General features: G+C 40.4%; 3 protein-coding genes across 3 annotated transcripts in view; 2 read left to right on the top strand and 1 right to left on the bottom strand.

Annotated features, from left to right (window-relative positions):
- LOC307120827 (CD48 antigen-like) overlaps window positions 1-13,111 on the top strand; it is a gene marked incomplete at both ends in the record, with an annotated part of 15,599 nt that extends 2,488 nt beyond the window's left edge. The window contains 4 exons of the mRNA XM_079808002.1: window positions 4,339-4,343; window positions 12,148-12,486; window positions 12,598-12,867; window positions 12,960-13,111. Of these exons, the coding sequence (XP_079664128.1) occupies window positions 4,339-4,343; window positions 12,148-12,486; window positions 12,598-12,867; window positions 12,960-13,111 (766 nt within the window). The remainder of the gene's footprint in view (window positions 1-4,338; window positions 4,344-12,147; window positions 12,487-12,597; window positions 12,868-12,959) is intronic.
- Window positions 13,112-68,743: 55,632 nt separating this feature from the next.
- On the top strand, window positions 68,744-102,293 carry LOC307120954 (protein sidekick homolog). The gene is made up of 6 exons (XM_079808256.1): window positions 68,744-68,952; window positions 82,449-82,769; window positions 96,491-96,811; window positions 97,590-97,928; window positions 98,425-98,538; window positions 101,337-102,293. The coding sequence occupies exons 1-5, from the start codon at window positions 68,889-68,891 to the stop codon at window positions 98,517-98,519; spliced, it is 1,140 nt and encodes a 379-aa protein (XP_079664382.1). The 5' UTR covers window positions 68,744-68,888; the 3' UTR covers window positions 98,520-98,538; window positions 101,337-102,293.
- A 5,174-nt stretch (window positions 102,294-107,467) lies between these two features.
- Window positions 107,468-125,020, bottom strand: LOC307120953 (uncharacterized protein). Its single transcript, XM_079808255.1, has 5 exons — window positions 125,006-125,020; window positions 118,595-118,915; window positions 118,314-118,442; window positions 111,652-111,719; window positions 107,468-109,456 (listed from the first exon to the last, which is right to left on the bottom strand). Exons 2-5 carry the CDS (start codon window positions 118,887-118,889, stop codon window positions 109,406-109,408), a joined length of 543 nt encoding a protein of 180 aa, XP_079664381.1. The 5' UTR covers window positions 118,890-118,915; window positions 125,006-125,020; the 3' UTR covers window positions 107,468-109,405.
- Window positions 125,021-144,179: the final 19,159 nt, after the last annotated feature.

Below are 144,179 nucleotides of genomic sequence, written 5' to 3'. Positions count from 1 at the left end.
AACTAAACAGAAGCTCCATTCTTCCTCTTCATCTTATTCGTCTTATTCCTCGTCTTATTCTTCTCCCTCGTCTTTTTCTTTAGGGGTTAACGGCATCCGTTAATGTTGCACTAACAACATCTTCCGGGTTCACTCTCCTGTAATGTCCAATACGTCATAGTCTTGTCATCAGTCCTGTTTTTGTTTAAAACATTTTTTTTAAACTTCCTCTAGCCCCACTTTCCAGTATTTCCTTCATTCCTGTCCCTGTTATTCCAGTTTTTCCTAATTCTTCCATCATTTATTTCCTCTGTTCTTCATAGTGTCTGCAACTCATCAGCAAATGCTCTATAGTTTCTGCAACATGACAATATCCACACAAAAACAGTTGGGTGCTTCCTCATAATGTGTAGTGTGCCATTCAAATTACTGTGACCGATCCTAAACTATTTCTTCTTTTCTATTCCCTCCCCTATTCTTCACAGCCCCAACTTTATTTTGAATAGCATACAAATGTCTCCCTTTAGTTTCCCTGTCCCACTGATGTTGCCATTCTCAAATGGCTTCTATACTCTTTCCTTCAGATTTTTGACAACTTCCTATTTTATTCAATGTTTAACAGCGTGTTTGGTGAATGTGTCCACTCTCTCATTATCCACAATGCCGATATGAGCAGGAATCCCAATCAGCTGAATCTCATAGCATTTTTTCCTTATTCTTGTGAATATTATCAATATTGTAATTCCTGATGACTATTAGACATACCTGTAATGCCATACAATATAGAGCTGACACTGAATCACTTCCAATTAAACTAGAGCTGCCGCTAATGACTATTTTTATATTGATTAATCTAATGACACATTTTTCGATTAATCTATCGACTAATTTATCACAATAATTTTCAACAATTTTACTTAAAAACATTTAATTGAACTTGCAACATTGGCCTTCAGTAGTGTAGCCTACTATAAAAAAGTATAAATTTAAACAAGCCCTTGACAAAATATAAAACTAAATGAGCAAAAATGTAAAAAGGTACAAATTTGTAAACCAACATAACAAAAAAAAAGAGAATATCAGCAAATACTTTTTATATAGAATAGTGTTGTCACGATCAGTGTTGGGGAATGTTACTTTGAAAAATAATGCATTACAATATTGCGTTACTCCCTTAAAAAGTAACTAATTGAGTTACTTAGTTACTTTTTTAAAAAAGTAATGCGTTACGTTACTTCTAGTAATTTTCATCATCAAAGGTCAGCAGCAAGACATTGGTAAATTAAATATAAAGGTAGATTATGCATAAAAATAGTTGTTTTATTTAACATTTAATTATTGGAGGTTTGCATAGTACTCTGATTTTGCATTTGACTGATTTTATTCATTTTGAGGAGTACAGAATCTTTATTGTGCAAGTGAGATAAATAAATGCTCACATTTAGTCTAGAACTGCAATAACCATCATGTTTACACACAACGCCTCTGCACTTATTTTTCTCAACATGGGGGCCGTAGAGCTGTCAGTCAAATTAATGTGAAAAAGGAATGCATTTCTGTCGAATGTAAAGCGATTAGATAAGAGAGACAATAACATAAGCCTAAATGTCTTACCATGATTGACTGACAGCAACAGCAACAATGGCAAACTGAACAGAAGCTTAATTTCCCCAACTTTTCCTTAAAAAAATCATTGCAGCCAATAGCGCGGTGGTCCTCCTCTGCATCTGACGTCCAAAGCGAAAGTAAAAACCATAACAATATAAGTCCATCAAAAACACACTTCACTCCATTTATCAGCAATAGTAAGCAATTATTAATGAATTCGTTGATCGAAAGAGAGATAAAAAAATGTCTGTGAGGTCATGTAAACATAAGATCACTGCGAGTGAATTAAAGAGAACAACACGTTTATGAATTTTCTACTTCACTGGAGATGCAGTTCTTTCACCAAAGTCAAAGTAAACTACAACCCCAAATCAGAAAAAGTTGGGACAGTATGGAAAACGCAAATAAATAAAAAAAAGAAGTGATTTCTAAATTTACTTTGACTTGTATTTCATTGCAGACAATATGAACACAAAATATTTCATGTTTTGTCTGGTCAACTTCATGTCATTTGTAAATATGCATCCTTTCCTGTCATTCAGACCTGCAACACATTTCAAAAAAAGTTGGGACAGGAGCAATTTAGGGCTAGTAATGAGGTAAAATGGTTAAATAATGATGTGATTTGAAACAGGTGATGTCAACAGGTGATTGTAATTATGATTTGGTACAAAAGCAGCATCCAAGAAAGGTCTAATCCTTTAGGAGCAAAGATGGGCCGAGGATCGCCAGTTTGCCAACAAATACGTGAGAAAATTATTGAAATGTTTAAAAACAATGTTCCTCAAGGAAAGATAGGAAGAGATTTGGATATTTCACATTCAACAGTGCATAACATAATTAAAAGATTCAAGGAATCTGGAGGAATTTCAGTGCGTAAAGGACAAGGGCGCAAGCCTAAGCTGAACAACCGTGATCTCCGATCCCTCAGGTGGCACTGCATCAAGAATCGTCATTCATCTATAAGCGATATCACCACATGGGCTCAGGACTACTTTGGCAAACCTTTGTCAAGTACCACAATATGTAGTTACATCCACAAATGCCAGTTAAAACTGTGCTGTGCCAAAAGGAAGCCCTATGTTAACAGTGTCCAGAAGCGCCGTCGACTTCTCTGGGCTCGGAGGCATCTGGGATGGACCATCACACAGTGGAAACGTGTACTGTGGTCAGATGAATCAGTATTTCAGGTATTTTTTGGGAGGAATGGACGTCGTGTGCTCCGGACCAAAGAAGAAAAGGATCATCCAGACTGTTACCAGCAACAAGTCCAAAAGCCAGGGTCTGTCATGGTATGGGGTTGTGTTAGTGCCCTTGGCAAAGGTAACTTGCACTTCTGTGAAGGCACCATTAATGCTGAAAAGTACATAGATATTTTGGAGAATAATATGCTGCCTTCAAGAAGACATCTTTTCCAGGGACGTCCATGCATATTTCAACAAGACAATGCAAAACCACATTCTGCACACATTATAAAGTCCTGGCTGCGGAGGAAGAGGGTACGGGTACTTGACTGGCCTGTCTACAGTCCCGACTTGTCTCCAATAGAGAATGTGTGACGACAACGAAGACCTCGTACTGTTGCCCACCTTAAGACTTGTTTGCAGGAAAAATGGGACAAAATTACACCTGAAACACTTCATCACTTGGTGTCTTCAGTCCCTAAACGTCCTTTAAGTGTTGTGAAAAGGAATGGCAACATCAAGTGGTAAATGCTTTACTGTCCCAACTTTTTTTTAAATGTTAAATGTTTAAATGTTGCAGGTCTGAATGACAGGAAAGGATGCATATTTACAAATGACATGAAGTTGACCAGACAAAACATGAAATAAGTTTTGTTCATATTGTCTGCAATGTAATACAAGTCAAAGTAAATTTAGAAATCACTTCTTTTTTTTTTATTTGCGTTTTCCATACTGTCCCAACTTTTTCTGATTTGGGGTTGTAGTAATCTCCCCAGGAATACTGCATGCAGCCTGGCCATAGGGAGCCTCGGGACTTGACAGGATGGCAGGTGTCCCGACATTTGATCCTACCCGTCAAGATTCTCCTACCTAGGCTTACACGTGACATGGGTGTTTAGAATCACAGTTCGGAGCAGTGTTTCGAAACATCTGCGCTTCGGGATCTCGGCAAAGCGCCGAAACGTCATTTTCCCGTCAGCCATCCCTAATTGCTGCTTGGCTTCCTGCTTGCCTTTGTAAACCTTGTTCATCTCTTGCTGCTGGACGAATGGCGTTATCTCAACATGTTTGGTGAATTAAGTTGCCGGTATAAGAGCACTTGAAGACTGCTGCTCAGATTTGGACGTTCATTGCTGCTGTTTTGTTCCTGATATTCTAACCCTTTTGTTTTGTTTTATTAACCTGTTTGAGTGCGCTTACTTCCATGTGAGCAACTGCAGCTTTGTTGATGTTTGTTTTACTCGCTTATTTTAGTTATTTTCCTTCATTATTGTGTGATTATTCAGTTTATCTTTCTTTATTACGGTGTGATTATTGAATCTATCATTTTCCTGTATTTTGCTTGTTTTTTTTGGTGCTGCCTTTTTTTGTGTGTTGTGAATAATATTTTCTTTTTATTAACCATTGAGCAGCTATGAGTGATAACTGGCCTGCGAAGCTGGGACAGGTTGGTGACCGTGGTCAATTTCTGTAACTGAGTGCAGGTTTGAGTAGATCATCTTCTCTTTTTGTTATTTTTGTTTGTTGATGGTGTCTTTTTTTTGTAATTTGTTTTCTTGTGTTTCAGGCACTGTGAGTCCGGAGCAGGAAGGCTAGTTGCTCTATTTGGTGGTGGGTCCTGATGCACAGTGTGGATATGGAAATTAATAAAGCCTCACATCACATTAATATGATGCTGGCAGCACAATCTGATAGGTATTTTATATCAATATGTAATTATTTTTAAATATTTACATAATTTTAAGGGTAGGTTTAGGGTAAGGGTAGGTATGGATATTAATAAAGCCTCAAATCACATTATTATAATACTGGTAGCACACTGTAAAAAAAAAAAAAAAATCAGGTCTCCAATTGAACATTTTCTAGTGACTGATCACATCTAAAATTTTCAGTAGGCCAAATTGAATTTCTTGAATTTTAATTGATTTAAATTGCATCAATTCACAGAAATTCAATTTGGCCAACTGAAAAACTTAGATGTGATCGGTCACTAGAAAATGTTCAATTGGAGACCTGAATTTTTTTTACAGTGCACAATCTGATAGGTAGCATTTTTGCTGTCGAATTGTGCTATACCTGTTTTAAAGGCAGCAAAATTGGCTAGGTAGGACAAATCGACAGAACACTGGTCGTAGTGGGCCGATCGGTGAAGTGATGGAGATCCCCCTCCACTCCTTGCTGTTATTACATATAGGCCTATATTAAATATTGGGGAAGATAAATCTCTTTCATAGAGGTTGTTTTCGTAGTTTCTACATGTTTTCACTTATTACAAATTCTATAGTTTATTCTATAGGCTTTTTTTTTTATTATTTTTTAGAAACCATAACGAGGAGCATAGTTTTATCTGTGACTACCATCTTACTAATAGTTGAACTTTTTATAATTCATTTTAATTAAATAAAATGTTAATTAAATTAGAGCTTGATGAAATATAAATATCACTGTCTTACATTGGAGTTAACTTAACTCTTTACTAATGTAACTGTTGTTAAAGTGATCGATCACCCCAAAATGTCATAATTTAGTCTCCATTTACTTCCCAAACCATTTTGATTACTTTGACTTCCATAAAAAAAATAAAAAAAATGAAATAGACATTTATCAATATATCTCTGTTTACGTTCTACAGGTTTGGAATGAGCAGTACATTTACGGCATATACACACATAGCTCAATGCCTTATACTGTCAAGTGCATTTCTATGTGACAAAAATTAAATATTACTGCAGTAAATTCAATAATAAGTACCATTATATGTTTTTGTCCTATTTTATCTAGCATTTACTCCAATTTAAAGCCCTAACCCCAGCAAAACATTCACGCGTGAACTCGTGGGCTGGATTTGTCCAGGGCCAAATATTATCCCCACTCCAGCCCTGAATCTCCCTATATGGACTGTAGCGTGTTGTAGACAACCGGGATCTGTTTGTAAAATATAGTATGCAAATAGACCTGTTTCAATAACCATGCCCTTCTACTTTAACCACTGACGGAAATGAGCGCAGTTAAGATCACAAAATATAGTATGCTATGAGGGAGCATTACTATGAGGTACCTTCAATAGGTAGTAATTAAAAGTCAACATTAAATCAAAATCAGTTTGCATGAATGGGTTTAATAGCAGTATTGGCTTGTTACTGGTGGATCTACAAACCATGTGCACTAAAAGTGTGTTCAAATTACCCTTTTCCCCATGTTTTTCAGCTAATAGTTTCTACTTTTCACTGAAATATTGTGAAAAATGTTTTTCTTTCTATCAGAAAGTTAAGGGGGAAGATAATGTGGAGTTTGGTTTCTTTCACTGAGGCGGGAACAACCTCAGAGTCTGACATATAGATAGAAGCATGATATGAACTTAATATGTTTAAATTTCAGGAGCATAAGTTTCAATGTTTCAAAAAATCCCAGTGGACATACAGCAGGGTCATTATGGGGACATTCAATTGTAATATCCAGAGATGTACACAGAAAATATGTGACTGTGAAACATCTAATATAATACTGTACACGAATGTTGTCAATATAGAAATAGACACTTTTTGCCCATGGATTTAATTACAAAATCTAACAGCAGGAGCTAATTGAACAACAACAACAACAACAACAACAACAACCTTTCATCCAAAATAAACACCACGAAATAAAAAGCTTTTTATGAAACGGATAGTTCCAGTCCTTGATTCTGATTGGTCAATAGCTGTGTTTTTTTGATGATAAATATACATACAAGAAGTAAAATGACCACAAGATGTTGTTAGTGTGCACAGTGTTGAAAAGCTTCGAGTAATGAGCCATTTTTTCGTTACAGTTGAGGGGAAACCCCTAGTGCTTTGCAACCCTGTTGAAAAAAAAAAACAGCTGGTTAGGTATGTTTTGAAGCATGGCAGCTGGTTTATGCTGGTCCTTAGCTGGTCATGAGCTGGTTTATTAGGACCAGCTCACGACCAGCTAAGGACAAGCATAAACCAGCTCAAATCAGCTGCCATGCTTCAAAACATACCTAACCAGCATATGCTGTTTTTTTTCAACAAGTAAAGCTTCATTTCACCACCATCACTGCTCTGTGGTATCACTGCACAACACCCTTAGCAACCACTTTTAGCAACGTAAACATGTTTGTTCTCATTGATATTTTTCATTGAAGCTTACTGTATTATTTAGTAGGTATTGTGAGAGAGAGCGAGATTGAGTGACTGAATGCATTACCTGCATTCAGATTTAGTATAACAGTTAATGGGTTTTCTGTGTCCTCGCACTGGCTGCATCCGAAGGCACCCTTGGAAACAGTTTCGGACAGCCTTCTGTGGTCACGTAACGTAATTACGTTGGTTATTAACTGCTCCATCTGGTGTCTTAAGTGCAGGATTTCAGAGTGCTATTAATGTAATAAAGATGGACAAAAGCCAGCTTATACAGTTATGTATTAGCACTGATGTACTAGCCCACCAAGGAGGCTGAGAATGGTACTACTTGAATAGAAGCACAGAGGTATGTCTTCATTGCAGGTCAGGTAATAATAGTAAAATATTAAAATAAAGTTATATTAAAAATAGCAGTGCTGTCCATTATGTTTTATTACCATATTACTGTTCATTGTTGTATGTTCATTTCAACGTCTTGGCAGCTATTATTTAAAAAAAAAAAAAATAACACAGTAACCAGTTTTTGATTTAATATTTTACTATACATAATATTGTTAGCAAATGAGGAGTTTTAATGAACACTTATTAACTGTTCAACACCCGAGCAACCACCCAGAATACCCTAGCAACCAGCCCGAGAACCCTAACAACCGCATAACATACATCCCAAGTACCTTTACAACCGCATAGCAACCACCCATAATACCATAGCAACCACATAGCAACAATCTAGCAACCACATCTATCTATCTATCTATCTATCTATCTATCTATCTATCTATCTATCTATCTATCTATCTATCTATCTATCTATCTATCTATCTATCTATCTATCTATCTATCTATCTATCTATCTATCTATCTCTAAGTACTTCTAACTGAAAACCTTCAAGCTTTAAACTTTTAAAACTTCTTAAATTGTTCTGGTCTGGCTTTCTCAAGCCAACTTAAAGGGATAGTTCACCCAAAAATAAAAATTAGCCCATGATTTACTCACCCTCAAGTCATCCTAGGTGTATATGACATTCATCTTTCAGACAAATACAATCTGAGTTATATTAAAGATGTCCAGGCTAATCCAAGCTTTATAATGGCAGTAATAGTTGCTCTGTTTTTGAAGTCCATAAAAAATGCATCTGTCCATCGAATAACGTGCTCCACGCAGCTCTGGGTTGTGTATATAAATAATAAAGGCCTTGTGAAGCGAATCGATCTGTTTGTGTAAGAAAAATATCCATATTTAAAACTTTATAAAGTAAAGTTCCAGGCGATCGCCTTCCGTGGAAAAGTGTTGAAAGTTCCTTCTTGCAATTCAAGATGCGTACGGGACGTCTGATGAGTGTACCTGGTCGCATTAGTCTTTTGATCGGCAGGGGAACTTTCAACACCTTTTCCATAAATTGAATACAGAAGGCGGTCGGCCGAAAGTTTACTTTATAAAGTTTAAAATATGGATATTTTTCTTACACAAACACATCGATTCGCTTCAGTAGGCCTTTATGAACACCCCAGAGCCATGTTGAGCAGTTATTTGACGGACAGATGCACTTTTTATGGACTTCAAAAACAGAGCAACTATTACTTCTATTATAAACTTTTAAAATATAACTCTTTTTAAAACTCTTAATTTTATTCGTCTGAAAGAAGAATGTCATATTAGTTAGTTTGTAGATGAAGGATGACTTCAGGGTGAATAAATCATGTGTCAACAAACTTATAGTTATATTGCTTTTCTGAGTTCTGAGTCCAAAGCAGTTCATATAAGCAGGACAGGAATACACTCTTCATCTACAAACTAACATAAACACACATTCACTGTATAGCCACTCTCACATGTAAGATGTCTGTCCCAAAAAAAAAAACCCAGCAGGTTTCAGTTTGCCTCAGAAGATGTACTTCTGTAAAACTAGTTCTGTGATATCAGACATGGTTTTAACCTTAACTTACTTCCCAACTTTAAATTTAATTTTTATGTTAACCATAACTTACTCCCATTCACTAATTGAGAGCTGAATAAATACACAAAACAATTACTAGAGTTTCTCTCTGTTTTACCATGAAATGAAGTTTTTATTTTACATGTGTATATATAACGTGTGTGTGTGTGTGTGTGTGTGTGTGTGTGTGTGTGTGTGTGTGTGTGTGTGTGTGTGTGTGTGCATGTGTGTGTGTGTGTGCATTAGGAGGGGTCAGCCTCTGTCGGGGGAGGATTCACATGCCACATTACCTCTGTTGCGTTTGTTTGGATCAGTTGTGCTTTCATTGATAGCCGTATTAGATCAGAAAATGTTTTGCGCGCTTATTTGGTTCTGTTTGTGCTGCTGGCATCTGATCGGTAAGTTATAAACATATTTTTGTCGATTAAATCCATCTTGTTGTTTTTGAAATCTTAATTACAAATGCATATTCTCCTTTGGCAAAATCATTTTTAATTCCTCTGCAGTAATCATAAACCTCTACAAACATAATGTGATATATCCATATAATTACCCCGTTTAATCCCAAATTTTTCCCAGACACAAAAATATCCAAATCATGTGTCATTAGTATCCCTTTGAAACAATCAATCATAATTTTTAGAAATTTTCATGGAAAAGTGTGTGAAAAAGTGTGTTTTATGATCGGTCACAATTGTGACCGGTGGGATACGGTGTTGTATCAACCATTGGACAGACTGAATATAGGTCTATTTGACCTGTGCAGTGTGTTTGTGAGTGTGTTTCTGTCTCTGTGTGTGTGTGTGTGTGTGTGTGTGTGTGTGTGTGTGTGTGTGTGTGTGTGTGCGCGCGCGTGCGAGTGTATAAAATCCTTACATAAAAGGCTAGTTATTATCACTTTTAAAAGTTCCCGCATTGCCTCTAAATGCTCTCTCATTGTAGCCTTATACTATCGGCTAGCAATATGAATACTGGGAGCAGCGTTACGAATATTGAGTTTAAGACAAAAAACAACAACAATCATCAATGTATTTCAACATTGTAACTTTACTGCAACTTACTTTAGTGCAACATTATATTTGAAAACGTAAATTTTTAGTGCAAAATTCATTTGAACAATTTTTCATGCAGTATGCATTGAACACACTGAACATGAAGGTAAACATTCAGGATTGAGGTAGCCGGCTGAACATGCTTTCAAGTATAGGCCAACACTGACTGACTGAACAACAAAATAAAATAGGTTGTAGATCAAAGAGCAAAGCAATGCCTTGAATGGTCGTTTTTTCCCCCAGCTTTTCTAGACTCCAAAGTACTGTTTGTTTGTAACTGTATGCAACCATGTGTGCGTGTGCGTGTACGTGTGTGTGTGTGTGTGTGTGTGTGTGTGTGTGCATGCTTGTGAACTCTATGTCCGACTGCATTCTCCTGTCTTTCTCTTTTCCTTTTCTACACTCTATGGTACAGCTTGAAGCACTCAATGTGCAGTGGTACTTTGCATTTCTCACATGCATAGGTAGTGCGTTTCTCACAATGGCGACATCTCTGGAACCGGTGCATCGTGTTAGCTAGCTAGTCTTCCTGGGGTCCGTGTGTGTGTGTGCATGTGTGTGTGTGTGTGTGTGTGGTGTGCCTACCTGTAATTGCGTGTGTGTGTGTGTGTGTGCGTGCGTGTGCGTGTGCGTGTGTAGAAAGTTAAGTAGAATTAGTTAGCTAGCTAGTCTTTGTGTGTGTGTGTATGTGCGTGTGCGTGTGTGGACAGTTGCAGTAGGTAGGAAGTTAGGTTGCAGCAGAATTAGCTAGCAGAATTAGCTAGCTAGCTAGTCTTCCTTGGGTCCGTGTGCGTGTGTGTGTGTGTGTGTTTCTGTGTGTGTGTCTGTGTAAAATTAGGTAGAAAGTTAGATAGCAGCAGAAAGTTAAGGTAGAACAGTTAGAACAGTTAATGTGTATTAGCATGTGGATACAATGGGTTATCCCACCGGTCACTATTGTTGCCGGTGACATGATTGTGAGCTCTATGACCACATTAAACAAAGTTGAGTAATTGCAAATGCATATATCAATACTAGACACCTTAAACATGATGTGTACCAAAAATCTATGTTCCATCCTTATGTTAACATACTTTACTAATCTTTTCTTTGGGAGATTTCTTGCTGCCATCCTCTTCTCTTGACGCAAACAGGAAGTAAACAGCTCTGGTCATGTGACAATTTACAGTAAACATGCAACACTGCACATATTTCATTGAGATCCTTTATTATTTCAATATCTGCTGGAAATGCATTGATAGATCATTCAGTAACATTTTTATAGCCTTAGAAATGAAAAAAAAATTTACGGTCACTATTGTGACCGGTGGGATTAAATGGGTTAACTTATTTTCATGCTGCACTTAAAGGGTTAGTTCGCCCAAAAATGAAAATTCTGTCATTAATTACTCACCCTCATGTCGTTCGACACACGTAAGACCTCCGTTCATCTTCGGAACACAAATTAAGATATTTTAGTTGACATCTGATGGCTAAGAAATGCACTGTACACTCTCAAGACCCATAAAAGGTACTAAAGACGTCGTTACAAAGTCCATCTCACTACAGTGGGTCTACAATAAGTATATGAAGCGACGAGAATAGTTTTTGTGCGCAAAAAAAAACGAAATAACGACATATAGTGATGACCGATTTCAAAACACTGCATCATGAAGCTTCAAAGCGTTATGAATCAGCGAGTCGAATCATGATTCGGATCGCGTGTCAAACCGCCAAACTGCTGAAATCATGTGACTTTGGTGATCCAAAACGCTGAATCGACTCACTGATTCATAAGGCTTCGAAGCTTCATGATGCGGTGTTTTGAAACCGGTCATTACTATATAAGTCATTATTTAGGGGTTTTTTTTGCTTACAAAAACTATTCTCGTCGCTTCATAAAGTTATTTTAGAACCACTGTAGTGAGATGGACTTTGTAACGACGTCTTTAGCACCTTTTATGGGTAAAAGTGCATTGTGCCAATGGAGGCCTTTCAGAGCCATCAGATTTCAACTAAAATATCTTCATTTGTGGTCTTACGGGTGTCGAACGACATGAGGGTAAGTAATTAATACCAAAATTTTCATTTTTGGGTGAACTAACCCTTTATATATATATATATATATATATATATATATATATATATATATATATATATATATATATATATAAGGGTTAGTTCACCCAAAAATGAAAATTTTGTCATATATATATAAAGAAACAGAAAAACTGTAATCTGAAAACCTCTTCATGTTCTCCAGGTGTGTTTGGTGTTGAAACAAATGAAATACAGTCAGTGCCAGTGTTGGAGGGAGATTCTGTAACTTTACACACTTATGTGACTATAATACATGAAGACGACGACATACTGTGGAAATTTGGAACTGAAAACTCCCTCATAGCTAAAATCAGCATTGAGAACCGAATCTTCTCCACATTTGATGATGTTCTTGATGGGAGATTCAGAGACAGACTGAAGCTGGACGATCAAACTGGATCTCTGACCATCACAAACACCACAACTGAACATGCTGGAGATTATCAACTAGAGTTAAATGGAGAGAAACTGACAACAAAAACATTCAGTGTTTCTGTCTATGGTGAGAAGAGATCTTTTGTCCTGTCCGTCATATATTCTTATTAAATTAACTTCTACAGTACCAAATGTTTAGACTTGTCCATATTTATCTTTGTTCTCTAATGTTTTCCAGCTCATCTGCCTGTTCCTGTCATCAGCAGTAACTCTTCAAACTGTTCGTCATCATGTTCACTGGTGTGTTCAGCGGTGAATGTGAGTCATGTGACTCTCTCCTGGTACAAAGGAAACAGTTTATTGTCCAGCATCAGTGTGTCTGATCTCAGCATCAGTCTCTCTCTACCTCTGGAGGTGGAATATCAGGATAAAAACACCTACAGCTGTGTGCTCAACAATCCCATCAGCCACCAGACTCAACATCTGGACGTCACTCAACTCTGTGCAGGTACGACAGCATGGCTGATATTAGTTGATGGCAGCGCTGATATTAGCGTTTATTGACTGAGCTGATCTCAGTTTGATGTTTTTATTCCTCAGACTCTGTCCACTGTTGTGGTTCAACTGAAGCTGTGTTCCGATTGGTCCTCTCTGCTCTGGTGGGCGTGGCTACTGTCTTTGTTCTGATTTATGACATCAGATCAAGAAGAGCTGAACAAGATCAAGCACATATTCACACATTGGGACAGTAAATGATGGTGTCATTTCTCATTCTCAACTATTTCAATCATTTATTAATCTTCATTTTTTTTAATGGCTTTATATATTAATCTGCTGGTATCAATGTTTATTTATTGGCATCTTTATCAATAAATTATTCCCTCTCAGAAGTTCAAGAGTCTCACCATCTTTTGTTATATTTCATAAGTTCACCTGCCCATCCAGTCTTGATTCATAGTGGTAAACATAAGCCCCGCTTCCACCAAAATCACCCAGAAAAATTTGTCCCAGGGACTTTTTCCCCCAGACCTGTTGCTGTCTGCTTTTCCATCGTGGTCTAAAGTACTGTGACGATTAGTCCGGTAATGCAGGAGTGCGCACGGCTTTGCAGTTCCCGCTGGATTTTGTCCTCCGCAAATAAGCTTAAAGGGATAGTTCACCCAAAAATGAAAATTCTGTCATCATTTACTCACCCTCAAGTTGTTCCAAACCTGTATGGGTTTCTTTGTTCTGTTGAACAAAAAAGAAGATATTTTGAAGAATGTTTTTAACCAAGCAGAAAAAGCAAACATTGACTACCATACACTGTCAAAACAAGAGTACAATATTGTACCTTTTAAGGTACAAGTGGCCGTCACTGGGGTGGTACCCTTAAGGGTACATTTTTGTACCTCTAAGTCAGGGGTAGGCAAGTTCGGTCCTATAGAGCTGATGTCCTGCAGAGTGTAGCTACTAAGCCACCACAGTATAAAACTCATGGCTGATCTGTGGCAAGAAAGTATTGTTGGTGAATATTATTTATTAACATTTTTAGTCAGCGATGAGTTTAGTCAAATGTTTTTCTCATGATCATTTTTGTTTATGGCTTCTTTTGATTTGAACAGATTACGTGTTTTGTTATCACTGTAACAAAAAAACAAATACACATACACATAAAAAGCCTAGAGTCACACTGCCCAACTAAAGGAAACACTGATCACCATAATGGTTTAAAATGTCTTTCAGGGTTGGAGCCAAACTCTGCAGAACAGTGACTCGCTAGGACCGAACTTGCCTAACCCTGCTCTAAGTAGAGGAAAACAATGGTAAAATTGTCCCCTAAGGACCAATTGTGTACCTTTAAAGGTACAGTTATATGTTTTGTTCCCCAAGGAACAAAATTGTTAGCCTGACAAGCCAGACCCACATCAAGATATTGGGTCTGGAAACTCACCATTGACAGGGCTCAATCCGAGGGGTGGGATAAACGGTTGTCTTTCAAATTCCCTCTGCACGCAATTGGATAGTGCCAAGACCGCCACAACCAACCAGAGCAAAGAAGAAGGTGAAGCCGAGCTAACGTTAGTTGATAGACTATCGCTGTATCCGGTCGGCAAAACGGCAAATCTTTTCTTAAGAATGACTTCAGTGCCGTTCTTTGTTCTTTTCTCAAATAAAAGCTTAACTCCAAGTCTTCCAGAGTCGTGGCCAAAGCCGATTCAAAAGGCCACTGTTCGCAAGCTTCTGTGTTTACAAGTAGCACGCAGAACCTCCGCAACTCTGCCGTGACGTGCCATCATAATATTAAGCCCGCCCACCGACTCTACACACGCTGTGATTGGCCTGACCAGAGTTTGGTTTTTCCAGCTCTCAGGTCTACCGAGAGTTGCTAGACTACACTCGCGGCAAAATACATTTTCTGCCGCTAGGGTGCGTCTAGATTTCTAGGCTACAAAATTGTACCTCCACTGTACCTTTTTTTCTGAGAGTGAAGTAGGGAAAAAAATTATATAGTCAATCTGCTTGGTTACAATCATTCTTCAAAATATCTTCCTTTGTGTTCAACAGAACAAAGAAACTCATACAAGTTTGAAACAACTTGAGGGTGAGTAAATTATGACAAAATTGTCATTTTTGGGTGAACTATCCCTTTAATAAAACCTGAATCTTGTCATCGGCCCATCGGCCATATTTTTTAAACGTCATTGTTGATTCAAATAGCAAACAACTCACTGCACTCACCGCAAAAAAATTTGTGTGGAGTTAACCATTCAAAATGCTGCGTGAACTCAACCAATCAGCATGCTCAGCACCCAAGTCCCACCCCCAAAAGTTCCTGAACTTTGAAAAAGTACTTCCTCACAAGCAGAGACTTTCTGTGCGGGAAATGTTTTGCTGGAACTTAATTTAGACTGGTTCCTGTGGTCCAATCACACAGAGTACCACCCCAAAATCCCTAGTTCCTTAGTTCCTGGGGAAAGTTTCTGCAGTGGAAACGCGGCTATATATGGACTGTCGGCCTTGAAGAAAGGGTTCAGTCCCGAGACTCGGTTAACAAGCTAAATCATTACTCAAAAGTAACGAGACTCAAAAGAAGATCTGCGAGAGGAAGTCACACTGCTGCGGCAGTGATGATGAGGAAGAAGAGAAGGAATAGATGAAATTAAAGATAGAAGAGATGGAAGAGAAAGTATGAAGGTGTCTTTGGAGCAAAACAACTGAGCAACAGCATTACAGCACTGTGTGGTAGAAATTCCCTTAAGCGCCCCTTATGAATACTATCACTTGGAAATAAGCTGACTAGTGCTCCACTGACCTGCTAACCAGACAGACTCCAGACAATGCCTTTGAATGTGCTTCAATCACGGCCGGAAGATTCTCAGACCACATATCAGAGGGAATCGACATAAAGAGTAGTGTTTATAGAATAGGAGCATGGCAAAGGTACCATGATTTATTACATAATTGTTCTCCAATATGATTGGTTCTTCACATGTATAATTCTCTGTTTGGTAAACTTCATACTTCATACTTCAGCTTGTTGTCGCATCATGAGGTTAGATATAACAAAACTAGACAGGTGTCTAGTTCTGTTTCCACTTCTCTTCGCTCATGGGGCACACTAACTTTGGCCCAAATGTTGAGGACTTAGTATTCAAAAGCATGTTAAGGTAACACTTTACAAAAACAGTACATGAATAATCATGTATTAATACATGAATTAATAGTTTATTAAACATGAACTCATGATTAGTGAAGATATGAACTAATCATGAACAAATGAGGAGCTTTCATGAACTAAGACAGGAGTCATAATGATTCATGCATGAATAACAGCAGCATTAATACATGTTAGTTAGGGTGACCACCCGTCCCGCTTTGCGTTGTACCGCACAGCATTTTCACCCCTTGTCCCGCATGTCGCATATTGAGAAAATGTCCCGCATTTTCACCAGTCTGTTGATTTTTAATGATCATATTGAGAAAACATGCATGCGTTCTTTTGCCTTTTTAAGAAAGCATTTTATTTATTATTTTTGCGGCATCGTTTCCCTTACGAGAGTACTCTCGTATTGCGTTTGCTAAACGCTTATGGGGGAATTCCTTTCCTCGAGATATTGAAGCAAATTTTTATCCAAAAAATACCTTTTACACGCAGTGCAGCTGCACAACTCTCAGCAGGAAGCTGCGTGCTGATAAGCTGTGCCGCTGCAACTGCAGCAACCTATAGCGAGACCGTGGGGCGGGACGGGTCCCTCAGGTCCTTCTAAACTCCCGCCACAAGGGGCAACAGAATTTGCATAGCCAAGGGTATATAAGACCCCGTCTCGCAAGGTTAGACAGATTAATTCTTCTTCAGCGACTGCTATCGCTGAGCTCTGGATCGAAGCCTGCCGTCGACACGCACCCAGCGGAACTCTGCAGCCTGAAAACGTCGGATTCTCCGCCTTCAGCCTGCCTTCCAGCTGCGCCATCCGGCACATATCCTTTTAATACCTTCTGACGTTGTTCCAAATGTCTCGTTCCTGCGCCTCGTGCAGAGGTTTTATCGCGGACGAGGATCGTCACATCATCTGCGTGTCATGTCTCGGACGAGACCACACGCAGGCTGCACTCAACCAGGGCGGCTGCCCGGAGTGCGACGAACTGACGCTGCAGACCCTTCGGGCTCGGCTCGCCAGTTTCGACCTGAATCCCGTCCCTTGCTCTCAGCCTCTCGAGCCACGGAAGAAGAAACGTCGCGACCAGAGGCCCCCGGAGCGCTCTGACGAGCACACGCCGGGCATGTCCCCGCGTGCCTCGCCATCACCCGTATTGTTCGTCGAGGAACAGCACAGCTCCCCTCGCATGTCGGCTGCTGCCGTTTCCTTCGGCGCACCAGAGGAGGAAGAGGATGACAGTCTTTCCCTTGCTGCATCCGAAAGCGGGTGGTCGGAAACCGCCTCGGAGCACGCCACTTCGACGCGAACGGTCAGCGGCGCCATAACCTCAGTCGACGCTGAGCTTATGTGTCTGCTCACAAAGGCCGTGGACGACCTCGGCATTGACTGGTCTCAACCCGAGGAGCCCACGAGAAGCCGACTGGATGAGTAGTTTTTCGAGAACCGCCGTCAACCGACCGCTCAAAGGCCCGCTCCCTTCTTCCACAAGGAACTAACAAAGTCGTGGAAGGCGCCATTTACTTCTCGCACCAAATCCTCTTTTTCTCCAGCGCTCTCGGTGGTCGATGGCGCTCAGAAAAAAGGATACCAAGCCCTTCCTCCCCTCGAGGAAGCCGTCGCTGCACACCTTTGCCCGCCCTCCGCCAGAGGATGGCAGTCAAAGGCTGTGCACCCTTCCAAGGCCTGCCGCACTACGTCCAGCCTCGCCGGTCGAGCATTCGCCTCCGCCGGCCAGGCGGCGTCAGTGCTACACTCGATGGCGGTGCTTCAGGTATTCCAGGCCAAACTCCTCCGTTCCCTGGATGAGTCTGTTCCTGACAACGAGGCTCTGAAGGATCTGCGCGGCGCCACTGACTTGGCCCTGCGCGCCACCAAGGCCAATGCTCAGGCGATTGGCAGATTTATGGCCTGCTTGACGGTGTTGGAGCGCCATTTGTGGCTCAACCTGACCAAAATGAAGGACGCGGACAAGACCGCTTTCCTGGACGTGCCCATGTCGCCTTCAGGATTATTTGGTCCCGCCGTGGTTGGGTTCACAGAGCGCTTCACTGAAGCACAGAAGGCTTTGCAGGCAATGCGACATTTCCTGCCTAAGCGTTCCAGCTCCAAGGCGCCACCATCAGCTCACCAGCCTCGCGCGGCTTCTAAGCCCGGTCAGCGTTCCCGCTCTACGAGCCGCAGCAGACCGCCGGAGCGTCGAGTTCCCCAACCCAGCAAGGTGTCGAAGCCTGAGCCTCCGAAGCCGTCCTAGCCAGAGGTATAAACAGAAGGTGGATGGTCGGTGTACCACCTCGCTCTCTTCTAAAATGTTCCCCAGCTCCCTTCAAGGTGGCTGGGAACACCACATTTACAGCCAACGAGCCCGCAAGCAAGCGCGCTCACCTGTGCACAAACGCCATTTTCACGGCGACCCATTTGAGTCTCAAAAAGAGCTTTTTCTCTGTAGGCAGTGTGCCAGCATTAAAGCATGTACCCCTACATTCAAGCACTCCCCCATGTGCCCCAGCCCCCTGCACTCAGGTGGCTGGAAACATTACTCTCACAGTCAACGAGCCCGTACTCAAGCGCGCTCGCCTGTACACAAGCACCAATATTCCATGCCCCCCGGCCCCCTGCACTCAGGCGGCAGGAAACATTTCCCTCATAAGCGCCAGCTTGGCGCAAAATTATCGGGCCACCGAGTCCCTGTTACTCAGCGACTTGAACATAATAGAACAAGTTTACTCGCTACAGTTTGCTCGCAGACCACCGCGCTTTCGCGCCGTGGAAGAGACAACGGTGAGAAGCGACACAAGTCACGTGCTTCGAACCGAGATATCAAAACTGTTAATAAAGGGAGCGGTGGAAGCTGTACACCCCTCACAGAGCGAGTCGGCTTTTACAGTCGTTACTTCCTTGTACCAAAAAAGGACGGTGGTCTCAGACCCATCCTAGATCTCAGACATCTGAACAAAGCCCTTATGAAGCGCCCCTTCAGAATGTTGAGAATGAAACAAATCTTCGCGCACATTCGCCCGGGAGGTTGGTTTTTCACTGTGGATCTAGAGGATGCCTATTTCCACATACAAATAGCCCTTCATCACAGGCCATTCTTGAGATTCGCCTTCGAGGGGAAAGTATACCAATACAAGGTACTACCTTTTGGTCTATCTCTGGCTCCCTGCACGTTTATGAAGTGCATGGAAGCGGCGCTAACCCCACTGAGGCTTCGGGGAATGAGAATTCTCAACTATCTCGACGACTGGCTCATAATAGCTCAGTCAGAGATACAGTTATTAAACCACAGATCTTGGCTTCTCAACCATTTACAATGCTTGGGACTCAGAATCAACGTGGCAAAGAGTTCATTGTCTCCCACACAGAAAGTTTCGTTTCTGGGAACAGTATTGGACTCACTGCAGATGAGCGCGCGGCTGACGTCACAGCGCGCGCTCTCTGTTCAGAACCGAGCGGTTTCCCTCAGGTCCGGTGCACGCATTCCTCTCAAACACTTTCAGAGGATGCTGGGTCTCATGGCCTCGACGGCGCCAGTTCTCAGACTAGGTCTGTTACACATGCGCCCCCTACAGCACTGGCTGAATGGCCGCGTTCCAGCTCACGCATGGCTCTCGAGCCGATTGCAATTCAAGGTAGACCACAGCTGTGTGTTGGCTTTGGCTCCTTGGAAAAATCCTGTCTGGTACAAGACGGGCGTGAGTTTGGGCACTGTTACGAAGTGGAAAGTTATCTCGACAGATGCATCCAACCTAGGTTGGGGAGCCCTTCACGAGGGCAGGCCAATCTCCGGTCTCTGGTCAGACTCGGAGAAGAGCCTTCACATAAACTGTCTAGAGATGAAAGCGGTCACGCTATCGCTAAGAGCTTTCCTTCCGTACATAAAGCACCACCATGTCCTGGTCCAAACGGACAGCAGGTCGGTGGTAGCCTATATAAATCGCCAAGGCGGTCTGAAATCTATCGATCTGCACTCAATGGCGGAAGAAGTCCTAATATGGGCAGAGCACAATCTGAGCTCGCTGAGAGCGACTAACGTGCCAGGCATTCTGAATTTGGGTCCGGACATGCTGTCCAGGGGCAAAGTGTCCCCTGCAGAGTGGTCTCTTCACCCACATATAATTCAGACAATTTGGGGCAGGTTTGGAGAGGCAAAAGTGGATCTTTTCGCCTCACAAGACAATGCTCAATGCCGAATATATTTCTCCAAGCACAAGGATGCGTTGGCCCACGAATGGCCCAACCTTCCTCTTTATGCTTTTCCCCCAATCTCAATGTTACCTCAGGTCATAGAGAGGATCAGGGAGAGCGAATGCGCTGTGCTTTTAATAGCCCCGCTTTGGAGAAATCAACCTTGGTTCTCACTACTGAGTCAGATGGCAGATGCAGCTCCGTGGCCGATCCCGCTGAGGAGAGACCTCCTCATGCAGGCGGAACGGCAGATCTGGCATCCCCGTCCCAATCTATGGGCGCTTCATGTCTGGCCCATCAACGGGTACATGAAAACCTCTCTGAAAATGTATTGAATACTATTACTGAAGCTAGAGCCCCCGCGACCAGGCGGCTCTATTCAGGCAAATGGTCAGTCTTTTCGGACTGGTGTAAAGCGCGAAGTCTGATCCCACATGATTGTGAAGTGTCAGAAGTGCTTACATTTTTACAAGAGCTTCTGGATGCAGGTCGTTCCCCCTCCACGCTCAAAGTTTATGTGGCTGCGATAGCAGCGTTTCACACTCAAGTGAACGGACTGTCACTGGGAAAGAACGATCTTATTGTTCGCTTCCTTAAAGGGGCTAGAAGGCTTCACTCACCTCGCCCCCCTTCAGTCCCTATATGGGACCTGTCCACGGTCCTGGATGCCATGAAGAGCTCTGCATTTGAGCCTTTGCATTCGGTGAGCTTAAAGCTCCTGTCACTAAAGACCGCTTTTCTGCTGGCGATCGCGTCAGTTAAGTGAGTGGGTGATCTGCACGCGCTCTCTGTGAGCGCCTCGTGTCTGGAATTTGGGCCAAACGACTCCAAAGTCGTCCTCAAACCAAGACATGGATATGTACCTAAAGTGCTTTCAACTCCGTTCAGAGCACAGGTCATTTCACTCTCAGCACTTTCATCCCCGTTAGATGAAGAAGATGCTAATTTGCTCTGTCCTGTCAGAGCGCTGAGAATATACATAAAGCGCTCCGCTGCTTACAGGCAAACTGAACAGCTCTTTGTATGCTTTGGCGGCCGTACCCGAGGGTGCGCGGTTACAAAGCAGACCTTGTCACGTTGGATAGTGGATGCTATCTCACTGGCCTATGAGTCTAAAGATCTCAGCTGCCCCTTAGGCATTACAGCCCATTCTACTAGAGGCATGGCCTCTTCGAGGGCTTGTTTTACTGGCATTTCTCTGAATGATATCTTTGCGGCGGCAGGCTGGGCCTCCCCGTCCACTTTTATCAGATTCTATAATTTAGATGTTCCGGCTTTACAAGCTGGACTTCTTGCTGTGTAAACAGATTTAACCCCTCCGGTCTGGGTTAAATATTGTATAAGTCATAAGCACATTCTGTCAAGTCCGGATTCGAACCCAGAGTGTGTTGCTGGAAAACCCAAGGTTCTAACCACTGTTCTATTGGGGCAGTGTGGACCCAATTGGCAGATAATCACAAGAGGCAGGTTTAGAAGGAAAACTCAAAGTCTTTACTTATTATTCTTGTAATTCTTGTAATCTTGAGCGAACACAAAAGATCTAGCATCAGAGCTTGGTAGGGCAAGATTCAAATCCACACTGGATGATGCAGGCAAAAGAGTCCAAAAACATAAAACAAAGATTACCAGAGAAGCTGGTCAAAAAGGTCTGAGCAAAAGTCTTTTAGGGTGGACCAAAAGGGTATACACAAAAACGTAGGCTAGGCAAGAAACTTCAAGACTGAGCAAAGGTACAAACAAATGCAAGTCTTTAAATATGCACCTGTTAACGCCCTAACAAGCTAGGTACAGGTGATATCATTGAACCAATAACGAGCAGTGAATTAGGAAGATCTCGTGCTCTTGGTTTCCCTCTGCTTGACAGACCGTGGTGTGACAGGGCCTCCCCCTTTACGGCCGACTCCCGATGGCCCAGGACGGTCAGGATGCAAGTGATGGAACGTCTTGATCAGGTCTGGGCCTAAGATGTGTCGTGCTGGCACCCAGGTACGTTCCTCAGGCCCATAACCCTGCCAGTCGACCAGGTAGTGAAAGCCACGGCCACGGCGTCTTGAATCAAGCAACCTTTTCACGGTGTACGTGGGACCACCGTCTATAATGCGAGGGGCAGGAGGGGTGGGGGCTGGGGGAGACAAAGGTGAGGTTAATACGGGTTTCAAATGGGACACATGAAAAGTAGGTCTTACTCTTAAAGATCTTGGTAGGGCAAGCTAGTATGTAACAGGGTTTATCCGTCTGGTGATTTTGAATGGGCCAACAAATCTTGGGACAAGTTTCTTGGATTCAACCTTTAACGGCAAGTCCTTTGCTGAGAGCCAGACTCTTTGTCCGATTCTGAAGTGTGGATTTGCCCTCCTTCTCTTGTCTGCATACCTCTTGTAGCGGGTGGAAGCGCTCTTCAAGGCTACATGAGCCCTTTTCCATGTCCTTCTGCAGCGCTCAACGAATCTCTCAGCATTAGGGACTCTAACCTCTATCTCTTGGCTGAAAAACAATGGTGGCTCGAATCCAAATTGACACTTAAATGGAGACAGACCTGTGGAGGAGCTTCGTAAGGTGTTGTGTGCCAGCTCTGCCCATAGTAAGAAACGACTCCAGGAGGATGGCTGATGAGATGTAATGCAGCGAAGGTATTTCTCCAACTCCTGATTTTTCTGTTCTGTTTGGCCGTTAGACTGAGGGTGGAAACCTGAGGAGAGACTGACAGAAGAGCCAAACAGGGACCAGAATGCTTTCCAGTAACGAGACATAAACTGGGGACCTCGATCAGAAACAATGTCTACTGGAATTCCATGGATTCTTACAACATTCTGAAGAATAAGATCAGCAGTTTCCTTGGCAGAAGGGAGTTTAGGTAATGGAATGAAGTGTGCAGACTTAGAGAAGCGGTCCACCACCACCAGTACAACAGTGTTACCTTCAGAAGTTGGTAAACCTGTGATAAAATCCATGGAGATGTGAGACCAGGGGCGTTGTGGGATAGGCAAGGGATGTAGAAGGCCGGCAGGGCGCTGATTGGATGATTTCTGTTGAGCGCAGACTGGGCAGGCTTATACAAAAGATCGGACTGCTCTTGTTATCTCTGGCCACCAGAAGCGTCTCTGAATAAAATCCAACGTCCTATCAGTTCCTGAATGTCCAGCAAGGGCAGAAGCATGCCCCCACTGGAGGACCTCGGATCTTGCTTCCTTGGGCACAAACAAGCATCACGCACTGTATCCTCAATGGACCGGCAAACCGGTGCAAGAATGCAGTCTCTGGGGATAATGAATTCTGGGGAACGGTCTTTCTGGGAACAATCATACTGGCGTGACAAGGCATCAGCCTTAAGATTTTTGGATCCAGGTCTGTAAGAGATCACAAAATTAAAACGGGTAAAAAAGAGAGCCCACCTGCCTGCCGGGGGTTAAGGCGCTTTGCCTGCTGTAGGTAGGCCTGTTTTTTGTGGTCTGTCCACACAATAAAAGGATGCTTAGCCCCCTCCAGCCAGTGGCGCCACTCCTCCAGTGCAAGTTTCACAGCAAGGAGCTCTCGGTTACCCACATCATAGTTTCTCTCTGCTAGCAACAGGCGTCTGGTGACAACCTTGTCATCTGTGATAGACCTTTGGGAGAGTACTGCTCCAACTCCCTCCTCTGATGCATCCACCTCCACGATAAATGGTAACTCAGGGTCTGGGTGTTCCAGGATAGGGGCAGACGAGAACAGTCCCTTTAACCTGTCGAACGCCTGCTGAGCCTCAGCAGTCCAGTGGATACGAGCAGGTGATCCTCTAGTACAGGGGTGCCCAAACTTTTTCCTATGAAGGGCCAAAAATCAAACTTGATTGAGAGCCGTGGGCCAAAAGTAAATTTTGCATCATAAATCAAACTGTATTACATTAAAGTTGCTATGGGTTATTTCATAATATTTAAAATAAATATAAAACAACTTTAATCTGATTAACTAATGCAGTTTTATTTGTAAAGTTTTGCATTTTAATGAACAATATGGGTAACAATCCCCAAGTTCAATGTACAATACAGTTCAATGCCAAATAGACAATCAATAATAAAACCATGTGGTTGCAATGTCAGTGACCTAATGAGAGATATGAAGCTGGTCCTTATTTTTCTGAAGTTTTTCAAGATTGGGCTGTAGCTGACTTACAGACAAAGACAAGATATTATGTAGGTGAGAGTCAGTTATTTGGCTTCTTAGTTTACTCTTGTTCAAGTTCATCAGACTGAAAGTCTGCTCGCAGAGGTAGGTACTGCCAAACAGAGACAGCATCACTTGTGTCTGCTTACACATCTTTGGGTACCTGTTTGCTGGGACACATTTGTAGAAGTCTGGCAAGGGAAGGGATGTGAACTTGTGTTTCAGTTCTGAATCACACTGAAGCTCAATGAGTTCCATCTGAAGATCATCTCTGACTGCATCCACACTGATGGTGAAGGGTTGAGCAAACAACTCAAAGTCAACAGTACTGTGTCTGAAGTCCTCAAAGCGGTTGTCAAACTCCTGGATAAGGTTGCTGAGAACAGCATCATACTCATGGACCTTCTCTTTCACCATGCCTACCTCTCCAAGACAGGGAAAATGAACTAGATTTCCTGCATGTGGGATGAGAAACAGAAAGAACAGTGTGAGACAAGGACAGGGATGTAAAACAGAGGGAGAAAAATAGAATAAATAACTGAAAAAAGAAGATCATTATTTCATGACAATTTAAGAAACTAGCTAATTTTAAGCACATTTTAGCAGCTTGATGTATAACAAAATTACAAATGCTGACATGACTGAATGTAAATGTAAACTCCACATATAATTCTGAATATAATTAATAATAATATAATTATAATTGCACAAAATATCCTGAATATTATAACTGTAAATGTTACTGTTACCTGCTGAGAGATGTCTTCTGAGCAGCAGTAGTTTTTGTTTGAAGGCTCTGATGTGATCAAAAAGCTGGGTGATAATCTGGTCCTTTCCCTGGAGCTGAACATTCAAAATATTGAGCATCTCTGTTACATCCACAAGGAAAGCCAGGTCAGAGAGCCATTTCTTATCAGTGGGCACTTGAATATTCCAATCCTTGCTTTCCTGAAAAACTCTGATCTCATCACGCAGATCAAAAAATCTTCTGAGAACTTTTCCACGGCTGAGCCATCTGACCTCCTGGTGGTACAACACATCACCATATTGCGCATCCATCTCATCCATCAGTGTCTTGAACTGTCGGTGAGAAAGCGCCTTGGAGCGTATATTGTTGACAATTTTGACGACGTCACGCATCACATCCACAAGCCCGACAGATTTAGCACATAGTTGTTCTTGATGTAAAATGCAGTGGTACTTAACAACTTTTCCTCCACATTCACTGACTTTCTGAGACACAAATGCAGCAAGGCCAGATTTCCTCCCTACCATTGCCGGCGCTCCGTCAGTTGTAATGCCGGCCATCTTCTCCCACTTTAATTCATTTTTTTCCAACACTCTCTCAACAGCAAAAAAGAGATCTTCTCCTTTAGTAGTACCAGAAAGGGTCTCAATGCCAGCCAGCTCTTGTGTCACATCAAAAGTTTCATTTACTCCACGCAAAATTACCAACAGCTGTGCGGAATCGGATATGTCGGTGCTCTCGTCACAGGCTATTGAATAGGCAGAGAACGCACTCGTCTTTGCCTTGATTTGCTCGCCGATGTCTTGAGCCATGTCCTCTATGCGTCGGGTAACAGTATTTCTTGACAGGCTAATTTGTGAGAACATTCGTACCTGAGAAGGACAAACTGCTTCTGCAGCCACTGCAAGACATGCCTTGACGAACTCTCCAGTAGCGAAGGCTCTTCCACTTTTAGCAATTAGAGCGGAAATCTGATAACTGGCCCGTGTGGCGCTTTCTTGTGCTGATGAAGGACGTAGTAACGCGCTCTGTTCAGATCGAAGTCCAGCAAGCAGCTCGTTAGTACTTTGAGAAAGCTGCAGAATGTTTTGTGTCATAATGACGACGGATATTGTACTCTTTTAAAACAGCAACCGACTGTTTGCAAACTAGACATACTGCCTTTGATTTGACTTCTGTGAATAAAAACTCATCTTGCCAAGCTTTTTTTAAATTTCTCTTGTCTGTGTGCCACTGCCTTGATTTCTCCATTATTGCGTTTAATTTGTTGACGTTTATTGACGTCGTGTCGCAAAGCACACAGTGCTGCACCTTGAATTGCGCATTTACTATATATTTTTTTTAAATTAATTTACATTTAATTTAAACATTTAATTTCAGTTTACTCTGTTGTAGTTCAACAATAAAACAAACAAAATCGTTATGTCAAATTAGAAATGACAATCTGTGTCGAATGTATCACCTCCCCTCTCTCTCTCTCCTCGGACGGTATGGTGGGCCAAATCAAAGGTTACCACGGGCCAACTTTGGCCCGCGGGCCCTAGTTTGGGCATCTCTGCTCTAGTAAGTGCGGAGATGGGTGCTGCAATAGTGCTGAAATTGCGAATAAACTTCCTGTAAAAGTTGGCAAACCCAAGAAATCTTTGTACCTGTTTTAATGATTTGGGCTGGGGCCAGTTGGTGATGGCAGATAAATTTGTTGGTTCCATCTGGATGCCTTCTTGTGAGACAACATAGCCTAAAGAATGAGACTTGGGGCACATGGAACTCACATTTTTCGAGCTTTACGAAAAGGTGATTGTCAAGGAGCCTCCTCAGGACCTGTTGGACATGGTGAATGTGTTCCTGTAGAGAGTCTGAGAAAATCAGTATATCATCTAAATAGACAAACACAAAGCGATTCAACATCTCCCTCAAGACATCATTGATGAAGGCCTGAAACACTGCTGGGGCATTAGCTAACCCAAAAGGCATGACTTGATATTCCCAGTGGCCAGTTGGGGTACTGAAGGCTGTTTTCCATTCGTCTCCCTCCTTTATTCGTACCAAGTTGTACGCACTTCGCAGATCTAACTTTGAAAAGATCTTAGCTTTCAGGAACAGTTCAAAGGCAGATGACATTAGCGGGAGAGGGTAACGATTCTTAACAGTCACTTTATTAAGCCCACGATAGTCTATACAGGGCCTAAGACTACCGTCCTTCTTAGGGACAAAAAAGAAACCAGCACTAGCTGGTGAAGATGATGGGCGAATAAAACCAGTACTCAAAGCATCCTTGAATTTATTTATTTAAATAGGGACAGTGCATATTAATGAACATCAGTACAAGTACACAATGTAAATATGTTAGAGTTAGCACCACAGCTAATTTTCATCTATTGTCCCTAGGCAGATAAAAAACAAAAACAAGGATAAACATGCATACACACCCTCAACAGTTTGAGGGACACAATACACATTAACAGAAATACACTGACAACAATAATAACAAAAGAATATACGAACAAGTAATTAAGTAATCGTCACACATAAGAAGTTCATGAGGCAGTTTAAAAATGCGTGCAACTTTGGTTTTCTAAAAGCCATATTTTTAAATGAGTTTTAAAAGTAGTGTATGAGGAACAATCCCTTATTGTATGGGGTAGGCTATTCCAATATTTACTTCCCTTTACTGACAAGACAGTTTGTCCAAATGTAGTGCGCCTAAAAGGTATTACACAGTCTCCTTTTTTAGAGGCCCTTGTTCTACCATCACTCTCAGTTCTCTTAAAAAAATCATTCAGTGAGGGAGGGGCAAGATGATGTATAGTCTTATAAACAAAGCAGGCGTACTTAAAATGTATAAAATTTTCAAAACTCAATAATTTATGTTTTTCCAGTATGGCACAGTGATGAACTGATTGCGGTTTTTTATCAAAAATTTTAATTGCTCTCTTGAAGAGTATTTCAATAGGCTTAAGTGTTGTTATATTAGTTAGTGACCAATTTGTAAAACAGTACTCAAAATGTGAGAATATCATTGTGTGTAAGTACATTCTGGCAGCACTTAAGTTGAGGAAGGGCCTTATTTGTTTGAAATTCTGTAAATTGAATTTAACTTTATTTGCCACCCTTTTTATGTGGCTTTTGAATGTTAAATTACTGTCCATTGTCACCCCCAAATATTTAAATTCCTTTACAATTTTTAACTCCTCTCCTCTAAGAAACACGTTAGACTGTATCACCTTTGTGTTTTGTTTTGAGAATACCATGCAAACGGTCTTGTTGGTGTTCAAATGAAGACAAGACCTAGTAAGCCAATCATCAATACGGAACATTGCAGATGTAAGAATAGATGAAACCTCCTGATAATTTTTGCCATACGTGTAAATTACAGCATCATCTGCATACATCTGGATGTTAACATTTTGACATACATCAGGCAAGTCATTAATATAGAGTGAGAATAAAATTGGACCAAGTATGGAGCCTTGAGGGACCCCTACCGGACAATCAAGAAGGGGGGATTTGGTGTTACTAACACAGACACACTGCTTTCTACTGGATAGGTATGATTTCATCCAGCAGAGAGCTTGCTCAGAAAAATTAAAATATGTTAATTTTGACAAAAGCACTTGATGGTTTACAGTGTCGAACGCCCTCTTTAGATCCAAAAACACAGCACCGACATAAGAGCTTTTATCCAAATAGCATTTGATTTTTTCTAAAAAAAGTCAGTTTGCCGTTTCTGTGGAATGTTGGGCTCGAAACCCAAATTGCATCGGGTGTAATGGATTACAGCCTGCGTTTAGATGTTCAATCATTAGCTTAGCAACCCATTTTTCAACTACCTTGGACACAACAGGTAGGAGGCTAATTGGCCGGTAGTTTGCCATTTCTGTTCTTTCTCCTGATTTAAAAATGGGACTGACCATGGCCACCTTCCAAGCTGATGGCATGATTGAATATCTAACGGACAGGTTAACCAAATGCGTGATCGGGTGTAAGAGAGAGTCCTTGTGCCTTTTTATGAAATTTGTGTCAAGGCCATAGAAGTCCTTAGCCTTGGAGTTTTTCAGAGTCCCTATGATATTTGCCACTTCTGTTTCTGTTATTTGGTCTATCATGAAACCCGGTTGTGTATGATTTACACTACAGGGGGGGTAATTAGGTTGTTTGTAAAGTTGGGTAATTTCATTGACCGAGTTTATAAAAAAGCTATTTAATTCTGTAGCTATAATGTTAGGGTCAGTTACCAGTTCAGTTTTAATTTTCAGTTCTAACTCTTTATTATTGTAATTCTGTTTTTTACCAATCAATTTATTTATGTTTTGCCAAATTTTTTTCCCATTCCCTTTGGCATCCTCGATAATTTTGATAAAAAAGTTAGCTTTAGCTTGCCTTATTGTCTTTATTACTTTGTTTCTCATTGAAGTAAATTTTTGTCTGTCTGTTGTGAGACCTGATTTTAAAGATCGTTTCAGTAGCTGATCTCTATCCTTCATGAGGTGTCTACATTCTTCATTTAACCAGGGCAAAGAGTCCTTCCTAAATTTAGGTTGGCTCCGCCTTTTAACAAAGGGTCTCATAGTTTCCTTGATTTTCGAAGTGAATTGGTTACTGTCACTCTCTATATCACCTGTAGAGAGGACTTTTTCCCAGTCCACCTCTCCTAAAGCTATACCAAGGTTCTGCTGTAGACCAGTTGGTACTGTTTCATAATTATAACTAGATTTTACTGAAGAATGAAAACGTTGTCTTGCTAATTTTCTGGAAAATAAGATTATGTTATGATCCGACAAGCCAGTCATAAGATTGAGCGTCTTTATGACTCTTTCAGGTCTGTTTGTAAACACTAAATCTATTTTGGTTTCTGATCGATGAGTTATTCTAGTAGGTTGTTCTATTAACTGTGTGAGATTATAATAATCTGTAATGTGCTTAAAGTTTCTTCTTCCACACTTATCATTCCAGTTGATGTTAAAATCACCCATCATGATAACCTCTTTGTTAAAGTTACAGTTTTTAAGAAGAGCTTTTAACTGATCATAGAAATCTAATTTTGCTGAAGGTTTTCTATACATACAAATCAGGGTAAATGACATTTCGACAGACAATGATATATTAACACCAACACATTCAATATCAATCCCCATAGGAAATTCGATTTGTTTACATTTAAGAGTGTTTTTCACATATAATAAAACTCCCCCTCCCCTCCCTTTGTCTCTGTCTTTCCTAAATATATCGTATCCAGGCATAATAGATAAAGCCTCAGGAGATGAACAAGTTAACCAAGTCTCAGTCAGACCAAGGAAATCAATATTAGAATTAACAAGTAAATGTTCCAATTGTTCGCGTTTGGATGCCATACTCCGGATGTTTAAATGACCGCCAAACAACCCTTTTAATTTGCATCCAGGATCCCATACAGTTTTAGCTTGGTTGAGCGTTTGAAATAATTTTGTAGCTCGATGTTTTCTCATTACGGGATTCCTTGATCTTGATATAGTATGTGCAGTGTGACAAACTGATGGAAATTTTGGAGACTCACCACCGCTGGGGATTTTGACCATATGCTGCTCCGTGTTAAACTGCTCTGCACTGTTGCTGGAGCTTATCAAGTCAGGACCAGTTCGTTGCTGCAAACCGGTTCTGTTACCAAAAGCCATCGGTCGAATGGCCTGCCCGAGCGGCCATGGCAGCACACGGGGTGAGTTAATCGTAGCAGTAGCCCATGCCAACGATTGAACAGCAGGCACAGACAGCGCCGGCAGCGCCAAAAGCGGGTGTAGTAGAAATCCAGCCATACCCTCGGTGGTGAGAAGGTTGTTATGGTGTGTTGCCGACTGCACAGCATGGAATGGCAATTCCACGATATCTGTTTGAGCGCTGGTAGCAGGCCGCGGTCCGGGATTGAGTTCCACATCGCCAGCGAGTAGCAACATAATGGTAAGTTGAGTGAGCCCACTACGCTGGTTAGATGGCCTTTCAGATGATCTGATGTGAGCCTTCGTATATCCATTGATAAGAAATTTGGAGTATAACAGATGTTGACTTCTCCGGACGGATTTGAGAACTATATATCCTTTGTGGAATCGATGTTGTACAGACAGCAGAAGCAAAGTCACAACATATAGTATTGTAAACCACTGATGCGATGTTAATTTAAACTTAGATGGTTTTGTTGGTTCAAACAAACAGCACAAACAACACGCAGAATCTGCCAGACTGCATGCGTGTGCGCTCGTCTCCGCCATCTCCGCCATCTGTACAGCCATGTACAGCCTTGATATATTCGTTCATGGCCTTAGTCTCTGGTGCAGAGAGGGAATATAGGTGACCTCTTGGAGGGAGTGCGCCAGGAAGAAGGTCAATAGCGCAATCGTATGGTCTATGAGGGGGTAGCTTAGTAGCACGTTGTTTGCTAAACACTTCTCGCAAGTCATAATATTCAGGGGGCATGAATGTAAGATCTTGTGGCTTATTCAAGGGACTGGCACTCACCTCTTCAACAGCTGCCAGAATTTCTTTACTCCCGACCACAGTGGAAGCAGGAGAGATACAGGAATCATCACACGCAGAGCCCCAATGAAGGAGAATTCCAGAGGTCCAGGAGAATTGAGGGTCGTGAAGCTGTCTCTCTCCTTTGGTGAAAGGCGGGCCCTACCCAGCTGCATAGGCTCTTCCTCTGTCTGTTGAGTTAAATGGGAAACTTCTGGGGCGTTAGGGGATGAAAACATGGACATGTCTTGGGTAGTGCAACGTTCTCTTCTTCTCTCACGAATACGGTTATCAATTCGGACAGCCAAAGTTATGAGTTCCTCTAAATCTTTACCCCAATCTCTACTGGCCAATTCATCCTTAACCCCCTCAGAAAGGCCACGATAGAAGGTTGAAATGAGCGCCTCTAAATCCCACTTACTCTCAGAAGCCAAAGTCCGGAACTCTATGGCGTAGTCGGCCACAGATTGATGCCCCTGATGTAGGTCTAATAGTCTCCTTGCTGCCTCACGGCCACTGACTGGATGGTCAAATACTTGTTGAATAGTCTCTGTGAACACTTTTAGATCAGAGCATATGGGGGACTGTTGTCTCCAGAGGGTTGAGGCCCGATCCAGTGCACGATCACACAACAAGGAGATAATGTATGCAATCTTAGCCTTCTCAGAAGTAAAGGTGGCTGGTTGGAGTTCGAAGATGAGTGACACTTGAGTAAGGAAGCCCTTGCAGGTAGCAGGCTTCCCACCGTAGCGCTGAGGGGGGGGAATCTTTGGTTCTTGGGGCATTGGTGCAGTTAATGGTGGGGTTTCTGGTGCTGGTAATACCACAGGTTCTCGAGGCAAGCGTACTTGTAGTTGTTGCAGCGACTCCCCAATCTGGTTCACAGCATCGGTCAATCTCTGGAGCTGTGTCTCATGTGATCCAAGCAAAACTCCCTGTTTGCTAATGGCTCCGTGAATCTGTTCAGTATCTGCCAGGTCCATATCTTGTTTGGCTCAGTCTTACTCAGGGTTTTTCCTACATTGAAATTTTTTTGGCGGTTGCCAAAACAAATTTTTGTCCCGCCAAAGCCTTATTTGATCAGTTATTGTGATTTATGAGTGATGTAGAACAGATGACTGCTGCACTTGAGTTAACTGAGTGACAGAGAGAACGACCAGTGAGCTCCTACCCCGCTCGCACGCTCTCTGTCTTCAAAATAAGCATTCTTAACTTTCTAATGTTTCACATATTACGTTAATCAAAATCAAAAGGTCGGAAGACCGAATCCATGTTGCATGTGGCGCTATCAGACGTCTTCCTTTAATTACCGCTGGGTGTGAAATGCGCTCAAAAAACATTGACTGATTCTCTGACCAGCTGACATAAAGCATACTTTAAATAAATAGGAAACAAATCCTATCCGGTTATGAAGTGTTTTCTGTGTGTTGACAAATCTTTTGCGATGTTCTAAAGACGGGATTAACACACAACGCGTCTGCTAATGTCCGATTCGCGACTAAATTGAACCGAATCACTTTAACGACTGGTTAGAACTGATCTGTCCAACACTGAACTCACGAATCAGTTTAATCATTTACTCAGAACAACACCTGAAATGAGAACACAAGTGTGCTTACCCAATTTAGCAAGAGTGGATAGTAAGAATTATTTTTAATTATCAACAGTCTTTCAGCTTATTTATGTGGACAATGTGTAGTAAAATAAATAGCCTAAAATCATTTAGTTTAGACTGGAGTGAGGTGAACCCAGAACAAATTTGTTGTTAGCTAGCTGATTGTATATGGCAGACAATTGTATATGGCAGAAAATTAGGCTATTTGTTCATTTTTTTTTAATACTATTTTTTAATATTGATATGATTACCAAAACAATTATCAGTAAATAGTGTAAAAATGAGGTACAAAAACAAACATCAAGGTATCAAAATAAGATGAGCAAAAATTACAAACTTTCTTTGAATTTATTTAAAATGTATTGTCAGTATTGCGCTTGCAGATCAAGTGGGTAGGGTATTTTTTTTTTTACCGTGCGTGTGTGTATGGATGACCATGTCTGTCAGCCACCACCGAAGACCATTTTTGACCCAGGAAAAACCCTGTTACTGTTAAGTCCGGATTCGAACCCATAGTGTGTTGCTGGAAAACCCATAGGTCTTAGGTATTCTCTGACAGTGCCCTGCTTAGCGGTCTTTACCATGACCGTACGAATTTTCCCGTCGGACGAGGCTACAGTCTTTGTTATGAGACCAATTGGCCACTCACTGCGCTTCACTTCCCCATCTTTCAACAGAACTACGTCCCCTTCCTGAACATTATCTCTCTCCTTTGTCCATTTCCTCCTGGGTTGCAAGGTAGACAAGTACTCCTGCTTCCATCGCTTCCAGAATGAATCTGCCAAACTCTGGACTTGACGCCATTGATTTTTGTGCAGGTGTCCTAACTCAAAGTTTCCTGGAGGAGCAGGAGCAACACTCGCCTTCTGAGTTAAGAGCATTGCTGGTGAGAGCACCTGGGGCAATGCCCGCATCTGTTGAAATTGGGGTTAAGGGTCGGGAATTCATAATGGCCATGACTTCCGCCATTAATGTCGTTAAGACCTCATGCGTGAGTCTTGTGGGAGTTTTCATCAAGAAAGCATCCAGAATACGTCTGGCTATCCCGATCATTCTTTCCCACACTCCCCCCATATGGGAGAAGTGCGGAGCATTAAATGTCCAAGTACAGCCTTGATTCTTTAAGAAACCTTTCAACTCGGTTGGGGATGAGTCGGTACTGTCAATTTGGAGTTCTTTAACTGCTAAAATTCGTCCCTCTGTCTGAACGAAATTGTTTCACGGGTCCTCTGACAGCCAAGAAGCGTCGCAAAGCACTAATAAAACTGGATGCTGATAGAGACTCCATGACCTCCATGTGAACTGCCCTGGTACTCAAGCAACTGAATATGACAGTCCATCGCTTGTTCTCAGTGCTGTTCCTTCTTGTCTTGCGTGTCACCACAGTGAATGGACCGAATACATCAAGACCTGTGTGTGTAAAAGGTGGATCCATAGAAACTCTGTCCAAGGGCAAAGCAGACATCTTTTGACTCTCCATTCTACCCCTAAGCTTCTTGCATAACACACATTTGTGGATAACATTTGAGATTAATCTTTTGCCATTGACGATCCACAAACCAGCACTGCGTATTGCACCCTCGGTAAAATGATGGCCTTGATGAGCCACTCGATCGTGGTAATACTGAATTAAGAGATCAACCACGTGATGGTTAGGTGGGATTATCAAGGGATGCTTTTCTGGTTCTGATACATCAGCACAGTGAATGCGACCCCCTTCTCTTAACAGCCCTATCTCGTCCACAAAAGGGTCAAGTCTCTGGAGTGTGCTACGCTGCGAGACTTTACCATGCTTGGTCAGACTCTCAAATTCCTCTCTGTACACTTCTCGCTGTACAGTTTTGATTATAGTTGACTTAGCTTGTGAAATCTCCACATCTGAGGTTTCAGTACATCGATGCCACTTTCTGCAAAGATTGTTAGATAGAGATTGCGAGAACGATTTTGCGATGTGAGTAAGGGTAGTGACAGCCCTCACTAAAGATCTCCAGCTTGAGAAACGTTCGAATCTGCTCGAGCCAAGTGACTGCTCTGTAATGTTAGTCATCAGTGTGTTCACCTGAGGGTGAATTTCAACATCCTCTTCTGCTTTGACAAGTCCATACGACGAATCTACACTACATGCTATAGGACCACTTTCCTTAAGGAACTCTGGACCTGAGAACCAGTTGGTAAGGGGTAAGTGGGCTGCTGCCACAAACCTGGTGGCATGATCTGCTGGGTTCTGTTCAGAACAGACGAAATGCCATTGGCTAGGTTCCGTGTTTTTTCTTATGCGGGCAAACCCTATTAGCCACATACATGTAGAATCTTCGGGTCACATTGTGAATGTAACCGAGCACTATACGACTGTCAGTGTAGAAATGGATGCTGTGAAGCTCTGTGTCAAGTTCTTCCTTTATGAGTTCCATCAACTCAACAGCAAGCACCGCTGCACATAACTCGAGGCGCGGAACAGTGTGAGCAGGAAAAGGGGCCAATTTGGATCTTCCCATTACAAACCCCACATGAGGCTGCCCATTTGAGTCTGTTACTCTTAAGTACGCTACTGCAGAAATAGCTAAAGTAGAAGCGTCTGAGAAAACGCACAGCTCTCTGTGCTGTGCTCCAAATACTGAGGTTGGAACATAAGCTCTGGGTATTTGCAGTTGATCAAGCTCGGCTTGAGATGAAGTCCATGCTTTCCATTGGTCTCCTTTTTCTAATGGAAGAATGGTGTCCCAATCCTGTTGCATAGTTGAAAGTTCTCTCACTAGAGCTTTGCCTTGCATAGTGATTGGGCAGACAAACCCGAGAGGATCATACAAACTATTGACAGTTGAAAGGATGCCTCTTCTAGTGAAAGGTTTGTGATCCTGAGAAGCTCTGAATGTAAAGCAGTCCGCTTTGAGGTTCCAACTTATGCAGAGGCTGCGTTGGAGGGGTATTGGATCTTTATCAAAATCTAAGTCTTTGAGATCTTTGGCTCTCTCACTAGATGGAAAAGCTTCCATAACTGAAGCACTGTTGGAGGCCACTTTATGCAGATTCAGACTTGACCTTGCCAACATTGTCTGTGTGCGCCTTAAGAGATCAACAGCTTCTCTTTCAGTAGGGACAGATGTGATGACATCATCAACATAGAAATTGCGGAGTACAAAATCCTTAGCGTCCGTTCCGCACTCCGATTCACCAAGCTCTGCCGCTTGTCTTAGAGCGTATATAGCGACTGCTGGCGAAGGACTGTTGCCAAAGACATGTACAGTCATTCTGTAATCAATGATTTCCTTTTCTGCACAGTTGTCTTTATGCCAAAGGAAACGAAGATAGTTGCGATGCTGCTCTTTTACTTTGAAACAATAGAACATTTGTTCTATGTCTGCCATCACCGCTATCTTCTCCCTACGGAAACGCAACAGCACTCCCAATAGAGTATTGTTGAGGTCAGGTCCGCTCAGTAAAACATAATTGAGTGAGATCCCTCCACACTGAGCACTCGAATCGAAGACCACCCGAATTTTGTCAGGTTTGTGGGGGTGGTAAACTCCAAAAATTGGTAAATACCAACATTCTTCTCTGGATTGCAAGGGTGGAGCAGGTTCTGCTTGTTTGTTTTTGTGGCGAGGGGGGCGTGGTTTAGCAAAGTCTGTGACGGGAGAGAGAGTCAGAGGACGAGCGGCACGTAAGTGGATCAAGCACAAATGATGAACACCTGTCTCTTGTTGCAGTAATTGGCGTGGAGAGAGTACATAGAGCAGGAGGAAACGAGAGAGAAGGAGAGAGAGCTGGAGACAGAGTGACACACTGGGACTCGGCTGGCCACAGAGCAGAGAGGAACTGCTGGAAAGAAAACCGACGATTGATACTGAGAATTTATGAGTGACTTTTGTTTGTGCGATGTGCACAGTGTTGTAACCTGAGCGAATTGAGTTATTAAAACCCAGTTACGAGTCCCAGTAAGCCGACCCCTTTGTCTTCTTCCTTACCATCCCACGAACATCACTAAATTTTTCAATCACTTTTTGCATGAAATCAAAGAAATGTGTTTTCATATTTGGTTTCTTTAAGAGAGTACGCTGTAATGAGCACAGCCTCTGCATAGCTTGCTCTCTGTTGTTTGGGAGTTGAATTCTTGGAAAGCGGAATGGAGCCACCCAGTGGTTATCCTCGTCGACATACACCTCTTTGTCCATTATTTCTAGGAAGACTTTATCCTCCACAGACAAAGCAACTTTATCATCCTCTGGAGATCTGAAGAACACATTCTCCTTCAAGCACTTTGTATAACTCTCACTAGATTTCGAACATTTGAGAGAACATGGTGGATCGGGTAAATATGACAAAAGAGCTGTCTCCCCCCGTTCTACAATGCTGATGCCTTTTGTGCATGGAGAGAAGAATGAAGTTCGCCCATTTGGAAGTATGTTGGTCTTGTAAACGTTCACACTAGACTGCCGATGAGTCCCATCAAGGCAAACTTCTCCCACTATTACCCAGCCTAATTCCAAGCGTTGTGCATAAGGTGTGTTTTGGGGTCCATTGTGCTGCTCACGCACTTTGTGTACACTAAGAATGTCTCGCCCCAAAAGAAGAAGCATGGGAGCGCTAGGATCTAAAGGTGGGATTTTATCTGACACTGCAGTGAGGTGAGGAAAATGCAAAGCTACCTCAGGCGTAGGAATCTCAGATCTATCATCCGGTAAGGTGTTGCACTCTAACAAGGGCGGAAGAGCAACTACGGTTTTCCCATCAAGCGACTCAATTGAAAATCCACTTACTTTCCTCCCCGCCGTGGACACAATGCCCGAACACGTCTTCAGTGTATAGGGGGAAGACCTGCTTACGATGTTGAACAGATCAAAGAACTGTGACTTTGCCAATGACCTATTACTCTGTTCGTCCAGTACAGCATAGATACGTTTGGCTTTTTCACGTTGATTAGAGGGATAAACCTTTACGAGACAAATCTTCGAACACGACTTGGGCTTATTAGCTTCTCCGCAAATCTCAGTGCACTTGTTGTTAACCTCGGCAGTGTCTTCATCTATTTTTTCCTTGATTTGATCTGCTGTTTATACAGATGCTTCAATAGACCACGGAGCAGGACCCGGATGCATGGCTGCAATGTGTCGGTCACTGTCACATTCTCTGCACTTAACAGATGCTCTGCAGTCTCTTGCAACATGCTTAGTGGAAGCACAACATCTAAAACAGATGGACTTTTCCTTCAGATAAGCTTTCCGTTCGTCTAGGTGTTTGCTTCTAAATGTGCAACACTTGTGAAGTGGATGAGGCTTATTGTGTAGGGTGCAAAACTTATCTGGATCTACATTCTCATTTGGGTTTCCATCTTTGTTTGGTCGTGCAGCCATTATTTCAGTCTTCTTGACGAAGACAGATGTTCTGTTATTTGACCTGACAGCTCCATCAAATTTTGAGTTCAAACGGCCAGTCGAAGCGAGTGCAAAACTAGGATCGTTTCTAGTTCTTGCTTGTCTACAAACAAATTCGACAAAGAAGCCGAATGGAGGAAAATACACATTATGGTCCTCCTTATACCTGGAACCTTGTGTAATCCATTTGTCTTGGAGACTGAATGGAAGCTTTTCTACGATGGGGTTAACTCCCCTCGCTGTATCGAGGTAAGCGAGTCCAGGTAAACGACCACTCTGCTTTGCAGACTGCAGTTCAAGCAACAAGTCCCCAAGATCTCTCAGACGATAGGTGTCCTTGTTTGTGATGTGAGGGAAAGCCTCAAGTCTCCTTAACATTGCCTGCTCAATGACCTCTGGACATCCATAACAGTCTTCAAGGCGACACCATATCATTTGCACTCCTATGTCAGGGTTATTGACATGAACGGATTTAATTTGTTTGGCATGTTTAGATGAATCAGGACCAAGCCATCTGACGAGAAGGTCAATCTCCTCTCTACTAGTTATACTGAGTTCACTGGTTACAGCTTGAAAAGATGTTTTCCACGCCCAGTAATTTTCCGGACAGTCATCAAATTGGAACAAGCCTGAACTCACCATTTCTTTTTTCAACAAATATGTAGTGAAGTCACTCACTTGTGGTGGTGCTGGAGTAGAGCACCCAGCCGGGACTTGAGAAGGTAGGCCTGATTCATGCTGCATTCGTACTGGATAGTTTTGATGCTGTACTTCATCAGCTCTATCAAATGGCTCCATTTTTACATTCAAAGGAAAACACTGGAAGTCGTGTTGAATTTTCTGTTCCTGCCTCATAGGAATTGTTTCAGCATTCGATTCCTCCTTTGCCATTGCACGAAGAGAACTAAGTGAGCCTGCACATGACTCCGCGTCACATAACTTGCATTCTCGCTTGCATGTTGTGAATTAGGAGCCAGATTAGGAGCATTTTGTAGCTGTGAGTATTTCTGCACATACTCTTTGGTGCGTTCAGCTCTGCTTGAGATGCACGATTCTTTTTCTAGGTTGACACTGGCTCCATCTTCTCCATAACCTGCAGCTTCATAAACCTCTGCCTCTGTAGATGCTGCTACAGCTTCTTTCTGCAGTTGAAACACATATAAATCAGCTTCAACCTCTGCTTTTCTGCGTGCTGCTTCCGCTAGTGTTTTCTGTTGATGCTCTTCAATTTCAGCATTCTTTCAGCTTCCTTCTCTGCATAAGAGGTTTTTACTTTGCATGATGCCACTTTAGCTCTAGCCGTGGTTGCCACTGCACTAGCTGAAGATCTACTTGAACGATGTGATCTGCTTGACCGTGATTTTGTTTCTAGATCTTGATCAGCTTCCTCTGCTTTCTTGAGAGGCTGTGACTCATCCATCTTGATATTATATTAACTGTAAGCTGGACGAAATCTTGTTTGTTTGTCCTCACCCGCCGTGCAGACGACCTTTTACTATTCTGTCCTGGCAATAGTGTTCTGAACCAAGCGCTGACAGATAGCTAACAGAAATAAAGCTCCATCACACGTTCTTCTTTTGTGCTTATGTGATGCACACTTTACTTTACTGTAAAACTGAAAGAAACACAAATATACAAATTACAAAATGGTTCACAAAATATAATGGATATTTTCCTCATTCACAAACATCCACTTACACATTTAAACAACAAAATAAACAACCGATATATTTATACCATAAAACACATGCTTGAAGAAAAAAGGATCGCACAGCTCCATTAGCATATTAGCCGTTAGAGCACGCTAGCTTTCAGCATTAAACATCGATCTCTAAGCCTCTCAATAACGACCAGCTTTAACTTAACTAACACAATAATACTACAGTTGTTTTTAATATGAAATTTATAACTTACGGTCGTATCTACTCCAAGGATTAGACAGCAAACAACGACGTGCTTCTAAACACAGGTCACCGAAAACGAGAGTCTTCTTCTACTGCTTTACAAGCTTCCTGTTGCGTTCTAAAGAGCAGTGTAATAACATTTTCCGCCACTAGGTGTCACACAAGGACTACTTAAAAAAATCTAAATACCGCTTACAAACAGAAACTAACACTGCACAGAACAAACATAAAAGTTATAATAGATAAATGATAAATGTTTTTTTTATTTTTTAACATGATTACCAATTATTTATATTCACGATTTTATACAGTATTTGTACACCCTTTAAATTTTTATTTCAATGTTGTAATTTAATTTTTAATTCAATTTGAAGCAGATTTGTAACGTGACAGTATTCAAGTTTCTTATGGGTCAAGATCAAATTAGCCTCTCTTGCGCTACATCAAGCCACTCCCATAATATCCGTGATCACTTAATGCACGGCTCAGATTAACTGTACAACATGTGATGTGTGTAAACCAATAAAAATAAAATTATATAAAGTAATTATTCCATCACAAATAAATCGCTCAATCAAGTGGCTGTCTGTAGTATTATACACAACATTATACATTCTCATATACATTTACAATATAACATTTTTATATTATTATTTTAAATGATTATTATTGCCCCTGGTTCAGTAATGCACTCTTGTAATAAAGTAGCAGTGGCTGGGACAGATTTTAAGTATCACCTCAAGATACAATCTAATCCTGTTTACATGAAATAAGCTGCTCCCGAGCAGGTTTAAGCTTACGGACCTGTTACTATGACAGCAAGTCCAGGATGAGCTTCGAAGAACCAAACAATCCGAGATCATGTCAAATCGTCAACAATCAAATCCAGCTAACTGAGTTAGCGACGTACGAAGAACGGGCCACAGGTCTCCAGCAACTGCAAAACATGACAGTAAATTAACCACTAAAACTCAGAGAGGAGTATAGTAACATTCTGGGGGGAAAACTGCTTAACCAGTTTCTTAACTTAACTGTCTCTTTCTCTGACGGTTCTGTGTGATGTTCTTCATAGTGTTTCTTTTCTGGGCCTTTTCTGACTGAGCCAAAGAATACTTCCTCAGCAAAGTCTCACAAAATAAAATACATCTTGCAACCTGCCAAATAAATCATGAATAATATATAGTTAATGCCAATAAAAGTAAGTAAAACAATTCAATTAAAATGTATTTGTATAGCGCTTTCACAATACATATTGTTTCAAAGCAACTTCACAGAAAATGCATGCGTCTACATTACAGAAAAAAAAACAGAGAACATTAAAATAATGACAACATTTTTAAGATTACCTTTTACACATTCAGGGTCAACATCTGTAAAAGTTCTTCAGGATCATGGATCCAAAACTTCTGGATCATGAGGGGGGAAGAAACATGCACACACACAAAAGAATATTAATTTGTTTGATAAAACATTAATATTAATTAAAGCTGCGAGCAGCGATGACGGGCCCAAGCCGGTGGCACCGCCACGCCGGTGGCATCAGTTTAACTGTGCACGGCAGGCAATAGGCATTTAAAATGGGAAAACATAAAAGGACTATGTCAAAGTCATCTGAATTCACCACATTAACTGCAGCAGTTGGTGCTGCTATGACCACAAACCACAACAGCCACATCTATGAGATCAATTAAATTTATATGAATTTCATGTCAGATTATGTCAAAGGTCAAATTGGAATGAGTTCAGAATACCATTCGAATGCTGATGTTGTTTTATTCTAACACTTCTCTTCATGTGTTTATAAATAAAAAGGGGGGGGGGGGGGGATCATTGTCACATGATCTTTCAGAAATCATTCTAATATGTTCATTTGATGCTAAAGAAACATTTATGATTATTATCAATGTTGAAAACAGTTGTGCTGCTTCATTTTTGTGGAAATCATGAAACTATTCAAACATTTGTGGTAAGATAAAAAAAGAGAAATTAATACTTTTATTTATCAAACATGCATTAAATTGATCAAGTGGCATTTATAATATAACAAAAGATTTATACATGCTTTATTCAATGCAAATAAATGCTGTTTATTTAACTTTCTATTCATTAAAAAATCCTGAAAAATAAAATACATCATGGTTTGCACAGCTGTTTTCAACAATGATTATAATCATAAATGTTTCCTTTTCATCAAATGATCATATTAGAATGATTTCAGAAGGATCATGTGATACTGAAGACTGGAGTAATGATGCTGAAAATTCAACTTTGATCACAGGAATAAATTACACTTTACTATATCATTACAAATTAAAACAACTGAATATATTATATATGTGAATATATTTCGCAATATTAATGTTTTAACTGTATTTTTTATTAAATAAATGCAGCCTTGGCAAGCAGAAGATAGTAAACATTTAAAAGGATGTCAGTTAACACTGCATCATTCATATTCTTTATTGTCAATAAATACCTTGAAATGGCTGGAAAAACACAAACCATATATTGTCGCAATCGTGTTTGTTGTGACGTTTCGTCAGTCATAGCGATTATTTTTATGCAGCTGCTGCTACAGCGCTGAATGCCTTTGGAACGTGACAGGGTTTTACTTCTACGAATCAGTTTTGGGTTTTCTTTGAGAGAGCGCCCTCCGGCTTCGAGTATGAATTGGAGTGTTGCACGAGAGTGTTGGCACTCCATTGTGTTCAGATCGCCTCATTTTTGGATACGAATAAAATGTCAGGTCATGTATAGATTATTTTGTGTCTTTGAATTTAAATCTACATTTATTTACGTTGTCTTCTACGTGAACGAACTTGCTTGTGTAACAGAAGTAGGCCAGTAAGAGCGGTGCGACTAGACGCCGGTTCGAATCCCGCCTGGAGCGGGTCGACTAGGACCGGTGCGACCCGTTAAAAGTGCGGGGGACGAATGTACTTTTTATTAAAAGTGCGGGGAACATATTCATGATGGCTTCACACCTATTTTCAAAATAACACGAGTAAATATCGCTTTTAAATTGTAACTTGAGACATTAGATTATATATTACTATAATTTACTTTTATACTTTCTGTGTATTTGTATGATCTAAAATGGTATTCGTAAATGTATTTTGTATGAATAATAAAGCAATTTTTACTGAATGTGATGTGTTTAATAAATTATTACCTATACAGACTTTATTTATTGTAATTAAGTACTATGAGATTTTTAAATCATCTAGTAGAAAATGTGTTTTTGTAATCTATTTATAACGTCATTTCAATGGTAGGTAGGCAAATCAATTATATAGATTTTATGTTGAATATGTGTTAATTCTATTACGTCGTTTCAACTAATGGAAATCAACATCGTTTCAACGTTAGGTAAGCAAACCAGTTGCATCGATTTCATGTTAGTTTTGAATGGCGTTTCTGACGTTGGTTCAACATTACTTCGATGAGCAAAACTATGCCGGATCGACGTCGGAGATCAACGTCGTTTCGATGTCACGAGAAACGTCGATTCTATGTTGATTCAATGCCAGTTTGCTATCTGGGTAGTCCTGTCTGAATAGTGATATGTCAGTGAGATCAGCTCGGGCGCGCACACCGTCTATGGGTGATGTCACGTATCTTGCGAAATGCGCGGTTAGGTGATGTGTCGCCCTCCACACGTTGCGAAACAGACTCCGAAATGGGGAAATGTATGGCAACAGTATTTGAAATTTCAGGAATCCATTTCATAAGTCTCTATCTGTCATGTTTTCACATTATACTGATGAAGTTTGAAATAAATCGTGTCAAAATAAAATGGTGATTCAAAGCATTTTTGAAAGAGACACACTTCCTGCTGCCAGTTGGTGGCGCTATAACTTTGACTCACAAAAGTCATATCCATGTGATCGGCCTCTTACAACGAACACACAGCTGAAGTTTCATCCAAATCAGTCCATGTTTGCAAAAGTTAAAATACACTTCCTGTTTCCCTTTTCTCGCCACAAATTCGTTGCTTCGCCACGGCCAAACCATTTGAGATATCAAAAATCCGCTCGCAATTTAGCATCCTGGATATGTTCACTTGATGCTGACCGAGTTTGGCAATGATCGAAACAATGGCCTCAGAGGAGTATATTAAATTCCAGAGCATGCGTTTTCCGAACAACCCATAATAGCTCACTTCCTGTAGGGCTGACGCATAACTTAGAGCACGAAAGTTGTTTGGCCCGATGAGGTCTATATGTGTACCGAGTTTCATACATGTACGTGCAAGTGTGTTTGATATATGGACCAAGTTTTCAGACCCCACTTTAGGGGGCGCTGTCGAGCCCCCCTGCCACGCCCGGGTACCAGCTTCAGCCCGGCTCTGATGGCCGCGCATTCCGACGCCTGTGCGAAGTTTCAAGAGTTTTCGAGCATGTTAAGTGCCCCAAAAGTACCCGAGAAGTCGAAAAATTTTTAAAAAAAAAAAACAAAGAATAATCCTTAGGGGAACAATAGGGCTCTGCGCCCTTTGGGCTTGGGCCCTAATTATCAACTTACAGACATGGACTTGCAAAACATACTCACCAGGCCCATACAAAAACTTCACAGTAGATCCAAAATCCTGGTTTGCCTATAATTCTTCAGAGTCCAAGGATGGTGGTTTCCTGTCCTCTCTGCAGAATGAGTGTACATGACAGTGTTCTCAGATTACTCATTCCAAAGCTCCATTTATGACAAGCTTGATCTTAAAACTAGCTGACAGTAGGGATGGGCATTATGACCATATAATTCTATATGCATGAGAAATTTTATTTTACAATAACGATATCACAATATATTTATTTTGATGGATATTTTATTAAAATGCTACAGAATAATACTGCTTTAAAAGTCTTCACTGTATGATATTCAATTCATAAATATCACTTGATTCTTAAAGAAGCAGAAGGTCTTCTCTATTCTTTTGTTTTATTAAAATTATGACAAAGCTGCAGCCCCTTTAAGAACGGATGCACAGAATGACACGCATCCGGGTTTCCCCACGTTAACTTGAACTGTTTGACCCTTAAAAGGTACTAAAGACGTCGTTACAAAGTCCATCTCACTACAGTGGTTCTAAAATAACTTTATGAATCGGCGATAATAGTTTTTGTGCGCAAAAAACCCTAAATAACGACTTACATAGTGATGACGATTTCAAAACAAGGCATCGTGAAGCTTCGAAGCGTTGTGAATCACTGAGCTGTTTCATGATTCGGATCGCGTGTCAAACCGCCAAACTGCTGAAATTTGGCAATTCAAACTGCTGAATCAACTCGCTGATTCAAAGCGCTTCGAAGCTTCATGAGGCCGTGTTTTGAAATCGTCATCACTATTTAAGTCGTTATTTAGGGGTTTTTGCGCACAAAAACTATTTTCGCTGATTCATAAAGTTATTTTAGAACCACTGTAGTGAGATGGACTTTGTAAGGACGTCTTTAGTACCTTTTAAGGGTCTTGAGAGTGTAAAGTGCCATTGTGCCAATGGAGGCCTTTCAGAGCCATCAGATTTCAACTAAAATATCTTCATTTCTGTTCCGAAGATGAACGGAGGTCTTACGGGTGTCGAACGACATGAGGGTAAGTAATTAATGACAGAATTTTCATTTTTGGGTGAACTAACCCTTTAACGTTTACTGCAAAATCGCTAACAATAGTCAATATCATCAGATCGTCATAACACCCAGCCCTATCTTAACAATATTACAACACAACAAAATACAGAAACAGAATATGTAAGTTAATCACGATTAGCATATGACTTTAATGCACTAACGTTATATCTTGATGAGCAGTAGAAACAATATAAAGGGATTTACGTTACCGTCTGCTGTCCGCCATTGGTAACTTGGTCTGTTCGTATTCATGTTTTTTCGTTCTCAGTCGACATCCCACAATCAAAATTCGTCCAAAATAAGATTTTAACAGATTTAAAATGATCCATGCAATGCCATTAATGGACCGACGAAGCAGTCCTGTTGCAGATTAGAAGCCGCGACCGCATCCCCGCGAGCCACTCCAATGAGTGTATAATTCAAACTGAAGGCGCGCACTGTCATTGGCCAGATTTCTGGATGACGTTCACATTGACCAATCACGCTCAAAAGAACACGGAAAGACAGCAAATAGCCTTGCAAATATGAAAAAAACTTGTTTTAAACAACAGTTAGAAAATGTGTATATTTATTTTTATTTGCTGTTATATTTAATTAATTGGTCAAATGGTGTTTTGTGGTGTGGGCAGAGGCCTGGAAGTTTCAACCTGGAGAGCAGTGCAGATTTGTACTCTTTAAAAACAATTATTGTTTGATATTTAGTTTGCTATATATTTTGTTATATTTGTATCCAGAATTGAATGTAAAACCAGTTTGAATGTAAAAATACACCTTCACTGTAAAACAGAAAATTAAAGTAAAATATCTTAATTTAAATAAGGAAAAATCTGTAAACTAATAGTGTTTTCTCTAAAACGTTTAATGTAAATTTCTGTGAAGTTTTTTTTACTTTATTTGACTTAAGATATTTGACTTTAATTTTACGGTTTTTGTTTTGCAGCTGTAGCTGCTCTTTTTTTTAGGTTTTTATTTTTACAGTGTAAATATAAAACTAATAAGATTTACTTTAAAATGACAAAGAATAATGTTAAATTGTTAGTATGGACATAAACCTAAACCTTTAATATAATGAGCTAAATATTGTATTACAGTTGTTAATTTACAGATATTGTTTGTAATTTTGCATGAATTTGTTATTTATGAAAACAGAAAAATAATACAGTGATGTTCCTGTATAAAAAAATGAGAATTACTGTAATTTGTCATTAATGATATAATCCTTAAAATAACAGTCAAGTTGTTTATTTAGATATTATTTGTAATTTTACATCGTTTTAAACATAATTCAAAATTACAAGAAAATGCTGTAAAAAACTGAAGTTTTTTCTGTAAAATTAGGATTATTTTTATTGGTTGCCTTATTTTTATTGGTTGCCTTATTTTTTTTGGTAACCTTGGTTGCACCTACATCTATTGTGAGTGGTGGATTTCAAACCTCAAAACGCCCCTCTTTTGCAGCGTGTTAAAGTTAAGAATCTTAGAGTGACACTTTTTGTGGACAGTTGCAGAGCTGAAAGATCTGCTTGTGTTTCTGTGTTTCTTGAGCAAGTGAATCCCTGCTGTTTTTTATTCCATATTTTTATTTTGAGCATATCAGTTTTTGGTGTTTTTAAAACAAACTTTTTTATTTTCCACATTTCATCTCCTTTTTATTTAATTCTATTATTGCCTACAATTTGTAAAACTTTGCAAAAATTGTTTGGGGATAGTCTAAAATGTTTGGTTAATTATCCTTTGTTAATTCCATTACATTTCTTTGTTTATTTCATTACATATTCAGATTTTTTTGTGAACGTATATGTTCAGACAGGGTTTTTATTTTGTACTGCTTTTATAAAAAATATTTGATTAAGAGACTCTTTTCATGCAGTGGTTTTAAGGCCCTGACACACCATTCTGATGGTTTGGCCCAGACCCAGGCAACGTGAATGAGTCAAAGGTACAAGTCACCACCGAACCATCCACTTCCTCTTCTAAACCTTCTGACCTGTTCCCTGAAAAAAACTGGAGACAGGGTCAGAAAGCCAGAAACTATCAGGAAAATGTTTTCTATCTAACAACCCACTATCTGATTGGTCTAGAGGTACTGCTTGTTGTGATCACTGCTTGAAAGTAACCTTTTATAGGATGGAAGGAGTCCTTGTTGGGCTTGTGCTAGTTTTAGCAACTGTCCCCAAGTGATAGCCATGGAGTTAGAGCAGGTTACCTTTCATTTATTTATTTTAAATGAGAGAATGAGCTGAACCACTTTTTCTTGTCAGGCTGGGTGAAGTATTGTCTATATTATGCAAACAGTAGGATAGGGCACCCTCTGTGGGTGGTTGCTATAATTAACATCAAGCTTGGTGAATGGGGTTGCATCGGGCAAATGCTTTTTTCCTACTGTCCCGTTTACCGCCCTTTCCAATTATTCAGATTGAAGGGTTAATACATTTATTTATAGTCAGAGATGGATTAGACTCAAACGTCATGCCCACAGACAGCTGGCTGAACTTCTGGGCCCGTATTTATCAAGCTTCTCAAGGTGCCATTTTTGTCTTAAGTGCTGAGAATTCATGAAATTTACTCCTACTTTCAAACTTAAGAATAAAAACAAGTTATCAAATTTCTTAAAGCTAAGAATTAGGGATGTCCCGATCCGATCATATGATCGGAAATTGGGCCCGATCACGTGGTTTGAGACTGGATCGGAATCAGACGTTACCTCCCGATCAGGACTCGGATGTATATATGTACAGGGCTGGATTAACATAAGGGCTAGCTGGGGCTGAATCCCCAGGGCCCGAGCACAGAGGGGGCCCGTGATTGGCCGAGGAAATGATTGACAGTCGATCGGGAGAACCTAAACTTTTCCTGGAGCGCTGCTCGCCAAACCCCATCACGCCCCCACATATTAAGTGCTGTTATTAACCAAGGGGGTAGCCCAGCCTCCGGAAAGCGTACCACCCATAGGCGCGGCCATTGCTAACCAAGCCATCACCTGTTGTTAGCATCCCATTGACTCCCATTCATTTTGGCCTCACTTTGACAGTGAATACCTTTACATCTAAGGCGTTTAACCCTCTGGAGTCTGAGCTCTTTGGGGGCCCTTTAGAAGTTTTGACATGCTCTGACATTTGTGTTTTTTTCAGTTGCTTATAAACAAATTAATGGCAAAAGTGTAATTACACTGTATTCAGCACAAACTGGGCTACCAGAATATGTGAGCAACATGTATGTACATGCTTGTATTTTTGAGAGAAAAATGTTTATGCACGGATTTTGAAAAATAAAAATAAAAATAAAATTAAGGCCTCAAAACACACAATAGATATGTGTTCACAATACTTTTGACTCCATCTTGTATTTCCATAGAGTTTTTTCTTTAAACTAATGTGAGATTCATTGAGCCCACTCATTCACATAAAACAATACACTGATTTGTAATGAACCCTGACTCATAATGAATGAGCTTCAGGTAGGCCTATGTGACAGAGAGCAACAGAGCAAAGGAAATATATATTTTTTGTAGTTTATTTTATTTGGAATGTAATCAACAAAGGCCTATTATATTTTAAATGATCAGAAGATTTGACTACACTGCAAAAAATGCTCTTCTTATTTGGTATTTTTTCTTGTTTCCAGTCTAAATATTTAAAATTCTTAAATCAAGATTCATTTACTAGATAAGTACAAATTTCTGGGGTGGGGAATTAAAATGAAGTGAGTTTTTGCTTAGTTAGTGAACTTTATTGTCCCCAAGGGGAAATTCTGCTTGGGCACAGTGCAGAGTTGCTTCATAAAGGTAGACCAGATAACTTAAAACAATCTATATTCTCTGCCACAAAAATTTATGATTTATTAAACTATAATTTATGATTTATAACACCAATTTATTAAAACACAACAATTAGCTAATGAGATTAAATATTAGCTAATGAGACCATGTTTTACTCCAAATTTACTTTATATCACAAGTCAAATGTTTTAAATAACCTTATGTGATCTAATTTGGCTTTGGATCAAAAAATCAGACAGAAAAAATATTTTACAACATTCTGCGTAATTATAAAAGCTTGAGTAGCATTTTATTATAAATATAATCTATTATGAAAACAACCAACATGGTATAAATAACACAGATAAGCCATATATTGTCGCGATTGTGTGTTTATTATCTTCAAACCTGTCTGCCTGCATGTTAGAGCGATTTCTGGAAGCTGTTTATGTCAATTTCATATGGTATCTTCTTCATGCGTGCTATATATGGACTACATGTGCGGCTGCCAGTATGAAGTATGAATAGTTTTTATGAATGAGAGCAGCTGACGCTCGTATTACAATCTTTAGAAGGTACCGAAGGTTATCATATTCGTAACTCCGGACACATATTAACAAATTACGGTCACTATATGTCTTTGAGAATAAAACAGAGGTCAAAAATGGAAGCTTGAGTCTTAGATCTTTTAAATTATGTATAGTTTGTTAAGGTAATTACTTACATCTTACAGTCATTTTGAGCTAATTTAAACAAAGAAAGCTTCAATGTGCCCTCGTGCACGATGTGTTTGTTTGAGTTGATGTGTGTGTGGGCGTCGCCCCAGTATTTTTAATATCAATAGAGCGCGCCATTTTGTAGGCGTGGTCGCATTAGTGTATAATGAGCCGCTCAGGAAAGACTAACATCCCTCTGCTTTCCAACGGATTACATAAACACAGAATATTTGTTTTTGATTTTGTTTACTGTGTTTAAAACCTGACATTTCAGCGTTTCTTTAGACACATGTCTCATGTTTGTAAGACAAGTATTCACTAAGCTAGAGGTCATTTTCTGAAGACTATCTGAATGAACGTCTTTGACAGAGAGGCTGCAGATCACGCATCATGTTCTCGATTTCTTTATTTTGCAAAAAGCACAACAATTTGTTTTAATTGTGACTGTACTAAAAAAAAAAAAGAAACTTATCAGATTATAATGATGTATAACACTTGCCTGAATGATAAAAAATGACAGAGTTATTTGAGTCTCTTTGGCACTGATTGGGCGGCAGTGGCTCAGTGGTTCATGTAGGTTGTCTACAAACCGGAAGGTTGGTGGTTCGATCCCCGGTTCCACCTGACCAAGTGTCGAGGTGTCCATGAGCAAGACACCTAACCCCAGCTGCTCCCGACGAGCTGGATGGCACCTTGCATGGCTGACACCGCCGTTGGTGTATGAATGAGTGTGTGAATGGGTGAACGTGAGGCAAAATGTAAAGCGCTTTGGATGGCCGTAGGTCTGTTAAAAGCGCTATATAAATGCAGTCCATTTACTGATAGGAAAAAAAGCAAGCCAATCACGCCCGCGTGACGGCCGACTCGAGAGGGTTAAGAGCCCACTCCACCAGGGGTGTAGCTTCTTCCTGGGCGTTGGCTTATGGCGCCTCGCTGACAGATATTTGTAGAGCCGCGGGCTGGGCGACACCTAACACGTTCACTAGGTTTTATAGCCTACGTGTAGAGCCGGTTTCTTCCTGTGTGCTCACTTCCCATAGTCAGTAACACCGAAGTGCCCGTTCTAAGTGTCGGCTTGCTGCGCCATTCCCTTCCTTATGGAACGGATACGTGCGCTTATATGCTCCAGTCGAGTTCCCCAGAAAACGCCGAACCCTGTTGAGTCCTCCACAACCCGTGGCAGTCAGATGTGGTGGAGCGTCCGACGCCAGGTCTAACACTCGTATGCATTGGAGGAACTTGTGTTAGCTGGGTTCCATATGTTGTGACCCCTACGGCGGTCCCATATGTGTATTCTTCTACGGTACAGCTCCCTACGGCAAGCTTGTGTCTTTCCCTCGGCAGAGCTCCCTCTGCCGTCTCAGTACGGTGTTGCACTACCCAAGGTCAGTCCATACATGTATTCTCCACATGGTAACTCCCTCCGGGCATGATGTGGCTTCCACAGCGTCCCTCTGGGGCACGCTTTCCCAGCGTTATCCAATAGTCTGCTGAGTGGGTCTTGCGGAACAGCAGTGTGACTCTACCTGCGTGAGTTTTCCCGCCCGGTTCAGACGAGGTCTGATGGGCTCTCGCTGGCCGCTGGAAGTGGTAGTAACTGTGGCGTTTTTGACGTACATCGAACGTTGTAGCGGATTTCGGATACACCACAGGATCAACCCCAAATGACGACAAACACCAGTAATGCCTTTTCTTGGATGTTTACTGCAAGCATGAAATGGGACAGAGTTACAACAATGATCTGTTCTGGTTTCACAATCTCTCTTCAGAATGTTTCACGCAGACTCTGTATTACAGATTGTTTTCTTTACAGTATCTTAAATTGTTCCATTCAATAAAATGCATTACACCAAAGGCACATTTTATATATAGAATTAATATGATTTATGAATACTGAAAATCAATAAAACAATAATAAAATGAACAATAACTCATACCTGCAAGCATGAAATGGGACAGTGTTACAACAATGATCTGTTCTGGTTTCACAATCTGCAAATGCATCATTTAGTTAGTACATTGTCCCATTTTCTAATATGCAGGCGACTTACAATACCAAAGTAACAATTCACAGTTTCAGTGCTTCTCCTTAACACATATAACATGCTTTGAGTTGTCCGTTAACAGAGACACATACCTCTCTTCAGAATGTTTCACGCAGACTGAAGAGTGCGGCACCAGGGGAATATACCATTGATCAAAGAGAGGGGTATACTACATCAGCAACACAATAGATAATAAAACATTCTTCTAAACAAACACATGCATTACAAGAAAGTAGTGTGATTATAATGTTTGATAAACCCCAATATTAAATGCTGTGTAAAAGAGACGCAATTTCCATTCTACATAAATGTGTTATATACTCCCAACCCCTCCCCCATAATGAAACAATGGATCATCCCTTACCCAGTCTTTCTGCACCTGTTTTTTCTTAACCAAAGTAACAAACAAAGTTTGATGAATTATTTTACACTATTACAACGTGACCAACTGAAAGGGAAAGTCTCGGTTATGTATGGTAACCCTCGTTCACTGAAGGAGGGAACGGAGATGTACGTCCCGTCGCCACAGTTGCTGTACCATCACTGCATGGCCGAGTCACTAGTTCGGCTCTTCAGTGAAAAACAATAGTGCGCTGCTCTCGCTTCCTGTTTATACCCACGGCGCGGGGCGGAGCGCGAGATGCAAATCTTGCACTCCAATGGCCCATTGGCCCATTCTCTATATCTCAAAGCTGATAGGGGCTCCCAGAAGTGATCCCAGAGACATACGTCTCTGTTCCCTCCTTCAGGGAACAAGGGTTAGCATACGTAACCGAGACGTTTTCTATGGCTCTGGTTCCACCAGAGAATGTCTAATATGGCGAGAAGTTTCACTCTCACTGAACTTCCGGCTTCTGAACTGGTTGCAGTTCCTCTCTGATTCCATATGAGGGCGCTCACAGGACGAGTGCAGAATGAATGGAGGTCTATGGCGCTATACCAATAAAAATCCACTTTTCTCAGGATATAATTTTTTATCTAGTAATTTGAATGTTGTATTCGAAAGGAAATGCAAATAAATTACACATTGCTGGGTGTTAGATTTTTTAGAGTCACTTATTTGCTTTAAAAAGTCTTTTAAAGTGTCAATGACGTCATACACATGTACGACCAGAGATACTGCTTAACGGCAATCTCGAGGCATCGACAACACAGCTGACACAGGTAAATACACGTGCTAGAAGAGTTATTTGCTGCGTCCCAATTCGCCTACTATCCGTACTAAATAGTATTCGAAAAAAGAATTAGTATGTCCCAAATCGTAGTATGTTGAAAAGAGTATTCCAAAGATTCCCGGATGGTTTACTATTTCCGGTCAGAATCCGAAGTGCAGATCGATGCGCACTCTAACGGCTGATATTGCCCACAACCCATTGCGAGATGGACGAGGATTCGATTAGAACTACAAACGCGGATAAAAAGTGTTAAAAAAAACTACAAACATGACGGTTACGCGAGTCTGACGGTTAAGTGGAGAGGATTAGATGAAGTGGTTTGAGTGAGCATTTATCAGTATTTAACCTGACGAAAAGATATTTATTCAATATTATCCACATTATATTTCACCTGCAGCAGCATTGAGAACTTTTGTAATGATACGTTTGGCCCTTAACTTTGCAAACACATGAGAGGAGTCTAAAGACCCACGAAAGGCAGATCAACGAGCGACTGTATTTCTCTCCGATACGGTAGGAAATTAAATTTAAAGTGGGGGATTTGAACTGACGATGATTGACAGTTTAAACGGTGACAGGACGCACGTAACAGAGTCCGTTAAAGATGACGAAGTAGTATGTCCCAAAGCTTGCATACTCTTCTGCTACACACTCAAAAGTATGTACTTTTTCTTCACAAAAAGAGTACATACTTTTAGGACGTAGTATAAGTAGGCGAATTGGGACGCAGCATTTGTTTTGTTTGTTTCTGGTCCCGCTTCAGATGACACGATGCCATCAAGCGGGATCTCTGGTCGTAATCAGTCCTTCACTGACCAATCAGCGTTCATTAGCAGAATGCTAGCGTGTTATGGACAACAACAACTCAACCTGTAAGAAATCAAAAGGACATAAGTACTCGTTCATTCAACTTTCGACCTAAAACCCATGTTGAACTTGCAAAATCTACAATCATTTCTGAGATTTCTCAACGGCAATCGGGTGAAAGAGACAAATTTAGCCGTCAAGCCCCATTGACTTCCATTCATTTTGCACTCATGGCGATCGCCCCCAGTGGAACTCTGGTGGTACTACAACCAAAATTCTGTACAACAGGGCTTAATAGGGAGTGGGCAGGCTCTCCGTAGACGGGCTCTGGTTCCACCTAGAGACAAATATGCCGTGATGTCAAACCCCCTCCATGGAAGAAGAATGTTGTTGTGTTTACAACTGTGATAATGAGGACTTTTTTTTAATGATTTTGTTTCTATATTTTTCATATATATTTATATATTAACATATTTTAATGACAGCATATTTACTGATCAAAAATTAATAATTGTATTCATCAAATCTTTTTGCCCCCTTGACACCCCATACATTTTAAAGATTTTTAAATAAAATAACCACATTTATTATTTATTTTCACACAAAATCTGCTGCTCCATAAATGTTCAATACAAACATATATTTTTGTATGTGTATCATACACTAAAGGAGTAGTGAAAAGCAAATTTTTCTTAAGATGTGCCTTTAGCCCCGTTGTACCCTATGTGATGTAAAGTTTGCAGCATAGACTCTTCACACTGGTCTGTTAGGGGACATCAAAGTTACTCTTTGACATACTTCAAGGCATGCCTGCTCGTCTCCTTTAGACAAAGGAGTTAATGACGTGTAACTTTGGCATGGATTGCAACCTGCCAATAGATTTTAATGTTTACACATGCTTAGGGTGTGGAGTCCTCTTTAAAAGAACCAAACTCAGACTGCTTTAAAGGGGGCTTCTTTTTTATACTGTTGTCTGAGGTAAACATATGATGTTCGCTTGGTTTTTACATTCATAAACATCATAATGAATAAGTAATAGGCTATTTTCTACCTGTTACGATATATGTGAGCCAATAGATGGCGCCATTGAGCTATCATGGGATGGGGGCTATACAACTGATATGAGTGCACAAAAGAGAGTGAGCTGCTTGAAGATAGCAATGTAAAGGAAGCTGAATAAAAAGCAAGTGTTTGAAACATCACAAGTCTCCTTTTGTACTGAACATGAAACACTACCCTGGTTTGACAACCTCTTACCCATGTGAGACTAATACTGGAATCCGAAGGAAGCTTTTGCAGCGACTGTGTTCTTACACAACCAGGCACTGCACAATATTTTGTAATTTTCAATGGCATGTTTATTGCTTGGTAGCTCCACGTAGGCCTATATTATTTATGCTACATGTCATGCATGAATCGGTGGGCAGGGCTACAGAATTAGGCGTTCGCAGATTCGCAGATCCCTCATTTGTTGAGCCAGCTGTCAATAAAAGCTTTTATTTGACTAATAGGGAAGTTTTCAGCTCTGAAACTTACAGGATATTCTCATATTACGATGATCTTATATATATATATATATATATATATATATATATATATATATATATATATATATATATATATATATATATATATATATATATATATATATATATATATATATATATATATATATATCTCAAAAGCTCAAGGAAAAGTTGATCTCTCATGACCCCTTTAAAGTCCTTATGAAATCAAAATCGATCTTATTTACTTTGTTAGCACACATTACTGGTTTTAGGGTGAACAATTAATCTGTGCAAGTTAATACACAGAAAACAATTGTTTGCTATGTTAATCTTTAATCAAAATCTGAAAAGTAACTTCCGATCTGGAATGGCGTTCCTTTACCGATGATGTCAGTTGGACGGCTTGGGTTTGAATATAACCACTCCCCTCCAACCATTAGTCTGCTATGAGCGAGAGATGGAGGGAGGAGCGCTGAAGTAAAACCCTGCCCTCTATTCAATATTCCATTTCACTTGGAAATACGTCACAGCACTGAAATAAAATCAGTTGCAACTTCCGGTTTACTGGGACTTTAAGTGGATCAAGAGGTCAACGAAGTGAAAAAGGGCCCGTTCACACTGTCCCAAAACACCAACACTTATGTGTGTGTTTGGGTATTGTGTGTATGAATGTATCCACACATGCACAGGTCCAAGGGCTCAATGTTTGGAAGCACACATGTACATATGTGAACATGATCAACATGTTTCTCTTATTTTCAGTCTCTCCCATTCACTTTCAATGGCCAGTCATTTTTGATTTATTTAATATTGTGAAGGAAAAAAAGATTCACTCAAAAAATGAAGTGCCTGCTCTCTTAGATAAACACTGCCGGCTACGTGTCGATTTTCATTTATAGGCTACTTCTGCGTCCTTATCCGCGTCTACGTGCAGTTACACATGCAGAGGGAGCCCCAGGGGTTCTGGCAGACCAATCACATTGCTTGCGGTCCACATAGAATTGACACGTTGTTACATTTTTGGAGAGGTGCACGTCAGGGTAGGCCTACGTCGTAGGCTATGTATGCTACACACAGCCTACGAAAGCTACGGCGTACACTCGACGCAGAAGTATAAATTGGGCATTTAACTGCTTCTGATGAACAGAATGAACATCATACCTGCATGCAAATCCTTATAGTTAACACATGTCGTAACATTTACGTGATTTATTGGTACTTTACTTGTATTTCATGACTTACTAATTGACAACGTAACGTTACATGCAGTTTCTCTAGCGCTTTATGAAGTGATTTCCATTGCGGGCACCCCCGCATTTGCGCGTGCAATTGAAGTGCGCCTACCATGGTTGCATGCAGTGGCACTGCGCAGTAAACAGATTAGGTACCAGAGTTTGCTTGGAACTGGACAGAGACCACCTCTTCAGCTTGGTCTCGGTATGGTTGTTTGGTCCGTACCCGAGTGCGATTGCTGTATTCACACCTGGCCAAAAGATCTGCACCAAGGGCAGAAACAAACTTTTTTCGAGTTTTCTGACCATCCTGGACTGAAGCACAGGCTCTACTCTTCAGCACAATAGTGACCCACAAAACCGTTTTAATCCCAACAGAACCTTAAACACTAACAGATCTCTCAAGATCTCAGCATCTTATTACAATCCAGACTTTATTTATTTCACTAAAGTTCTTATTGAGAATTAACATTGCATGAATTAACAATTCAAATAACAGCCTATTTATTAATTTACAGATACTCTTTGTAATTTTACAGTGTTTTCAGTACAAAAGTTTAAAAGAAAAGAAAACAACCATAAAATTATTTTCCATAAATTTTGGCTTTTTTGTAGTTTTGTCATTGTCACAATATCAGATTTAAGTAGTTGCTAAAAGAATGGATATAATAGATCTGACTGTGTTTACACAAATACCCTTCCAGTATGCAAGTGCTCTTCACAGAACATGTGCATAATATGTAAAAGTGCATTTGACAGCAGCTGTCAATCAAATAACATGCAGGCACTAAATCAAGTCTGCACTACTGAAACTGAAACTCTTTATTGGTATTGTTTCAGGAACAGACTGGAATTGTAATGTTGCTAATGTACTTTGCATGATGTTTTTTTACTACTTTACCATATATATATATATATACACACACACACACACACACACACACACACACACACACACACACACACACACACACACACACACACACACATACATATATATATATATATATATATATATATATATATATATATATATATATATATATATATATATATAAATTTCCCACATTTGTCCCTAAGAACCCTTGAGGGTTAAACTGTGAATTTAAGATACATTTAATAAGAAACTGTTTTAGCTTTTAACCTTTTTTCCCTCCTGCTTTGAAAGAAAATGATCTGTACAGATAATGTAATGATAATGATAATGTACTGTGTTTCTCGGCACTTATCAATGAATGCACACTACCGAATCATTTCAGTTTCAAAAATGTTCACTATAGATCATAACCCGAGATCAAACAGACACTGGTTCGTGGGTTAACTTTAAGATCAACACCCCCTAGTGGCGAAGCAGAATGACGTAACGAAAGCCTAGTTCTCTGAAATCACGTGACTTGGCTAGCTCTAAACTCGAAATCGAAACCAAAAATGTGTAAATATATCTTTAGTAGCAGTGTGACAGAAAAAAATTAAGTTATCCACATTTGATATGTATGATTTATCTTTGTTTAATTTTTACATAAAAAAGCTGTTTTAACAGAGATGTGTAGACTTCTACTTTATAGGTACACAGCAAATTCTGTTTTTTGGAATAAACTCCCTGTTAGTTAAAATCAACTCAATCTGAGTGTACATGCGTGACCATCAAATAAACTCCAGCGCAGAGTTAAAATAACTCTGCTCTTGGAGTTGAATTTTTAACACTTTTTCAGAGTTAAAATTTAACTCTTTCTAGAGTTAAAATACTAATCCTACGGAGAGTAACTGTAACTCTGAAATGTAGTTCATTATAATATAAACTCCTTACCAGTGTTAAAAATTAACACTTAAAACATATTTTATTTAACACTTCTTTGAGTTAACATTTATTTAACATGTTTTATGTGGAAATGACTACACTGAACACCATACTCTTGATTTACTGCCTTTATTTGAGCAAATTCATACATTTGGTTCAGAAATTCAATGCATGGACACACTTTGAAAACAATTGCTGTCATACTGTAAAATCTAACAGCAAAACATATAGGCAGCTAACAGTGAATTACGTTACTTGAGCTGAGTCGCCACTTCAATTTGACGGCAAAACACTCATTTTCAGAAACACGGTGAATGTGTAACAAGTACAATTCGGTACTGCTCCTTTAAGGGGGAAGGCACTTGTTTTACTCACTCGCTGAGTGGGCAATCCTTAGATGGAGCACGAGCTGTGAGCTGCATGTATGCGTTATATATTTCTGTTGCTCTTTATCGTTTACTTTTCCGTTCAGTAACGCTATTGTCAGTAAAGTGTTGCAGACTAACGTTACCCCATGTGTGCATGGGAATGGCGCTGATAATAAACCCCATGTGAAACGTCAGCCTGCCTACGTGAGTTTTGCTTGCACTTGGCTGAAGCCAATCGGTCCAGCTGTCCGGTCTCCCTGCAAAGCATTACAAATGGAAAGACGGTTAGCTCGTTTACATCGACAAAAAGCCCGCGCAAATAGCCATTTCAAATGTTGAAACAAGTTATAGGCTACGTTCGTTGCCATGTCGTTGACGTTACACAGTATATAACGTAACAGCTATGACAAAACTTGTTTGTCAGAAAATATAGAACATGTTGAAATAAGGTTTTTTTATATCCACTTTTACCTACCTCACGACGAAGCACATAAGTCCATTATTTGTGCTGCAGAACCAGGGTCGTGTCGTGACGCACTTCTCAAAATGTAACTCCAGATGTAGTGTTAAAACATGCTCCTGAACACCAATGAATGAACGCCAAAATACAACACAGCCAGGGAGTATCCAATAACACACATGGTAGTCAAAATGTAAAAAATAACTCAAAAAATTTAACTCATTCACACTTTTTTGTCTAACTCATGATTTTTCAACTCCTGAAATTTGCTGTGTATAGGTTTATATCTACACACCGTACATTGTTGTCTTTTTCTAACAACACATTCCAAGCTTGATTTGAAAGTAACAACTTAGTCTACATAATCACAAACGCAATAATATTATTTTTTATGTCATGCTGTATTTTTTATTTATGTTATTCTTGCTATCTTCATCATGTGCTTCCCTTGCTTCATGTGTTATGTTTTCATTAGATGTAGTTGTTTCAGGTGTGTCTTGTTTAGAATATAAAATTGGACAGTATGGATGAAAACAGTGAATGGACAGAGATAAAATGTCATTGGGCAGGAAAAAACAAAGGGAAACGGCAACTCAAGGAGTCAGGGCAGTGATTCTGATGGCAGAGAGAGAGAGAGAGAGAGAGAGAGAGAGAGAGAGAGAGAGAGAGAGAGAGAGAGAGAGAGAGAGAGAGAGAGAGAGAGAGAATAGTAAAATGCAGGAAACTGGATGAGGAAGGGTTTAAAGTATTGATAAGGTTCAAGGACATGACATAACAAAAGGACGTATTCACATTTTTTTTCTGTTACAAAGAGTGTTTCCCTTTGTTTTCTCTCTATTTATCTTTCTCTCTTCCTGTGTTTTCTTGCCTGATAAGTAAATGGCTACCACCTGTGTTCATTCACTGATCTGGGTGCGGTATACGTACTGATTGGTGCGTGTCTTGAGGAGTCCAATATAAAGCTGCAGAGAGAGCGCGGAGTGGGGAGAGACATGCTGCATTTGAGGCTGATCCGTTCTCCAAACCCAGACCAGTGAGCGCTCGTAGCACTCTTTGTTGTTTTGTTGAAATGGGTGTCATAGAGTGTTAACGAGTTGCTATCCATTATAATCAGTTAAGAGTTTATGGGTAATGTATGGTGGAGGATACCCATATCTTTTCTCCTGTTTAATGGTTAGTTAGGGAGTGAGGGAAGTTATCTGTTGTTTTGTTTGTTTTTCTTTAACGTAGGTCGTTCCCTATTTACCCCTAGACCAAGGGGAAGAAGTAACACCCCTAGAGGAGTAATTTATGGAATACCGGTGGAAGAGAACCTGCAAAAGATGAAATAGAGTATTAAAGGACGACAAGTAGTGAGCCTCAAGAGGTTCAAGACATGGAGGCAAGGAGAAAAAGTTGATAGCTTGTCAGTGATGGTTGAGTTTCAGGACGAATCCCTTCCTAGGGCCATATAAGTAGGGTACATGAATTATTGTGTGAGACCATATATTCATATATACATAGCAGCATACTGTAAGGGTAAGCAAGCATGTGGGAGGTGTGGGAATGAACATGACTATGGCACATGTGGTGCAGGAGTTGTGTGTCAGCTGTGGAGGAGCTCATAGTGTTGGACACAAAGAATGCGAAGTAAGGAAAAGAGCTATGGAAATACAGCAAATAAGGATTGAAGGGAAAATATATGCAGATGCAGCTAAAAGAGCTTAAGGAAGTCATTTGATAAATCAAGTGCAAAAAGTACAAAGATGTTGCAGAGTTGAGGACGACTCCCTCATTGTTAAAAGGGAAAACTTTATAGCATATTTTATAGCTGAAATGATTAATTGTACATTTCATATCTAATGGGCAAGAATTTAAGAGATTTATTTGTGAGCAAAATAAAAAAACAAAATGAAGTGTCATTTGAATTTTGTCATTAATGGGTACTTGTGAGAGAAATGACAGAGATAACAGCAGTGGGGGATATTAGCAACAAATTACAGGCCTATAGCATTAACCTCGCATCTAGGCAAGATCATGAAAAGAATGGAGTTGAAGAACCCAAGTGCAGTTTTAATAAATCCAAAATTAGCAAACAATGAACAGATACAAACAAAGACCTTGACTTGACAACAGACTTGACTTGAAGACAGACTTGACTACAAACACTCACCAACCGTGGTTACAGGGAACAATACTCGACAAGGACACATGGCAAACAATCAAGACAATGAACCAATGACTGAACTGAGATTACATGACTAAAGCAACCAATGAGAACATAAAACATGAGGACAAGGGAATCACATGACAATGATCCATAGGCCGTAAAAAAATATGGACGACGCAACTTCATTGGCTTCCGCTGACGAGAGTTGAAGCTTTCGGAGGCCCGCACACGGCGCTGACATCTTGCGCAGATTTGGGACAGAGTCTGCGCAGTAGTGATCTCGGGACTGGAATCTTTGTAGTAGAGAGCAGGAAGTAGAGGCGCGATATCAAAAGCCTTCCCACACTCTCACAGATGCAGAACAATTCATTATGTTGGTGTGAAATAAACAGTTATGGAAATGTAGAAATTAAAGCTAAAGCTCCAATCTCTTCCCAAAAATCCCGGAAAAAGCAATCTCAGCTGTCAATCATGGTGTCCCACCCCCCGTTTTTATAGCATCAAATAACTCACTAAAACTAAACTTATTTAAAAAAACAAACACTTGAAATGAAATCATTGTGATAAAAACTGCCAACAATGACAAAAACCCTCTTTAGGAAACAATTATTTGAAGTGTAATTTGATTGTTTAGTTTGTCTCACGTCCATTGTAATACATGGAGGGGTGGGGTTTAGGAGCTATACTGGGACCAGCCACCAGGGGGCGATTGAGGCGTGTAGGCTTCAGTTTCTGAGAGGAGTACTGCAGGCTTGCAATGATCACATGACAAACAGGAAGCATGAAGAAAACCCAGACACACCGTGACAGACCCCCCCACCCCCATGGGTGGCTCCCGATGCCCAACAAAACCAAAATATACGAAAATATATATAATATAGTTCAGGGGGCCATGGCAGTACAGACAGTTCAGGGGGCCATGGCGGTACACTGCCCTACAAAGGCAAAAGACCTTAAAGGGGCTATATGCGTTTTTTTTTTTATTTAAACTCGCGACTGACACCTGTGGCCAAAAAACAGAACTGCTCTTATTTTCTGCTCGCTCTCGCAGCGGTGGTGACGTCACATCCGCAGACAGCGCGGGAAAAAACGACCCGCCAGAAAATAGGAAAAATAGGATACAGGCTTATAGGTGCACCCACTGTGAGCGGACAAGGTGTCATTATGCTCATCAGGAGATGTTTGAGTCATAAATGGTAAAATAAAAAGGCTATTGTTACGTTTATTTTGGGGAAAAAGTTGCATATAGCCCCTTTAACTCACCAGAGTGTGAAACTGAGAAAAATGACTTTAATGTTTTTTTGTTGTCCAGCCAATTGTATGACAGGTAGGACACTGAAAATTTGCCAAGTAGTTGTCATAATTAATATATTTATCTACATAAAAAATTGAGCTCAAACTTGACCTTTGACCCTTATTCGGAAGTTACTGTATTCTGCCTTTGCATTATTTGCAAAACAATAATGGGTCATACAAAGGCAAAATACCTTAACTTCTAATGTATTGATCATTTTGACTTTATCACTATATACAAACATTTCTATGATAACAATGATAGCCTTAAAATAACATTTAGTGAGTTCTGTCTATTAAGGCTTAGTATTACATCAATAGAATATTACAAAATAAAAAATAATGAGAAGACTACAACTGTACTGGATCATTTTAAAACGTTATCATTGTAGTTAATTTAAGTAAAATAACACTTTAAGAGATTAATAAAGTAACCTTCCACAAAAATGTCTTACATTTGAAAGGTTTGATTTGGCTATGTCAGTAATATGCAGACGTCCTTTCTCAAATACCATTCACCCTTTTCTGACAAAACGTATAGGAATATGCTTATATCTGATGACATTGTGTGTATGTTTTCCAGAATTAATGAAAAAACTCTGTATTAATACATTTTCCTGGACAGAATGGAAAATGTATTTAGTACCACATGCATGTACAGACTACAGTTCCCGCTGTAAATGTATTAAATTAACAAGAAAATTAAACAAAATAATGTTAAGAGGTGAATAAAATGAAAAATGTTGATGTATTTTGGTTGTGTGTGTGTGTGTGTGTGTGTGTGTGTGTGTGTGTGTGCGTGCGTGCGTGCATGTGAGAGAGATAGAGAATCATCCGGAAATCAGTCCACGGAGGGGCTTAACGCTTGGCTCTGGACGTGGACAGGAGACGTCGTTTGGCTCTGGACGTGGACGGGGGACGTCGCTTGGCTCTGGACGTGGACAGGAGATGTTGCTCTGCTCTGGACGTGGACAGGAGACGTTGCCTGGCTCTGGACGTGGACAGGAGATGTTGCTTGGCTCTGGATGTGGACAGGAGACGTTGCCTAGCTCTGGACGTGGACAGGTGGCGTCGCTTGGCTCTGGACGTGGACAGGTGGCGTCATTTGGCTCTGGACGTGGACAAGTGGCGTCGTTTGGCTCTGGACATGGACGGGGACGTCGCTTGGCTCTGGACGAGGACAGGGGACGTCGTTGGGCTCTGGATGTGGACGTGGACAGGTGGCGTCGCTTGGCTCTGGACGTGGACAGGTGGCGTCATTTGGCTCTGGACGTGGACAAGTGGCGTCGTTTGGCTCTGGACATGGACGGGGACGTCGCTTGGCTCTGGATGAGGACAGGGGACGTCGTTGGGCTCTGGATGTGGACGTGGACAGGTGGTGTCGCTGGGCTCTGGACATGGACTGGGCAGGCATGACGTGAACGAAATTAGGCGTGGCAGACACGACGTGAACAAAATCAGGTGTGGCAGGAACTGAATGTTTGGGCTCCTCATCCACCATTCCCACAGTAAAGGAGGATCCACCCAATTGAAGAGCATATTCAATACATTTCTCCAGGGACCAATGGACTGAGACTATACTGAGAGCAATACGCAATAAATATCACGCAAGTGACCAGCTAGATTTACGATGAACAAAACATACCCGAGCGAACTCCGCCACAAACTCGCCACAGTGCAGACAGTGCAGCCACCAACACCGCTCTAAAGCATAAACAGCGCATATTATCACGTAGGCCAGCCTGAAGCAGTTCACATTACACCAGCAGCAGCCCAACATACCTGTATACAAATGGGGACGGGAAAAGGAAATGCCAGGGGGAGAGGGAACCCAGAAGCAGCAGGACTGTACAAACCCACCAAAATAAGGGTCCTTAAATATTACTGCCACCTGCACCTCATTGTCTTATTATCCAGACCCAGACAGGCCAATAAGATAAGGTCACTTATCCTGCCACAGTAGCATGAAACAAATCTGTTATTTAAATTGTGATTCGACTAGATTAGCGATCAAAGAACACTCTCTTTATTAATGTCCGGAGCTGTCAATCACACGTCGCTGTTATGCTGCACACCGAAGCTCTTACTGTATTCATATCGATGTCGTGTATGCAGTTCTTGCAGATCTCGCTAAACCACGCCCCCTCCGCCACATAATCTAATACTCATTTCAAATGCAAAGATGTCAGCCAATCACAACAGTGGGCGTTTTCACTGAAGTCTCACAGCAGACATGCCTCTTGAAACAGAGCATTCAAGCCAGAGGACAAACATCAGGATAGAAAAATTGCCTTTTATTTGTAAATTATGTCATTTTATGATGTACAAATCATACTAACAATATAAGTAAACCTCAGGTAACATTATAAAATAATTTTAAAAAATCCATGCCATGGGACCTTTAAGAATCTGTTTGGGGGCCACAAGAACCACTACAGTTTCTGCACTACAGGTTGAGGTGGGTGAAATGCCTCTTGAGTTAAGTTCAAATGATGGTATAATATTTTGTGCATATTCAGGGTCATAGAGATGATCACCCAGCAAAAACAGTCCTCATACCAACTTGGGAACCAGCAAAAAGTAAAAGAGATTGGCAAGAAAGAGCAGGGAAAATTGGTATAGCAAACATGGAAATTAGTCATTCAGTGGTCTATCCACCTCATCCTCCTTGGATGTTACCAGCCCCAGAGATAGATAACATTCTGTGAAATTTGTTTAAAGTAAGAAGGGTGATAGTGGTCAATTAGCTATGATGTATGTGATCTATTATGGATATATTCAAATTTTCACAGATGGGTCTAAGCAGCCAGATACAGGAAAAGTAGCCATAGCATTTGTAATACCATGAATTTTAGATAAAATATGCAGCAAGAGCATCAGATCATCTTTCAGTATTCTCAGCAGAACTTATAACAATTAAAATGGCACTACAGTGGGTTGAGCAAGCAAGCCATTGAGGGTGGTAATATGTACAGACTCGCTATATACATCGGGGTTGCTAGCTCTGCTAGTTATCACAGCTGCAGCTACAAACTTTTGGGATAAAAAAAAAACTTTACGAAACCTAAAAGCAGGGCTTAAAAATGGAAAAAAATATCAATCGGTTCACTCCGAGCAGAATCTATATTATAGCGTTTCCGTTTTTGCGTTCCTCAATAAACTTTACTGTTCCGAAAACGGTTTGATTTGAAAAAATACCGGTTAATAACGTTATTTTAATTTAGCCTATACTTAAACAAATATGTATAAATAGACTTATTTTTACTCAATAATAATATAACGCATGGTAATTAAACTTGAATATTTATTTCATAACATTTTAAAACCAGAAATACATGCATTAATTACAAAGCATAAACAGCGGACCTGTTTTAATGGAGCGTTAGACAATCGAAAGTGGCCTCTTATGCCTAATTCTTTTCAGAAGAGTGATAACATTCTTTGTACATAACTTCTTTTTCAACACGACTTGTTTTAAAAATTGCATGAATAAAGAATAAATAAACTGGATAACCATTGCTCTTTTAATGCACCGTCAACTGGTAATTTCAAAGCAAACACTGCGCAACACGTCCTTGCATCCCATAATCAAATTCAGTCAGCTAATAAAGCTTGATCATTTAATGCAATCTAACATACCATTTAATACGAAGCATCAACCGTCTATATAGAAAACATTGACCTGTCCTGTATTGGCAATCTGAAAGACTATAGGAAAAATGTTTGATAGATGCTAGAAGCCTACTTGGATAGGCTTAAACGGAATCCATAAACTAGCCTAAATCAGACTATTTGAGCTTAAAGTCCGTACTGCTTATTTAAACGTTCAAAAAGAATGTCCTCCAATACCTGCGCTTTCATTGTAGTTCTCAGCAGGGATAGAAATGTACTTGAGGCATGTAAATGCGCGCTCATACTGACTTGCGCGGTAGATTCATAGATGACATTTCACTCACGCTTGATCCGTCAACGTCACATGCTGAACTACTCTATTCATGATTGGTCACTGCCAAATTAAAATATTAAAGAGAACGATAAAATAACGTTATTAACCGGTTAATGGTCATTTCAAATTAACGTTTCTGTTCAGAACGATTCAAATTGATTTTTATTTTGTTTCCGTTTTTGTTCCTCTTAAAATTTCGTTTGTTTCCGGTTTTCGTTTTCGTTCCTTGAACCGGTTCAGAGCCCTGCCTAAAAGACCTCATTATGAATCAGAAAAACGTTGTGACAATGAAAAAAACAAAGAACTTGCTGTGTAGGACTCGTCACTTGCCATTGGAAGCTCCTTGTAGCAGCCTACGTTCCTGCTGGATCCTGCAGCCTATCTAGCAACCTCGAGTCAGGGGGAGGGGGAGAGGGGATTCACTGCTCTACAGTCATTTGAAAGTGATTGTAGTACCAGTTTTGGCCACAATCTTACATATATTTCCTTTAAGTAAGAGACATGACCTTACATGTGAAATAATGATAATGCTTTACAAAATTAATAATGTTGGAATATTAGATTTGTTTAGGTACCAGCTCATGTGGGAATGGTGGGGAATGAGCTGGCAAACATTTGCAAAACAGGCTCTTACAGCACAAAATATTTAAATATCAAAGTAGGAAAATCAGAAGCTAAATCGATAGTAAACAAAGGAAGTTATGAGAATGTGGCAGGAACAATGGAATAAAGGAAACAATGGAAGGGAACTATATTTTATAAAGCCTCAGGTTGTGGTAACATATGAAGGGTTAGATGCAGAAAGGAGAAAACCATCATTGCAAGCTTACGGTTAGGGCACATCGGACTAAACAAAACTCTGCATCTATAGGCAAGCATGATACTGGTTTATGTAATAATTGTAATGTACCTGAGTCAGCAGAGCATGTTGTTATGATGTGTAATAAATATGATAGAGAAAGGGCAGTAGTCAAGAGGAAAATTGCGGACATAGGAGAGACTTTAAGTCTAAAAGAAATATTAAATAAATCGTCAGGCCATAAAATAATTCAATATTTATTTGAGTTTCTGAGAGCTACCAAGCTGGATATATATATATATATATATATATATATATATATATATATATATATATATATATATATATATATATATATATATATATATATATATATATATAATTATTTTATTTTACATATAATGACATAACATGTAAGCCATTAGAGCTCATTCACAACCTGAGGGTTGCTGTGATGCACTAAAACAGTTTGCAACCGCCTTTAAAAAAAATCTAAGAAGAATATTGTTTTTGTCTAGCTTTGTGTAACCTATTGTTTGGCGATTGTATTCGGGTCTGTGAAAATGCTTTTGTTTACTGCATTAGGCCTATGGTATTTTTAATGGGCGTGTCCTTGAAAAACGAGTTTAGCCGCGCCAGGGTTTTCACCTGGACGTGTAGCCTCCAGACTCATTCGGCTCATACGGCTTCAGATTTGCATTTAAGGAAGAACACCGTTTTATGTGGACATTTTCAACGGTCAAATACTTATTTCTACAGAATCACTGATGAATCCATGGTTTAAAAAAATGAGGGTCATTTGTTTTCTCTCTTTGTGTGGATTTTTGGCTGGTAAGTGCACTTATTTGTTACAATGTCTCTTCTAGCAAACGATAATGAAACTGTGTAGTTAAGGTGACGCAGTTTGAATTTGTATCAGTTTGATCATCTTTTGCTATTTTTGTTTTAAGTAACTGAGGTTTTAGGCTATTGTTTTATAGGCTACATGTTTGCGAGGTGAATGTCTGTGACGCAGTGTGAAGTGAGTAGGCTAACGCATTTTCAATTGCATCGATCATTTATGAATCTCCATTAATGTTTAATAGGAAAAGTCGAAACAATTTAGCTGCGTTTTTGGTTTTGTTTTAAATGGTCGCTAAATATCATTTTTGAGTTGCAAGTTATCCTGTTTTAATTAATAGAAATATAGCGACGCACTTTTTGGGAGAGTGAAAGTAGATTGAACATTTGAACGAAAACGAAAGACAGAATGAGGTCTTAGGCAACATTAGATATTTGGCAGGGGGGAGTGGAGCACAACCTAACACTTTTTGACTTTCAGTTTGTGTAAATCCACTTGTGGTTCAGAGTATCTCCCCCCCCCCCCCCCCCCATATAGGCTATCAAGACAAAGTGAAATATTTTGTCAATAAAATACAATTATTAACTTTTTCATATAAAATAATGACATTTTTTAATTAATTAAAAATAAACAGATTTTTGTGTTTGACAACAAACACGCCGCAGAACACAGCTATACAGCAGAGTTAAAAACAATAATAACAATCATTTTTTAACATTAACTCTCAGTCATTATTCAACTTTTTCTCATGGTTTCTCAATAGAATTCTTAAAAGTATAGAAAATAATATCTAGTAGGGGCTCATTGTAACGCACTGTGACAACATGCCCCACCTGCTCAACCCGGCTCGTGTCTTCTGCTGTCAGCATTAAAGCATTAAATATCTCAACTTAATAACAGATATAAGATTACAATAATATCAGAGTTGTCTTGTTTTTTTAAAAAAAACAAATAAACAAAAAAACATGAAAAATATTTGAAAAAATGAAAACATTTACTTTTGCTATGGTTAAATAAATGTTCAGTAATATCTTCCAAATATTTTTTAAATTTTGGCGCAATTTTTTCTCTAAATAATGTTGATATGGCAACTAGTAAATACACTAAGTTTCATCATGCTGGCATGTATGTAAAGTTTTAAATGTGTGTTACAACTAACCCCGTTAGGTTGTGCCCCGTGCTCCCCTAGGGGGATAAGAAACCCCCCAGGGCATGAATGATCAATTTTAGACATCTAGGGCTAGGCTATAGTTTTGTTGAGTGAAATAATTTAATTTGCATTCACATTGTTTCTATTATGACATATTTTTGCTTAAAATATGGACAATTACATATTTAAATATTCTAGTGCTGTCAAAATTACCTCTTTAACGCACACGATTAATTTTTTCAGTTTAACATGTTAAAAATATATAGTGTATAGTGTTATAGCTATAGTGTTACATTATATGATCACACTCTTTATTTATGTAAATGCTTTAAAACCATTCCAGCGTGACAAGACAAAAGAGAACACACTGTCTGTGAATGTCCTGGGTGCATCTCAATCAGCTCCTAGTTTCCTAGGTTGTGAATCAGCATATTGTTATTATAATATTGTGGCTGACTCCCTGGTCAGTGCCCTGACTTTGCGCGTCAGATCTGCGTCATGTTCAGCAGCGGCAGATCTTAAAGGAACAGCAGCAACTAAAGCCCAATTTATACTTCTGCATAGAGTGTACGCCGTGGCTACGCCGTACCCTGATGTGCACCTCTCCAAAAAGGTAACAACACATCAATTCTATGTGGACCGCAATCGCTGTGATTGGTCTGCCAGGGGTACACATGCTCTCTCTGCATGTGTAACTGCATGTCGACATGGACAAGGACGCAGAAGTATACATGAAAATCAATGCATAGCCCATGGCGTAGAGGCTACGGCGCAGTTCCGACACATGAATATAAATCAGTCTTAATTCTGTTATAAATGTTGATCACAGAACAAAGGTAATCAAATTGTAGCTTTATTAAAGCGGTCATGAACTGTGTTTTTTATTGTTTTATGATGTTTCCTGGGGTGCACTTATAAAGCTAGAATGCTTTTTACATCAAAAATGGTCATAATTTATAAATAAAAAGCATTTTTCCTACCCTGATTTTAGCCCTCTGCTCTGAACCCTCTCTTTTAAGGGGCGTGTCCACTGGGAGACTTCAGTGTAAACACCCACTGCTGAGATTGGCTGCTGTGAGACTTCAGTGTAAACTCCCACTGCTGTGATTGGCTAACTAACGTCTTTGCATTTGAAATTGTATTACTCTCTCATTTAGCTCGTTTTTACTATTACAGCTCTCATGGTTAATCCATCATGAAAAGTGCTGCATGTGCATATATTTTTTTCTATGGCATTATATTCAGATCTATGGCATTATATTCAGATCTATGGCATTATATTTAGATCTATGGCATTATATTTAGATATATGGCATTATATTTAGATCTATGGCATGAAAGGTCGCAGGCAAATGATCATTGTAGCCGATCTTGATAGCACAACCTAACACTTTTTGACTTTCAGTTTGTGTAAATCCACTTGTGGTTCAGAGAAATCTATATTTTGATTCTATTATTTATGCAGTGCAGACAGTTTGATAACTTCAATTTTAATTTCAACTATACAATGTCTGACAGGTAGGAAGGCCAGAAGTAAATTACATTTATAATGGGTTTATGATGTGAAGATGTTTTAAGTTCAAAATTGATATAGCTTTTAATTTATACTGTAATGTTGAATGTCTTCAACGTATACAAAATTCAGAGACATCAGTAGCAGTTTTAGTATCAGTGATACTAGCCTCTATAAAAAGATACATTGCCATTGGATTTCAAATATACTGTCTTTAAGTTTAAGTTTCTACATTAATTTGGAGAGTAAAGGTCCTTTCACACTGGACGTGATTTTGACGCGCAAATTATAATAATTTATATATCGCCGCGAATATTTTGGAATGTTGGAGCTCTGAAACGTCACAGACGTCGCAAACTCGCGTCGCGGCTGATGTCAATGGTTTTGACGCGAACTATTCGCACGCAAAATATTAGTTTTTCCGCTTCGCTTTTTCGTTACGCGTCCGGTGTGAAAGGGCCTTAACTGTGAAATTATTACAATATAAAAACTATAAACGCAGATATTTGTTTCGCAATTAATTACAGAAAAATGTGCGATTTAATTGGGTCATTTTTTTAATCGATTGACAGCACTAAAATATTCATATGCCTCTATAGAATAATTTTACCTTTTTTACTGGAATTCTGCTTTGTCTAATCGGTTATTCGATTATTCAACTAAACTGTCAACTCAATTTTAAATATAATGGTTGATTTAGTATTTTACATTTAATGACATTTTAAGAATATATAAATATTAATAAGCATTATATCAAAAATAATTTTTATGTTCTATAAAAGTTTAGCCAGCAGGGGCTTCCTATCCCAGGTAGTGGGTCAACTTACCCCAGTAGTGGGGTAAGATGGCCTCTATTACCCCTTTTCCACCAGAATGAACCGGGTGCTAGTTCAGAGTTAGTGCTAGTGCCGGTTCTGAGTTGGTTCGACTGACGAGCCTTCTAAGAACCGGTTTGCCTTTCCACATGCTAGAGAGCCGCCACACCACTCATCTTTCTCAGCAACGCTAGCGAGGCAGCGGGAAACACAAACAGACCAGGCTTGTTCGAAATGCATCAGCGCTGCACAGATCAGCGCATGATATCAAAATACCGCATGAGCAATTCAAAACCATAAGGAGTCGCATGCTCTCGCTGTACTTTGATGTCATACGGCGATCGGTCTGCACAGCGCCAATGCACCTTGAACAACAATGGCAAACGTTGCGTTACTATTGATGCACATGGCTTTGCGATCCTATATCGGCATCAGAACACAGCGAATCCAACGCATTCATGCAGCTCGCTGTAATTTGTATAGAAAGAGATTACAATCAAGCAGCTATTAGCTCTATTAGCTGCTATTTCAAAAATTGCAGTCACAAGTTTGTGTTCGTCTTGTTGGTCACGGTAACCCCGCCCCCAGCCCCTGATGCAAGCGGTTCTTATTTCTAGACCTGCAATGTTTTGGTGCTACTTAAAGCTACACTGTGTAACCTTTTTAGTTTATTCTTAGCTAAAAACACTTAGTTCTTTCAAAAATATGTGCTCATTAATGTATATTTACTTCTTTCAAGTAATAAAGTATTCTCGTAAGTTTATAATATGCCATTGAAAATACATACGGGTGAGGGGTTCGAATGCGGGTCGCCATGTTGCCCCTCCATCTTGAAAGTACATTAGCCATTATTTAGGGACATACCCGTAAATTCAAGCTTCGCCTTTCCGTTTTAACACTCGATGGCACCGTGTCGAATGTGGACGAGGTCGAACTGGAAGCCATGTTAATCTTGGACTAAATCAGCCCCCGTAGGAGTTAAAACGAAATCGGAATTGAGAGGAACAGAAACTTATATTCACTGGATGGTCAAATACCTTTTCACCGCTAGATGGGGGAAAATATCACACAGTGTAGCTTTAAGAACCACTTTTCCTGGTTCAGAGCTGGTGCTTTTGGTGTCGAAAGACAAAGAACCGGTTAGGGTTAGGGTTAGGTTAGGCTAGGCTTAAACTAGGCTCTGGCTTCGAACCAGCACTCAAACTAATAATTTTAGTTCCAAAACTAAATTAGCAAATGTTTCATGTACTGTTCTCCTTGCATATACAGATGCAGTTTAACAGCCAGCCAAACTCCAGACTCCTTGTTAGCTTGAGAAAGTCAACATTCTGATCTACTACTTAAACATATTCTTCTTCTGAGACAAATGCATCTAAAATTTTCTGCATTTCTAAATGCATCTCCTAGAGCAGTGGTTCTCAAACCTGTCTGGGGACCCCTAACCACTGCACATTTTGCATCCTCCTTCACCTAACACACCTGATTCAACTTATCAGCTCATTAGTAGAGACTGCAAGACTTGAAATGCTGTGTCAGCCATGGGAGACATACAAAATGTGCAGGGCTGGTGGTACAGGACAGGTTTGCGAACCACTGCCTTAAGAGATTTTAAACTAAAACCAAACTCAGGTCATATCTTTAGACTGTTCTGAGTCTGGTTGCTAAAGCTTTTCTAACTGATATTCCTAAAAATGACAATCAAATCTCTGAAAAATCCCATAGACTTACATTATTTTTTATTTATTTTTATTTATTTATTTATTTTGGGCAAGTGAACATTTTAACAAAAAGAAACATAATTTACTTCTTTTTTTGACAGTTTGTGCGGTTAATCCACAAATAAAAAAACAAAAAACACAACAAAAAACCCCACAAAAGACTTATTTTTATAGTTATTTTCCCGTTTGCACAAAAATGAGTGGGAAGAATAAAACTTTTTTAATCCCACCCCCATTTCTCATAAATCATATAACATAACATAATAAGCTTCCTTTTTGTTTTCATTGGACCATTACTTCATATCATTACACTTGAGGACGAAAAGTAACTGTTTTATCTTTGCTAACTTAATAATTAGATTGCAATAATAACTATAAGATACCAACAATGGTAAGGAAATGTTACAGATACCAACACTGGTAATGGACAGCACATACCAACAATAGTAAAAAAAAAAAAAAAAAAAAAATGCAGAAATGACAAGCACAAACCAGCACTGCAGGATGGAATATTGAGATCATGTTAAGACAATCTCTCTATATATTGTGACCAGGCCTTGTGTTTGTATTGCATCTTGAATATATTGATATTTTGGCATTGTTTGCAGTGTATATCCAAACTGTTCCAAAGTTTCACACCACGTATAGACACACAAAAGCTTTTACGAGTGGTTCGGACATTAGGTAATTTAAAATCTCCATATCCTCTTAAATTATGAATTCTCTCTTTGATTGTAAACAAGCCTTGCAAATTACATGGTAATAAATTGTTGAATACTTTAAATAAAATTATTAGTGTGTAATATTTTACAAGGTCAAGAAATTTTAAGAGCTTGGAGTAAAGAAATAAATTATGAGTGTGTTCAAGAAAACCAACTTTATGGATGATTCTCATAGCACGTTTCTGTAAAATAACTATTGGATTAACTGTGGATTGGTAAGTATTTCCCCACACCTCAACACAATATGTGAGGTAAGGGAGTACCAAGGAACAGTATAATGTACGTAGTGAATTTTGATCAAGTTCATATTTTACTTTATTTATTGTTGAGAGGCATTTTGAAATTTTAGTTCCCTTACGAGAGTACTCTCGTATTGCGTTTTGCTAAAACGCTATGGGGAAATTCCTTTCCTCGAGATATTGAAGCAAATTTTTATCCAAAAATACCTTTTATACGCAGTGCAGCTGCACAACTCTCAGCAGGAAGCAGCTGCGTGCTGATTGGCTGTGCCGCTGCAACTGCAGCAACCTATAGCGAGACCGTGGGGCGGGACGGACCAATCAGGTCCTTCCAAACTCCCGCCACAAGGGGCAACATAATTTGCATAGCCTAGGGTATATAAGACCCACTCTCGCAAGGTTAGTCAGATTAATTCTTCTTCAGCGACTTGCAATCGTTGAGCTCCGGATCGAAGCCTGCCGTCGACACGCACCCAGCGGAACACGCAGCCTGAGGATGCGGATTCTCCGCCTTCAGCCTGCCTTCCAGCTGCGCCATCCGGCACCATATCCTTTATACCTTCTGTTTTTCAAAACATTCAAAAAGAGCCGAGACGTTGATGCAAATGTCTCGTTCCTGCGCCTCGTGCAGAGGTTTCATCGCAGACGAGGATCGGCACATCATCTGCGTGTCATGTCTCGGACGAGACCACACGCAGGCTGCACTCAACCAGGGCGGCTGCCCTGAGTGCGACGAGCTGGCGCTGCAGACCCTTCGGGCTCGGCTCGCCAGCTTCGACTCGGATCCCGTCCCGTGCTCCCAGCCTCTAGAGCCACGGAAGAAAAAACGTCGCGACCAGAGGCCACCGGAGCGCTCTGACGAGCACACGCCGGGCATGTCCCCGCGTGCCTCGCCATCGCCCGTGTTGTTCGTCGACGAGCAGCACAGCTCCCCTCGCATGGCGGCTGCTGCTGTTTCGTTCGGCGGACCGGAGGAGGAAGAGGATGACAGCCTTTCCCTTGCTGCATCCGGGAGCGGGTGGTCGGACGCCGCCTCGGAGCACGCCACTTCGACGCGGACGGCTAGCGGCGTCATAACCTCAGTCGACGCTGAGCTTATGCGCTTGCTCACCAAGGCCGTGGACGACCTCTGCATTGACTGGTCTCAGCCCGAGGAGCCCACGAGAAGCCGTCTGGATGAGTGGTATTTCGAGAACCGCCGTCAACCGACCGCTCAAAGACCCGCTCCCTTCTTTCCAGAAGTCCACGAGGAGCTAACAAAATCGTGGAAGGCGCCATTTTCATCTCGCGCCAGATCCTCTTTTTCTCCAGCGCTCTCGGTAGTCGATGGCGCTCAGAAAAAAGGATATCAAGCCCTTCCTCCCCTCGAGGAGGCTGTCGCTGCACACCTTTGCCCGCCCTCCGCCAGAGGATGGCAGTCAAAGACCGTGCACCCTTCCAAGGCCTGCCGCACTACGTCCAGCCTCGCCAGTCGAGCATTCGCCTCCGCCGGCCAGGCGGCGTCAGCGCTACACTCCATGGCGGTTCTTCAAGTCTTCCAGGCCAAACTCCTCCGTTCCCTGGACGAGTCTGTTCCTGATAACGAGGCTCTGAAGGATCTGCGCGGCGCCACTGACTTGGCCCTGCGCGCCACCAAGGCCAATGCTCAGGCGATCGGCAGATGCATGGCCAGCCTGACGGTGTTGGAGCGCCATTTATGGCTTAACTTAACGGAGATGAAGGACGCGGACAAGACCGCTTTCCTGGACGCGCCCATTTCGCCTTCAGGATTGTTTGGTTCCGCCGTGGTTGGGTTCACGGAGCGCTTCACTGAGGCACAGAAAGCTTCGCAGGCAATGCAACATTTTCTGCCCAAGCGTTCCAGCTCCTCCGCTAGCCGTCAAGCTAAGGCTGGACCAGCCCAGCCCGCCAAGGCGCCGCCTTCAGCTCGCCAGCCTCACGCGGCTTCCAAGCCCGGTCAGCGTTCCCGCTCTACGAGCCACAGCAGACCGCCGGAGCGTCGAGGTCCACGACCCAGCAATGTGTCGAAACCTGAGCCTCCGAAGCCGTCCTAGCCAGAGGTATGAAGAGAAGGCGGATAGTGCCCGCTTCGGCCGGTGCACCGCCTCGCTCTCTTCCAAAACGTTCCCCAGCTCCCTTCAAGGCGGCTGGGAACGCCACATTCACAGCCAACGAGCCCGCAAGCAAGCGCGCTCGCCTGTACACAAACACCGTTTTCACGGCGACCCATATGAGTCACATAAAGAGCTTTTGCTCTGTAGGCAGTGTGCCAGCATTAAAGCATGTACCCCTACACTCAAGCACTTCCCCATGTTCCCCAGCCCCCTGAACTCAGGTGGCTGGAAACATTATTCTCACAGTCAACGAGCCCGCACTCAAGCGCGCTCGCCTGTACACAAGCACCAATCCTCTATGTCCCCCAGCCCCCTGCACTCAGGCGGCGGGAAACAATTCCCTCATAAGCGCCAGCTTAGCGCAAGGTTATCGGGCCACCGAGTCCCTGTTACTCAGCGACTCGCCCCACAGATTAATTCAGCCCCTGGCTTCGAAGGCTGAGGCCTGGCGGGCCATTCCCGGCATTTCGAAATGGGTGTTGAACATAATAGAACGAGGTTACTCGCTACAGTTTGCTCGCAGACCACCGCGCTTTCGCGCCGTGGAAGAGACAACGGTGAGAAGCGACAAAAGTCACGTGCTTCGAACCGAGATATCAAAACTGTTAATAAAGGGAGCGGTAGAAGCCGTACACCCCTCACAGAGCGAGTCAGGCTTTTACAGCCGTTACTTCCTTGTACCAAAAAAGGACGGTGGTCTAAGACCCATCCTAGACCTCAGACATTTGAACAAGGCCCTTATGAAGCGCCCGTTCAGAATGTTGAGAATGAAACAAATCCTCGCGCACATTCGCCCGGGAGATTGGTTTTTCACTGTGGATCTAGAGGATGCCTATTTTCACATACAAATAGCCCCCCATCACAGGCCATTCTTGAGATTCGCCTTCGAGGGGAAAGCATACCAATACAAGGTGCTACCTTTTGGTCTATCTCTAGCCCCTCGCACGTTTACAAAGTGCATGGAAGCGGCGCTAACCCCGCTGAGGCTTCGGGGAATGAGAATTCTCAACTATCTCGACGACTGGCTCATAATAGCTCAGTCAGAGATACAGTTATTAAACCACAGATCTTGGCTTCTCAACCATTTACAATGCTTGGGACTCAGAATCAATGTGGCAAAGAGTTTATTGTCTCCCACACAGAAAGTTTCGTTTCTGGGAACAGTATTGGACTCAATGCAGATGAGCGCGCGGCTGACGTCACAGCGCGCGCTCTCTGTTCGGAACCGAGCGGTTTCCCTCAGGTCCGGCGCACACATTCCTCTCAAACACTTTCAGAGGATGTTGGGTTTCATGGCCTCGGCGGCGCCAGTTCTCAGACTGGGTCTGTTGCGCATGCGCCCCCTACAGCACTGGCTGAATCACCGCGTTCCAGCTCACGCATGGCTTTCGGGCCGATTGCAAATCAAGGTAGACCACAGCTGTGTGTTAGCTCTGGCTCCTTGGAAAAATCCCGTCTGGTACAAGACGGGCGTGAGTTTGGGCACTGTTACGAAGTGGAAAGTTATCTCGACAGATGCATCCAACCTAGGTTGGGGAGCCCTTCACGAGGGCAGGCCGATCTCCGGTCTCTAGTCAGACTCGGAGAAGAGCCTTCATATAAACTGTCTAGAGATGAAAGCGGTCACGATATCGCTAAGAGCTTTCCTTCCGTACATAAAATACCACCATGTCCTGATCCGAACGGACAGCAGGTCGGTGGTAGCCTATATAAATCGCCAAGGCGGTCTGAGATCTATCGATCTGCACTCAATGGCGGAAGAAGCCCTAATATGGGCAGAGCACAATCTGAGCTCGCTGAGAGCGACTCACGTGCCAGGCATTCTGAATTTGGGTCCGGACATGCTGTCCAGGGGCAAAGTGTCCCCGGCAGAGTGGTCTCTTCACCCAAATATAATTCAGATAATTTGGGGCAAGTTTGGAGAGGCAAAAGTGGATCTTTTCGCCTCACAAGACAATGCTCAATGCCGAATATATTTCTCCAAGCACGAGGATGCGTTGGCCCACGAATGGCCCAACCTTCCTCTTTATGCGTTTCCCCCAATCTCAATGTTACCTCAGGTCATAGAGAGGATCAGGGAGAGCAAATGCGCTGTGCTTTTAATAGCCCCGCTTTGGAGAAATCAACCTTGGTTCTCACTGCTGAGTCAGATGTCAGATGCAGCTCCGTGGCCGATCCCGCTGAGGAGAGATCTCCTCATGCAGGCGGAACGGCAGATCTGGCATCCCCGTCCCGATCTATGGGCGCTTCATGTTTGGCCCATCAACGGGTACATGAGAACCTTTCTGAAAGCATAATGAACACTATTACTGAAGCTAGAGCCCCCACAACTAGGCGGCTCTATTCAGGCAAATGGTCAGTCTTTTCAGACTGGTGTAAAGCGCGAAGTCTAACCCCACATGATTGTGCAGTGTCAGAGGTGCTTACATTTTTACAAGAGCTTCTGGACGCGGGTCGTTCCCCCTCCACGCTCAAAGTTTATGTGGCTGCTATAGCAGCGTATCACATTCAAGTGAACGGACTGTCACTAGGAAAGAGCGATCTCATTGTTCGCTTCCTTAAAGGGGCTAGAAGGCTTCACCCACCTCGCCCCCCTTCAGTCCCTATATGGGACCTGTCCACGGTCCTGGATGCCATGAAGAGCTCTGCATTTGAGCCTCTGCATTCTGTGAGCTTAAAGCTCCTGTCACTAAAGACCGCTTTTCTGCTAGCGATTGCATCAGTTAAGCGAGTGGGTGATCTGCACGCGCTCTCTGTGAGCGCCTCGTGTCTGGAATTTGGGCCAAACGACTCCAAAGTCGTCCTCAAACCAAGACATGGATATGTACCTAAAGTGCTTTCAACTCCGTTCAGAGCACAGGTTATTTCACTTTCGGCACTTTCATCACAGTCAGATGAAATAGATGCTAATTTGCTCTGTCCTGTCAGAGCGCTGAGAATATACATAGAGCGTTCCGCTGCTTACAGGCAAACTGAACAGCTCTTTGTATGCTTTGGCGGACGCACCCGAGGGTGCGCGGTTACAAAGCAGACCCTGTCACGGTGGATAGTGGATGCTATCTCACTGGCCTATGAGTCTAAAGATCTCGGCTGCCCTTTAGGCATTAAAGCCCATTCTACTAGAGGCATGGCCTCTTCGTGGGCTTGGTCTACTGGCATTTCTCTGAATGATATCTGTGCGGCGGCAGGCTGGGCCTCCCCGTCCACTTTTATCAGATTCTATAATTTAGATGTTCCGGCTTTACAAGCTGGGCTTCTTGCTGTATGAACAGATTTAACCCCTTAAGGCTCGATAAGTCCGGCCTGGGTTGAATATTGTATAAGTCATAAGCATATTCCTTATACGGCCCGAAGTGTCTGGCCACTCATTATTCCTGACCCGATTATGTCCGGTCTATACTTTTATTGCACGAATATCGTGTTCATTCTCATGAGGGCCCGACTCAGGTCTGGCCCATTCTGAATTATTGATATCATACTACGGGCCCACCTAGGTTGGCCTGGGTTTGGTGTCGTCGGCTTTAGAGCCGTTAAGCAAGCACGGCGTTTTGCATTGGTCCCCCATAGCGTTTTAGCAAAACGCAATACGAGAGTACTCTCGTAAGGGAACGTTTCGGTTACTAACGTAACCTCGGTTCCCTAAGATGAGGGAACGAGTATTGCGTTTTGCTTGCCGTGCTTGCTCATTTGCTCAGGAGTCGCTTCAGTCGATTAACCTGACTAACCTTGCGAGAGTGGGTCTTATATACCCTAGGCTATGCAAATGATGTTGCCCCTTGTGGCGGGAGTTTGGAAGGACCTGATTGGTCCGTCCCGCCCCACGGTCTCGCTATAGGTTGCTGCAGTTGCAGCGGCACAGCCAATCAGCACGCAGCTGCTTCCTGCTGAGAGTTGTGCAGCTGCACTGCGTATAAAAGGTATTTTTGGATAAAAATTTGCTTCAATATCTCGAGGAAAGGAATTTCCCCATAGCGTTTTAGCAAAACGCAATACTCGTTCCCTCATCTTAGGGAACCGAGGTTACGTTAGTAACCGAAACGTTTTTATGTGTCTTTCAAATTGCTTCCCATGATAATTTATTGTCCATTACAACTCCCAAGAATTTATACTCGTTTATTTTCTCGATTTGGACACTTTCAATCATAATTGGTAACTCTGAGTTAATTTTTAGGTTGCCAAACATCATTACTTTGGTCTTACTTAAATTACTTGACAGAATGTTCGAATGAGCCAAGACTGTTGAAACGTAAACATTTTCAAAATTAACAAATTATATTTGTCTGAAAAATACTAGCAATGTGATAATACTTAGTAACATCTTCACAACAACACCCTAGCAACCACCCAGAACACCCTTGCAACTGTATAGTCGGTCTGAGAGACAGCAGGGCCTTAACCTTATCTTAAAGCATTTCAAATTGCTTCAAGCTTTATATCAACTTTCTGGCTAGGCTTATAAATAAAGTTTGTTTTGTGCTTTTTAATTTTGCTGGGTTTCCACAAACTTTCCCCAGGAACAAGGGACTTTGAGGTTGTACTCGGTGTGTTTCAACCACAGGGAACAGGGTTTAAATGAAATTCTGGGTAAAAATCCCCCCTCAGAAAGTCCCTGCTAGCGAGGTATTACTTTTTTAAAGTTCAGGAACTTTCCGGGGTGGGACTTGGGCGCTGAACATGCTGATTGGTTGAGTTCACGCAGCATTTTATTTCAACCTAAAGTCTGTTGCGGTGCGTGCATTAAGAGTTGTTTGCTTTTCGAATCAACAATGGAGTTTATAAAATACGACCGATGGACCGACAACGAGGTTCAGACTTTATTAAGCTTATATGTGGAGGAGGAAATCCAGCGGGAACTGGAAACTCAGGTGCAGTCCTTCATCACCAGACTAATTTGCCTAATCTTCATGGTATTATAGACCGCAATGGAGACAGCAGACAGCAACTGGGGGGAAAAAGTTCCTGGGACAAATTGTTCTGGGTAATTTCAATGGAAATGCGGTTTATATAGCCTAAAATAACACTGTCTTATTGGGTGTTTACATATCTTTAAAATTGGCCATATTGAAAATATCAGTGCATGCAAAACCAAAGACATAGACATATTTAACATTATATTTTGACAGCCAAACTGTAAAATTAACTACACATTACTATTGCTTATTTTTGATCCACCTCTTCCCAGATGTGGCTGATGTACAGTTCTTTTCTTCTCTAGGTGTTCCAACCAATGATGTGAATGTGATTGAGGGAAATTCTCTCACTCTACAAACTGGTTTAAAAGCAAACATACAAAGCAGACTTCATAGAATAAAATGGTATTTTAAAGGCAACCGTATAGCCCAAACCATTGGATCTTTGAAGAAAATCTGTACAGATGATCATTGTGAAAAGAGGTTCAGAGACAGACTGAAGCTGGACAGTCACACAGGAGATCTCACCGTCACAAACACCAGAACCACAGACTCTGGACATTATAAACTACATATCTTCAACAGACGAAACAACTTTCAAAAGATCTTCAATGTTGCTGTTCATGGTGAGTTATTTAACTTTAAAAAACAGGTTATATATGTTTAAATAACTGTTTTTATTTTACAGCAAAATTCAGAGCTATTTATTTCCTTTATCTTTTTATCACACCCGGTGTATTGTCCTTTTAAAAATGTACATACTGTGAAACAGGCCCTGTCCACACAAAGCCAGAGCTTTCCCTATCCAATCTTTTTTTTTTTTTTCTCGTTTCAAGAAATATCAGCGTACACACAAAAGAAATGAAAACGACTCAAAACGATGTAGTATACATGCCAGACCAGTATGTGGTGCTGTAATTCTGCCACAGAAATACACCAAAAACAGAGAAGAGTTGTGGCCAGAATGGGTACAGCAATGGAAGGAAGGGAGGCAAAATCTCACAATAAAATAACAATAAATAAATGTGCTACTTACCAGATTGTGTTTTTATTAACGCCTAAACCTACCCTTACAATAATGCAAATACAGTAATTAAAAGACGCAATATTGATGCGCATGCCCAGTGGCCATAGCTGTATCCCTTCTAGTCTTTACCGTGTGGGACGTGGTGTGATGACATCACCGTTTGTCAAAGTATACGGATTGGCTGTACACACAAAAACGCAAGGGTGTCGTTTTCAGATTTATCCACTCTGGGACTCGGTTTCAAAAAATATCGGTTTCCCAAAACCTGGATCTGTGTGGATGAAACACTGATATGGTACAAAATTTTAACGTATAAAGCTAAACGCGTCTCCATGTGGACGGGGCCTGAAATTTGCAGAATTATCTGAAACTCCATATCTATATCATTAAACAGTTAATTATCTAAAGGAGTCATGACATGCCTTTTTAATTGTTTTTAATATTTTAATATGTGTATTTTAGAAAGCTACCCTACTGTCACAAAACCATGAACCCAATTATGAACACATTAACCCAAAACCTTTGTATTTGCAATTATCGGTTCCAAAAAATCTCAAGACAAAATCCAGAGCAATTCAGTCAACCCAGTTCACAGTGACCACATGAAAGCTGCGTCCCAATTCAGAGTCTACGTCCTTCAAAGTACTCGGACTTCCAAGGCTGCATCCTTCGAAGGCCGCCAAGGTTGGACTGAGAGTTGTTAAATGGTTGAAACCCAATACTTTACAATGCGTTTAAAAGTGTAATTTGGTAATTTCTCTCAAAAAATCCTGTAGTCTCTGGCGTGCAATGAATTCTGGTGTAGGCAAGGCTGCAAAGGATCCATCTGTTGTATCCTTCATTTCACAGGAAACAAAGGATGCATTTGGAAATTATACATTTGGAGCAGCCTTGAATTAGGATACAACCACACATTCTCAACTGAACCTTGAATACAGGAGTCACCATAAAAATGTATGCTAAGAAGCATTCCCTGAAATTATCTTAATATAGGGAGATAAGAGGGTCTGTATCTTTTACCATTGGAGAAAACGGCTAACTTGGATCATGTGCCTATTGTGTAATGGCAGTGAGTGGCCGCTGTTCAAAGTTTTATGACAGTCGGATACAGTTTACATTTATTCGTTTCTGGGGGATTAGTACGCTGGTTTTGTGAAATAAATGTTCTATATTTGGTTTTATATCGCTAGTAAATGTACAGTAGGACTGCATTGTTTGATTGTGCTTTACTGAGTGGACAAAAGAGCGTGAATGACTCTATTAGCTGCAAAGTTCACTGCAGGGCTCATTAAACCACATTTAAGAGGACACTAAAAACATAATTGTAATTTAATACATATGTAATTCATTAATTATACGTATTGTTTTACCTTCATTCATTAAATGTGTTTCAACATCATCATTAGGCACACAGCAGAGTCATAAATCATTACAGCACAAGACTAACCTGGCAGGATAGAAATATTACTTATTTTTTTATTTTCATTAAACATACAATATAACACAGTAATTAAATTATAAATTTTTTCTTTATTCATTAAAATGCTAAATAACATAGTCTTATCATAACTGGTAAAACCTGAAAGTCAAAGAAAAAAAAACATGAGTATTTCAACTTTCTTAGTTTAGGCAATATACAATATCGTTCAGAACAAACATATTGTCAACAAACATACAAGCAGGTGAATCATTAAATAAGCTGTTTCGTCACAAAAGCGGTCTATTCAGTGTAGTTAAAGGGTTAGTTCAACCAAAAATGAAAATTCTGTCATTAATTACTTAGCCTCATGTCGTTCGACACTCGTAAGACCTCCGTTCATCTTCGGAACACAAATGAAGATATTTTAGTTGAAATCCTAAATGGCTCAGAAAGGCCTCCATTGGCAGCAATCACATTTCCTCTCTTAAGCTACTCTCATAAAAGGTACTAAAGACGTCGTTACAAAGTCCATCTCACTACAGTGGTTCTACAATCATATTATGAAGGGACGAGAATAGTTTTTGTGCGCAAACAAAAAATCTAAATAACGACTTTATTCAACTTTATTCTGGGCCTTTGAAGTGAACTCACGAAGCACCATGACGCATGCGTGAGAATATGATGTCGAGCACGGTTTGGGCATCCATGAAATGCACACTTTAGCACCATTTTGAGCACTACGCCAAGGCCTAAAGCACGATCAATGTAGAATTCAACAGCTTAGATATGGCCTCCAGACGTCCTCTGCTTATAAACAAAGCTCCTCATGTGTCAGAACGCCGGCTCTATTCTCGCACATGCCTCGTGGTGCTTCGTGAGTTCACGTTAGAGGCCCAGAATAAAGTTGAATATAGTGGCAATTTTTTTTTTTGTGCATTAAAACTATTCTCGTCGCTTCATAATATGATTGTAGCACCACTGTAGTGAGATTGACTTTGTAACGATGTCTTTAGTACCTTTTATGGGTCTTGAGAGAGGAAATGTGATTGCTGCCAATGGAGGCCTTTCTGAGCCATCGGATATCAACTAAAATATCTTAATTTGTGTTCCGAAGATGAACGGTCTTACGGGTCTTAGGGGTGTCGAACGACATGAGAGTAAGTTATTAACGACAGAATTTTCATTTTTGGGTGAACTAACCCTTTAAAAAAAAACTGCCTCTGGTCTCTTTACCTGTGAACTGGCAGCCGCAGTGTTGGCATTAGCCGTTACACTTTTTTGGCTAATGATTGCTGGCTTTTCACCTAGTGGCTTTGGTGTACTGTCCTTCTTTATTTAATGGAGATTTACAGTACAGTGCGCAGTGTCATGAGCAATTGTAAAACAATTTTTCAAATCTCCATTTAGTTGAAAATAAACAATCCACTTGGTCTTAAAGGGCTAGTTCACCCAAAAATGAAAATTCTGTCATTAATTACTTACCCTCATGTCGTTCGACACCCGTAAGACCTCCGTTCATCTTCGGAACAGAAATGAAGATATTTTAGTTGAAATCTGATGGCTCTAAAAGGCCTCCATTGGCACAATGGCACTTTACACTCTCAAGACCCTTAAAAGGTACTAAAGACTTCGTTACAAAGTCCATCTCACTACAGTGGTTCTAAAATATCTTTATGAATCGGCGACAATAGTTTTTGTGCGCAAAAAAACCCTAAATAACAACTTGCATAGTGATGACGATTTCAAAACAGGGCATCATGAAGCTTCGAAGCGTTATAAATCAGTGAGCCTGTTTTGAGTTGTAGTTCAGAAATGGCGGTGGAGAAAAGATGCGAGCGAAGCCATTCATTCAGTTGTGGCACCGCTGCCGAATATCCAGAAGTTAAAGCCGGAGCAAGAACAATCTTTGCTGAGTTTTGTTCGTGGCCATGATGTTGTGTCCCGGGAAAAGTTTGATTTTCCAGCTCGCTCCGTTAGTGGTGAAGGAGTTGTCTGAAGCTCCGGTAATTGTGTCTCGTGCGGTTGGAAGGTATTCTCATCATTTACAGGGGCTGGTCAGTGATTTAATTGCCGTCCGTCTCCCACCACCTGCGTAAAAATCCCTGGTTGAATTACCTACTGTTTTAGACAAACACCAAGGTCGTGTGGTCATTTAATTGCTCTCCGAATCCACATCTCTGTGTTTTCAAGAATATATCACTTCAAATTTCACTGTTTATATCCTTTTTGACCACTGCAGAGCACCGTGCGGTTGCGCTTCGCTGTAATTTGGATGCATTTCTAGACTTGTATTTCTTTAAATGCTGGCAAGTATTTACAAGAGCAATATATTTCATCACTGCTCAAAAAATAAAAAGTAGAAAAGCACGTAAACATTTTGGGCCGTTATTTACGGCAGCATTTATTCTTATCATATCAAGCATATGACATTTTATTTACAGTATACAATCATGTTATGGACGTGATCAGCGTGTTCCCGATCACAAAACTCTCCCCTCCACCGTGAATAAATCACAATCCGAATGCACAAGGTTTTATTATCACTGAGGTGGCTGCACATTTATTTTTACGGACTTCCATGTGAGAAACAGAGGCAAACGGCACATGACAGACGTCACAACCAAACGTTAGCGATTGGTTATGGCAGATCCAGAGTGGCTCTTGGCAGAACTTCAACAGAGTTCCCGCCTTCAAGGAAGTAAACGCTTGTCAATGGAGAGTAGCCAGACTCTCTGTACAAATTAAATTAAATGTACAAGAGTCTGGTAGGACCAGGCTATCATGAACTGGCTTTTTAAATTTTGTTTATACTGTTGTCTGAGGTCAACTTATGACGTTTGCGTGGTTTTTACATTCAAAAACATCATAATGAATAAGTAATAGGCTATTTTCTGCCTTGGTTTTGAGGCTCTCTCCATACACGCTCCGTTTTGATGGGCGTGCTGCACTGAAGACTTGGAAGTAAATGCCCACGGCTAGGATTGGATAAGATTTGCATATTTAATGAGCTCCTGCTATCAGTGAAAGCTGTCAATAGCTATGTTTCCATCCAAAGTTGCGAATGTAATTTATGCGCAAAAAGGCAATATCGCATAAAACATTTGCGAATAAAGTACCGTTTCCATCCAGTGAGTCGAAGAGAACATAATCGACACTTCCTGAAAAACTACCGCTAAAAAATAACTAAGAAACATAGGAGAAGCCACCATATATAATAATTTTCGTATATAATAAATTATTTGCGTCTCAGAGAAACTCGATAATAATAATCGTGTCAATAAATTTGTTGTCATGCTTTTAGAGGCAGATGCTGCTGTTTGGGAACGCAGTCATGTAAGACAGGAGTGAAATATACCGAGCATCTTTGACAACAGACTTCTGAATGACCAAAACAGCATTTCAGATGTTTTGCAAACAAGAGTTTTCCACTGGTTACTACAATTATGCTGTTACATCGTGAAAGTCACATGTTATGTCTGAAGTGTTTGGATATAAAATACCTAAAACTTCTTTGTTTTTACTTATGGGAAATATTAAAGGCATAGTACCTAAAAGTGATCAATATTTATGTAAGATTCTTCTTGCGGCTTGCAAAAAGACTATAACTAGGAATTGGCTTAAAGATACTACTTTGAACTGTAAACAGTGGTTTGGAATTATTGAAGAAATCCAACTTACATATATTCTAAAGATGAAAAAAAGTACTTTCAAAAGGGACAAGTGGTTGATAAAGAACATAAAGATCTCCTCAGCTAAGTAAACCGTAATTGTTATAGAAATGATTAACCTCATGTGTTTGGCTGTGTTGTTCTGTTCTTGTTTATTTATTTTATTTTATTTATTTATTTTATTTTTCCTTTTTATTTGGGGGTCAGTACATGTATGCGTATGTATAAGTACATTGATGTTTAAGAACATATTCTAATACACATTTATAAGTAAACAGTTATGAACGCTGTATTGCATATTTGATTTGTATAATCTCTTTTCTCCCTTTCTGTTAATATATATATATAGGGATGCCACAATTCTCAATATAATATTGAACCGTTCGGTACGCATTTACGGTTCAATATTTTTTCGGTTTTGCATTTAAATAATTCTTTTTCTACAAATTCTATCATTTGCCTCCATCCCAATACTGAACAACGCAACATACATTCACATCACACGTTAGTGGTAGAGTTATACTCACGGAACACTATAGATATTCACAATCACGAAAGTTCATTATTTGCATGCGTTTTACAGCCTTGACGGGAAATTTTTTTTTTTTTTAAAAGGCCACAAAACGAGGTGTATGACATTAAATGGCTTTTTATTTATTTATTTTTTATTTAAATTTAACCATTTATTAAAAGTTTAACGTATACTTAAATGTATGAATATAAATAAATACAAAACACAATTTACTTATTTACTAATTATAATTGATTTATTTACAAATTCACAGTAAAACCTAACGCCCGTTTCACACATACTCCGTTTGCAGTGCGTATGCGGTGCGTATTTTTTTCCGTACCCATGTTAACGGATTACAGCTTTCACACTGCGCGCGGATGCTGTCCGTCAGTCCGTTCCAGGTGCGGTGCGTCTGCAGCAGTCCGGCGATCGTTTCCGTACCGAGTCTATTTTTTGCTGTGCTGCACTGCGGAATTAAAGTGACAGCACAATGTTCGCTTTAAAATAAACATGTACTGACACGAAAATCTAGTAATTTTACCACAGATGTATGTCATTTAAAATATACTCTGTTTCAAAGTCAACACATGGCTTTTTTTTCTCGGGTAAAGCAAGGAAACGACACCTTACCTGGCATTTAGGTTAAAAAAATTGAAATAATGAAGAGCACGTACGTTCCTGTAGGTGGAAAAACAAAAAGGTCTTTATGACCTGCTTTTAAAAGGGTTTAAAAACGAAAGAGAAGACGAGAGTCGGCTGTTTCTATTGTAAGTTTCTAATTTAAAATTTTTATAGGCTATAAGTTATATTTCAATGTTTTGCCACTTGTGTGAGCTAAAGTAGGCTATAGGCTATATAAAGTTATATAGGCTATATAAATATAAAGTAATGAATTGAATAAAACGTTGTTTAAATGTACTACGTTAAAACGTGACATCTATGAAAGTGTAAACAAAGAGAATTGCAATTCTGACAAGCCATGTTCAGTAACAACTTTTGGATTTGAAATGAAAATAATAATGAATAAATGCTGTGTTTGTGGTACAACCGCGGATCAGTTGCGCGCTGCAAACGCAGCATATATGAAAGCACAACAGCGCGTGCTGCTCCTGCACCGCATACGCAACGCAACACGCACCGCATACGCACTGCAGACGGAGTATGTGTGAAACGGGCGTAAGCCACCTAACCCAACTACAACAAGCCTAATATAACTCTAAATAACAGTTACAGTAATAACAGAAGTAGGCCTAGTCTGTATTCTTGGTATGCTACTAACCAGCTTCAAGCTTCAGCTTTATTTTGAAATATGATCATATTCTCTGACTAAATATTTTTGAACACATCGTCTTAATGTTTCCATGACGACGCGTCATGTTTCTCACATGACACACAGCAGCCGCAATAGCGCTGACAGCTCAGCTGTATCAGGTTTATTTCGTTTTTTCTTTTTATTCAAAATATTCACAAACTTCTTAACTGTGTCACGAACTATCTGATGTTCAAATGTGTGAGTGAATGTGTGTTAGTTGATCTATAAAGCGCAATGGGCGACGCCATGTTAGTTTGCGCCTCAGAATCGGAATTTACAACACTTGAGTGCATTCTCGTCTTACGAAATACATGAAAGTAAGTGACCAGTGAACTGGAAGAATAATAGAGTAAACGATATAGTTACTATATAATGTGCATGTATCTGATGTGAATAAAACATGTAACGTTTGTCAAATTATAACCGTCTGAAAGGATTGTCATTGCCGCTTCCATAGACATCAGTGTGTGTTTTTTTCTAGTAGCCTAGTATTGAGCATTTAAATGTCTGAAACCTGAAATAAACCTGATGTCGTTGAAAACACTGAATAGTTGTCATGAGTTGTGATTAGACCAGCGCTGAGCGTCTGTCTCGGTGCCAGCCAAAGTGCGAAAGCACGTTTGAATTTTGGCACCGAAATGAGGAACCGAAATCTGCGTTCTGATTCGGTCCGGTACATACCGGTTATATAAGTACCGGTGCCATATTGGAACCGGATTTCGGTACCCAACCCTAATGCCGATACCGATAGTTTGGAAAAAGCCTAATATCGGCCGATAATATCGGCCCGCCGATATATCGGTCGGGCTCTACATGGCACCCTTTGAAAATGTTCTCCATTTTGTTGCACCCCCTCGCTTACGTTACGCTTCAGTATTTGCTATGTTCAGGGAAAAAAGGACTAATGTCAAATAAAAGTAAAAGAACATAATAAGAACAAATAATTTAAATACAAGCAGCAGCACAAATAAATACTATTGAGCAAAGATACTAATTAGATAATCTATGCTTTTCAGGTTTTTCAGGTACGTCTAACATTCGTTTTCAGGTACAGAAAATGATCAAATGTAAAATAACACTGCATATTTGACTGTATAAATTAAAGATTAATCCTATTAAACTTACAAAAGCTATTCAATCAAGAGCAGTGAGTGATGTCCTTGTCTTTTGTTGTTTGACATTAAACAGACCGCAGTAAAGTCTACTGCCCCTTTAAGACCTAATGCTACTGCCCCTTTAAGACCTAATGCTCGGATATGCATCGTCTTTCTCGACTATTAAGTTTACTTAAGGCATATACAGACTATGTCTGCTAGAATACTCATCAAGATGGACATGTTGACATACTTTTGTGTGAGTTTGTCCGTTCAAGAGCAAGACTTGAAAGAGAACTCAATATTTGTGTGCGCGCTTTTGGATGAGTGCACAGAGACACTTTTTCTCACAGCGCGCGTGACTTCTCATTCGCGTCGTCTGGCACTTCTACACCCGGGTGATGACGGCGAAAACGACTGCTCTACTACATCAATCATTCATAAATCACAATAACTGATCAAATAAGGCTTTCAAAAAATGAAAAAATTTCAATGTAGGAAAAACCCTGATATATATATATCTATATATATATATAGATCACAACAGTAACTCAAGACTTCGCAATGGTTGTAATGTGAGTGGGGTTTTTATGAGGGTTGAGAATAAGGAGCAGGTGCGTGTGTGATTACTGATTACAGGTGAATGCGGAATCAGAGCAGGACTGTATCATGGGAATTGGAGTTCGTAAGGGAAAGTCAGTATTCGGGCGAGGGCGCCCTCTGGTGCCCACTTAGGGAGGTCATGGAGTCTGTGATCGTGACAGAGATCCGATAGGCACTCAATAGGCCTCCTCGCCTTCCACCAGGATGGGTAGGGGGCTCGGTTCCTGGGACCTCTCCTCCCTCAGTGGGAGCCACAGCCGGATTCAGTAGAGAAACATGGAAGGTAGGAGCAATGCGGAAATGGTTAGGCAGGGCAAGACGGTAAGATACTGGGGTAATTTGTCGGAGGATTTTGAATGGACCAACGTACCTGGGACTGAGCTTCTTGCAGGGGAGCTGAAGGCGGAGGTCTCGGGTGGACAACCACACCCATTGGCCGGGTTGATATCCTGGACCTGGTCGGCGGTGGCGGTCAGTCTGTTCTTTAAAGCGGCCGACGGCACGTTGGAGGTGTGTGTGTGACAGGTTCCACGTCTCCTCGCTGCGCCGCAGCCAGTCGTCCACGGCAGGAACATTTGTGGGTTCTCCGGACCATGGGAACAGGGGTGGTTGGAAGCCAAGGATACACTGGAAAGGAGTTAAGCCCGTGGAGTGTTTCCGAAGGGAGTTTTGGGCGTACTCAGCCCAGACCAAGTATCGACTCCAGTCCTCTTGGTGGTGTTGACAGTAGGACCGGAGGAACCTGATTATCTCCTGGTTTAGGCATTCGACTTGCCCGTTGGATTGAGGGTGATAGCCGGACGTGAGGCTTACGTTGACTTGAAGCATCTGGAAGAAGGCTGCCCAGACTCTGGAGGTGAATTGAGGTCCTCTATCAGAGACAAGGTTGCAGAGGTGCTCTGCTGTTTGTAGCGGGATGAGGCGACAGGCCTTGGAGAATCAGTCCACGACCGTGAGGATGGTGGTGTGGCCATCGGAGACGGGCAAGTCTCCAACAAAATCAATGGCAATGTGGGACCATGGACGTTGTGGTACAGGGAGTGGGTGGAGCAGACCAGAGGGTAATAGGCGGGATGACTTTTGGGCGTTGCAGACCTGGCACTGTTGGATGTATCTTGTAGTGTCCTGGGCCAAGGTTGGCCACCAGTAGCGGTTCTGGAGGAGTTGAATGGTGGCCGTGATTCCTGGATGCCCAGAACTGGGGAGAGCGTGAACATGTTCCAGGACCTGCTTGCGGAGCACTTCGGGGACGAAGACTCTGTGAGGCGGACATGCCGATGGGGTATCTTTTTGGGCATTGGCCTGTTCAAGCTCGGTTTCGATATCCCATTGGATTGGACAGATGATGAGGTCGGGCCCCAGGACAGTCTCTGGAGCATGGGTGGTGGGTTCAGGGTCGTGCTGCCGGGACAGGGCATCGGCTTTCGTGTTCTTGGATCTGGGACAATAGGTGACCGTGAACTGGAAGCGAGTAAAGAAGAGGGACCAGCGGGCTTGTCTGGGGTTCAACCTCTTGGCGGTGCGGAGGTACTCCAAGTTCTTATGATCGGTGAGTGCAGTAAAGGGGTGTGTGGCCCCCTCCAACCAGTGCCGCCATTCCTCGAAGGCGGCCTTCATAGCCAGAAGCTCACGATCTCCCACGTCATAGTTTCTTTCGGCGGCGTTGAGTTTCCTGGAGTAAAACGTGCAGGGGTATAGTTTGGGTGGAGACCCCTGCCGTTGGGACAAGATGGCACCAAGACCCGTGTTGGACGCGTCTACCTCCACTATGAAGGGTAACTCGGGATTGGGATGATGCAGGATGGGAGCTGAGGTGAACAGCTGCTTCAGCTGGTTAAAAGCGCGAGTGGCTGACTCATCCCAGGGGAGACGCGATGTGCTCTTCTTCACCAGTGACGTACGGGGACTCGCCACAGTACTGAAGTTCCGTATGAAGCGGCGGTAGAAGTTAGCAAACCCGAGGAAGCGCTGTAGCTCCTTCAGAGTAGTGGGTTGTGGCCACTCCAGAACCTTTCCCTCGTCCATGGCAACGCCTTCAGGGCTAATGACGTACCCCAAGAAGGAGGTGGAAGTCTGGTGGAAGTCACATTTCTCGATTGGCATACAACTGGTGTTGGATGAGTCTTTGCAGGACTGCTCGAACGTGCTGAACATGGTCACTCAGGATGTCAGAGTAAATCAGAATGTTGTCGATGTAGATTATAACTGTTCGGTGGAGCATGTCTCGGAACACATCATTTATGAATGACTGGAAGATGGCAGGACTGTTCGCCAGGCCGAACGGCATAACTAGGTACTCATAGTGCCCGGTGGTAGTGGAGAAGGCCGTTTTCCACTCTTCCCCCCAGCACAGCGCAAGTCAAGCTTGGTGTAAAACTTTGCTGTACGGAGTAATTCTAGGGCTGCGGGCACTAGGGGAAGCGGGTAGCGAAACTTGATGGTGCGGTCATTGAGGGCTCGATAATCAATACAGGGTCGAAAGACTGCCGTCCTTCTTCTGGACGAAGAAAAACCCAGCTGATGCCGGAGACGTTGAGGGTCGAATGAAGCCCTTCGCGAGTACCTCCTCAATGTACTTCGCCCTCTGTCTCTGGCTGGGAGAGAGGGAATATGCAGCCCTTGGGGGGCGTGGAGCCGGTCACCAGGTCAATGGCACAGTCGTGAACACGGTGAGGGGGAAGTTTGGAGGCTTTCACTTTACTGAAGGCTTCAGCCAGGTCTTGATATGCGGCGGGGAGACGATCTATCTCAGTTCCTCCCCCGGGAGTGGTGATTCTTCGGACTGGTAGTGGTTTGGCAGAGGCGAGACAGGCGGAATGACAGGATTTTCCCCAGCAGACAATCTGACTGGTCGCCCACCGAATGTGTAGATCATGTTTACGGAGCCAGGGCAGACCCAGGATGACCGGTGTGTGGGGAGCATGAAGAACATAAAATTGGATGGTTTCCAAATGGAGGGCTCCCGTCCACATGCTAATCTCTTGGGTGATGTGAGATATGTGGCCGGAGCCTAACGGCCGCCCATCGATGACTTCAACTGCAAGAGGAGAGAGGCAACGGATCAGAGCAATACTGTTCTGGAGAGCAAAATCTTGGGAAATAAAGTTTCCGGCGGCTCCAGAGTCGATCAGGGCATAAGTGGTGATTAAACGGCCATTAACAGTGAGTACGAGGGGCACAGATACACAAGAATTGGGATTAAGGGCATCAACAGGCAGACTCACCGGTTTCAATTTCCTAGGAGGAGGTCGAGAAGGACATGTGCTGAGGAAATGGTCAGCCCCGCCACAGTACAGGCACAGATTCAGAAACCTCCGTCTTTCTTTCTCCTCCCAGGTTAATTGAGAGGCATTTACTTGCATGGGCTCGGTCTCGTCAGCAGGCGCGGGGGTGGAGCCTCGGGAAACAGGAGGAAAGCGAGAGGTTGAGACAGGGCGATTGCTCGCACGACGAGATCGCATTAGATTGTCGATCTGGATGGCCAGGTGAATGAACTGATCTAACCCTCTCCCCTCATCACGACAGGCCAGCTCCGCTTGCAACTCGTGACTCAAACCTCTTCGAAAAATCACCTTCAATGTGTCCTGGGTCCAGTCCGTCTGTGCAGCCAGCGTTCGGAACGTGAGCGCATATTCGGCGGCGGTGAAACGGCCCTGAGTTAACTCGAGGAGTCGATTGCCAGCTCCCTTGCCCTCCTTAGAGTGTTCAAAGACCTGCCGAAACTGTTGGAGGAACTCCTCAAAAGTGGGGAAGGCAGTGCCGTCTGTTCGCCACACCGCCGTGATCCAGTCAAGTGCTCTCCTGGTGAGTAGAGAGCACACAAAGGCGATTTTCCCCGCCTCGGTGGAATAGAGCGCGGGTTGCTGATCAATGAAGAGTGAGCATTGTAAAATGAAGCCCTTGCATTTACCCGGATCTCCGTCGAACTTCTCCGGAAGCGAAAGACGGGCCAGAGGAGAACTGGCACCCCGACTGAGCCTGGTTTCTCCCAAGGTTTATTTTTCTCCATTTGGTCACCTAATGGGGTTTTGGTTTCCTTGCCACTGTTGCCTCTGGCTTGGCGTGCTCAGTTGGGGACACTAAATTTTTCAACTAAACATCGAAATAAATCTAATTAATAAACTAAATTAACCATGTAAACTAGATTACTGATCTAATTATTGATCTAAAGCCCACACTGTCACTGTATGATAATTGAAATGAACTGATGACATCAGCGACATCAGAGCAGGAATGTATCATGGGAATTGGAGTTCGTAAGGGAAAGTCAGTATTCGGGCGAGGGCGCCCTCTGGTGCCCACTGAGGGAGGTCATGGAGTCTGTGATCGTGACACTTTTAGTAAGGAGACCTCAGATATCTGAAACCAGAATGGAAAAAAAAAGTTTTTGCTCAAAATGGTGTTGTTTCCAAAAGGGAAAAAATAAACATATATCGGTATCGGTATCGATATCGGCATCTGCCAAAATGAGTTGAAAAATATCTGCATATCGATATCGGCAAAAATCCAATATCGTGCATTCCTAATTTCGATACTTACAATTTGTATGATCCGTTTAGTTCAATTTGTTTTTATGTAATTTCCTATTGCTATTTGACATAATACATAAAAAAAAATACAAAAAAACATGACAATGCATAAACCCTTACAGCACTTTCCTGTTGTGTGTTTTTGTTTGGCTCATAATTAACTGCTGATTTCTTCTTCAGATTTGTCTGGCGTTGAGACTGTGTCAGTGTCAGTGATGGAAGGAGATTCAGTCACTCTACACACTGGTGTTGAAACGAAGCACCAAGACAGAATTAGATGGTTTTATAATGACATTCACATTGCTCAAATCACTGGAGATCTCAGTAGAACTTGTACAGATGTTCAGTGTAATGAAGGTACTGAGAGATTCAGAGACAGACTGAAGCTGGATCATCAGACTGGATCTCTGACCATCACAAACACCAGAAACACAGACTCTGGAGATTATAATCTACAGATCAGAAGATTCAGAGATGTGAGCTTTAGCATTTTTGTCCATGGTAAGTCTGTGAAAAGCAGGTTATGGGCGGAGGGGGAGAGATGAGAGGGAAAATTATTTGCCATTCCATTTGCATAGCAAATGTTTTCCATTCCCCTGAGCAATTTTGCAAAGGTTTTTGGGAGAATGCAAAACTTTTGTGAGAATGCAAAATCATTGACATAATTTGTTAAATCAATAGGAAGGCAGTTCAGATCAGCCAGGCTGGTGTAGAAAAAAATAAGATGCAGAAAAGCGAGAGAATCCTGGGTAGGGTTGCATTAGCGACCAGCTGTTTGTAAGCTCTGTCTTAAATTGGAATGTAAAGTCCACTTTCACTAGTGGCTTAGTAACTACTAGCTAACTAACTAACTAACTGTGTACTTTATTCCGTAGCACAACATATGTTGTTATAACTTATTCATCATATCATTTTTATAGTGTAGGCTAAGTTGTAACTTACGCACAGCCGGTGTAACTGGTCCCTGAACTGAAAATAACTGGACCAGAGACCTCAAAATAAACACTAACTGGATGTTGTGAGCTTGAAGACAAACAATCTGGCTCAGAACAGCACACACAAAGGAAATACAGTAAATAGGGCAGCAAACTTAGAGGGTAATAAGAGACAAGTGAGGCAAAAAGACTAATGAAAAGGAAACAAGGGGGTGTGGCAAAGACATGACGAACAAAATGTGCCAGAGGCACATGGCAACACAAATAAAAATTTACAGTTTATGTCGTTTTGTGATTTTTTTCCCCAGTAAAATCCCCAAATCATCAGTTGGTTTGTGTTTCAGGTTTTTCTGCTGCTGAACGAGATGAAATAAAGAGAAAGTCCCTGAAGGAGGGAGAATCTGTCACTTTAGATCCTGGTGTAATAAAAACCCAAAGTGATGTGATGCTGTGGTATTTTAATGAAATTCTCATCACTGAAATCACTGGAGATCTCAGTTGTATCTGTACAGATGATCAATGTGAATATAATGATGAGAGATTCAGAGACCAACTGAAGCTGGATCATCAGACTGGATCTCTGACCATCACAAACACCACAACTGAACATACTGGAGATTATCATCTACAGATCATCAACAGCAGATTCAAGATCAGTAGGCGCTTCGCTGTTATTGTCACTGGTGAGTGTCATTTAATCATTTTTTGTACAGACTGTAGGTTATGTGAAGTTAATATCATCTTTATCACCTTCACATGCATGTCAATGTGACACAAATTTTTGGAGACATTTCAAAATGTCTCACTTTCAACATTTGATGTGTTATCTATATTCTATTGTGAATAAAATATAAGTTTATGAGATTTGTAAATTATTGCATACCTATTTTATTCACAATTTGTAGGGTGTCCCAACTTTTTTGAGATTGGGTTTGTACATTATGTCCTATTACAAAATTAATGTCATTTATATGAAAAATGCATGCATGTCAGTTTTTTCTGTGCTGATGTTTCCAAATGATTATACAATGCTGTGATGGTGTTTTAAGCACTATATATATATTTTTTTTAAATGTATCAGTTAAATCAATATCATGCAACTGATGACCAAAACAGTCAAATATAATAGTTAAATCAGCCGATCTCCAGTAATAATACTGTCTGTATTTATCATTATAGGCTCAGATTGGTCTTCAAGTTCTGTAACAGGAATACATTACCAGTATGTGTTGTTCGGCTGTACGTTGCTGCTGTTGTTGACTGATTTACTATAGCAATCCTCACACTAGTAACGTGAGTATTTTTTCTAAACTAACACTGAATCTGTCTCTGATCTATGAGATCTGTAAGTGTTATTTGGGTTTCCTGAGTGTAGTTTCATTCAGATGCCATTACACAGAAAAACTGATAAAAAAGAGGACTGCTCTTATCTGATTTAAATATAAAATAAAGAACAATGGCAGGAATACATTTTATATTATCGTTATTATTATTATCATCATCATCATTTGCATAGTTATTTATTAATATGGGTGTTATAATCCTGCTTTGGGCTCGGGTAGTAAGAAATGTGAGAATAGTTCACCTTTTTATTGTCCTTTATTATGATAAACACAGAATTCACATGTGAGGCCATGCTATAACAATAAAAAACACTAGTTAACTCACAAATGAATTAATTCTTTATTAGGAGAGCAAGTAAGAGTTCCTGTATAGTTCTCATAAAATACAACATTTCAATCATATTTAAATAATAATACATAAGATGTTATGGCATGCAAATATGTTGTATTCATGTGGTATAGAAGAGGACTGGTGCTTCTCATTTCTTAAAGTGTGTATCCCTATTTTCATTCCTTGCTACTTTTTCTTTCATCCTAGCTCCCTCCAACTTAAGGAAGATGTACAGTATCTCACAAAAGTGAATACACCCCTCACATTTCAGCAACTACTTTAGTATATCGTCTCAAGGGACAATACTATAGAAATATATTTTAGAGTAGTCAGTGTGCTGCTTGTATAGCAGTATAGATTTACTGTTCTCTGAAAATAACTTAACATATGATGTTTTATTAACAAGGTTCGGGAGAAGCATGTTCAGATAATTGACACAGGTGGAGAGCTCTCAGCCAATCAACAATAGAGGTGTATATATACACGCAGCAGTCCTTCCTCTGTTTGTTGACAGTTCTCAGCAACCCCTTCTCCACACTTTTTACTCTAAACCACTTACATATACGGGGGGTACTCTGAGTTCAGGCCTAAATCCGAGCTCGAAGCCCTCCCCCCGGACAACACGCCAAATACACATTGAATACTCTCTATAAATTATATGTAAGTGCAAACTCGTGAAACAGCCATTATTGTGAAAATAGCTGGCAACAAAAGTGAGTACAACCCTAAGTGATAACAGTGGTACGTCGTTTAACCATGCAAAGCCACATGTCCTATTCATCATGTTCATGTTTTTGTTCACGGTTTGCATGGCCGTCATCCCAGAAGGAAGCCTCTTCTGAAGAAGTAAGCAAGAAAACAGTTTGCTGAAGACATCCTGTCCAAGAACATGAATTACTGGTACACCCTTAAAAATAAAGGTGCCAGGAAGAACCAAAAAGGGGTTTTCACAGTGATGCCATAGAAGAACCATTTTTTGTTCCCTGAAGAACCGTTTTGTGAAAGGTTCTTTAAAGTACCATTTTTTTCCTAACCATTTTATAGTCTAAAGAACCTTCTGTGCAATGGAAAGGTTCTTTGGATATTAAAAGTTCTTCATGGAACCAAACACCCCGCCAAAGAACCATTTAAGAACCTTTATTTTTAAGAGTGTACCATACCCTGTGGTCTGATGAGACTAAGATAAACTTGTTTGGCTCAGATGGTGTCCAGCATGTGTGGCGAAGCCCTGTGAGGAGTGGTGGTGGTAGCATCATGGTCTGGGGCTGCATGAGTGCTGCTAGTAATGGGGAGCTGCGCTTCATTGAGGGAAACATGGATTTCAACATGTATTGTGACATTATGAAGCAGAACATGATGGCCTCCCTTCAGATAAACAGTTTTCCAACATGATAACAGCCCCCAACACAAGGCCAAGATGACAACTGCCTTGCTGAGGAAGCTGAAGATGGTGATAAGAGGGGCCAAGTACTATGTCTCCAGACCTGAACCCTATTGAGCACCTGTGGGGCATCCTCAAGGTGGAGAAGTGCCATGTGTCTAACATCCAGCAGCTCTGTGATGTCATTATGGAGGAAAGGAAGAGGATCCCAGCAACAACCTGTGCAGCTCTGGTGAACTCCATGCCCAGGAGGATTAAGGCAGTGCTAGATAACAATGGTTCTCACACAATGATTCTCAGTGACACTTAGGACACAGTTTTGACATGTTCACTTAGGGCTCACATTTGTTGCCAGCTATTTTGACAATAATGGCTGTATGTTAAGTTTTTAAGTAATTTTCAGAGTACAGTAAATTTATACTGCTATACACGCTGCACATCTACTCTAAAATATATCCCATTTTTTACTTCTATAGTATTGTCCCTTGAGAAGATATACTAAAGTAGCTGCTGAAATGTAAGGGGTGTACTCGCTTTTGTGAGATACTGTATATGTAAACTGAAATATCCTTCTTGTTCATTCAAGTGGCATCAATTGTACTCAAGCAATCTGCCCTTATGTTGTTGAGGTTTGGTTAAGACATTCATAATAAATATTAATAATGAACATGCCCTGTTGAGAAATTTGAAATATAAGGTTTATTTAAACAGCTATGGTAAAACATTAAAACTAAGACATTTTGACAGAAAAAAATTCTGAATAGGATGCTCCTTACTCAAGAGTCCTTCATCATGAGGATGCATGGGGATGGAAAATTTAAGAAATGAGAAGCACAAACACCCAATGTGATTAATAATGAAGATTAATTAAGAAATACCTTCCACATTAAAGACATTGTGTCTAATATTTTGAAAAATAATACCATGCTTAAAGATTATGAACATGATTTCCTGGTCTTCTATATCTTGTGTTTGTGTAACTAGAGCATTAGTCCTGTTCATTTATCTGTACATTCTGTTATGTGTTTTCTTACAGAAGAATTATGTTGAAGACATTCAATGACCATTGAGATTTCATTGATGGGGGATGCTAATGGGAATCCACAGTAACTTTATTACAAGGATGTATGTCTAAAACAATGTTTGTTACCATGTAAACCAATATATTTTTTAATGATTTAATTTGTATTTATTGGGGTGTGGGGGTTAATGGTAAATATCTAATAGTGACTACAGCAAATGTTTTTTGTATTACAAAATTTGCCCAACTTGACTATCAAACAAGTTAAATACCCCCCCATATGCCTGTAAGTGCAATACTCAAACTGTTTAATGTAATCCCTCTAAACTCAGGTGATATTTACATTTATTCATACTATTCAACTACTGTAAATATGTTAATAATCTGTAAATGTCTATTCTGACTAAGCGTAACTGTGACCTTATATTTTTTAATACTATTTTCATATTTTTATTCCAAGAAAAATTCCTTGTGCGTGCAACAGGGCCGTGCAGAGAGTTCTTCAATCTAAATCTAAAAAAAGGGCAATATGTAAATATATATATATATATAAAGACACATATATATATATCCTTATGCTCATCAAGCCTGCATTTATTTAATCAAAAATACAGAAAAAACAGTAGCCTAATATTGTGAAATACTATTACATTATGTTCTTTTTAACTTTTTATTAATCAAAGAATCTTGAAAAGAGTATCACAGTTTCCATCATTGACATTAAATCCTCATATTAGAATGATTTCTGAATGATCATGTGACATTGAAGTGTGGAGTAATGATGCTGAAAATACAGCTGTGATCACAGGAATAAATTTTAAATTATTTTAAAATAGAAAACCATTATTTTAATAATATTTAAGAATATTGCTGTTTTTTATGAAATAAATGTAGGCTTGATGAACATAAGAGACTTCTTTCATAATGCTGCATAATATTCAAAAATGGTAATATAATAAAGTCCTTTCACGTAACCATTTCGTCAGCCTACACTTCTACAGTTTCATGAAATAGTAAACGGTGTATCAATATACATAAATACAAGTGAATTTAACACTACTTACCATGGGCGTAGATTACGCGGGGGACGTGTCCCGCACTTTTAATAAAACGTACATCAACATAAAACGTAAAGAACCGGCGTCTAGTCGCACCGCTCTTACTGGCCTACGTCTGTTACACGGGCAGGTTTGTTTACGTAGAAGCCAATGTGAATAAATCTAGATTTAAATTCAAAGACACAAAATAAAATATACGTGACCTGTCATTTTATTCATATCCAAAAACAAGGCAATCTGAACACCATGCTAACACTCTCGTGCAACACTCTAATTCTCGAAGCCGGAGGGCGCCCTCTCACAGAAAGTCCAAAACGGATTCTTAGAAGTAATCACGTTCCAAAGGAATTCACAGCACTGAACCTGCAGCTGAATAAAAATAATTATGACTGATGAAACGCGACGACAAACACATGATTTCGACAATAGATGGTTCATGTGTGTTTTTCAAGCCATCTCAATGTATTTATTGACAATAAAGTATATGAATAATGCAGTGCTAACTGACATCCTTTTTAATGTTTAGTATCATCTGCTCACCAAGGCTGCATTTATTAGTATATAAAACAGCTGTTTTCTATGTGAATATATAGTAAAGTGTAATTTATTCCTGTGATCAAAGCTGAATTTTCAGCATCATTACTCCAGTCTTCAGTGTCACATGATCCTTCAGATATTATTATAATATGAGGATTTGCTGCTCAAGAAACATTTATGATTATTATCAATGTTGAAAACAGTTGTGCTGCTTTAAAATGTTGTGGAAACCATGATGCATTTTATTTTTCAGGATTCTTTGATGAATAGAAAGTTAAATGAACAGCATTTATTTGCATTAAATAAAGCACTTATTAAATATAAATCTTTAGTTATATTATAAATGTCACTTGTGATCAATTTAATGCATGTTTGATGAATAAAAGTATTAATTTCTTTCTTTTTTTAATCTTACCACACAAGTTTGAATAGTATCATGGTTTCCACAAAAATGAAGCAGCAGCACAAATGTTTTCAGCATTGATAATAATCATAAATGTTTCTTGAGCAGCAAATCAGCATATTAGAATGATTTCTGAAGGATCATGTGACACTGAAGACTGTAAGGATGCTGAAAATTCAGCTTTGATCACAGGAATAAATTACTTAATTTCTTTTTACTATATATTCACATAGATAACAGCTGCTTTAAATTGGGATAATATTTCACTGTATTACTTTTTTACTGCATTTTTTATTAAATAAATGCAGCCTTGGTGAGCAGAAGACTTCTTTCAAAAACATTGAACAATTGTAATTTTTAAACTTTTCTAAACTGCCTTGTTCAGTGATATTTTTTTAACATTGCAAAAAATCCATGGGTACTTAATGAACAAGTGTTTGTAGTGCATAAACCAATCATAAAATTGGAATAAAATATAGGGGGACATTTTATACATATTAGTGGTTATTGTTCAGCAGTGTATTTGATATCTTACTAAATTAAAAGCAAGAGATCAATTAAATCTGTCAATTAGACAGAGGTCAGAAAAAAAACAGGTATTACACCTGACATTTCTGTCCCCCTCACTTCTGAAAAGATGGCTAAGCCCCTGCTACTTATACCATTAATGCAACTTTTGCTGCTGCATGGTTTTGTGCAGGGATTTGTTTGTTGTCTGTTAAAATCAATTTTGTCAGTGATGCAATTTATAAAATGACACAAACCGCAGGAAATCGTTCCACAAACGTTAGTTTGTCTGTCCATGTAATTTTCAACCGATTTATGAATAAGAACAGAAAATTACCGCTTCAATTCACATCGCCCAATGGAATTTGAACTTGCTTTGCCAGATCACGATTGGTTGGTGTATATACATGACAAACGGGCATTGGTTGATTGTGTAATACATTAAAATATATAATATATAGATGTGTTATTAAATCAACACATTAGCTCTGATTATGGATGAAAAAAAAATATTGGTTTACTTTTTTCCCGTGAGGCCACACACTCTCTGAAAGCACCATATTTGGCTCGAGAGCCATTTCCGAACAGTGGAAAATCTGCTGTCAATCAAAACGCACGCAACCCATAGCAACGCGTTATGGCAACGCCTCAACAGAAATTGTCCGACTTTTGCAAGTAGGGCTCGCTGCAGCCTGCGGTGGATATCCAACTCCGCCCACATCCAAGTGTGACGTCAGAACTCCCGCCCTGCAGCTTATTTCATTGGTTACAGTTACGGGTAGGTTGAGATCAGTGTTTGGTGTAGGCAATCAGTACTTAACTCGTTACAGTGACGGGTAGGTTAAGGGAAAAGAGTTTGGTGTAGGCAATCTTAATTCGTTACAGTGACGGTTAGGTTTAGGGAAAAGAGTTTGGTGTAGGCAATCAGTACTTAATTTGTTACAGTGACGGTAGGTTTAGGGAAAAGAGTTTGGTGTAGGCAATCAGTACTTAATTCGTTACAGTGACGGGTAGGTTTAGGGATCAGTGTTTGGTGTAGAGGCAGTCTCTACTGTGATTGATATGACCAATAAAATCTTAAAAATCGGCTGCAGGGCGGCATTGGCCTGGCCTCTGACGTCACACTTGGATGTGGGCCGGGTTGGACATCCACCGCAGGCTGCAGCGAGCCCCTTCTCGACTTTTGAGCCGTTCGTTACTATTATATACATTGTCATGTTATAATAATCAAATTTATTTAGTTTAATTGACCACGATATTATCATTGATATTTGTCTGAGAGGGGCACTTTTGATTCATTTTGAAAAAGGGCAGAGGCTCGAGCACCCAAAGCCCCCAGCCCCCCCCCCCCCCCCCCCCCGACCACGCCCCCTGCACGTGCCTGGTGTGCAATCAAACTTGGCAATAAAGCTCTTTCTGATTCTGATTAATATTAGTCATAAACCTTATTGTTCACAATTCCAAAATATATCAAAACCAGTAAAATTTCTGTTTTGGCTTGAGCCAGCTCTTTTGGCTGCCAAATGGCTCAGCCTAAAAATTGCTTAACCTTAAAAAAAGCCTCTGGATCTTTTCACCACCTTGCTCAGACATGCAAACTTCATGCACTGCTGTTGAAGCTAAATTTGAATGGTGTTTCTGTCTGGGTAGTCACGTTAATGCTCTTCTCCCCTCTAGAACAGATCACCACCCATTGGCCTTCAGGTTTATGGTATTTCTGTTTTCTTTCAGTTGGTTTTGGTTTGTAGGCTATTCCACTTTGGTTTAACCAGTCATCTGTATTTAAGCATGTAACTTAATAAATAACTAAAGATTTTGTCAATATTTTCTTTTTCCACTATTACTAGTAGTGTAAACTAAAGTGGTTAAAACATGTTTTCCTATTGCCTTGGAAAAATTTTGATAAATAATTCAGTTTTCAGTCAGGTGACAGTCGCGGAGGCCTGGAGGGCAAAACAGCCATAGAACATATATACAAGCACAAGCATGTCAATTTTCCATCTTAAAGACAAAAATATGATACAAGATGCAAGGTTTTGTGTTGCACCAATAGGCTACAGATTAAATTAATGTTTAATCAAGGGCATGAACGCAGATATGAGCCCAGATATGAATGCAACACATTTACTTTATAATAGTTTTCGATGGAAAAAAAACTCTAAACGAGAAATCTCGTGTTGAACTAATATTCTGTGTTCATTTGCTTGCCTGCACCAAGTATGCATCAATAAGGTGTATATTGAATTTGGTCTTTTAATATCACTGTCTTACTGCATTAATACTGACTACAAACCTGGTAAAAATGACTGGAGGGCCCTCCAGGTGGGTGTTCCTGTAATGGCGTGATGTCACCTGAAAACTATCAATTAAACTTTGCAAGTCAGCCATCAACTCTCTGTCTTACTGGTTCAAAATTGCAGTGTACGCTTCCAACCTTACAAATGGATAATGATTGGTAGTGCACCATGTTTGATCTACAGCATCTTGATCTGATCTTCTTTGTGAATAGCTAATTATTTTGCGTGTATGTGTGTGTGTGTGTGTGTGTGGTTATGAGGATACAAATGTGTATGATGACATGGGTATTAAAACATAAACATGGTTCACTTCCTTTGTCTTCACAAACCAAATGGCTTAAAACATACTAAACCGTTTTGTGTAAGTGTGTTTTTCAAAAATTTCGAAAGTTTTATGTGAAGGGGTTAGTGGGATAGAATATACAGTTACAGTATAAAAATCATTACGCCTACGGAGGGTCTCCATAAACCAAGGAGTGTCCTTGCTCATCCCTGTAGTCGTTCTTCCAATTTTTGTGTTTTTAAAGAATATACCTTTGCTTTCAACCTCAAGCTAATAAATTGTATTTTTAAAAGCTAGATGCCACTAGATGGCGCTCCAGTAATAGCCTTGATAAAGAGACATCACCTTCTATTTAATGTGTGTGTGTGTGTGTGTGTGTGTTGGTGAACTGATTATATGCATCCATATCTCCATATTTATGCAATCCTAAAGATTAAGGAAAATTAAGCAACATGATTAAATGTTATTCACAGAATACCAGTAGGCTTAATTATTTGTAATTTATTGATTCGCTTTAATTGTTCTTTAACCTCTTTAATTTCTAAAAAGCTACCACTTCTGACACCTTCCATCTAGTTTCTGAGGGTGTTCTGTATTCTTTGGGTTTGAGTCAGGGTTGCCAAGTCCTGGGTTTTCCAGCGGAATTAACATGTCAAAATGTTTATGTTTAAAGTTTATTGACTCTGGAAGACTTGGAGTAAAGCTTTTCTTTGAGAAACGAACAAAGAACGTTACTGAAGTAATTCTTAAGAAAGGAAGATGTGTTCAGAGTTTTGCTGACCTGATACGGCGAAAGCTTAATTTATCAACTAGCTCCGCTTCACCTTCTTCGTTGCTCTGGTCGGTTGTAGCGCTATCCTATTGCGTGCAGAGGGAATTTGAAAGACAACCGTTTATCCCGCTCCTCGGATTGAGCCCTGACAACGGTGTGTTCCCAGATCCAACATCTTGATGTGGACTTGTCAGGCTAACTGTAGGGTAGTTAACAAAACAAATTGTAAATATTTGTAAAAGATAACTTAAAAAAAAAAAATCAACAATAAAAAAACCCGCTTCAATGACAAGAAGTATCTTTTAATTAAATAAGTGTAGGAATAACCTTTGGGCAGGGCAAAAAACAAAAGCCCTAATAACTAATCCAGGAATTATTATTATAATAATTTAAATAACCATAAGAACAGAAAAGGAAAATAAATTAAAATATACATTTTTAAATGAAACAAACAGGAGAACATTAAGATTTTAAACAAATTAGCAAACTCCACCTATCTATTTATCTACAGTCATGTGAAAAAGAAAGTAAACCAAAGAAAAGTTAACATCCTTTTGAATTCTATGAATTGATATATCAGAACAAAATATAGTCTTTAGCAGGTCTTAAAATTATATAAATACAACCTCAGATGAACAACAATACATGACATATCACACAGTGTCATTATTTATTTAACAAAAACTAGGCCAAAATGGAAAGGCCTTAGGTGACAAACTACGTACATCCTTACTGCTTCCATAGGAATCTGTCTGTCTGTCTGATTAGTTTATGTAGAGCATAAGTCAAATGGTTCCATGTGAACAGGAATGGAAAAAGCCCTTCAACCACATGCTATTGACTCAGACACAAAACTGACACCTCAAACATGCATCAACCACAAATGTCAGGCAGTATGCACAAGTTGTTTGTCTACCCAACAGATCAAACCACATTTCTGCACAAATGTATATTAATGAGACCACATCAGGGCTCACTTTGAATCATTTTGATGAGTATTTTGCATTTAAAGTTGTGCACTTGGAGATTTATGGCATCAGTTCTTTGAGACTTTAACATGCTCCAAAAGGTCCAAAAATTTAGATAATACAAGTCACGGTTAATTCTTTTGAGGACCATTTAATTGGTCCATCCGTAAATATCACATTTCAAACCCATCAGAATGATCCTGCTGTTAGTCTGCTGAGATCTCCTAATAATTGCTACTCAAACTAAAACCAGAGCATCCTACATTTTAATATCATGTCGTCCTCATAAAAAACGTTTCTCTTTTTGTGCTAGTCAGTGGCGTAGGCAGAATTTTATTTTTGGTCGGGCCTGGGCAAAAGTTAGCGGGCACTTTCACACGCACAGGTGTCACTATCACTGTCAACATAAACCTTAACTGCAGCTACAAGCTGTCCTCATACAAAACATGGGCAGCAGTTACAACAAATGTTAGACACTTACTTTCCACTTTTCAAATATTTTCTTCATTTTTAAATGAAAATAAACACCTTTCCGATCTGAAATGTGATGAGAAAAGGAAATACAGCGAGTTCGGATTCGAACCTCAGGTCGAATTGCGCCAAAACTTAATGCCATGCATCTTACCCCTACACTATCACGACTGATAGACACCAATGACGTGTTCCCGGTTTTACAGAATTAACCTGCGCTTGGAATTGAAAAGTCTTACCAGCTATTTGTGGCCTGATGGATGGGTTCTTTCCCGCATTAATGCAAGTTTTTAAAAGTCTTTTTTATAGAATTTGACATCGCTGCTGTTTATCTATCACACAACTGCAAATTATAGGCTAAGTGAATAGGTAAACACACTTCATGAACTCACAGGCGCGAGATGCATGAGACAGCCTGACACCTAATTGCCTAACAGCTGTCAACCAAACTCATCAAGCATTAAGCAAAAACCATAGACTGTAAAAAAAAACACATTTTATTAATTTCAGTATTTGAGATGTTATAATCATTTTGTAATTACGTTAAAATAATTTAAACAACTGTTATTTAACTAATATTATTATATTTGTATAATAAACTGGGGGTGGGGGCCTAGTCATCATAGTGGGCGGGCCTGACGAGCCCGATGGCTACGCCCCTGGTGCTAGTGCTACATGTGGTGATTATCACCAATTCCAAGATCCAATTGTAAACTTAGAATCTGAATCTGTTGCAGGAGGTTCCTAGTGAAATGATCACACAGCTGGTACAATAAACCGAAGTTTGATCATCTCATGGCGACCCCTGCATACACCACATCATGCTCCTCTTTAACTTTCTGTAAGAAAAAAAAAAGAAAAAAAACACCACTTAAGATATAATAAAATATTTTAATAATACATCTTCATCCTGAAGATTGTTTGAGAATTTTCAGAGCCCAAATTTTATGTTGGACAGTGTGCACAGACCTCCGCGGGGGCAGGAGCTGGACAAAAAAAAGAGAAAGTCCAAATACATAGCAGGGAAGTACACGATTTTGGACGCAGCTGTACTCTCTGGAAGTAATGCGGACAATGTTGGAATTAGTGATGCAAAGTCTGATTCATTTTCGCAAACCATTTTTTTTTCAGACAGCTCAATGAACCGTGCAAAAATTTTAGGAATCTTATCCAAGATGTGTCGTCAAAGTTTAATTCGCGGAACTTTTATATTGGATACGATTGACTAATATTGAGTAAGCCTACATCTTGGATAAAGTTCATAACATTTTTGCACGTGCAGCACACATTGCAGACATGCAAACACGGACGTGTTACATGTCTAAACTTAGCCTATATGGAAAAAATAAACCAGTCTTATAAACTTGTAGATTTCACTTAACAACTTGTATAATGCATGCACAACGAACTATGTCTCCTTCCTGCAAAATGTGTTGTACATAGCTCCAGAATAACTACATTTAGATTTGCAGATAAAAATGACAATATTCTACGACAGTGTACGTTAATGACATACATTTATGAAAGAATTGGATATGATTGTTAAGACTGTTCTGTTTCTGCTCTTTTTTCACCCCAGCTTTCTCACACATGTGCAAACCAGCAGAAACATGTGCATTTTTTTTTCAAATTTCATTTCCTGAAGACTTCAGTTTCCTGTCAGATGTTTAAACGTTATTTCATCAGAAACCAAAACAATGTCTGTTGGTATTTTAATTACTATGGTAAGTTTACTAATAATCCATTAGCAATCGGATTGACACCTTAATCGATCTGACTGGACTCGAATTGGAAGGGGTGGTTTATTCCTTTTTTAATTTGATCAAGAGAACATGTGAACACTTTATTTGATTAAAAAAACGAAACTGGAAAGTACTGCGCATGTGCAATGACAAAGAAATGGCGCGATGACATATGACGCACAGAACGAGCTGATGTAGTTAAATAAAATGTAGTAAATGACTTGTGTTATTCTAAAATTCTTCTACCACTCAACCTCTGTGAAGTGGAGCAGAACTATGTCACATCAGACCTCATTTCATACTCTCATCCACATCCCATTTATTTTGGACACGGGAAGGGGTATTTTTTACTGTTTGATAAATATAAGCAGAACGGCATAACGTTCACGTGCTTGTCGTCTCCTAATTAGGACCCGAAATACATAAAGTCTGCTCTTTAAAATAAAAGAATAGTAGAAGAGAATAGTATACACAAACAGTGGGAAACTCTGTATATTAATGCAGTGTGCACATATCAAAAAAATCTATTTCGATTTGAAGCTTGTGACATATAAAGGCGCACATCAACTCGATCACTTTATTTATCGCACCTTGGGTTCATTCCGATTGAAGCCCAAGGTGTGCATGTAAACATAGGATATGAATCAGTGTTTCTCGTATAATGAATTAAAATCTTAATAATTTCATACATGTTGCTGAATCTAAGTGGTTACACAAAATTTTTCTAAAATTGAGTTTTTTTTTTGTTATATCAACTTATTATAATATAACTATATTGAGTAGTCCTTGAGTAGGGATTTGATAATCATTTATGTTGTACAATTAAAAAAGGTTCTGTATCACAGTGCAAGAAGTTACTTGTTGCGGCACTGGCATTAACAACGCTATTGCTAGTGACATACTATACGTTCACAACCTAACCATAAGCTCTCTTCAGCACAATGGAAACCAAAAAAAAACACAAACAGGTCTTTCCCTTTACTCAAAAACACATTAATTAACACTTCATTTCAACATTTACTCTCCTGATTCTGCCCTATGTAAAGCATGCTGGGAACTAACAATCCACCCATCCAGTTTTAGTTAATGCAACTAAAATGATTGATGTAGCTCTGAACACATGGTTTAATAAAACTTCAATTTTAGATGCATTGATTGAACACAGTTAACCTAAGGTAGGCAAAATGTATAGCAATTTTGTTGCTCTAACTTATTTTAGTTAAGTTAAATTGAACAAGCAGCAAAGATACACAGACACATACACCACATAAATTGGTAAACAATGATCTTACCGGTTTCTGTGCTTTTCTTTTTTTGAACGTTGTCTCAGCGTAAGTGATCTCTTCATCATGAGTCTCAACTGTTTCAAACATAAAAATAATAGATGTATTAAAACAATGAAAATAAATCTTAACTAGAGCTTTCTTCACAACATATGTGTTATTAGGGCTGATAAAATTACATCAGAGAAAGTAGTTTTTTATTGAAATAATACAGATTAGCATTTCTGTGTTTGCATTTACAGTGTTTTTAATGCTGTTTTTTGGGCGAGTGAGACGAGTAAAGAGCGCTGCCCATATTAAGATAATTCCCAAAACCAATAACTTCATATTTTATTTATTAAAAAATGAGAATAACTGTGATTGAATGATAGTTTAGATCTATCAATTGATTATGATATTTAGAGTAGAGTACAACAGGGCTAAAAGCCACACCCTAAGAAAAATGTGCTTTTTTTTCCTACTCTCATAGTTTATGATTGCAGAAAAAATGAAATAATCGGATTTATGGAGCAACAGATTTTGTTTTGAAATCATGAAAGTAGTTTATTTGTTTAAAAATCTTATAAATGTACGAGGTGGTCCTTTTACCCCACAGACACACAGGGTAAAACCAGCATGGGGCAAAAGACACACAGTATTGATTAAAATACTTTAACTAAAATAATATGTTTTGAATAATGTCTAAGTTAATACTTGTTCAAAATAATCTCTTTAGCAAAGTTTGTACTATTTTCGGGGTTATTTGGACAAATAAAATTATTAATTTTTGTTCTGTCATTAAAATATGTTCATTTTAAAAATACAGAAACAAAATTATTTAAAAAATAAAATTCTGAAAGCATTGAAGGAGATCCCATAATAATTCAAAATAGATTTACAGTAGTAACAATAAATGTTATTATATTATATGATTAAAATCACATTTTTAAATATGATGGATTCATTACAAATATGGTGATTATCTCTAAGGTTGACACCCGATTTTCTGATCCAAGATGGCGACGCGAGTAGTTCGCGAGGCTCTGGGTCTCTCCAGATTCTGCAATTTTGCGGTATTTTTCCTGCTCATCTCGGGTCTGTTCGTTCAGAATAGTTGTGCCTTAACATCGTACACCCGTGGTGAGATTTTGGATATTGGTTTGCGAATTTCCGACAGTTTTATGGACAATCTTCGACTCCTTCCTGAGATCGCTAGGACACCCGAGGCTATGCACTCTACCCGGCCGGGCGGAAGTGCTCGCAGGCGGCGCCGAGATCGTAAACAAAGGCGGGGAATACGCGGTGGTCTGAGAGCTAAGCTAAGGCTAAAGCTAAGGCTAACCCCACATCGGCTCTCTTTACCCAGTATTTTCCTTGCCAATGTACGGTCGCTAGTGAACAAAATGGAGGAGATTCGACTCAGCATCACACACAGCAAGAAACTTTTGAACTGTAACGTCCTAATCTTCACGGAAACCTGGCTAAACGGCGGAATACCGGACACCGCTATTGAGCTAGCGGGATGCCACACGCTCCGGGCGGATAGAACATTAGATGGCTCCGGTAAGACCAGAGGTGGTGGATTGTGCATTTACATTAACAAAGCCTGGTGCACAAACTCTGCTATTGTTGGGAGTCATTGTTCAGCTAACCTCGAGTTTCTCATGGTTAAATGTAGACCGTTTTATCTGCCGCATGAGTTCACTTCCACCATTATAACTGCAGCCTATATTCCTCCGGATGCTGATGCCAAGCTTGCTATGAAAGAACTTCACGCAGCCATCAGTAAACAACAGACTGATCACCCGGAAGCTGCTTTTATTGTTGCAGGTGACTTTAATCATTCAAACTTAAAGTCAGTGCTACCCAAGTTTCACCAGCATGTTTCCTGCCACACCAGAGGAAACAAAACCTTAGACCATGTGTACACAAACATGGCTGGTGCTTACGTTGCGACACCCCTCCCCCACCTGGGACAGTCAGATCACCTCTCTTTGTTCCTCATCCCCAAATATGCACCCCTCATCAACCGTGTGAAGCCAGCAGTAAAGACCATCAAGGTGTGGCCTGCGGGGGCAGACTCCACACTCCAGGAAAGGTTTCTACACACAGACTGGAGTGTGTTTGCTTCTCAAGCCACCAGTGGCGCTCACACAGACATTGACTTCTACACCTCCTCTGTATTGGATCATATCAATACCACCATTGACAGTGTTACAACCCAGAAACAGATCACCACATACCCTAATCAGAAGCCTTGGATGAACAGGGAAGTTCGACTCCTGCTGAAGTCACGCAATACTGCCTTCAGATCAGGAGATGCACAAGCCTACAGTACATCCAGAGCTAACTTGAAGAGGGGCATCAAAAAGGCCAAGCACTGCTACAAGCTGAAGATAGAGGGTCACTTTTCCAACTCTGACCCTCGACGCATGTGGCAGGGCATCCAGGCCATCAGTAACTACAAACCCCCCCACTCCACCCCCGCAGCCACTGATGTCAACTTCCTGAACGAGCTAAATCACTTTTATGCTCGCTTTGAAAGAGACAACAGAGAAACTGCCACCAAGCTCAAACCCTCAGCTGACCCACCAATCACACTCTCCACCACAGATGTCTGCAAGTCACTGAGCCGGATCAGCGCACACAAGGCTGCTGGACCAGACAACATCCCTGGTCGTGTTCTCAGGGCATGTGCGGAGCAGCTCGCTGGGGTTTTTACAGACATTTTCAACCTGTCTCTTGCCCAAGCAGCTGTACCTTCATGCTTTAAACGCACGTCCATTGTGCCAGTGCCTAAACACTCTAACCCGAGGTGCCCTAATGACTACCGCCCTGTAGCACTCACACCCATCGTCATGAAGTGCTTTGAGCGGCTGGTCCTGGAACACCTAAAAGACTCTCTACCATCCACATTGGACTCACACCAGTTTGCCTATCGCAGCAATAGGAGCAAAGAGGATGCCGTTTCCATGGCACTGCACTCTGTGCTCACCCATTTGGACCATAAGAACACTTATGCACGCATGCTGTTTGTTGACTTCAGCTCAGCATTCAACACTGTCATCCCAACCAAGTTAATAGCCAAACTTGAAGACCTGGGCATCAATACCTCAATGTGCAACTGGATTTTGGACTTCCTAACTGACAGACCCCAGAATGTTCGTTCAGGATTCACCTGCTCCACATCCATCACACTCAACACTGGCGTACCACAGGGCTGTGTGCTAAGCCCGTTTCTCTACTCCCTCTTCACCGCCGACTGCAAGCCTGTGTATGGATCTAATTCTATCGTCAAGTTTGCGGACGACACTACGGTGATTGGTCTCATCAGCAACAACGATGAGACCGCCTACAGGGAGGAGATCCAGCACCTGGCCACATGGTGCGCTGATAATAACCTGCTCCTCAACACCACCAAAACGAAGGAGCTCATCGTGGACTTCAGGAAGGAGTCAAGAGGCACACACGACACCATCCACATCAATGGAATGGCTGTTGAACGTGTCTCCAGTTTCAAGTTCCTGGGGATCCACATCTCGGCGGACATGTCGTGGACGACCAACACCTCCAGCCTGGTCAAGAAGGCTCACCAGCGCCTCTTCTTCCTGAGGACACTGAGGAAGAATCAGCTCTCCTCGGCTATCCTGGTGAACTTCTATCGCTGCGCAATAGAAAGCATCCTGACCAACTGTGTGGCAGTATGGTATGGGAGCTGCTCTGTTGCGGAGCGCAAGGCACTGCAGCGGGTGGTGAAAACTGCCCAGCGCATCACAGGGACTCCACTACCTGCCATCGAGCACATCCAGAGGAAACGCTGCCTGCATCGAGCTCGCAGCATCCTCAAGGACTCCTCTCACCCAGCCCACAGACTGTTTTCTCTCCTGCCCTCCGGCAGGCGTTTCAGGGACCAGGACCAGCAGACTAAAGAACAGTTTTTTCCCCAGAGCTGTCTCCTTACTGAACTCCAACCCCCGTTGATCCACTCCCCTCTTATACTGATAACTCTCCTACCTCACATCCACCTTCACTTTGTTATTTGCACTACCGACTGTTTATCACAGTAACAACTGTTTACTTATTCATTTTGCACTACCACACCGTAACTGGATCATGCTCATTTGCACTGCCGACTGTTTACAGTACCTACTGTTTACATTTGTATTTTGCACTGTACTTCTAACTGTAATATGCAACCACTTTCCACTGCACTTTTACACTTTTTTCGGATAGCTTCTGTCCATAATTTACCTAATTAACCTTAATCCACTGCCATATTCCTCATTTTAGCCTAACATATCATTGTATACCTCTATCTGTAAAATTCTGTTTATAGTAATAGCCATCTGTATATTATATTATATTCATAGTACATATCCACCTGTAAATTCTGTTTATAGTATTAACCATCTGTATATTATTCACCTGTAAATTCTGTTTATAGTAATAACCATCTCTCTATTTATAGATATATTTATATATACTCAGTACATATCCATGTCCTGCACTTATGCAAACGTTGTATATCCTGCACTTGCTGCTATTGCACTTCTGGTTAGACCTAAACTGCATTTCGTTGCCTTGTACTTGTACTTGTGTAATGACAATAAAGTTGAATCTAATCTAATCTAATCTAATCTAATCTAATATGATACTTACAATCTGAATATGACCATGTCATGTCAACAAATGGAACGGCTCTTTATGATCATTTTAAATATGGTGCCTTTTGCCCCAACAGCAGGGGCACCTTTTACCCCAAATACCATATGTTTACATAGTCTTCCATTACTGAAAAACTGCTGCTTTAATTACCTTGAATACAACACAGAATGTGTTATGTGGTGTGCTTTTTACAGAAGCACAGAATCAAAAAGTGGTTGTTAAAGGTCCCATGGCATGGCATTTTTCTATTATTTTATAATGTTTCCTGAGGTGTACTTATATTGTTAGTATGATTTTTACATCATAAAATTTCATAATTTAGAAATAAAAGGCATTTTTTCTATACTGCTGTTTGCCCTGTGGCTGAATGCCCTGTTTCAAGGGGTGTATCTGCTGCGAGACTTCAGTAAAAATGCCCACTGTTGTGATTGGCTGACATCTTTGCATTTGAAATGAGTATCAGATCTTGTAGCGGAGGGGACGTGGTTTAACGAGGTCTACGAGACACGAGCCTGCCAGAGAGACGGATGGACCTGAGTTCACTTCTCATCAGTTCTCTCAGCACGTCTCAGTTCAGTGAACTGTTGTAGTTACTAGCATATACTTCAGGTTATTAGTCTATTTCTAGTCGGAGGGGCTGTCACTCATGTCAGAAAGTTAGTAACTTTAGTAAATTATGGATCAGCGCTGACTCGAGACGCGAACTGTTTAGAACGATTCAGTCCGATTTGGTGAACTGGTTCGACCGGTTCACTAAAAAGAACCGGTTCAAAAGAAAGATTTGTTCGCAAACCGGACATCACGGACCAGAGACGGAGCGATTGCTAACAAAGTTATATTGTAACTACCGAGTTGTGAGAGCGCTGTCAGCGCGAGTTTATTTTGTTTGTATCTGAGAGTTCTGAATAAGCACGAGTCCCAGTCACGCCGAGTACGTCTTCCTCTTATTCTAGCAACTTTGTAACACATGTAATGTACCATTACAGCTGTCAAGATGAACGAGTTACGAGTAAGTGTTGATTATAGCATTATTTTTAGATATGTTCCTATCATATGAAAAGTGTCAGCATTGACTACACAGCGCAAACAAAGACACAACAGCAGTAATCAAATGTAATCCAGTTTATTGTGGGAATAGCTGACTAGCCTAGCCGGATATGCTCCCGCTTACCCCCCTTCTGCTTAATCTTGCGCCGCGTTTGGCGCCTCTGCTGTGGTTGAGATGCAGAACTGGGGGTCGGTGATGTTGAAGGCCGACCGGTCGATGCAGCCCAAGCTTTGGCGTGCGTGAGGTTTATCTCTAAAGATGTGGCTCTGCCGATGTTGAGCAGAAACTCACGACTGTATGCACATTTTAGAACAGATAGACGCGACGAGGACGTACAAAAACACTGACTCACAAGATAGAAAACACCGTTCTGTCGGGAGAGAGAGAAGCCGCAGCGTGTGCATGAATAATAAAGTTCTGTGTGAAGTTGAATAATTAGCTACACATCAGAAATCACTGATCACAGATCAGAAGGAACTGAAAAAAGACTTCTGTTTTCATTTGTACATCCAAACACTGAGAAACTGCCAGCATTCACTCGTTCACAAGCCATGATCTCTCGAGGACAAATATGGCGCTCACATGGGCGTGCCAGATTCTCTGGGCGGAGGAAAGGGAGGTAACCGTTCCTGTTATGACATCATAACAGAAAAATTCAAGATCAGCTCATCTGGGCTGTCATTTTCTCAAAGGCAGAGAAAGACAGCCAGAACTCGGTTTACACCGATCAAAATTTCTAGCCACTTGGGGACAATATTCAGGCTAGGGGAACTCATATTAATGTTGAAAAACCTCATAAAATTAAAATGTCATGCCATGGGACCTAAGAAAAGTGCTGAGCAGAATCTGTGCCATCTAGTGGTTTAAAAGAGAATAAAGTAAAATGCGCCTTTTTACCCAAGTGCACCTTTAGCCCTGTTGTACCCTATATGTTTAAAGTATTGTTTATTACTTGTTAAAATCAGTAGGTTACACTTGCCTTCTTGATCAGGTTTTCTGTGTTTCCTGCAGATGCAGAAGATCCCAACGAATGCAGCAACCATCAGCAGAGATCCAGCAGCAGCAGAAGCTGAGATCAGCACTATCAGAGAGACTGGGACTGGAGGAACTGATGGAGAATGTGTGCTGACTATTTAGTGTGATGATGGTTAGTAAGTAATTCTGTCATTTATACTAATTATAAAATGATGAAATATTTCAATATGTATATATATATATAAAAAGAATGTTTGAAGGACAGGACAAATGATCTCTACTCACCATAGACGGAAATATTGAATGTTTTTGATGATTCTTTCACTCCCATTATCTGTAGTTGATAAACTCCAGCATGTTCAGTTGTGATGTTTGTGATGGTCAGAGATCCAGTTTGATTGTCCAGCTTCAGTCTGCCTCTGAATCTCCCATCAGGAACATCATCAAATGTGGAGAAGATTCTGTCAGCTCCACTGATTTGAGCTATTGAAGAGTTTTCAGCTCCATATTTCCACAGTATGTCGTCGTCTTCCTGTATTTCAGTAACTTCAGTGTTTAGAGTGACAGAATCTCCCTCCATCACTGACACTGACTCACCAAACACACCTGGAGAAGATCAGCAGCAGAATCAGAAGAAACAAATGAAAGGTGAGATACATGAACAGACAGATGTGTGAACCAATAAGCCTAACTTTTCATTTGTATGTTGTTTTATCTACTATAGAGAAAAAATAAATGTGGGAAGTTGCATGATAAATAAATTAGATTGAAAGTACAAAATCAGTCATCCCATGACTTTCAATATTTTATTACATTTTTATGACTATTCCAGGCCTGGAAATTTTTATTTAAAACTCCAATCACAAACCGAGACATAAATCTAAAGTTTGCTTAAATCACAATAACGATTTGTCTGGGACAGATAACATCAGATGAACATAGTCCAATCTGGACAGCAGCAGCAGCTGTACTACCCGGAAAGTAGGCCACAGAAATATATATATATATATATATATATACAACTTACCAAACAGACGGCAGCAGCACAAACAGAACAAAACAAACATGTGAAACATTTTCTTCAGTAGTTCAACGAAAAGTCTGACCTAAAAAGACTATCCGCTGAAAACACTGAAATATACAAAACCGGGCTATTAATCTGGTGTGTGAATCCTCCCCTGACAGAGTTTGACCACCCCTCCCACATGTATACACACGCACACGTTTTTTTTTAGTGTGACCATTCAAAAGTTTGGGTTCAGTAAGGTGAAATATTCCAATTTAATATAACTGTTTTCTATGTGAATATATTAAAGTGTAATTTATTCCTGTGATCAAAGCTGAATTTTCAGCATCATTACTCCAGTCTTCAGTGTCACATGATCCTTCAGAAATAATTCTAATATGAGGATTTGATGCTCAATAAACATATATGATTATTATCAATGTTGGAAACAGCGGTGTTGCTTCATATTTTTGAATTATGACAAAACTGACATCATTTTTCCAGGATTCTTTGATAATTACACAAAAACAGAAGAACTGCATTTGTTTGAAATATAAATAGTTTGTAACATTGTCTTTACTGTCACTTTGATTATTTTAATTTGCCCTTGTTAAATATAAATATACAAATCTTACTGAGATTTGTATATATTCAAACTTTTTGGAAGGTTAAAGTATAAAATGTTTTCCACTATTACATAGTTTTTAATTTAGCATATGATAGTTTTTGAAAGGTAGTTGTCTCACTGTGCTCTGTACTTAGAAGTAGAAGACAAAATGATTTTGCAAATAATGGATGACCTACATTTCGTGGTAAAATAATATTTTAGATTTTAAAGTGTTCTTTAAACATTTATTAAATTCTCAATTGTTGTTTTTGTATGGAAACCAAAAGCCAAAGTGAACGTCTGGTGTCATGGTACGGAAGTTCATCTTCTGAGTCAAAGCGAAAGTGGCTGTGGTTTGGTTTTCTACAGAAGTGTGGTTTGATCTTTTGGGTGGACTACCAGCTTTTAGGTCTGAGAATAGGTACATTTCTAGGTTGTAGGACAAGCGTTTCTTCCTGTCCTGCTGTTATGAAAAGTTTTTAAGACCCACTGCAAAAAATGCTTTTCTTACTTAGTATTTTTGTCTTGTTTTCAGTCCAAATATCTAAAAAATCTTACATTAAGAAGCATTTACTAGACAAGCAAAAGTTTTTGTCTTGTTTTGGGGGAAAATAACTCAAAATTAAGTTTTATTGTAAAAGTTGTCTGTGGAAACCCCCAAAAGTAAGAGCAGGCCTCTGGTTACCATGGCAGCAGCTACAGGTCAGATAAGACAATAATATATGACTGAAAAGAATGCAGAACTTTGCTCTTGACTCACTTTGGATCAGGCCAAAAAACCCAAAGTATACTTTGTCTTTTTTACAGACACACAATCGAATGCACAGCCTTGCAAAGTATAGGCTACTTCTTTTGACTCGTACGCGTACACAGCCGCTCGATGAATGCATATTTAGGGCTGTGCCGGTAGACTTGAAAACCGCACCAATGTGGTGGTCCACCAAAACAATTCATTTTGTATGTGAATGCTGTTTTGTGTGAATATTACCACAAGAGTGAAGCACAAAGCTTTGTTTACAAAATTAATAATAGGTAAGCAATTAAATGTTACTTTTATGTAATTAATTAAATGTTACTTTTGCAGCCATGGAAACATATGGATTCATGCTGAATGAGAGAGGTAGGCTATGTGAGCCAAATTTAAGCTTTGTCAGCTTTTTTATTATGTTTTGCGATCTGGTCAACCGATTTTCTGCGAATTTTAACAATAGGCCTAGTCCATTTTATTCCACTGGACATGGACATCTCGTTTCTTTTCCCAAATCTTCACTGTCTCACCCATTTTCGCAGAGGATTATAAACGTTTCTTCCTTTCGTATGCTTTTAATTAGGTCTATTATACATATTTGCATCCTTTAGCCTACAATGGTAAAGTAGAAAAAAACACTGTAGGATACCTTTTTACTTCAAATTCTATTTAACACAGTTTGAAGATGAAGACAAGAAGATATTAGAAACAACACTTATTATAGGAAAATGTATTTTTGCATAATTTGTATGTTTTTTTTATTATGAGAAATATTCAATAACTTCATTATTATTAAAAAATATTTTCAATAACTTCACTCTAACACACTGTACTGTCACCAAATTCTGTTCACACATCACTGCTCTCCTGCTGGTTATACTACAACACTTAGGCCCCATCCACACAAAGCCAGAGCTTTCCCTATCCAATCTTTTTTCCCCTCATTTTAAGAAATATCAGCGTACACATGAGAGAACATTGGACCAGCTCTATACCATTTCCAGGGTGCTGGAGGGTTCATGGGAGTTTGCCCAACCAGTCCACATGTGTTTTGTTGATTTGGAGAAGGCATTCGACTGTGTTCCTCGTGGCATCCTGTGGAGGGTGCTCTGGGAGTATGGGGTCGGCAGCCCCCTACTTAGGGCTGTTCGGTCCCTGTGCGACCAGAGCAAGAGCTTGGTCCGCATTGCCGGCAGTAAGTCAGACCTGTTCCCGGTGCATGTTGGACTCCAGCAGGGCTGCCCTTTTTCACCGGTTCTGTTCATAATTTTTATGGACAGAATTTCTAGGCGCAGCCAAGGGCCGGAGAGTGTCCAGTTTGGGGACCACACGATTTCGTCGCTGCTTTTTGCGGATGATGTTGTTGTGTTGGCCTCCTCAGACCAGGACTTTCAGCGTGCACTGGGACGGTTTGTGGCTGAGTGTGAAGTGGCTGGGATGAGAATCAGCATCTCCAAGTCCGAGGCCATGGTTCTCAGTCAGAAAAGGGTGGTTTGCCCACTTCAGGTTGGTGGAGAGTTCCTGCCTCAGGTGGAGGTGTTCAGGTATCTCAGGGTCTTGTTCACGAGTGAGGGAAGGATGGAACGGGAGATCGACAGACGGATCGGTGCAGCGTCTGCAGTAATGCGGTCGATGTACCGGTCTGTTGTGGTGAAGAAGGAGCTGAGCTGTAAGGCAAAGCTCTCAATTTACCGGTCGATCTACGTTCCTACTCTCACCTATGGTCATGAGCTGTGGGTCATGACCGAAAGGACAAGATCCCGGATACAGGCGGCCAAAATGAGTTCTCCGTAGAGTGGCTGGGCGCTCTCTTACAGATAGGGTGAGAAGCTCGGTCACTCGGGAGGAGCTCAGAGTAGAGCCGCTGCTCCTTCACATCGAGCTGAGGTGACTCGGGCATCTATTTCGGATGCCTCCTGGACGCCTTCCCAGGGAGGTGTTCCAGGCACGTCCCACCGGGAGGAGGCCCCGGGGAAGACCTAGGATACGCTGGAGGGATTACGTCTCCCGGCTGGCCTGGGAACGCCTCGGGGTTCCCCCGTAAGAGCTGAAGGAAGTGGCTAGAGAGAGGGAAGTCTGGGCGTCTCTGCTTAGACTATTGCCCCCGCGACCCGGCCCAGGATAAGCGGAAGATGATGGATGGATGGACGCAAGAGAAATGAAAACGACTCAGAACGATGTAGTATACATGCCAGGCCAGTGTGTGGAGCTGTAATTCTGCCACAGAAATACACTAAAAACAGAGAAGAGTTGTGGCTAGAAGGGGTACAACAATGGTATGAAGTGAGACAAAATCTCACGATAAAATAACAATAAATAAATGTGCTACTTACCAGATTGTGTTTTATTAACGCCTACACCTACCCCTACCCCAACCCTAAACCTATCCTTACAATAATGCAAATGCAGTAATTAAAAGACGCAATATTGATGTGCGCATGCCCAGTGGCCTAACTGTATCCCCTCTAGTCTTTCCCGTGTGGGACGTGGTGTGATGACATCACCGTTTCACAGAATATAAGGATTGGCAACTCCTTCAGATTTATCCACTCTGGGACCTGGTTTCAAAAAAGATCAGTTTCCCAAAACCTGGATCCGTGTGGACGAAATGCTGATACGGTACAACATTTTTACGTATACAGCTAAACGCGTCTCCGTGTGGACGGGGCCTCAGTTAACATTGTCTGTTGGGTACGATTAATGTTTTATTATCTCATACATCTATTTTGAAACTATTTTAAGTATAACTGAAACCAAACACTGTTATTAAACCATTTAAATTACAAAGTATGTGCTAATTAGTTTTAATTAATGCTGCTTTCACGTGTTATCGGAAATGTCGTACTTCCCACTTCTGAAGTTGTAATTACAAGCTCATCGCATTCAAATTTTGTCTTGAGAGGGCTTTCATGTCCAATTTTTTAAATAGGAAACTAGTATTTACGATAATTCCGGTAGCACGTGAAGGCAGCAGTATTAACATTGAAATACTACCTATTGCAATACAATAAAGTCACACTATAGCAACACTCTCCCACATATTTTGCTATTGTAATGTGCTTCTTTCCATCGTTGGTAGCAGTGAGTGGTATTAGACAACAAATACGCAGTTTTACCATCATGCTGATAAAGTTTCTTCAGTCATTTGGCAATCCTACAGCGGTAACCACTGTAGGGAAAGCATGTTTTTCCCTAAAATAAGTGTTGTAGTATAACCAGCAGGACAAATGCCTCAGTCATATCTGTGAAAAACTTTTATACAAGAAGGTAAAAATATTAGGATGTACAGTAAAGTATGATGAATATGTTAGTATTTTATAAACTAAAATTTAGAGTAAAATGTCGTTTTAATACACCAAAAACTAACTGTCCACATGTGTACGTCATGCAGCAGTGGAGTCAGATTGCATAAAGTCTGATTTCTGTAACCTGCTGGTATATCAGTTCTATTTTTGCAAATATGTTTTGAATTGCCTTATATTTTAATAAAACAGACATTTAACAAATATATCAACATAAATAACAATTCAAAATGACATATTATGGCATTAAATGGCAACTTATACGCATACATAGAGACAAATTTGCATTTTGCCTTCCAACCAGGGACAGCACAGGTCAAGCACTCAGTACAGAATAATATATAATATCCCAGAGGACAGTGGTAGTGACAGTGACAGCAGTGATGAGGAGGATGCCAGCAAAGCCCAGTCCATATTGCTACAAGGTCTCACCATATATGTAACTACCGTTATAGTTTCTACAATATGTGTTTTATTGTTGTTATATTGTAATATTAATGTTTTTAATAACTGAGCTGATATAACATGACATAATAAAAACACAATGTTCCACATTGTCATCTATGGCTTTATGTCCCATTTCACGCCTTTGTTGCATGGTGTCCACATATGTGGACAAATAAATAATTTTTAAATCAAACTGAATTTTTCAAAAATGAAAATGGATTTGTTGCATCATATTAAAGTAATAAAAATAATCTTTATAAAATCTAGGTAATGTTTCCCATAATTCATGCATGAAAGGGTTAGCATGTTGCCAACTTTCCTGAACTCACCGACTTTGTAAAAAAAAAAAAACTGCCACCGTCACATGTGCACAGTTTTGAGCAATCTCTCGCCACGAGTTACAACCCATGTGAATACTGCAAAATAATTAAATGCGCACTTTTACAAAAGTTACAAAAATCCGGCAGTGCGCGTACTCTTCTGATGACGAAATTCACGTCACCCGACTGCACGCCGACCTTCGCGTACGCGTAAAAAGTTAACTTTTTTGTAAAGTGTACTAAAGTAAACAACGTTTGTACCTTACTTCTTCTCACCGCTGTTTCCTGGTGGTTTATAGAACAATTTCTCCAAGTCGCCCTCTGTCGTTTCATTGAAAAGTGCAACGCGAGCGCGTCAAGTAGCCTATAAACGCCTCGTCCGTTTGGTGAGGTGCGCCCGCAGTCAGCGGAGGCTCGCGCTGCGGACTGCGGAGCCAGGCAAACGTAAACAAGGCTTGCTGCGTTCACACCAAACGCGAATAGAGCGTCAAAATCGCGTCTACCGCGTCTAGTTTCACGCGCGAACATTTTGAATGCATTCGCGCGTCCGCAGCGAGTTGGACGCGCGTTAAGGCACTCCAGGAGAAATATGTCATAAAACACCACTCTGCCTCTTTTAATTTTCATTAAACATATATATTAAGCATGAATAGCCACACAAATGTGGTCCAGGCAACTCCTACATTATCTTCACTGAATGTATGTTTAAATATCCTTAAAATATAAAGTTATGAAACTTCTCTTTGCCCTCAGTCAAAACGATTTGGCAGACAACAAATTCATGAGAGCAAAGCTCGGCCGTTAGATCTACACAAAACGAACCACTACAGGACATCAGAGTCAGCGGCAGACGCCAGTAGGACAGGCCGAGGAAAGGCTGCCTTCGCCGGGGTTATGAGCGGTGATTGCCCGGTGATCGCCTGGATCTCACAACTCCAAAAACACAAGATAATTTTTTTAAATAGGCGCTCTCTTTAGAAATAAACCACAGATTTGAGCTTTCCATTGACTTAACATTGAAATCACTCGCGCCAGACGCTCTATTCGCGTTTGGTGTGAACGCAGCATTAAGGGAAACATACTGTCTTTAAAAAGGATTTTCAGATAAACCTTTCTGTGAATGAACATGCATCTATCCAGGACATTACTATTGAGAATGAGGAGATACGTCATGGTCGTGGGCGGAGTCTGAGCCCTACACCACTCTGGGATCCCACGCTATCGGTTGCCAGGGGTAACATTGTAAGAGCGATACAGAGATCAGAGCAGGAAAGACGGCTCGAGGAATAATCATCGCAGCGTTTAAGCGGAGAAATTACGAGAAAACTTAGAAGAAATGGAGAAGAAGAGGTCTCTTACAGGGAGAAACTTACTACCAGCGCCAAGCTGTATTTAGAGAAGCTGATATCAAAAACGTTGACCCATACAAGCTGCCACGGCAGAACTCCGAACTCTTTACCACCTTGCACTGAAATGTTTCTATAAATATATTTCCTGTGCATTCTGAATAATAAATAATATATCTCCCCACTATCCTGCAGCAGTCCAGTGCTCGTCATCATAGCAGTGTTTTTCTCTTACTGATCATATTTTATACCTGTTGAGTTATATTTTTAAATTAATTTGACTAAAAATTTAAATGATCATTTGTGTGTGCTGGTGCTTTTATTCCAGCCTTCTTAAGTAGAATGAATGCTCGGTACGTGCCTTAAATGAATGTAACGTTAACAATGTTAAATATTGAATTAATCTTTAACAGTTATGCACACAGTAGAGGAAAATGACAGTCAACTAGGCCTACCTTGAAAATTAATTAAGCGTTTTGGGCATAAACATGTTTATAACATACAGTAAAATGACTGACAATGAAAAATGACAGAATAGTGATCAACATGTTTAATACAAATAAATAAAGGTTCGTATCGATCAGGTGTCTCACACTTCAGCATCGCGATCATTAGTTAAACCATGACTGACACCCTGTGGTGAAATAATGGCGTACGTTTACCAGCCGCTGCTTTCTCAGATCGGCTTGGGTGGATTAAAACTTCATGTTCAGTTGAGTTTGGAAAACTATGTATAGTAATCATCAGAATATCTCTTCTCCAGTCTCTGTCCGAATCATATGCTGCGTCCCAATTCGCATACTATCCGTACTAAATAGTACTCGAAAAAAGAATTAGTATGTCCCAAATATTAGTATGTTGAAAAGAGTATTCCAAAGATTCCCGGATGGTTTACTATTTCCGGTCAGAATCCGAAGTGCAGATCGATGCGCACTCTAACGGCTGATATTGCCCACAACCCATTGCGAGATGGACGAGGATTCGATTAGAACTACAAACGCGGATAAAAAGTGTCAAAAAACTACAAACATGACGGTACGCGAGTCTGACGGTTAAGTGGAGAGGATTAGATAAAGTGGTTTGAGTGAGCAATTATCAGTATTTAACCTGACGAAAAGATATTTATTCAATATTATCCACATTATATTTCTCCTTCAGCAGCATTGAGAACTTTTGTAATGATACGTTTGGCCATTAACTTTGCAAACACATGAGAGGAGTCTCTGCATTAAAGACCCACGAAAGGCAGATCAACGTGCGACTACATTTCTCTCAGATACGGTAGGAAATTAAATTGAAAGTGGGGGATTTGAACTGTGACGATGATTGACAGGGCAGTTTAAACGGGATGCACGTAACAGAGTCCGTTAAAGATGACGAAGTAGTATGTCCCAAAGCTTGCATACTCCTCTGCTACACACTCAAAAGTATGTACTTTTTCTTCACAAAAAAAGTACATACTTTTAGGACGTAGTATAAGTAGGCGAATTGGGACGCAGCAAAAGACCGTAAAAAAATATGGACGACGCGACTTCATTGACTTCCGCTGACCAAAGTTGAAGCTTTCATAGGCCCGCTCACGGCGCTGACATCTTGGGACAGTGGCTGCGTTCGAAACCGCATACTTCCCTACTATATAGTATGTAAAAAGCAGTAGGCGAGCGAAGAGTATGCTCGAATCCTTTGTATTCATAAAAGAGTAGGCGAGAACTACCAGGGTTTTGGAGTATTTCTCGCGAGATTCGGACGTGCGTATACTGATGTTGCGTTCGAATATGCCTACTTATATAGTAGGCGAAAACAGTACGTGAAAGGAGAAGTATGTTCGAAACCTCAGTAATCATAAAAGAGTAGGCGAGAAGTTCCCGGATGGCCTACTGATTCCGCCCAGATTGTGAAGTACCCATCGTCGGATACTTTTCTATCCCTGCCTTCCCATGAGGCCACAGGAAAGGAAACGTCAGGCGGAGAAAAGCCAATCAAATGTGAGTATTACAAACCAAAATCACCGTTTCTTGTGTTAAAATCGCATTTGTTGGACTACTGTAGAGTAACGTTAAACTGTTGAATTGTTAAAAGTGTAAAGACGACAGACAGTATAGTGTAGTTGTGATTGGGCTGTAAAAACACGTTTTATTATGTATGAGCTCCAGTAACACACACGTCTCCAAAGTGGATTTACATAAACGATATACTTAAAGATAAAGATGCTTATTAAATGTTTATTTAACATCTGACAGGAACATTTTCGATAAGTATTGCAGATGACATCACAGCATGAAATAGACATCTGATCAGAGTGATGTGTGTGTGCTATAATGTAGAGTTCCCTGTTGTCATCACTGCTTACTTTACATGAACGTCAGTAATGTTAATAGATCTACATAAAGTAACTAAACATAAGTTATCTTTTTTTATTTGTCCATTACTGTTGATGAATTGAGGAACATTAACACATCAGCAACTACCTCAACATTTAAGGCTATATTGAGCACATAAACTTTTATGCTTTTATCAAGGTGTTGTTTAAGATACAGGTAACATGAAAGTTGTCTGATGTTACAGGGCCAGAAGAGCTCATGTGTGTTTATCTGGTGGAAACTGGAGAGAGGGTGATGAAGGAAGCCTGTCATCAAAGGCTTTGAGTATACTACAGAAATGAATAAAACATCAATTTAAATCTTAAGTTGTATTTTATTTTAATTTCAAACAGAGTTATTTCAGCACTTTTCTGATTCTTGATGTCTGTGCATTTGCTGCAGAGCTTCTGTGGTTGAGCCTTGCTCAAGGACACACTGGTGGTGACGGCTGCGGAGATCCAAGCAGAAACCTTCTGCTTATCAGTTCAGTGTTTAGCCCACTACACCACAGAAGTCATAAAGCTACAATACAAGTAGCATGTAATAATTGTAAAAAATATTAAATCAAATATGGCAAGAAATGGGATGCTGACAACATGAATTGTAAAACGTTTTCAGTAGTCATGCTGATGGAGAGCAGGCACACGGATGTTTGGAGTAGACATCAGCAGTCAGAGATTGTCCCGCACATGTTCTCCACTCGTGCTTCAGGGTTGTGGGGTTCAGAAGGAACATGATGGACGGCTGGGACAGGCGAAGGTGTTCACGGTGGTCAACTGCTTCATCAAGCTGTGTTGAGATGGCAGCAGATGTGGGGTTCACCGTCTGTAAATGTGTGATGGTTTGTTAGAACAATACGTTTGAATAAAGCTTTGTTTCATGGTGACTTATTCATTTGTGATGTTTACTTTTATTCATTCTTTTACTCATTAATTCATGTTTCCTATTGTTGTCAGTAAATAAAATATTTGATTAACTCATGCATTAATTCATTGCTTGACTGAAAATTGATATGTATTCACATCGGCTGCATTTGTTCTAGTGTATTTTCATGCATCGCTATGTCATATGACAACAAGTTGCATTTTGCTTGTTTTACTAAAACAATATAATTTTCAGTAAAAAAAAGTAATATAATTAAGTATTGGTCAGCATTTGTTATTATTATTATTGTAAGTGTTTTAGTGGGCAAGCAATGCAATTCATTCTGGGGTAATCTTAATTTTGAATAGTAATAACTTACATTTTAAGAGTATAAAATCAACAGTGTTCTCCCAAGGTGAGATCTTCGAGCAGCTGAAAGACGTCCTCGCAGACTCTGAGGGAAACTGCACAGGTCGGGCTGTGGAGTTATTGATGCTTTGAGCGGTTACTGCACCTGTCACTCATAGGCCTATCTTTTATTTTATAATTACATGGTTGTATCTTTAACAATCCTAATAATAAAACAAATATCATGGGTTTGCATAAATTATATACAAAGAAAAAACAATAACAAGGTTAGATATCTTTGAATAAGGGATTGAGGGATAAAACAGGAGTTAAATTTAAAAAATAAAATAAAATATAAAGGAGATTTAGGCCAATTTTGCTTGTGGATGACATGTTTTGCATATCAAATAAAGAAATTAACAACATATTTAAGAGATCACGATTGTGGGTTTTGGTAAGGATAAAACTGGGTCAGATTAGTAGGGTTAATATCACAAAATAAATGGGCAGCTGTTTCTTCAACAAGCCCACAAAATTAGCAAGTTTAATCAATATTAAGATATTTATAGATCGATGAATTAAACCTGTCACTCGTCTTTCAAGTTGTTGCGCTTGAGATAACGTCGTAGGTCACATGATAACGTCAACATGGCGCATAAAGTGCGGATCGCATTCATACTTAACGAGATCAGGCAATATAGTACCTACTCTTTTAGAGCTCGTTAAATAAGTACTTATTGAAAATGAGTACCTACTCAATGAGTATGCAGTTTCGAACGCAGCCAGTGTCTGCGCAGTAGCGATCTCGGGACCGGAGTTGCGCAGTAGAGAGCAGGAAGTAGAGGCGCGATTATCAAAAGCCCGCCCACACTCTCGCAGATGCAGAACAATTCATTATGTTGATGTGAAATAAACAGTTATGGAAGTGTAGAAATTAAAGCTAAAGCTCCAATCTCCTCCCAAAAATCCAGAAAAAAGTCCTTTAGTGCCTCAGTGACAAGTTCATTCAGAGAAGCCGTCAATCTCAGCTGTCAATCATGACGTAACCCCCCCCCCCCCCCCCCGTTTTTATAGCATCAAATAACTCACTAAAACTAAACTTATTTAAAAAACGAACACTTGAAATGAAATTATTGTAATAAAAACTGCCTAAAATGACAGAAACCATCTTTAGGAAACAATTATTTGAAGTGTTATTAAATTGTTTAGTGTGTCTCGCGCCCATTCTAATACATGGAGAGGCGGGGTTTAGGAGCTATACTGGGACCGGCCACCGGGGGGCGATCGAGGCGCGAAAGCTTCAATTTCTGACTGAAGCACTACAGGCTTGGTCCGAATCCATTACCTGGCGGGCAGACCCCCAAAATGGCGGAAGGGGGGCGGGGCGTTGTGTCGTGACGACATCTCCTCATTTCTCAATTACCATTTTGCATATTGTCTTTGGTATTGTAGGCTATAGCATTCTGTTTTGTGCATGCCTTATGATAGAATTATTAGATGTATGAATGAATGTATGCTTTTCCTACTCAGTTAATCCTTAAACCCTCTGCGGCTGCCTATGTATTAATCCTTAAAAAAAAAAAAAATTAGAATGAATGAATGTGTTAGTATTTCTCAATTAATCAGGATTTATGTATATGGTGAATTCGGGTAGTCTGGGAAATGTATTGCAATTTTTACTTCTGAGATTTATTTCGATACCTATCTAATACATTAGCTCAACACATTAGACTTTTTTTAAATCCCTAAGATGTTTTCTAACCACACCAGAAAAAAAGAATGTAGATATTATACCCAGAGGATATTATACCAATATACCCACACCTATAAGTGTTTTTGTGCCCCCCCCCCAAAAAAAAATTCTACATTTACATTTACATTTAGTCATTTAGCACAGGGGTTTTCAACCTGTGGGGCCCGCCCCCCTAGGGGGGCGCCAACACCTGTTAAGGGGGGCGCGAGAAACTGTGAATTCAGAGTAAGATAGCAAATCTTCATTCATCCACTAGAGGGGGCAATCTGATTAGTACCGCAGTTAATCAGGCGAGGCGACCTTGTTTACATATTAGTTGGTTACAGAGCAGAGTTGACGCGATCAAGTTCAAGCTAAATATTAAAAAACAAAACAAAAATGGACCGTTGGCTTAAACGTAATAATACCACCAGTGATAAAACGGGTGAAAAAGAAGAAGAGTGTCCGACTGAACCCGTACAACGTCCGCAAATTGATGTCGAACCCTCCACGTCATCCGGGCTTTCCACGCAGAGAGGATTAATAGCAAAAACCAAAGGCCTGGGATCATCAAAACGACGAAAGTATGACGAACAGTACATAAAATACGGATTCACGTGCATCACACTTAATCACGAACCACGTCCACAGTGTGTTGTCTGTTCTGAAGTGCTTGCAAATGACAGTTTGAAACCTGTGAAACTAATACGTCACTTACAAACCAAACACTCAACGTTAAAAGATAAACCGGTTGACTTTTTTCGCCGTAAAGAATCAGGATTAAAAAATCAAAAACAAACTATGACCAGCCAAACCACTGTGGCAGTCAAAGCGCTTACAGCATCATATGAGGTGGCTTATTTAGTTGCCAAGGATAAAAAGCCTCATACAATTGCAGAGAGCCTCATTCGTCCAGCAGCAATGGCCATCTGTAGAAATATGTTTGGAGATAAGTTTGCCAGTGACGTTGAACAAATTCCACTATCAGACAACACTATGAGCCGCCGTATTACTGAAATGGCAACCGACATCAAATGTCAACTAATTGAGAGAATACGGGACGGAAAATTTTTTTCATTGCAAGTAGACGAGTCGACAGACATCTCAAACTCCTCGCAACTACTTGTATTTGTTCGCTACCGTCATGAGAGAAAATTGCTTGAAGATCTGTTATTTTGCTCAGCAATGGAAAAAACATGCACCGGAAGAGACATTTTTGAAAAAATCAATGGTGAATTGGATAAACTTGGTCTTTGTTGGGACAACTGTGTCGGTGTGTGCACAGATGGAGCGGGAGCCATGTTAGGGAAAAATAAAGGACTCGCTGCTTTGGTTCGTGAAGTAGCTCCGCATGTGCGTTTCACCCACTGCATGATCCACAGGGAGGCCCTTGCAGCAAAAACTCTTCCTGACGAATTGAACGCAGTGCTTAAAACAGCAACACAAATTGTCAATTTCATCAAGACTCGCCCCATAAAAACAAGACTGTTTGGCCTATTATGCAAAGAAATGGGGTCAGAATATGAATCGTTACTTTTGCACACGGAGGTACGGTGGCTCTCCAGAGGTAAAGTATTGCAGAGGATATTTGCATTGCGCGACGAACTAAGACTTTTTCTGCACGATTGTGCATCTTCCTTTGCAAATTTTTTTACTGACCCAAAGTGGCTCACAGATCTTGCATACCTGTCTGACATTTTTGATAGACTCAATACCCTTAATTCGTCTCTTCAGGGCCCGAATTCAAACCTATTAACAATGTCCAATAAAATTGTGGGGTTTGTGAAGAAATTGGAGCGATGGAGAGGACAGGTTGATGGGGGTAATGTAGACATGTTCCCAATCTTGGATGAATTTCTCACGGAAAATGAGCTTAATTGGGATGATACAAAAAAATAAATAACTCTCCATCTACAAGCCCTGTCTGCACATTTCAATAAGTATTTTCCTGAGCAGCATAGTTGGAACCAGTACGACTGGGTTCGTAACCCCTTCATCGAAAGCGCAGTGAGTCTGTCATCAAATCAGCAGGATGCCCTTCTGGACCTTTCAAGTGACCGAACTTTGAAGACACTGTTTGACTCGAACACACTGCCGGAATTCTGGCTGTCAGTGGAGACAGAGTACGCTGAACTTGAGAGACTTGCAATTGATATACTTTTGCCTTTTGCCTCAACTTGGCTCTGCGAAGCAACATTTTCTATATTAACTTACATCAAAAGCAAGTATCGCTCACGCTTATTGACAGTGGACGATGATTTACGGATAGCTGTGTCGGGTATCAAACCACGGATTGGTATGTTGTGCTCTGCTCTCAGAAACAGGCTCAGCCATCACATTAGGTAAGCTGCTAGATCTGTACTACTGTTCAAAACTATTTTTATGCACGCTATATGCAGCACATAATACAGGTGAAACTCGAAAAATGTGAATATCTTTCAAAAGTTATTGTATTTCAGTAATACAAATTTAAAGGTGAAACATATTTAGTATATACATATGCGCATGATTTTCAGAGGGCCGACATTTCTGTATTTAAAATCCTGTAATATTCTAATATTCGAGGGGGGTGTGGTTCCGCAAGGTCTGTAATGGGAGAGTTTGACGGATCCTGTGGAAATACTGACGAGTAAATAATTTTATTGTGAGATTGTTTTGTATACTGTAGCAAGGCTACGGTGAATGCACTGTTGGCGCGACTTTTGTTTATTGATTTGAGTTTTGTAAATAAAACGTGCGAGTGCAGTCACGCCGACCCTGTCTTCTTCCTTCCAAACACTGAACCTCTTCACAACTTGTATAGCAATGATGTTCATTTGCACGCACTTTTAGGGATGAGGGGGGGGCGCGAATGAAATTAGACAAACTTGGAGGGGCGCATATCCTAAAAGGTTGAAAACCCCTGATTTAGCAGACGCTTTTATCCAAAGCGACTTACAAATGCCTGAATTTGATAATCTGTTCTGCCTGATAAACCTATTCTGCCTATTCTGCCTAACATATTCTAACATAATATAACATATTCTGCCAACCAAACGCCTTTTTTTTCCGGAGAACCCCCCGGAAAGTTATTGTTTTGGGCTAGAGTTTTGAATAGCAATTGTGCGCTACATTGCAAAAACACTTGGCAACCCTGTCTGCACGCACGCTGGATTAAGTAACGTTACAAGAAAAAGATGAGTGTAAACGATCTTTGCCAGTAATAAAATAATTTAAGGATACACAGAGTACTTACCAACACGATCATCGTTTCTGAGAGAACTAGTGAAGGTGAATGCATATACGAACAAGTTCTCCGTTTAGGATAAGAGCAAATTCAACCCAAGCGCCTTCGATGACGTGGATGATTACGTTACTGTTTATCATCTGTCCATCATCGTCTAAAGCCCGCCCTGATGATTTCATTGGTCCGAACAGTTTCTGTTTGGGCATAATTACTCCTCTATGGAGCGAGTCCAGAACGAATTGCCCGAGCAAAACATTTTGTGGGCGGGGCTAAATTCGGCTGGCATCCAGGCTACATACTTTATGCATGCCAAACACAATATCACCAATTTTTAAAAAGCATTATGAAAATTGTTCATAGAAATGTCATTAATTCCATATGCATATTTTTTCATAAAGAGTGTTCCGCATCTCTACACAGGCTTAACGATCAACTGTATTCATTTAAAACTCTATTAAAATTGTATAACATTTAAAAAAATAAACTGCTAGCTACTGTGAATTTACGTGAATTTTAACGTTATAACCGCCAGTGGCCCACATTGACACCCATTTCTCATTATGGCATATATTAGCATTATATTAGACTTAATTTTAAAGTATATCATTGGTAATGAGAACACCCTTGTCATTAGACTTATAAAGTCACCTAAATGCATATTTCCCCATTTGAAGACTGTCCCACATTCTCAATCATATTTGATAAAGTGGGACAACAACAAAAAAAAAGTCTAAAAGACATTTTTAACACTTTAATACATATGTCGTTGCTTGAATAGATCAAAACATAATTTGACAACAGTTAGGAACATTTATGACAGATTTATGTCCTTAACATTAATCTAGCCAGAATCCTATGTCACTGACCTTTTCATGCAATTCCCAGGGGAGCTTCTTAATTGACAAGTGCCCTGCCCCTTTCTGTGGCATCACCCCCATGAAGTCATGCGATTTCAAACCTATAGTAAAAGTCCTGTTGACTACATTTGATTTTGAACAGGAAATAAACACACTGGAGTTTATGTGTCCCACATTAAACAATGTCCCAGATTTTTTATATCTACGAATTTATATTTATTTCACGGCCAGCTCGTTCCCAACCATTACATAAAATCACACATGCAAACAAATTGTTCAAATTGTAAGATTATATATTTTAGTAGAAAATGATCTATTGATCTATCTATACAGATATACAACACCATGTATAGTGATTTAAACAATAAAGGAAAATAATAATCCAATGGGGTTATGAACGTTGATAAATAATAAACAAACTAAAAGAAAACAATTTGGAGCACAAGACTTCTCTGGAGAACTGTGTTCCACCAGAAGAAGTACTGATAAGAAGATTACTACAAACTTTTTTGCTTTCCACCCATAAAGTAATCAATTAACAGGGATGCCTCCAGCCAATCACATAATTTTTGTGGTCATACTGCCCCCAGCAGGTGTAGTGTGTATATGTAAAAGATTGTGATTGTTTTAATCTTAATGCTTCAGACTACTGCATTCAAAACATGTTGGATTACTACAGTCAGAAGATGGCCACATGATTTGGATTGTCAGACTGAAGATTCATTAACATCACACATTCAATACATTGTGCAAAATAAATATACACTCTAAAAAAAAAAAGGTTCTATATTGCACCAAAAATGGTTCTTGGCTCGTAATCATAGGGGAACCTTTTTTAGTGCTATATAGCACCAATTTTGGTGCTTCAGTGGTTCTTCAGCGGTTCTTCAGAGGTTCTTCAGCGGTTCTTCAGAGGTTCTTCACCGGTTCTTTGACTAAGGTGCTATATAGCACCTCTGAAGAACCGCTGAAGAACCACTGAAGCACCAAAATTGGTGCTATATAGCACTAAAAAAGGTTCCCCTATGATTACGAGCCTTTTTTTTTAGAGTGTACGATGGACACTTTACTATCTCATGAGGCCACAAGAGAGGATTTGTGAATGACAGTGAAGCGACGTAACTGACACTGGTAGATCACATGATAATGACAACATGGTGAATGTAGTATGTCCAGATTACAAATATAACATACTTTAGCTGTGTGAAGTAAATACTTATTCAAAATTAGTAGCTACCTACACAAGAGGGTATGAGATTTCAGATGCAGCCAAGGTCCTACATCTCTTGCCGCCATGTTTGTGTGAGGTCAAATACACTCACATCTTGGAGACATTGAAGTATTAGATTTCCAACGTAAGTTGTAAATGCGGTATTATTATATTGCGCTTTTCTCAGTAAAAGTTGAAAATTTTAACTGAACACAGACAAACATTATCAGAGAACTGTGATAGTTTAGTTTTCCTGTTTAATGACTGCTTTTGACATACTTTTGTAATCTTCAGATATTTACTGCTTATAATTATTCTATTTATCTCTGTCACATGTCTGTTTGTATTTTGATTCATTCTCTTTTGTTCAGTTTCCCATCACTCCTTTGTTACCCTCATTATTAGTTCATTTAGTTCACTGTGTTTTGTCAATTACCTAATTTCTGTTCTCTTCTTAAAGGTCCCATGGCATGGATTTTTTATTTTATTTTATAATGTATTCTGAGGAGTACTTATATTGTTAGTATGATTTTAACATCATAAAATGTCATAATTTAGAAATAAAAGACATTTTATACTAAAAAGAACAGGTTCCAAAAGAACGCGATTCGTTCGCGAACCGGACATCAATAGTGGACCAGAGACGGAGCGATTACTAACAAAGTTATATTGTAACTACTGAGTTGTAAGAGCGCTGTCAGCGCGAGTTTATTTTGTTTGTATCTGAGAGTTCTGAATAAACACGAGTCCCAGTCAAGCCGAGTCCGTCTTCCTTATTGCCAACTTTGTAACACATGTAATGTACCATTACAGCTGTCAAGATGAACGAGTTACGAGTAAGTGTTGAGCATTATTTTTAGATATGTTCCTATCATATGAAAAGTGTCAGCATTGAGTACACAGCGCAAACAAAGACACAACAGCAGTAATCGAATGTAATCCAGTTTATTGTGGGAATAGCTGGCTAGCCTAGCCGGATACGCTCACGCTTACCCCCCTTCTGCTTAATCTTGCGCCGCGTTTGGCGCCTCTGCTGTGGTTGAGATGCAGAACTGGGGGTCGGTGATGTCGAAGGCCGACCTGTCAGTGCAGCCCGAGCTTTGGCGTGCGTGAGGTTTATCTGAGGTATAAAGATGTGGCTTTGCCAATGTTGAGCAGAAACTCACGACTGTATGCACATTTTAGAACAGATAGACGCGACAAGGACGTACAAAAACACTGACTCACAAGATAGATAACACCGTTCTGTCGGGAGAGAGAGAAGCCGCAGCGTGTGCATGAATAATAATGTTCTGTGTGAAGTTGAATAATTAGCTACACATCAAAAATCACTGATCACAGATCAGAAGGAACTGAAAAAAGACTTCTGTTTTCATTTGTAAATCCAAACACTGAGAAACTGCCAGCATTCACTCGTTCACAAGCCATGATCTCTCGAGGACAAATTTGGCGCTCACATGGGCGTGCCAGATTCTCTGGGCGGAGGAAAGGGAGGTAACCGTTCCTGTTATGACATCATAACAGGAAAATTCAAGATCAGCTCGTCTGAGCTGTCATTTTCTCAAAGGCAGAGAAAGACAGCCTGAACTCGATTTACACCGAACAAAATTTCTAGCCACTTGGGGAAAATATTCAGGCTAGGGGAACTCATATTAATGTTGAAAAACCTGAAAATTTCATGCCATGGGACCTTTAAGTTGCATCCTCACCTTCAGTCTTTGTCTAGTCACTGTTATGTTAAGCTGTTTTGACATGTTATGTTTGTGTGTGTGTGTGTGTGTGTGTGTGTGTGTGTGTGTGTGTGTGTGTGTGTGTGTGTGTGTGTGTGTGTGTGTGTGTGTGTGTGTGTGTGTGTGTGTGTGTGTGTGTGTGTGTGTGTGTGTGTGTGTGTGTGTGTGTGTGTGTGTGTGTGTGTGTGTGTGTGTGTGTGTTTCCTTACCTGTCCGCCTGTTCCTGAGTGTTACAATTATAGTTTATGTTTGGATATCATCTTCTGAGTCTTCAGCCTGTTCCTGACTACACATACCGTTATAATCTCCAAAGAAAGAGCAAAATTTAAATGTATATTTAGCTCACATTTTTTCACTAAAACTTAACTCTTGAAACATTATTTCTTTGGAACCGATAGTTTTGTAATGATTATCTCTCTCTCTCTCTCTCTCTCTCTCTCTCTCTCTCTCTCTCACTCTCTCTCTCTTTTTTTTTTTTTTGCTTGTAGTTCATTTGTTTCCCAAAACAGATGAGAACTACAACAATGAACTTCTGCATGATACCATACATTTTGCAAATTGATGTTGACTGTTTACTACACACACACACCACAGGCGTAATGGTTTTTATACCGTACATACCGTATTTTCTATCCTCCTACACTACCACTACCACTACCCCTACCCATCACAGGAAACTGCACAGTTTCCTTTCTCAAAAAAAAAAAAAATTCTGTATGATTTATAAGCCTTTTGAAAAATGGGGACATGGGTAACGTCCTCATAAGTCACCCTCTCCTTGTAATACCTATGTCATACCCATGCCATTATACACATTTGTGTCCTGATATGTCACAAGAACATGCACACACACACACACACACACAGAGAGAGAGAGAGAGAGAGAGAGAGAGAGAGACAGACAGACACAGACACACAGAGTTTTCTATGTCTTCTATAAGGTCCTCTTCAGGATGTGGGATGTAGGTGTGATAGCAAAGGTTATTTCTAAGAAGCTTGATAAGTTTCTACTGAAATATCACACTGCAAGATAAAGGTCATGAACAACCAGGTCAATTTTAAACATTGGCATTTTAATGTCACTTTAAAACAATAAGAACAATGCTTTGTATTTTAAACATCAGCATTCACAGGTTCATAGTGTTATATTTCATAGCAAAACTTTTTGTGAGCTTCATATGAGCAGGAATGGAGGCCAAAAAGCCCAGAGAAACACAATCTTCACACCTACCCTCGTCCTCAAAAACACCCACTATTGCTCAAGCTGTTTGTCCAACACAATCTATCACATCAAACCACATTTCTCTCCAGATCAGAAATCAGCGGGTTTCATTTTGACTCCCAGACTGAGTTCAATTGTTGAAAGCATTCAGTCAATCACAGTCATGGCAAAAACACATTTGGACTTTTTTGTTAAAAAAATTACATTTTTTGTTCGTCACTTGAGTTTATTGGCTTCGTCACATTAAATGGCCATTTACATCACACCATTATCAACTAAAAATAGAAAACTTTTTATATGTTTTGTCCATTCATTTACATGCTTTTTGAGGGCCTGAAAACAAACTTTTGAAATCTATCATTATCATGTAAACTACAAAATCTTGAATTTGTGATAAAGATTGTTGTCATGCACATATGTATTACGTATTACGTAGTGTTTATTTACAAAGTGACATCGCCATCTACTTGCCGGGCAGCAGAATACAGTGTTTTTAATCATTTTCGCAGATCCGTCTGAACAGGGATCGTTTTGACAACGCTGTCGTCTGTTGCCTACACGAAAACGCAAAGGTACATCTTGTCGTGTGTCTTTAAAGAACAACTTCTGATTCACAAAAAAAAGATGCAGTTTGCCTTGCAGTGTAAGTTTTTTAATCTTTAAATGGTATGGCTCCACCATTCCTTTCAGATCTTTTACAGTTTTACTCACCATCAAGATCACTTATACTCTCAGAAAAAAAGGTACAGTGGAGGTACAATTTTATTCCTTGGGGAACAAAACTTATAACTGTACCTTTAAAAGGTACACAATTGGTCCTTAGGGTAAAATTACCGCTACAATTAGCCATTGGCAGGCAAGTTCGGTTCTAGTGAGTCGCTATCCTGCAGAGTTTGGCTCCAACCCTGAAAGACATCTATATAAGCTCTTATTGAGAATGAACAGAGGTTTAGATGTTGATGTTTGATTGGAAATATTTGGTCACCATTATGGTGATCAGTGTTTGCTTTAGTTGGGCAGTTTGACTCTAGTTTGTGGTTTTTGTTACAGTGTTAACAAAACACATAATCTGTTTGTGGTGGAGGGGGCGTGGTTTTGCGAGGTAGTGGGAGAGAGAGAGCGGAGCCGAGCGGTGAGTAAGTAGGTTAAGTGCAGATGAATAACACGTGTCTGATTGCAGCAATTGGCGTGGAGAGACTGCATTTAAGCCGCAGCGGGGAGAGAGATGGGAGAGAGAGTGTTGGACTGGGACCTCACGTGTCTGCCGATCTGAGAGAAGCATTGAAAACTGAATGATTGAGCTGACGTATTTTTGAGAGTGTTTACTGTGTTGATGTGCCCACGAGCACCTGTTTTGTTTGTATATAAAGTACTGAGAATAAAATCGTGAGTCCCAGTCACGCCGACCCCGCCTTCTTCCTTTCCACACCTCACGCATAAAACGAACCTCATCACACTGTTCAAATCAAAAGAAGCCATAAACAAAAATTGTCATGAAGAAAAATGTTAGACTGAACTCATCACTGACTAAAACTATTAATAAATAATATCCACCAACAATTTTTTTTTGCCACAGATCCGACATTCTGAATTTTGATTTTTAAATACATTCTAGGGGGGAAAGTTTATAACCACACAGATATCAAGAATCAGCATTTGAATCTCAACAATGGTGACATACTTAATGCTGCAATGCATGCTGGGAGCCATGAATTTTATACTGTGGTGGCTTAGTAGGGTTGGAGCTTAACTCTGCAGGACATGAGCTCTCTAGGACCGAACTTGCCTACTCCTGACATAGAGGTACACATTTTTTTCCTTATGGGTACAGCCCCAGTGACAAGCCATTGTACCCCTAAAGGTACAATTATGTACTTTATTTTCTGAGAGTGTAGGACCAAAAACTCCTGACTGTCCCTAGGTCAAGACATAAACTTTGTGGTTCTTTTTCAGTGTTGGCTCCGAAGCTCTGAAACAGTCTGCCTTTGCATATTAGAACTGCCTCGACAGTGGTATCTTTTAAATCTCTTTTAAAAGCTAATTTTCTCTCTGGCTTTTCTGTCTAACTCTGCTTGCTGATATGTTAATAGGTTGTTTGTTTTCATGCGAGTAGTTAGATGTATGGGACCCACTTTATATTAGGTGGCCTTAACTACTATGTACTAACATTTTAATTAATCATTTGATACAATGCACTTATTGTGTACATACATGTTTTTACATTGTACTTACATTTAAAAACAATACCTGCATGTAATTACATCTGTAATTCATTTATGTAGTTACATTTGTAATTACACAGTTGACACTTCCCTTACACTTAACCCTACCCTTAAAGGGTTAGTTCACCCAAAAATGAAAGTTCTGTCATTAATTACTTACCCTCATGTCGTTCGACACCCATAAGACCTCCGTTCATCTTCAGAACACAAATGAAGATATTTTAGTTGAAATCTGATGGCTCTGAAAGGCCTCCTTTGGCACAATGCATGGTACACTCTCAAGACCCTTAAAAGGTACTAAAGACGTCGTTACAAAGTCCATCTCACTACAGTGGTTCTACAATAATTTTATGGAGTGACGAGGATAGTTTTTGTGCGCCAAAAAACCCTAAATAACGACTTATATAGTGATGATGATTTCAAAACACAGCATCATGAAGCTTCGAAGCGTTATGAATCAGTGAGTCGAATCATGATTCGGATCGCGTGTCAAACCGCCAAACTGCTGAAATTTGGCGATCCAAACTGCTGAATCAACTCACTGATTCATAACCCTTCGAAGCTTCATGATGCCGTGTTTTGAAATCGTCATCAATTATTATGTATATAATAATTAATAAGTAGGCTATCGGCTATGATGATTACAGTAATTGTTGCAGTGAAAGCTTAAGTAAAGTTTTATTATAAATAATCACTATAAAAACCATTTCACTATAAAAACGACTAATATTATAAATAATAATAGTTTTTATTATTATTAAAACACAACCAACACTGCCCCCTCATCAACTGGTACCCCCTCAAAAATACTGAGTGCATGATGCTGGTATTACATGTTCAGTCTTTAGTGTTTCATCACCATCTAATGGCCTGGCAGCAGAATACAACGTTTTTAGTCCTTTTCATTCATCCGTATGAATGGGGATCATTTTGACAATGGTGTCGTCTGTACGCGGAATACTCAAGGGAAAAACTACTCCATTTTAAGCATCGTTGTTGTGTAAACGTACCCTTAGTAGTCATCAACAGTGTTGGGCACGTTACTTTAAAAAAGTAATTAGTTATAGTTACTTGTTACTTCTTACAAATAGTAACTGAGTTAGTAACTGAGTTACGTCATTATAAAAGTAACTAATTACCCGGGAAAGTAACTACTGTGTTACTTTTTTTTTTCTCTCAAATGTTCAAATATGTCAAATAACTTGGATGCACCCAATTTTAAATATGTTAAATGAATGAACTGGACACTAAATAGAATAAATTGCTATTATAAAACATTGTACATTAAATGTACACTATTGTAATGTTGCTGTGGGACAATGTGAGAGACACCTATCAAATTCAATATATTATTGTAAATATTATTAGTAGTATCACTACTATAGTGTAAATATTGTGTAAATAGTATCAGTACTTATTTACTACTCTTCTGGTTGTGGAGCTCACGTTATCACCTGGGTTTTTAGCCACTAATGTTGTGGCTGTGATGATGTGAGGCTTCATTAGATTAGAATTACTGGCCACCGACAGGGAGAGACTCTTTCTTCCTGGGCATAAGCTGCACGTTACATAAACAGTCTTACCTTTCACCTCAACGAGGGAAAAGTAGCGCTTATACTTCCAGTTTGCGAAAGCTACCTTTGAAGTCGTTGGACTTGCCATCGCTGACTGTGCATATGCGTCATAGGTGTGTGTGTGTGTGTGTGTGAACTCAACCTATCAACCTCAACCTTGTCTCCCACCCACCAATCATCATCAGTTATGTGTAGCAACCCAACCCACCCCCAACACGCATGGCTGGCGCGCGCGCACACGCACACGCACACACGCACGTTGCAGGTCAGACTGACAGAGAGCCTGTTGGGATGAAAAACGCTTCAGTGAGCTCAATTATAGTAACGCCGCATTTTTTTTTCTCAGTAACGCTAACGGCGTTGTAACGGAAGAAACAGTAATTCGTTTGATTACTCGTTACTGAAAAAAGTAATGCCGTTAGTAACGCCATTTATCTATAACGCCGTTATTCCCAACACTGGTCATCAATCTATTCATTATATACAATATAGCAAGAAAAAATAATACAATTATAAAAGAATGCCTGGTTTTTCCATTTATTTTTTGTAAAAATTGTATAGGGTCACTAACGACCCGAGGTGTGTAACACTGTAAGTATATTATTTCTGCACAACATTAATTTAATTTTTGATGACTGAATAAGTGTAGTTCACCTTTATTCCACAAGGTGGCAATGTCTGATACACAATGATGAAGTGACGTTTCACTCATAGTTACCGCAGGCAGAAAACAAAATAATAGGAAGTAT

Source organism: Gobio gobio (genome assembly GCF_949357685.1).
Source record: "Gobio gobio genome assembly, chromosome: 24".
Taxonomy (NCBI): Eukaryota; Metazoa; Chordata; class Actinopteri; order Cypriniformes; family Gobionidae; genus Gobio; species Gobio gobio.
Note: the sequence above shows the minus strand (reverse complement) of the source record. Positions and strands in the feature narration are given on the sequence as shown.

Coding starts and splice junctions, on each gene's coding strand:
- LOC307120954 (XM_079808256.1), top strand. CDS start 68,889: ATGAATCCATGGTTTAAAAAAATGAGGGTCATTTGTTTTCTCTCTTTG. Junction 68,953..82,448: donor TTTGTGTGGATTTTTGGCTG/GTAAGTGCACTT, acceptor TTTCTTCTCTAG/GTGTTCCAACCAATGATGTG. Junction 96,812..97,589: donor CTTTAGCATTTTTGTCCATG/GTAAGTCTGTGA, acceptor TTTGTGTTTCAG/GTTTTTCTGCTGCTGAACGA.
- LOC307120953 (XM_079808255.1), bottom strand. CDS start 118,889: ATGGAGGGAGATTCTGTCACTCTAAACACTGAAGTTACTGAAATACAG. Junction 118,443..118,594: donor ATTCAATATTTCCGTCTATG/GTGAGTAGAGAT, acceptor ATTCTCCATCAG/TTCCTCCAGTCCCAGTCTCT. Junction 111,720..118,313: donor CAGAAAACCTGATCAAGAAG/GCAAGTGTAACC, acceptor TGTTTGAAACAG/TTGAGACTCATGATGAAGAG.